The following is a 144,179-nucleotide window of genomic DNA, read 5'->3' on the forward strand; positions in this document are numbered from 1 at the left end:
CAACACATCTTCGGGCTTTACTCTCTGAACAGCAGACAGCAGTGGAAGAGGAAGTGATGGAAGAACCATGGATGGAGGAGCCAGAGGTGCAGAAGGAGGAGGTACAGGAGCCAAGGTTTGAGGATCCAGAGACCAGCGGAGCACAGGTGATCAGGAGCCCCTTAGTCCTGCTGGTCCAGGTGAGTCCCCAACTCACATTCAACCCACCCCCACTACACAGCCCACAGCCCCGCTCCACCTCTTACCCACAGACCTGGGGAGTGGCTGCCCCTCTAACCAAGGTCTTTGTAAACCATATCCCCCTAAACCATCACCCCTCTGGCCCGTGGTTGCCCCTTTGTACTTGTCTGTGTATCTGTACAATCCCTGCTCCATTGAACAATCCACGGCTTTGAGGTGATTGCGCAAGGAACTAACAGACATCACAAACAATCCACCGCCATGTGCTTCACGGGGCCGGAGAATGAGGACATGTTCACATGGAAGGGAACCATTATGGGTCCCACCAACAGCCTCTACGAGGGAGGGGTGTTCTGCCTGAACATACAATTCCCATGCAATTACCCCTTCAAGCCTCCGCTTATTTACTGCACCACCCAATCTACCACCCTAATATCAACCAATGGGGATATATCTGTCTAGATACTTTCAGGCCCCTGAGGTCTCCTATAATGACCATATGCAAACTCTTGCTGTCCATCACCTCCATGTTATGTGACCCCTACCCTAACGACCCCTTTGTTCTGTCCATTGGGCAAATGTACTTAAAGGACAGAGATACCTATGACACCATGGCCCGAGCTTGGACCAAGAAGTGTGCTATGAGAATGAGAGACAAATGATAACGCCTCACCTCAATAAAACACCTGGCTGTTGAATGGGCTGTCCTTTGACTGCTTTCTTGGAGGCATCCTTTCCCATCTCACATGTGCCACATGAGAGTGTGTGGAGGCCTGGAGTGAAGCCGCTGGAAGCGTGGGGGCAAGGGGGGAGGTGGAAGGGTGGCATGGTTGGGAAATGGGGTAGTGGGTAAGAGGCCATTTCTAGTAAACATGTTACTGAAGGCCTTCTTTCCTGCTTAGGGATAGGAAACGTAGAACATCAGTGTGGTGGGCTTAGCAGGAGTTCTTTAGAACTGACAACCGCGGGAAACACTGGATGAAGATTAGGAAGCTCACGAGGTAACTATTTCATTCTGAGTCACCTGTGTGTTCAGGGGTTTGCTTTGGCAGAAAGGAACGGTAACCCATAGCCTCTACTTCCAGGTCTGCATTTAAGTGCAGAAACATTAAGTGGATAAGGAGTTGTCACAAAAGAAAACTATGTGTTCTGTCCCAAGAATTCTCCACCCCCCAGCCACCAATGCTCACCTTTTTGACCTATCTGCCTCCCTCCACACTCTGGACTGCACCCCAATTTTCAGGACATGTCTGTTGACAATAGCTCACATGTACAAGCTTCCCTAGTGTCCAACAGCAGATGAGTGGATAAAATAACTGTGATACGTGCACACAATGGAATAAATAGTACATGCAAATCCGTCCCCTTGGGACAGTGTGGATGGACCTGAGGAACATTATGCTCCATGAAATAAGCCAGTCAGAGGAAGACAAATACCATACAATCTCACTCCTATGAGGAATGTAATGAACAAATTGAACTAAAAAGGAAAATTGGGACAGGCTCCTAGAGAGATGGTCCACAGGAGTCAGAGCAGGGAGGCTGTGCAGGCTGGGTGGGAAAGGGGAAGGGATTAAGAAAAAACCTTCCGAGAGGAACCAGATGGCGGCGTAGGTAGACACACTGTGCCTCCTGGCACAACCAGAACTGACAGAAAATCGAACAGCAAGGGGGACCGACACCAAGGAAATAGAAAATAAGCATTCATCCAGACTGGTAGAGGGGTGGAGACGGGCACCAGGCTGGAGAGGACTCGCGTGGCTATGGGAGGACTGAGACTGGTGCAGTGTGGGACAAATGGCACAGGCAGTCTGAGCACTAGCAGACCCTGTGGCCCCACATTTGCACAGATAAACCCAGAGGGCTGGACTCAGAGTGGTGGAGAGTGGGGCAGGCAGAGTGGCGGGTAGCACCCTGCGGCATCACATTCGCCCACAGATAAACCGGACGAACGGTGGGCAGTGAAGCAGACCGTGCAACCCAGGGCTCCAGCTCCGGGAAATAAAGCCTCAAACCTCTGATTGAAAGCACCCCTGGTGGTTGGGGCAGCACCAGGAGAGACTCCCAGCCTCACGGGAGAGGTTGTTGGAGAGACCCACAGGGGCCTAGAGTGTGCACAGGCCCACTTACTCAGGAACCAGCACCAGAGTGGCCCAGTTTGATTGTGGGTAGCGGGTAGTGGAGTGAAAGATTGAAAGCCAGAGGAGAGTGAGGCGGGCGCCATTGCTCCCACTCGGCCCCTCCCCCAAGTACAGGGTCACAGCGCAGCTACCAGCATTACACTGCCCTGGTGAACACCTAAGGCTCCGCCCCTTAAAGTAAGAGATGCGCCAGACAAACAAACAAACAAACAAACAAATGGCCCAAGTGACAGAACACTTCAAAGCTCCAGAAAAAATACAACTAAGCGAGGAAGAGATAGCCAACCTATCGGATGCACAGTTCAAAGCACTGGTTATCGATATGCTCACAGACTTGGTTGAATCTGTTCGAAAAACAGATGAAAAAATGAAGCCTATGCTAAGAGAAACAAAGGAAAATGTACAGGGAACCAATAGTGATGAGAAGGAAACTGGGACTCACATCAATGGTATGGACCAGAAGGAAGAAACAAACATCCGACCAGAAAAGAATGAAGAAACAAGAACTTGGAAAAATGAGGAGAGGCTTAGGAACCTCCCGGACGCCTTGAAATGTTCCAACATCCGAACTATAGGGGTGCCAGAAGGAGAAGAGGAAGAACAAAAAATTGAAAACTTATTTGAACAAATAATGGAGAACTTCCCCGATCTGGCAAAGGAAATAGACTTCCGGGAAGTCCAGGAAGCTCAGAGAGTCCCAAAGAAGCTGGACCCAAGGAGGAACACAACAAGGCACATCATAATTACATTAGCCAAGATTAAACGCAAGGACCTACATCCAAGATTACTGTATCCAGCAAAGCTATCATTTAGAATGGAAGGGAAGATAAAGTGCTTCTCAGATAAGGTCAAGTTAAAGAAGCTCATCATCACCAAGCACTTATTATATGAAATGTTAAAGGGAGTTACCTAAGAAAAAGAAGATCAAAAATAGGAACAGTAAAAATGACAGCAAACTCACAGTTATTAACGACCACACATAAAACAAAAACCAGAGCAAACTAGGCAAACAACTAGAACATGAGGATTGTCAATAAGGGAGTGGGAGGGGGAGAGGGGGGTAAAGGTACAGAGAATAGGTAGCATAGATGATAGGTGGAAAATAGACAGGGGGAGGGTAAAAATAGTGTAGGAAATGTAGAAGCCAAAGAATTTATAAGTATGACCCATGGACATGAACTATGGGGGGGGGGGGATGTGGGAGGGAGGGGGGTTGGCAGGATGGAGTGGAGTGGGAGGGGGAAATGGGACAACTGTAATAGCATAATCAATAAATATATTAAAAAAAAAGAAAAAACCTTCCCAGATAACAGTATGGGGAAGACCAGAGAGAAAGGAGGTGAGGTGATGCAATAGAAGGGTGTGAAGGGGGTCAGGTGCTTCCGCTGGACGTAGTCTTGACATGGGGTGGTGTACACACAATTCAGTATGCAAAAGAGGAATTGCAGACTTGCACGCATAAAACCTGCATAATTCCATTAACCAGTGTGTACTTCCAGTATGTGCAGTTAAAAAATAACAAGATAAGAAAACATTCTTTCTTTGTTTCATCCTTTTCTCTATGAAAGTTTGTATTCAAACCCGTGTCATTAGAGCACTCCTGTTACTGAGCAGCAGTAGGGTCCTGCTCACTGCCTGCTAGGCTAGATACTGGAGGCTAAGGTTTTGTGATTAAGGAAAGAGGGTATCCACAACAGGAGGACAGACAGGAGAGATGCAAATGAAAGCCACAATGAGATATCACCTCACACAAGTCAGAATGGCCATCATCAATAAATCAACACACAACAAATGCTGGCGAGGTTGTAGAACAAACTTAACCCTTTGGCCCTGTGGGTGGGAATGCAGACTGGGGCAATCAATGTGGGAAACGATAGTGAATTTCTTCATTAATGGAATAGCCTTTTCATCCAGATACTCCATTGCTGGGATTATACCCAAAGAATCCTCAAACACATGTCATGCTGTAGGTCAACACTACAAGTTAGGAAGAGCAATTAAGTAATAGGAGCCACCAAGTGAGGGGGTCGGAAATCAAAATGCAAGAGTGGCTAAACGCAGAGACCAGTTGGGCAGGTACTTTGTTGCTCCACATGAAACATGATTTAGGGCTAAGAGAAACGTGAAGATCCAGATGACCGGACCAACAGGAGAGATTTTTCAAATTCTGCTTTCAAACATTTGGGCGCTGGTTCCTGGCATGCTGGTTCATGGGTGGCCTGAGAAAGAGGCATCTAACATCATTTTCAGAACCTTGGCAGCTTACAGGCAGCCTGCATAGTCTCTGTTTCTAACTGGATGTTTGAGTGAGGCCACATTTTCATCACGTGCTTCAACAGAAAAAATATCTTATAATAGCTTGCAGAAAGAAGCAGACATAAGAGTGCCACTGTCTTCATTAAGCTTGCAAATAAAGAGATTTTCAATAATGCCAAAAAAAAATTAAATTACCCTCCTAAAATATAGGTATTTTTTAAAATCGGTTTTTCATGTTAACAGATATCGTTTATAGTTTTATAAGAATACATGGACATGTAAGTAAATCTATATCAACACAGGGAATAAACCCAATAATAGATGTGGGAGAAACTACAGGGGGGGTAAAGAGTATTAATACATTTCCTTCCACTTTTTAAATTCTTCACGCTGGGCTAATAACCAAATTGATGGAGACAGAATGATAAGAGAAAATGAAAGTTTAATACATGCTCATGGGGAATTCACACAGCCTTGATACATCCCCGAGAACTCCAAAGACAGTGAGCCAACACTGGGCGTCTGAGATATTTTGGACAAAGAAGAAAATGGGGGATAACATGGTATTAGATTTTGAAGAATGAGATTGGGCAATTTACAAGCAGTTGAGGAAGAGTCAAACACAGAGGTCAGGACATTAGTTCTGGGTGACTCTGGAACAATGGGACACAGCAGGTACCCAGCTATGTAGACGTGCCTGAAGCTCTCAAACCATCACACTTAATTCAATTATCCTTGGGGAAACCTCAGCAGTTTCTCTGTCAACAGTTTGGGCAGTAAAGGAAGGAGTGTCCAAGGTTCCCAGAGTGGTTTGTTTCTTGGTAAATAGCTTACAATTGATACCCTAAAAAGCACTTTCAGGGTGGCAGGCTTTTGTCCCTTAACAACAGTGGTCAGAAAGAGAAGGTCTGAACAAGGGTGTCTTAGCAAGTACTGTGAACATGGTTGTGAGGCAAGTTAGCAAGTGTGCACACTTGGGAGAATTCCTTTGGTTTATCATTCATCTCTGCACAGCATTTCAGGCAGACACCACCAGGTGATCAGAGGTGAAATTTATTTCTAATTTTCAGTCTCCCAGCCTCAGCCAAGGAATTTGGAGTGCTGATATTTTGGCTCTGATGTTCAATAGCTTCCAGTTCCCTCCCTGGGTTCATGGCAGTGTAGCTGGTTTGCAGGTTTTTCCTTTCTACACACCTTCTGCGAGGACGCCACAGAGTCTAATCTGTGCTCTTTGGTGCGTTCTGTTTTACTATTAGCAAGTTATGTGTGTGGATTATTTGACTTCCCTATGAACTGCAAATGAACAGATGCAAGAATTGATCCAAGGGAGGTAAAGTAAATGGTAAAAACACGTGCTACTTTTACAAGGCAGAAGCACAAATAGAACTGAGTTTCATTCTTCACGTGTGTCTCAGTTTTAGGATCAGAGATCTGGGATGTGCAGAAAGACTTTTTAAGTTAAATCAACGGTTTTAAGCCATCTTTTTTTTATTTGATGGTAAATTTTATAGGATTACTGCAGACAGAGCGAAAGCTAACAAATCTCCTGTATGGAATGAAAGGTCAAAGAAAAATCCTTGTACTTTTTAATTATATTTTGAATTATAATGTGCCGTTAATTATATTTTCCAAAACATATTAAGTAATCTGTGTATTTTGAAACTATATTACCATTTGTAATGGGCATTAAAAGCTACAGAATAGGCATGTGTGGAATCCAATGAATACTATAAGCAAACAAAAACGTAGAAATGGAGGAATGATACCTGAAAGAGAATGAGGGTTGTCAGACGGGAAGGGGCTGGGCGAATGGTGGAAGAAGGTGAAGGGATTAGTGGAAGAACACCTGTGCAGGATCCTTGGACACAGATAGGAGTGTTGGGAAACCCAGAGGGAAGGGGGGCTGGAGCTGGGTGCAGGAGTGGAGAGGGGGAAAAGGGGTGAACAGATGTAATAGCAGAATCAACACCCAAAATGTACATTAAAAAAACTAGTCCCTTCAGAACAACTTGGCCAATAATAGCAAGTGTTCCCTTCCCTCCTCAATGAACATACCACAGAACTCTATCCACGGGAAGAACACATTTTGTGTTGGCTCCCTACCCTACATCAGGCTCCTAAATATTCCAAGAAATTATTACTAAGACGCTGTACACACAGTTAGTGGATCGGCATGGAGATTTAGTCTTATTCAGATAACACGTCCACAGTCATTTGGATAATGGTCCAGTTCACTTAGGTCGTCGTGGAGGCCCATTCATGGAATCCAGGTACTTTGGAAGAAAGCGTATCACTTCCACTTTAGTGAATGAGATGCAGATGTAGATACAAAGATCCAAGGTAATGAATGAGTGAAGCAATTGTGAGAAGCAACTGTGACTGCTGGGAACTATGCTGTTACTCCAACTGGGAGAAAAGTTTAACCTCTCCTTTATTAAACTTACAGGGTACTTAATGCTTTCGTGAAATTTAATGATATTGCACCAGAAAGAATAGATCAGTTTCTTGTAGTCCTAACAATTGACTAAGAGTATAATCCAAATCTTATCTACCAGGTAACCCAAATAGAATTTAATTACATAATGCTTTTTATGAGAGACCTTAACGAATAATATATACACACAAGTATATAATCTTTATTCAGGTCTACACATACATTCTCTCAAAAAGAAATTTATGGTATTTTCAAAAGGATTGCAGGTACGATCTATATAGAAATCATTGAGAAAATCATTTGTTTACGCTTACCTGTTGACTGGAAATGTCTTTTACATTGTGGAAATGTGTATTTTTAAAGGGCAGGAATAAGAGAAAATGAGAAAACAAGATTAGAAAATAACATTATTCTTCTGCGGTCATATTTAATATTTCCATTTATTATTAATAATAAAACAATAAAGAATGATTGAAAAACACATGTCACTAAGAAATAACTTGCTTTGGACTAACAAATATACAGACATTCAATGAAATATAAACTTACCAATGAGGAGAAATATCTGGGGAAATTAGAGGGAATATATTTCTATGCACTGCATTCCTTGCTCACACTACACCAACAGACAGCCCTATCATTTATTGTGTCCTAGGAGTTAGCGAAACAGTGAATACTCTGTAGGTCTGATCCTATATTTTCCCAATTCCATGGGATATACAAGACCTTATCATCACAATAATGGTTACAGTATGGCAGGGGTAAGTGTTACATGTGTCAGCCCGAGCTGTGCTGACGCAGTTCGTGTTAGATTTATTCCCAGTAAATGTCAATGCTAGAAAAGGTACATTTTTCCTTTCCACTGACAAGTGCTTTACAATAAATTGTCTGGCCAGTACAATAGCAGAAAATCATGACAGGGTCTTCATTCTTGTAAAGCTATGAAGACGATCATATACTTCATTTGATTTGTCACGCAGCATCACAATACTGCTTCTTTATTGAATTTCACGTGGAAACACCCATACAATACTTCAATCGAAGGATTTCATAAAAATTAAGATTTTTTAAAACATCTGAGGCCTTTGTTTTTTGTATGATAATTTAATGTCATATCTTTTCTTGACTTGGTAAGAAAAAGACAGGCTGCTCTTACATTCTTGACATCTTTTGAGGATCTGGAAGGAACCCGATAATTCTGCGCTTCCCTATGTGTCGCTTGCAACTGGGATGCCCAATCTTCTCTGTAACCATTTCTTTCCTTCTTTCTGACAGACTCTCCAGGCTCCTCTCAGTGTCACTTCCGACAGAGAGTAGACACCAGAGTAGGCAGGGTGTCATATAATGAGAGGATGCAGGGAACTGAATGAAGGCCCCTGTCTTCTATATTAGGAAACCACTTATCTAGGGTAACTTAACAGAAAGAAACAAAAGAAATACATGGTTTATAAACTTAGAATAGAAACATAAGCCTTTCCTTTATATCTTCCTCCAAACATATTAATTATATTACTTATCTATTTTTTTAAAACATTTTGATTTTTTTACAGACAGAAACTTCCATTTGAAAGAGAAACATCAATCACTTGCCACTCATTCGCGCGTGGGCACCAGACCAGCCACCGGGGAATATGCTCTATGGGAATCAAACTGGAGACGTCTTACTTTCTAGGGTGACGACCAACCAATGGAGCCACACCTACGAGGGCCACACATTCTGACATCTATACTGTGGTGAAGAGAATAGGGACATTGGTGTCACTCAGGACAGTCTTCATCACAGTCTAGTATTCAGTTTTGAATAGTTTTGTATCTCTTAGAATCTCAAGTTACTGATGTGTAAAATAAAATAAAGTATAGTTCCACCGAGAAATGGTTCTGAAGTCTCAATGAGAACATGCTCTTTTGAAACTATAACCATCCACACAACAATATTAGGCTTTAAAGAAATAGTAATAAAGATTTCCTCTCTCAACAAATTTCAGTACCTTATGAAAGACACTTGAGTCAATTCTGGCCATGATGCAGGCCAAGGTAGATGCACTTTTTCTTCTCACACAACCAGAGCAAGGACGGCAACAAATTTAAAAAGAAAAATCATACAGAACGGCCAGACAATGGAACTGTGGGGAAGCCCACCAACCAAGGAATTAAAGAAGAAACATTCATTCAGATCTGAAGGAGGGGCAGAAGCGGGAAGTATGGGTGGAGAGGACTTGCTGCAAGGCAGCGGCTGAAGGTTGGGGTCACCAAGGTGGCAGCTCATGAGCCAGTGGTCCCACATTCCCTTGCAGATGAACCGAGAGAACAATGTGGGAAGGGAAACAGACCATGCGAGCAAAGGTTCCAGGGCAGGTAAATAAAGCCTCCAACCTCTGTTTGAAAACACCTGCAAGGATTTCCACAGTGGAAATAACTCTCAGCCTCACAGGAGAGTTCCTTGGAGAGACCCACCGAGTCCTACGAAGTATACACCAAGTACTCACCAGGGAATCATCACCAGAAGGGACAGTTTGTTTTTGGGTAGCAGGGGAAGTGACTGAAAGCCAGCAGAGAGCTAGGCAAGCCCCACTGTTCCCTCTCTGGACCCCTTTCCAAAATACAGTTCACAGAACAGCCACGTGGGTTGCCCTGGTGAACCGGGAAGGCTCTGCCTATTACCACATAAGAGGCACTCTGAAACAAAAATAGAATTGGCCCAAATGAAAGAAGACATCAATGCTCAGACAGAAATGCAGCTAAGTGATGAAGGTAGAGCCAGCCTATTGGAATCACAGTTGAAAACATTTGTCATCAGCATGCTCAAAGAATTGTCTGAGTATGGTCACAGCATAGAGGCATACGTGCAAGATAGAAAAAGTGAAATAGAGGAAAATGTTCTGGGAACCAACACTGTAGGGATGGAAAGCGGGACTCAGATGAATAGTTTGGAGCTGAAGGAAGAAATACACATTCAAGCAAAACAGAATGTAGAAACAACAATTCATCAATGAGAAGATGCATAGGAACATGCAGGATAATTTTAAATGTTGCAACATCTGAATCATAGCTTGGCATAAGGACAAGAGGAAGAACAAAAAATTGTAAAATCCTTTGAGAAACCAATGAAGACGAACTTCCCCAATCTGGCACAAAAAATAGACTTCCAGGAAGTCGAGGAAGTGCAGAGAATCCTAAAGCAGTTGGACCCAAAGAGGAACAACCAGGGCAAATCACAATTACATTACCCAAGATTAAAGATAAAGAGAGAATCTTAGAAGCTGCCAGAGGAAAGGAGACAGTTATCTACAAAGGAGTTCCAAAAGGGCTTTCAGCTGATTTCTCAACAGAAACATTGCAGGCAAGAAGGGGTGAGGAAGAAGTATCTGAAGTCATGAAATTCAAGAACCTCCATCCATGATTGTTCTATCTGGCAAAGATATCATTTAGACCTCTAGCACAGATAGAGTGGTGCCCACACAAGCTCAAGTTGAAGGAATTCATCAACACCAAGCACTTATTATATGTAAAGTAAAGAAACTTACCTGAGGAAAAAGAAGATAAAAAATGTGAGTGAAAACGCAACAAAGTCACATCTATCAACAACCTAACTTTAGAAACAAAAACAAAAAACCCACTTCGCAAACAATTAGAAGAGGAACAGAATCACAGAATTGGAGATCATATAGAGAGTTATTAGCCTGGAGGGGGTGGACGGAGAAGGGGGGAAATGGTACAAGGAGTAAGAAACATCAAGGGTAGGTACAAAATAGGCCGGGGGAGGTTAAGGATACTATAGGAAGGGGAATGGGAATGACATTATTGATACATGAAACCTTAGGGGGCAATGACACAATAATACTGGTTCTTTTTCTTCCATAACTCTTATCCGTTTTCTTCACTGGTTTCTACTCTTTCTGTTCCTAACCCTAGGATCTCATCAATGTCAGTTTTTTTCTGTTTTAGCTTTTAAACCTTCAGTTCTTAATTTTTATTTTTTAGACATAAAACATGATTTTAATAAATATATTCTATTATGTTTATTTTTAACATATATTTATTTAATTTTATTTTATTCAGTTACAATTGACTGCATTTTCTCCCCATCCCTCCACCTCACCCTAGCCAGTCCCACCACCCTACCCCACTTCAACCCTCCCCATTGATTTTTCCTTGTGTCCTTTATAGTAGCTCCTATAGACCACTCTCCCTACTATATCCTCCCCACTCCCCTTGACTATTGTTACATTTTTCTTAATGTGAATGTCTCCGGTTATATTTTGTTTCCTTTTTTCCTCAGTGGAGTATGCTGCAGTTAAAGGTGAGTACATTTGGTACTTCTCCCTCTCAGCCTGGCATAATTTACTTAGCATAATGCTCTCCAGTTCCAACCATGCTATTACAAAGTGTATCAGCTCCTTTTTTCTCTCTTCTGTGTAGAATTCCATTGTGTAAATATACCATAGTTTTTGGATCCACTCATCAGCTAATGGGCACTTAGGTAGCCTCCAGTACTGGGCTTTGTAAATTGTGGTGCTATGGACATTGGGGTGCACAGGTTCTTTGGCATTGGTGTTTCAGGATTCTAAGGGTATTACCCAGCAACAGAATTGCTGAGTCAAAGAGCTTTTCCTTTTTTAGATTTCTTAGGAAACTGCATACAGTTCTCCACATTGGCCACTCCAGTGAGCATTCCCAACAACAATGAAGTAGGGGTCCCTTTTCTACACATCCTCTCCAACATATATTTGTTGATTTGTTAATGTAGGCCACATTGACTGGTGAGAGATGGAGCTCATTGGGGTTTAATTTTGGAAATGAAGAACACAGTAGGCAAAATGAAAAAGCAGGATCGAAGAAGCAGAGGACCGGATCAACAATGTCAGTTTTTTCTATACTGTCTTCAGATTGTTTATTTTTATTATTCCCTTATTCATACAAGCATTTCTATATTAATCATCCATGCAGTATATGATTATTGGGAATGTATTATGCATGGGACATTGCTACTAAAATGCCTTGGACAACTACGAGAAAGGTAAATTAGACTGGGTCGCGGACCTCAGATAATGTGTAACCCATAGTAGCTCCCATCTTTAACACCTCCAGGGGTCTTCTAGTATATACTTTAACATGTTCATTGAATGCTTCTTAAGGTCATTGGACAGTAAGAGAAAGAATCATCTTCCAATTAAAAACCAGTTCCAGTCCTGTCTCACCCAATTTAATCAAAGCAAATATAATTATCCCAAGTTCAAGGCTCATAAACTAGAAGTGCATCTGCCTTTTCTCCCGCTGCCATCTTTACACATATTACAAGATGTTGATTTATCTGCCAAAAAGTGTCTTTATCCTTCATCTCATCCATTGCCATTCTACTGCCACAACTGCTGTTTAAACCTAGAAAGAACATGTCATTGATGGTTTCTGTGTGACACATCTGTCCTTGATAAAGAATTTTGGTTGAGAGACAACTGGGGTAGGGTTGAGGGATGGGGAGAAATGCAGACAATAGTAACTGATTTTTTTTTTTTTAAAGAGAGAAATTAAATAAAGAACAAACTGACCAAAGCCAGATGGGTGGTGAGGGAAGATAATGAGGTTGGGGAATGGGGCAGGGTTATCAGGAACTTGTATAAAGGACATGTGGACAGAGCCAAAAGTGAGGGAAAGGATGGAGGGTCGAACATGGGGATGGATGTGGTGGGAGGGATAGGGGGTAAATGGAGTTTGAGAGGGTGTTTGTGGGAGGTAATATAGTTAAAGAGAAATGAAAAGACTTTCCATTGAATAATGTTTTCCTATTTAAATATTTAAAAATCCCTCTGTTTATATGTGTACCTGATGTCGAAACTTCTGGTTTTCTATAAAAGATTCCCACTGCCTCATCACAATGAGGGCCTTTGGAAATTATGTAGTCTAAAAACCTACTTTGACAGAGAACACATCTTAAAAGTTGATTGATTTGTGTGGACTCATTTATTATGGGCAGGTTGTCTCAGTTATGTCTAACTGCTTTTTCTGTGCATAAAGTCCTTAAAGTTTAGCTTCGTTTGGAAACTATATCGGATGTATGAGCATTCATGTGCATGCAGGCTTGTGTATGCCTTTATGTTTTGGGTTTGCATTTAAATCAAAATTAATTGCTGAATATTACCTGATGAATTCATTTTTCCTGAATCCAGTTTATGCTTCAGACCATGATTACCATTTTGTTCATTTTAAGTTTTTGTCTCTGAATTTAACCTTGTAGTATAAGACAGAATTCTCTATCCTCTACTTAGTATACCAAACCTATTACTGTAGTTTGGAAAGTGTTTCACTTACTGAAACTGGTCCCTGGAGTATAAGAACTGATGTTAGAAAACTCAGCATTTTCCCAAGGTTTGGAAAATTAAATGTTATGCTTATGTAAATTATAAAGTTTAAAGGTACAATTCTTGGGTTTTGGCCCACTTCAAATTCCTTCTATTAATATTCACGAGTCTCTCCAAGTATCTACAAGTTGTTGTTACAAGGAAGCACTTACCCTTCAATGACCTCCAACATTTGAAGCACCCTAGGAAGCAAGTCATTAGGTCTTATGTATTTATATACATGGAGAATATGCAAATGATCTGTGACTAGGACTTCCCATAGAGTAGCAATGCAGTAGGTTTTGTAAATCACATTATAAGTAGCTGGCCACAACATTTATAAATTATGGAAGAAATAAAATAGTCCTATATAAATCTTGTCTTTTCATCTTGCTCTCTTGTCTTTTCATCTATAAAGTGATTACTTTATACTTTTTCAATGTATAGTTTCCCCTTCTGTCTTGAATGAGTGTTGTGGAAAAGCTGTATTTCTACCCTGAAAGAAAGCACTCTATTTTTCATTCTTTCATGTAGTATTAACTGCTATCTAGAGATATTTCCCTGGCCTTCTCTTAACATTTTTTTTCATAATATAGCATACAATATCATCAGGAAATGCAATTTTCCAGCAAAGTTTTTACCTTCCGTGATAACATTTCTTGATATTATGAAAATAATATGAGACGGCCAGCAAAATATCCCTAGATAGCAGTTAATACTACATGAAAAAATGAAAAGTAGAGTGCTTTCTTTCAGGGAAGAAATACAGCTTTTCCACAATACTCTTTCATGACCGAAGGGAAAACTATACATAGAAAAAATGTGAAGTAATCACATCAATACAGCAGGTTGAAAGAGACAAAATTTATATAGGACCATTGTACTTCTTCTACAATTTATAAGTATTGTAGCCAGCTACTTATAATGTGACTTATAAAACATACTACAGAAGGATGGCAAGATGGTGGTGAGATAGGTGGGAACACAGTCCACTTCCCCTCAACACCAGTGAAACACCTAGGTTATCTGAGGAGCAGAGTGAACAGTCAATCATATTCCAGCATATATGAAGATCCGAGACCAAAGATAGAGGAAATTGAAAGATCTGAGTATAAGAAGAGTGCTCAAGGACAATAATGTCCTTGGAACCTGCGCGGGGATCAGGACTGCTGAAGCCCTGGCCCAGGTGCAGGGTCTGCTGCAGGATTCTTGGGAGAGAGCCAGACTGAGCTGTGTGAGCAGCCAGGGGCTTTTTGGACCAGGGGGGCTTGAATAGAAAAAATATCTCAAAAAGAAAAAGAAAATAGAGGCACTCAGCGGATAGTTGGAGAACTCTCCACAGCAGCCTCACCTTCTGATGCCCTCCCCCTTCAGCCCCTGGACTGTGAACGTGGGATAAGCAGCCCAGGTTCTCACCTGAAGCCCGGTTGTGTGCACCCATATTAGTGGACTGGGGACCCACAACTGAAACCCCAGCTGGCCACCCACACCTGAAACCTTGGGAGGGTGCGCCTCGGGACCATAGGCTACCTGCCCCAGGCACAGGCCCAAGGTGGCAGACAGACGGGCAGAGCGTGATCCAGGCCCAAAACAGAGGTAAGACTTGCCACACGACACTCAATCCCAAAGTGGCAGACCAGCTGGAAACGCAACTCAGGACCAGAGCCATGGACCAGCATGCTGCGTGCTACCCAGTCCCAAAGCGGTCAATCCTCTCATCAAAGGCCTGGATGACTGCCAGGGACCACACCTAAAAGCACCGGTTCTGAGCAACTCCTACATAGACCCTGCACACAGAGCCCTGCAGGGCATATTGGCTCTCTAGGACCAAGGCAGAACACCCACTAGAGGGGAGCTCCAGGGCTAGGGGAGACTGTATTCCCCGGAAAGACTCGACCCAGTAGGGGGCTGAACTACCCCATAGCAGCACCAAGAGCCCCTAGCACTAAGACAGCAAAGAGCAAGAAGGGAGAGTGTGAGTTGCCCATAATTGGTGCAACTCAAGGTCAACACAACTGGTGAACTAAAGGCCTAGTGGGGAGCAGAGAGAGCCTGAGGAACTGGGCTGGAGGCTGAGCAACAGCGAAGAGCGTGGCTAAGGAAGGGAGAAATGTGAAATGAATACTTCCAACCAACCCCCTCCCATTCCACAGACAGGAACACCAGGAGAAATAACCTGACTGCTTTAAAGCCAGCAGAAGACTTTTTTTAAAATATTTTTCTTTCCTCCTTTCCCCCTGAATTCCTTCTTCATTTCTATCATTCTTTCTTTTTTATTCCTTCTTCCTTCCGCCCTTTACCTTTCTTATTCCTTCTTACTGCCTTCTTTTATTTATTCCTTTGTTTTAACTTTTCTTAAAATTCCTTCTTATCTTGCCTCCAATCCTTCTTTATTCCTTCTCCCTTCCCTCCTTTCCTTTTCTATTCCCTTTTTTCCTACTCCCCTTCCTCCCCCACCCCTTTCTTTTTTTCCCACAGGTGAGACAATAAAACCTGCAGTGCTGAAAAGACCAGAATTAGACGTGTTACACCCAAAAATGTCAGCTCAAGACAAGTGAGCACAGGAGATTAAGGAGACAGCACCACTGAATCCCATTGGCATTCTACCATAGAAGTTATAACCATAAACCAGGGAGTAAGAATAGATCAATTTAAGAAACAGGATAACAAGAAGAGTCACAGAAACAATGGGAAGACCAAGAAACAACCCCCAAATGAAAGGGAAGGACGAAGTCTCAGAAAGAATGCTAACTGAAAAAAAGGCAACTCAACTCTCAGATACTGAGTGCAGAGCAATGTTTATCAGGAAGCTCATGGAGCTCACATAGAACTACAAGAAACTACAGGGAAACTACAATGAACTCACTGAAAACTATAACAACATGAAAAACGAAATAGAAACTATCAACAAGGGCCAAGAGGAAATGAAGAATACAATTTCTGAATTGAAGAATACAGTAGAAGACTTGATGAAGCAAAGGATCAGATCAGCGAGCTGGAGGACAGAGTAGAAAAAAACACACAGAAAGAGCAATAAAAGGAAAACAGGCTTAGAAAGAATGAAGAGGGTTTAAGGGAAATGCAGGACAACATGAAATGTAACAATATATGTATAATAGGAATACAAGAAGGAGAAGAAGAGCAACTACAGAAAACCTGTTTAAAAAAGTAATGATGGGAAATTTCCCTAATCTGAGGAGACAAAAAGCCACCCAAATCTTCCAAACACAAAGAGTCCCAAGCAAGAGGAACCCAAAGAGGCCCACTGCAAGACACGTCATAATTAAAAAAGCAAAATTCCAAGACAAGAGAGGATCTTCAAGGCAGCAAGGGAGAAACAGGATGTAACATAGAAGGGAGCCCCAATAAGGTTAGCTACTGACTTCTCAATGGAAACACTCCAAGCCAGAAGAGAATGGCAAAAAATATTCCAAGTAATGAGAACCAGAGGCCTGCAACCAAGGCTACTTTACCCAGCAAGGCTCTCAATCAAGATAGAAGGCCAAATAAAGAGTTTCCCAGACAAAAGAACTCTAAAAGAATACACTTCCACCAAACCAGCTCTGCAAGATATACTAAAGGGACTGCTTTAAGGAAAGGAAGGAAAAGACAAAGACAGAGGAACAGAGGTAGGAAAAAGTAGCAATGAATAACTACCTGTTGATAATAACCTTAAACGTAAATGGATTAAAGGTTCTAATCAAAAGACATAGAATAGCTGAATGGATAAGAAAACATGATCCACACATATGCTGCCTACAAGAGACCCATCTCAGGACAAAAGACTTACACAGACTGAAAGTGAAGGGCTGCAAAGAAATTTTCCAAGCAAAAGGACAGGGGGGAAAAAAAAAAAAGCAGGGGTAGCAATACTCATATCAGACAAAATAGACTTGCAAAGAAGGGCCATAAGGAGAGACCCAAAAGGTCGCTTCATAATACTCAAAGGAAGAATCCACCAAGAAGACATAAACATTGTAAATATATATGCACCCAACATAAGAGAACCCAAATACATAAAGAAAATCTTGGAGGACATCAAGAAAGATATCGACAGCAACACAATTATACTAGGGGACTTTAACACCTCACTATCAAAAATGGACAGGTCTTCCAGACAAAATATCAAGAAGGATATTGTGTCACTTAACAATACCCTAGAGGAAATGGACTTAACTGATATATATAGAGAGAGCTTTTCAACCCAAAGAAGCAAAATGCACGTTCTTTTCAAGTGGACATGGAACTTTTTCAAAGATAGACCATATGATAGGACACAAAGCAAGACTCAACAAATTCAAGAAAATGCAAATCATACCAAGCATTTCCTCTGACCACAAGGGACTGAAACTAGAAACCAACCCCAAAGGAAAAAACCCAAAACACTCAAAATCATGGAGACTGAATGGCATGCTATTAAACAATGAATGGGTCCAGAACGAGATTAGAGAAGAAATCAAAAACTTTCTGTAAACAAATGAAAATGAACTCACAGCAACCCAAAACCTATGGGACACAGCAAAGGCAGTCCTGAGAGGGAAGTTCATAGCAATACAGGCCTACCTTAAAAAGATAGAAAAATTTCAAACAAATAGCCTTACCTTATGCCTACAAGACCCTGAGGAAAAACAACAAAGACAGCCCAGAGCAAACAGAAGGAAGGAAATAACCAAGATCGGAACACAGTTAAATGACATAGAGACTGAAAGCACAGTTCTAAGGATCAGTGAATGCAGGAGCTATTTCTTTGAAGAGATAAACAAAATGGAAAAACCTTTAAGTAGGCTCATCAAGAAAAAAAGACAGAAGATCCAAATAAACACAATTAGAAATGAAAGAGGAGAGATTACAACTGATACTATAGAAATACAAAGGATTGTAAGAAATTAATACAAAGAACTGTATGCCAAGATATTTGAAAATGTAGGTGAAATGGACACGTTTCTAGAAAAATATAATTTTCCATAACTGAATGAGGAAGACGCAGAAAACCTAAACAGACCAATAACAGCAGACGAAATTAAAGCACTCATCAACAAACTCCCAACACACAAAAGCCCTGAAACAGACGGTTTCCCTGGAGAATTCTACAAAGCATTTAAGGAAGAGCTATCCCCTATCCTTCACAGACTATTTGAAAAAATCAAAACTGATGGAATATTCCCAAACTCATTCTATGAAGCCAGCATCATCCTAATCCCAAAACCAGATAAAGACACAACGCAGAAAGAAAACTTCAGGCCAATATCGCTGATGAACATAGACGCTAAAATTCTCAACAAAATATTGGCAAACCGCATACAGCAATACATGAAAAAGATCATCCACCATGACCACTCAACATCATAAAGGCCATATATGAGAGACCTACAGCCAACATCATACTCAATGGACAAAAACTTAGAGCTTTTGCACTAACATCAGGAACAAGACAAGGATGCCCTCTCTCACCAGTCCTATTCAACATAGTATTGGAAGTCCCAGCCACAGCAATCAGACAAGATAAAGCAATAAAAGTCATCCAAATTGGAAAGGAGGAAATGAAACTGTCACTGTTTGCAGATGACTTGATAGTGTACATGGAAAAATCCTAAAGACTCAACCAGAAAACTACTTGACCTAATAAATGAATTTGGCAAAACAGCTGGATACAAAGTCAATACTCAGAAATCAAAGGCATTCCTGCATAACAACAACGAAACTCCAGAGACAAAAATCAGGAAAAAAAAATCCCATTTGATATAGCAACAAGAAAAATAAAGTACCTAGGAATAAACCTAACCAAGGAGGTAAAAGACCTGTACCCAGAAAACTACACAACAGTGAAGAAAAGAACTAAGGAAGACACAAACAAATGGAAGAATGTCCCATGCTCATCGATTGTAAGAATTAACATCATCAACATGGCCATACTAACCAAAGCAATCTGTACATTCAGTGCAATCCCTATTAGAGTACCCATTACATATTTCACAGATACACAACACAGATGTCAGAAATTTGTATGGAACCATAAACTACCCCGAATAGGTGCAGCAATTTCGAGAAAGAAGAACAAAGCAGGAGGGATCACAATACCTGATATCAAACTGTATCACAAGGCCACTGTAATCAAAACAGCCTGGTACTGGCATAAAAACAGGCACATAGACCAATGGAACTGAACTGAGAGCACAGAAATAAACTCAAGTCTTTACGGTCTATTCATATTAGACAAAGGAGGCAGGAGCATAAAATGGAGCAAAAAACAGACTCTTCAACAGATGGTGTTGCGAGATCTGGACAGCTACGTGCAAAAAAAATGAAACTCGATCACCAACTTACGCCATATACAAAAATAAACACAAGATAGATAAAGGACTTAAAAATAAGTCATAACACCATAAAAGTCCTAGAGGAAAACATTGGCAGGAAAATCTCAGACATTCCACGCAGCAACATCCTCACAGACATGTCCCCTAAAGCCAGGGATATAAAGGAAAGAATAAACAAAGGGTACCTCATCCAACTAAAAAGCTTCTGCATGGGTAAAGAAAACAACACTAAATTACAAAGAGAACCAACAGTATGGGAAAATTATTTGCTAATGATAACTCAGACAAGGGCCTGATCTCCAAAATAGATAAAGAACTCTCAGGACTCCACTCCAGGAAGACAAACAACCCAATTAAAGAATGGGCAAAGGACTTGAACAGACACTTCTCCAAGGAAGACATACAGAGGGCCCAAAGACATATGAAAAGATGCTCAGCATCACTAGTCATCAGAGAGATGCCAATTCAAACCACAATGAGGTATCATCTTACACCAGTCAGAGTGGCCAACATAAAAAAATCCACAAACAAATGTTGGAGAGGATGCAGAGAAAAGGAACAACTAGTGCACTGTTGGTGGGAATGCAGACTGGTGAGGCCACTGTGGGAAACAGTATGGCATTTCCTCAGAAAACTTAAAATCTAACAGCCCTTTGACCCAGCAATTCCGCTGCTGGGATTATACCCTAAGAACCCTGAAACACCAATCCAAAAGAACCTGTGTACCTCAATGTTCATAGCAGTACAATTTACAATAGCCAAGTACTGGAGCCAACCCAAGTGTCCATCAGCAAAGGAGTGGATCCAAAAACTATGGTATATTTATACAATGGAATTTTACCCAGCAGAGAGAAAGAGGAGCTTATACCCTTTGCAACAGCATGGATGGAACTGGAGAGCATCATGTTAAGTGAAATAAGCTAGATCGTTGGGGACAAATACCCAAATGATCTCACCTTTAACTGTAACATAATCAATAGAAGAAAAAAGTAAACAAAATATAACCAGAGACATTGAAGTTAAGAACAATTTAACAATGGGCAAAATGTGGTTCCGGAGGGGACAGTGAGGAGAGGGGATTACAGGAACTACTATAAAGGACCCATGAACCAAAAAGAGGGGAGGGTGGAGGTAGGGGAGGGAAGGGGGGTTCAGCTGGGGTTGGGTGGAGATATGGGGGGAAAAGGCACACAACTGTAATTGAATAACAATAAAATTAAAAAAAAAAACACATACTACATTGGTACTCTATGGGAATTCCTAGTCAAAGATCATTTGAATATTTTCCATGTATATAAATACATAAGACCTAATGACTTACTTCTAAGAGTGCTCCAAATGTGGGAGGTTGTAGAAGGGTAAGTTATTCCTTGTTACAATAACTTGTAGATACATGGAGAGACTCGTGAATATTAATAGAAGGAATTTGAAGTGTGCCAACACCTAGGAATTATAGATTTAAAATTTATAATTTACAGGAGCATGGCATTTAACTTCTAAGCCTTTGGAAAACCCGGAGGTTTCTAGCAACGATTCTTATATTCCAGGGTCCTGTTTCAGTAACTGAAACACTTTTCAAACTACAGTAATAGGCTGGGGATACTAAGGAGAAGTTATACAATTCTGTCTTATACTACAAGGCTTAATTCAGAGACAAGAATTTAGGATGAACAAAATGGTGATTGTTGTTTAAAGCATAAACCGAATTCAAAACCAATGAATTCATCAGGCAGTAATCAGGAATTAATTTTGATTTAAATGAAAACCCAAATCATAAAGGCGTAAACAAGCATACATGCACATACATGCTCATATCTGAAATTGTTGTCAAATGATGTCCAACTATATGCACTGAATGGACATAAAACACAGTTAGACGTAACTGAGACAATCGTGACCATAATAACAGAGTCCACACAAATCAACTAACCTTCAAGACCTGTTATGTGTGAAAGTAGGTGGTTAGACCACATAATGAGGAGACCAAGACTTCTCATACTGATGAGGTGGTGTGTGTCTTTTAGATACAACCAGAAGTTTAGAACTCTGGTACAGGTCGGAACAGAGGAATTTTTCAAATATTCAAATAGGAAAACTATTTAATTTAATGTCTTTTCATTTCTCATTGATCATATTACCTCCCACAAACACCATCTCAAACTCCGTTTACCCACCACCCCCTCCCACCATATCCATCTCCATGTTCGATCCTCCATCCTTCCCCTCACTTTTGTCTCTGTCCATTTCTTGTCTTTATACATTTTCCTGATAATCCTGCACCCCACCCCACCCTCATTATCTTCTCCAAACCTCCCATCTGGCTTCTGTCCCTTTGTTTTTTATTTCAGAGTCTTTCTTTAAAAAAAAAAAAAAAAAAACACTTACAATTTTCTGCATTACTCCCCATATCTAAACCATACCCCAGTATCTCTCAAACAAAATGTTTTAATCAAGGACAGATGTGTTACAAAGAGACAATGGCGGACATGTTCCTCCTTGGTTTTAACTGCAGTTGTAGCAGTAGAATAGCAACGGATGAGAAAGTCTTTTCATTTCTCATTGACCATATTACCTCCCACAAACACCCTCTCAAACTCCGTTTACCCCCTATCCCTCCAACCACATCCATCCCCATGTTCGACCCTCCATCCTTTCCCTCACTTTTGGCTCTGTCCACATGTCCTTTATAGAAGTTCCTGATAACCCTGCCCCATTCCCCAACCTCATTATCTTCCCTCACCACCCATCTGGCTTTGGTCAGTTTGTTCTTTATTTAATGTCTCTCTTTAAAAAAAAAATCAGTTACTATTGTCTGCATTTCTCCCCATCCCTCAACCCTACCCCAGTTGTCTCTCAACCAAAATTCTTTATCAAGGACAGATGTGTCACACAGAAACCATCAATGACATGTTCTTTCTAGGTTTAAACAGCAGTTGTGGCAGTAGAATGGCAATGGATGAGATGAAGGATAAAGACACTTTTTGGCAGATAAATCAACATCTTGTAATATGTGTAAAGATGGCAGCGGGAGAAAAGGCAGATGCACTTCTAGTTTATGAGCCTTGAACTTGGGATAATTATATCTGCTTTGATTAAATTGGGTGAGACGGGACTGGAACTGGTTTTTAAGTGGAAGATGATTCTTTCTCTTATTGTCCAATGACCTTAAGAAACATTCAATGAACATGTTAAAGTATATACTAGAAAACCCCTGGAGGTGTTAAAGATGGGAGCTATTATGGGTTACACATTATCAGAGGTCTGCGACCCAGTCTAATTTACCTTTCTCGTAGTTGTCTAAGGCATTTTAGTAGCAATGTCCCATGCATAATACATTCCCAATAATCATATACTGCATGGATGATCAATATAGAAACGCTTGTATGAATAAGGGAATAATAAAAATAAATAATCTGAAGACAGTATAGAAAGAAGTGACTTTTTTGATACAGTCCTCAGCTCCATCAAGCCTGCTTTTGATTCCTTCTCCTGTCCTCTTCAATTTCAAAAATAAACCACAATGAGATGCAATCTCACCGTCAAAGTGACCAACATAAACAAATCAACAAACATATGTTGGAGAGGATGCAGAGAAAAGGAACAACTAGTACATTGTTGCTGGAATGCAACTGGTGTGTCCCCTGTGGAGAACTGTATTCAATTTCCTCAGAAAACTAAAAATGGAAAAGCTCTATATCCAGAAGTTCCACTCCTGGGATTATACCCTTAAGATCCTGAAACACCAATGCCAAAGAACCTGTGCACCCAAATGTCCATAGCACCACAATTTACAATAGCCCAGTACTGGAGGCTATCTAAGTGCCCATTAGCTGATGAGTGGATCCAAAAACTATGGTACATTTACACAATGGAATTCTACATAGAAAAGAGAAAGAAGGAGCTGATACAATTTGCAATGGCATGGATGAAACTGGAGAGCATTATGCTAAGTGAAAGAGGCCAGGCTGTGTGGGAGAAATAGCCAATGATCCTACCTTTAACTGCAGCATACTCCACTGAGGACAAAAGGAAACAAAATATAACGTGAGACATTCACATTAAGAACAATGTAACAATAGTCAGAGGGGAATGGGGAGGGGACAGTGGGGAGAGTGGTCTATAGGAGCTACTATAAAAGACAGAAGGAGCAAATGAAGGGGGAGGTTGCAGGTCGGAGAGGGAGGTAAAACTGTCTAGGGTGAGGTTTAGGGATGGGAAGGAAGTGCAGTCAATTGTAACTGGATAAAATAAAATTAAAGAAATATATATTAATAATATGCCTAATAGAATATTTTATTAAAATCATGTTTTATGGGTAAAAAGTAAAAATTAAGAATTGAACTTAAAAAAAAATGAAAAGAAAAAAATTGACTTTGATGAAAGCCTAGAGGTAGGAATAGAAAGAGTGGAAACCAGTGAAGAAGACAGAAAACAGTTATAGAAGAAACAGAACCAGGATTATTGTGTCATCGCTGCATTAGTTTAGTGTATCAATAATGTAATTCCCATTCCCCTTCCTATACTAGCCTTAACCTCCTTGTTCTATTTTGTGCCTAACATTGATTTTTCTTATTCCCTTTACTTTTACCCCTTTTCTCCATCCCCCCCGAACCCTCTAATAACCCTCCATATGATCTTTATTGCTGTGACTCTGTTCCTGTTCTAATTGTTTGCTCAGTGTGTTTTGGTTTTTGCGTTTAAGGTTAGGTTGTTGATAGATGTGACTTTGTTGCCATTTTATTCACATTTTTTATCTTCCTTTTCCTTAGGTGAGTTTCTTTAGCTTTTCATATAATAAGTGCTTGGTGATGATGAAATCCTTTAAGTTGAGTGTTTGGGCAGCACTTTATCTACCCTAGTGTTCTAAATGACAGCTTTGCTGGAGAGAACAATCTTGGATGGAGGTCCTTGCATTTCATGACTTTGAATACTTCTTTCCAGCCCCTTCTTGCCTACAATGTTTCTGTTGAGAAATCAGCTGAATGTCTTTTGGCAATTCCTTTGTAGGTAACTGTCTCCTTTCTCTTGCAGCTTTTCAGATTCTCTTCTTATCTTTAAACTTGGGCAATGTAATTGTGATGTGTCTTGGTTGTTCCTCTTTGAGTCCAACTGCTTTGGGACTCACTGGGCTTCCTGGACTTCCTGGAAGGCTGTTTCTTGTGCCAGATAGAGGAAGTTCTCCTTCGTTAATTTTTCAAAGAATTTTTCAATGTCTTGTTCTTCCTCTTGTCCTTCTGCCACCACTATGATTCGGAGGTTGAAACATTTAAAATTCTTAAGCCTCTCCTCATTGTTTTGAATTGTTGCTTCATTCTGTTCTGGTTGAATGTGTATTTCTTTCTTTTGCTCCAAACTCTCCACCTGAGTCCCGCTTTCATTCCCATAAGTTTTGGTTCCCTGACCATTTTCCTCTGTTTCACTTTTTCTAGCCTGCACTTATTCCTTTATGTTGTGAACATACCCAGCCAATTATGTGAGCATCCTGATGACAAGTGTTTTGAACTGTGCCTCTGCTAGGGTGGCTAACACTTCATCACATAGCTGCATTTTTGTTGGCGTTTTGATCTCTTCTTTCATTTGGGCCATTTTTGTTGTTGTTTCAGAGTGCCTCTTATGTGGTAATGGGCAGAGCCTTAGGGGTTCATCAGGGCAACCCACCTGGCTGTACTGTGAGCTGTATGTTGGGGAGGGGTCTGATAGGGAACAATGTTGCTTGCTGAGCTGTCTGCTGGCTTTCAGTCACTTCCTCTGATATGCACAAGCTAACCAGTCCCTTCTAGGGCTGATTCCTAGCTGAGTACTGGTGTAGATATTCTAGGACCATGTGGGTCTCTCCAACGAACTCTCCTGTGAGGCTGACAGTTCTTTCCACTGCGGAAACCCTCAAAGGTGTTTTCAGTCAGAGGTTTGAGGCTTTATTTACCTGCGGTGAAACCTTTGCTTAAATGGTTTGTGTCCTTCCCCACATTGTTGCTCTCGGTTTATCTGCAAGCGAATGTGGGACCACTGGTTTTGAAGCTGCCACCTTGCCAACCCTAAACTTCAGCTGCCACCTTGCAGCAGGTGCTCTCCACCCCTACTTCCCGCTTCTATCCCATCTACAGGGCTCATTGAATGTTTCTTCTTTAAATCCTTGGTTGTTGGAAATCCATACAGTTCCATTGTCTGGCCGTCCTTGGTGGATTTTCTTCTTGAATTTGTTCCTGTCCTCTTTCTGGTTGTGTGAGGAGAAAAAGTGCGTCTACCTATGCCTGTTTCATGGCCAAGGTGACACTAGTGCCTTTCAAAAGGTACTGAAATTTGTTGAGAGAGGAAATATTTATTACTATTTCTGTAAAGCCTAGCATTGTTGTGTGGATAGTTATAGTTTCAAAAGAGCATGTTCTCATTTAGACTTCAAAGCCATTTCTTGGGGGAATTATACTTTATTTTATTTTACAAATCAGTAACTTGAGCTTCTAAGAGACACAAAAGTATTCAAAGCTGAAATGCTAGACTGTGATGAAGCCAGTCCTGAGTGCCTCCAAAGACCCTACACTTCTTCACCACACTGTAGATATCAGAGATGTGTGCCCCTCACAGTTGTGGCTCCCTTGGTTGGGACTCACCCTAGAAAGTAACACATTTCTGGTTTGATTCCCATATAGCACATGCCTGGGTTGCTCCTTCGGTCCTCACATGGGGTGTGAATGAGTGGCAAGTGGTTGGGGTTTCTCTTTCAGATGGATGTTTCTGTCTCTAAAAAACCCGAAATGTTCTTAAAAAAAGAGCTGTGTAAAATTATTAATATATTTGGAGGGAGATAAAAACATATTAATAATATTATAGTAATAATACAATATCGTTACTATATTGTAATATTACTAATATATATTAATAATATTATTATTCTATTCAATATTTTATAAACTATGGACTTTCATTTGTTTCTTTCTGTTAAGTTACCCAAGATAAGTGATTTCCTAACATAGAATACAGGGGCCTTCATTCAGTTCTTGACATCCTATCATTATAAGACACGCAGTCTACTCTGGTGTCCACTCTCTCTGGGAAGTGACAATGAGAATAGCCTCGAGACTCTGTCTGATAGAAGGAAGGAAATGGTTAGAGACAAGAATGGACATCCCTGTCGCAAACGCCGCAATAGGAAGTGCAGAATTGTCGGGTTCCTTCGTGATCCTGAAAAGATGTCCACAATGTAAAGAGCAGCCTGTCCTTTTCTTACCAAATCAAGAAAAGAGATGACATTGAATTGTCATACGAAAAACAAGGGCCTCGGATGTTTTAAAAAGTCTTTCATTTTCATGAAATCCTTCGATTGAAGTATTATCTCACTGTTCCCACGTGAAATATGTATATAGATGCGGTATTGTGATGCTGCCTGAGAAATCAAATGAACTATATGATAGTCTTCACAGCTTTACAAGAATGAAGATCCTGTCATTAACTTTCTGCCATTGTACTAGCCAGACAATTTATTGTCAGGCACTTGTCAGGGGAAAGGGAACATGTACATTTTCTAGCATTTCTAGCATTTTCTAGCACTTCTAGCATTTTCTAACATGTACATTTACTGGGAATCAATCTAACATGGGCTGGCTCAGCACAGCTCGGGATGACACACATAACATTTGCCACTGCCATACTGTAACCATTATTGTGATGCTAATGTCTTGGATATCCCACGGAATTGGTGAAATATACGATCAGACCTACAGGGTATTGATTCTTTCACTGACTCCTAGGACACAATAAGTTACACAGCTGTCTGTTGATGTAGTGTGAGAAAGGAAAGTAATGCATAGAAATGTCTTTGTTTTGATTTCCCCAGATATTTATCCTCATTGGTAAGTTTATATTTCATTGAATGTCTATATATTGGTCTACGGCCATACCACACTGAATGCACCTGATCTCATCTGAATATCTATATATTTGTTACTGCAAAGCAAGTGTTCTTAGTTACATGTGATTTTCAAGCATTCTTTATTTTCTTATTATGAATAACAAATGGAAATATTAAATATGACTGCAGAAAAACAATGTTATTTTCTACTGTTGTTTTCTCATTTTCTCTTCTTCCTTCCCTTTAAAAATACACATTTCCATAATGTGCAAAATATTTCCAGTCAAGAGGTAAGTGTAAACAAATGTTTTTCTCAATGTTTTGTATAAAGAAGTGTATGAAATCTTTTTCAAAATACCATTAATTTCTTTTTGAAAGAATGTATGTGCAGACCTAAATAAAGAATTATATACCATTGTTTATATATTATTCATTTAGGTCTCTCAAACAAAGCATTATGTGATTAAATTTATTTCGGTTAGCTGGTATATATGATTTGAATTATAGTCTTAGTCAATGGTTCAGATTACAAGAAACTGAGCTATCTTTTCCATTGAAAATCATTAAAGTTCACGAAAGCATTAAGTATCCAGTAAGTATAATGAACGGAAGGTTAAAACTTTTCTCCCACTTGGAGTCACAACATAGTTCCCAGCAGTAATAGTTGCTTCTCACAATTGCTTCTCTCATGACCCTGGATGATGTGTCTCTACATCCTCGTCCCATTCACCCAAAGTACAAGTGATACGTTTTCTTCCAAAGTACTTGGATTCCATGAACTGGCCTCCACTACACCCTGAATGAACTGAACCATTATCCAAATGACTGTGGCCCTCTTCCTGAATAAGACAAATTCTCTGCGCAGATCCACCAACTCGGTGGACATCATCCCAGAAATACTTTCTTGGAATATTTAAGAGCATGGCACAGGAACGGGAGCCAGGACACAATGTGTTCTTCCTGTGGGTAGAGTTCTGTGGTAGGTTTAGTGAGGAGGGAAGGGAACACTACCAATTATTGGCCAAATTGTTTTGAAGGGACTAGTTTTTAATGTACATTTTGGGTGTTGTTTCTGCTAATACAGTTTTACATACCTTTTCCCCTTTGCCCTCCTGCACCCAGCTCCTGCTCCCCTTCCCTCGGGACATCCCCCCATTGTGATCTGTGTCCAAGGATCCTGAACGGCTGTTCTTCCAGTAATACCTTCACCTTCTTCTTCCATTCACCCAGCCGTGCCCCTTCCGACAACCCTCATGCTGTTCCGTGTCTCATTACTCTGTTGCTACTTTGTTTGCTAGTTTAGAGAATTCATTGGATTCCACACGTGCCTATTTTGCAGTCTTTAATGCCCATTTCAAATGGTAGATATAGTTTCAAAATACATGGATTAGTTAAGATGTTTTGGAAAATATAATTAGACAAATTATGATCCAAAATATAATTCATTTAGTCAGAGTCTTTCACTCTTACTTGAGCCTTTAATTCCACTCAGGAGATTGCTTACCCTTTGCTGTCAGCATTAATCCTATAAAATTTGCAAAAAAAAGGGGTGGGGCTAAGTGGTATTTCTCCCTCCCCGCCTGGCTTATTTCACTTAGCATAACACCCTAAACTTTCATCCATGCTATTGCAAAGGGTATTAGCTCCTTCTTTCTCTCTGCTGCATAAAATTCCATTGTCCAAATGTACCATAGTTTTTGGATCCTCTCATTAGCTGATGGGCACTTATGTTACTTCCAGTATTTGACTATTGTAAATTGTGCTGCTATGAACATTGTGGTGCAAAGGATCTCATGTTGAACTGGAACATAATCAAGAAAAGAAGAAGGAAACAAAATATAAGCAGAGATATTGCAACTAAGAATATTGTAACAGTAGCCACAGGGGATTGGGACGGGATAGGGGGAACAGTGCTCTATAGCAGCTACTACATAGGACACAAGGATAAATTTAAAGGGGAGGTTAGAGGGGATTAGGGAGGTGGAACTTGCCCGGGGTGGGGGAGCAAACAGGAGAAAATCCAGACAATTGTAACAGAATAAAATAAATAAATTAATTTAAAAAATGAGGGCCTAAATCAGTTGATTTAACCTCATAAACTTTTGTGCACATCCCAGGTCTCTACTCCCAGCTCTCAGACACAAATGCACATGTGAGACTCAGTTCTATTTCTACATCTGCCTTGTCAAAGTAACACGTGTTTTTACCATTTACTTTACCTCCCGTGGATCAGTTGTTGCATCTGTTCATTTGCAATTCATAAGGAAGTCAAATTCTCCACACACATGACTCGCTAATAGTAGAACAGAAACCACCAGTCATCACAGATTAGACTGTGAGATCTTGGCAGAATGCACCTAGAAAGGAAACACCTGCAAACCAGCTGCACTACCGTGAATCCAGGGATGGAACTGGAAGCTAGTAATCGTCTTAGCCAAAATATCTACGCTGGAAACTCCTTGGCTGAAGCTGGGAGACTGAGAGTTGTAAATAAGGTTCACCTCTGACCACCCGGTGGTGTCTGCCTCAAGTGCTGTGCAGAGAAAATGGGACACCAAAGGAATGTTCCCCTGTGTGCACAGTTGATAACATGCCTTACAACCAAGCTCACCATATCTGGTAAGACTCCCCTGTCCAGACCTTCTCTTCCTGACAGGTGTAGAGATGGGACTCTGCAATCCTGAACGTTGTTTTAGGGATATGAATTGTAAGCTATTTATCAAGAAACAAACCACTCTTGGAACCTTTGGTCTTCCTCCCTTTCCTGCCCAAGAGATTCAGACAGAGAAACTGCTGAATATCCTGAGCCGAATGGAACTAACTGTGAACAGTAGAGTGCTTAAGGCATGTCCACATAGCTGGGTACCTGCTGCGTCCCATTGTTGCGGAGTCACCCAGAACTAATGTATTGGCCAGTGGGTTGGTCACTTCCTCAACTGCTTGTAAATCACTCATTCGCATTCCTCAAAATTTAGTACCAAGTAACCCTACTTTTTCTTCTTTGTCCACATTGTCCCAGCTACCCAGTGTTGGCTCTCTGTCTTTGGAATTCACATGGATGTGTCCTGCTTGTGTGAATTCCCTGTGAAGGTGTATTGAACTTGCATTTTCTCCAATCAGCCCACCTCTATCAATTTGATTATTAGCCCAGCCTGAAGAACTTAAAAGGTGGAAGGAAAAGTATTAAACTTTTTCAGCCCCTATAATAGTTTATCCAAATCTATTATTGCATATATTTAATGCCTGTAAATAGATTTACTTATATGTCCATGGATTCTTATAAAATTATAAACAGAATATGTTAACATAAACACCCCATTTAAAAAACTACCTACCTTTAATGAGTGAAGTGTCGTGGGTTATTTTTTTTTCTATTTCTGTGCATCTCTTTATTTGCCAGCTTAAGGAAGACAGAGGCATTCTTGTATCTGCTCCTCTGTACAGACTATTGGAAGATATTGTTTGGGTTGAAGGAGATGATGACAATAAGGCCTCACTCATACAAAGAGTTCAAGAAAGGACCACACAGACTGCCTATAGGGTCCCAAGGTCCTGAAAATGCTGTTAGATGCCTCTTTCTCATGACACCAATGAGCAATTCTGCAAGGAATCAGCACCCTAATGTTATGAAAGCAGAATTTGAAAAATCTCTCCTGTCAGTCAGGTCATCAGGATCTTCCACTTTCAGAAACCTCTAAATCCTCTCTCAGGTGGATGCTGAAAGTCCCTGCCCACCTGGTATTTGAGTTTAGCTACTCTTGCATTTTGAATTATGACCCTCTCACTCCTTGGCCCTGATTACTTAATTGTTCTTACTCACTTATAATGTTGACCTGTAGCATGGCACGTCTTTGAGGACTCTTAGGGTATAATCCCACCAATAGAATTTATGGATCAAAAGGCAGTTCCATTACCTGAAGAAATTCAAACCTGTTTTCCACAGTGACTTCCCCATTCTGCATTCCCACCCACACGGAAAATGGTTGCCTTAGTTTTCCAACCCTGCCAGCATTTGTGGTGATTGGATTTATTGATGATGGCCATTCTCACCTCTGTGAGGTTATATCTCATTGTGGTTTTCATTTGCATCTCTCTTGTCTGTCTTCCTGGTGTTCTTAACCCATTTCCTTAATCACCAAACCTTTGCCTCCAGCATTTAGCCTAGCAGGCAAGCAGCAGGAACCCAACTGCTGCGCAGTCACAGGAGTGATTTACTGACAAGGGATTGAGGGCACCCTCTCATAGAGAAATGGATGAAACAAAGAAAGGAAACTTTCCTATCTTGCTATTTTTTAATTGCACTTACTTGGGGTTGACACCGGTTAGTGAAATTATGCAAGTTTTAAGTGTGGGAGTTTAGAGTTCATCCTTTGCCTATGGTATTGTGTGGTAACCAGCACATGTCAAGTCTGCTTCTGGTAGCACCAGCTGTCCCTCTTCACACCATTCTATTGCATCACCCCACCCCTTTTCCCTTGGTCTCCCCCATACTGTTATCTACAAAGGTTTTTTCTTACTCCCTCTGGTTTCCCACCCAGCCTGCATCCCATACCCCCTCTGACAGCTGACTGCCAGCTCTGTAGGAGCCTCTCCCCATTTTCCTTGTTAGTTCAGTTTTTTCATTAGATTCTCCTTATGACTGAGATCCTATGGTATTTGTCGTCCTCTGACTGGCTTATTTCACTGAGCATAAGGTTCCTCAGGTCCATGCACACTGTCACAAAGGGACAGATTTCCATGCACTATTTATTCCATTGTGTGTACATACCACAGTTTTTTTATCCACGCATCTACTCATGGGCACTTAGGCAGCCTCTACAAGTGCGCTATTGTCAATAAGCATGACCTGAGAATGGGTTTACAACCCAGACTGTGGAGGGTGGCAGACGGGTCTAAAAGGTGGGCATTGAAGTGTGGGGGGTGGATAATTCTTGGAAGAAAAGACATCATTTTCTTTTGTGACATCTCCTCATCCACTTAATTGTGTCTGCAGTTAAATGTAGGCCTTAAAGTAGGGGATATGCCTTACCGTACATCTTGGCCCAAGCAAAACACATGAAGACGCAGGTTCCTCAGAATGAAATACATACCTAATTAGCTTCCTATCCTTCATCCAGTGTTTCCCCCAACTTGTCATTTCTAAAGGACTTCTGCTAAGCCCACCACCCCCTTGTTCTTGCTTTCCCATCCTGAAGCAGGAAATAAGGCTTTCAGTCAAATGTTTATTAGAACTAGCCTCCCTCCCACTACCCCATTTCCCAACCTTGCCCTTTCCCCAAACACTGCTTCCCACCAGGCTTCCACACACCCTCATGTGGCACATGTGAGAAGGAACACGGTTCCTCCCACAAAGCAATCAAAGGACAGCCCATTCAACAGCCAGGTGTTTTATTGAGGTGAGGCGTTATCATTTGCCCCTCACTCACATAGTATACTTCTTGGTCCAAGTTCGCGCCATGGTATCATATGCCTTCCTGTCCTTTAGGTACATTCTCCCAATGGATGGAACAAAGGCATTGTTGGGGTTGGGGTCACATAGCAAGGAGCTGATGGACAGCAAGAGTTTGGATATGGTCATTATAGGAGACCACTGGGACATGAGAATATCTACACAGATATATCCCTTTCAGTTGATATTGGGGTGGTAGATCAGATTGGTGAAGTAAATCGCCGGAGGCCTGAAGGGGTAATTTCGAGGGAATTGTATGTTTAGGCAGAACACTCCTCCCTCATAGGAGCTGTCAGGGGGAACCATGATGGTCCCCTTCCATGTGAACATGTCGTCATCCACAGGCCCTGCAGAGCACATGGGCGGTGGGTTCATCGTGATGTCCATCAGTTCCTTGTGCAGTCACCTCAGAGCTGTGGACATGTCCAAGGCAGCAGGGATTGCCTGGATATCCTGACTGGGACAAAGGGGGAACCACGGGTAAGGGGGACCATGGGTTAGGGAGCGCGTGGCTTCCTGGCTCCAGGGTTAGAGGGGCAGCCACACCCTATGTCGATGGGTAAGAAGTTGCATCCGGTGCGGTGGGGTGTATGGTAGGGATCGGGGGAGTGAGCACTGGGGACTGACCTGGACCAGCAGGACTTGAGGGACTACTGCATACCTGTGAGCCGCTGGGCGCTGGCTCCTCAGTCCTAGGCTGCTGTACCTCCTCCTGCACTTCTGGCTCCTTCATCCTTGGCCTTCCATCTCTTTTACCTCCCCTGTTGTCTGCCGCTCAGAGCCTAGGGCCCAAACTCTGCTGATTGCCGGGACACACCTCCTACCTGTCAGAGGACTAGCTGCTCCTTATGGTCTCCAACAACAGTTCCTGCTGGTCCACCCCAACCAACTCTGCTTACCCGCCTCGAGAAAATATGCACTGTGATGTCACAAGGGCAGCTGACCACATCAGCAACTCATTGGAGGCGGGGCCTGGGAAGTCAGATGGCCTGAATCAGAGGGAGTCATTAGTATAACAACAATTCTATAGTAATATGAGTATAGCAACATATTAGAGTTGTCTACACAATAAAGAAATAAACAAGGAAACAAAAAAGCAAATAGTGAACCTGTATGAAACCAATTCTAATCCTCTGTAGAGATAAGGAAGCATATAAAGAAAGGGAGCCCCTGGGATATTTTTCCAAGAGAAGAGGAATACACTGGAAAAAGCAATACAATCTTCGCTGCCTTTTCTTGCTCCTGGTCACACTGCTGATGGGTGTTCTCCTATGCACACCATGTTTCCACCTGGAAGTGCAGGACCCATCGCCAGCTCCTATGAGATACCTTAGGATTTTGTGACCAGAATCAAGAGCCTGTTTTTCACACATGACCAGTGCATAGGGGTTAGATTTCCAGGAAACCGACAATTTTCAGAGTGTATTGATGGGCAATTGTTTCTGGCTGTTCTTCTCAAGACTCTCACCATATTTACTCCCCATCTGTGCTGCTGATTGCACTGGGAAATGACAGGTTCATGGAACACTAGGTTTGCTCAACCAGTAGATGTTCAAAATGACCAGAAGCTTCTATGCACACCATTAATCCACTTAGTTACCCACTGTCAAGCCATGGCTTCCTTTCTGCAACACTTCGAGTTTCATTGAACTGTTTGGTACATTTCTTTCAACCCAATGTCATAGGTTGAATATGTTGGAGCCTATATAATATGTTGACAACGGGTGGAGTGCTCAATTATTTTTACTCCTTGTCCCAGCACTTGCGGGAGGATGAGATTTACATGGTTTTACTTCCTGTAATGATCGTCACTTATGGCCTGAACCCCATGTTCTCATTTCTATGTGAGGTGCGAAGACAAATATGGTATGATATTGACCTTAAGGCATTCGTGGTCTGATGGAGGAAGAGGAAAATTCATTTACATGTATTTACATCCTTAACATGGCACATTATGAATACTGTCATAAAACATATCTATGGATCCCTGTGTATAAGTAGGCCAAGGATCAAAGGTGACTCTTCAGATGGAATTCTGTCTGAGCTGAGTCAGACATGATCACTGGCAGTTATGTGGGAGGGGGGGAGTTAAGTTGCATTTAGTCAAGAGAAAAGTGCAGGTAGGAATAATGGAAAGATCATAACTGAGCCAGGGGAATAAGCAGATGTGAAAGGCCTGATGTAAAAGAAAGCATAATTATTTCCAGGAATTAAATGCATTTTGGTGTGTTTAAAAAATGTGTGGTTTGAAGAATGACTAAAAACAAGAAGACAATGTTCAGATTGTGAACAGACTTTCAGATGAATTGGGAAAGTTTTGATTTTATTCCAAAAGCTGTAAGGAATCTGGAAGAACTTTAAGTAGAATACGATGTGAACAAATTTTCCTTTCAAAAACACCGCTTTAGCACCTGATTTGAGGAAAATTCACTAAGCATAAAGGTAAGGGGGCCCTGTAGAGTGTATCTCTGTTGGCTGTAGTGCCTTCCTGTATACCAAAGATTTAAGTGTTCAATTCCTAGTCAGAGCAAATAAATGGGTTGTGGGCTGTGCCCTCAATAGGAGGCTCCTGAGAGACAACCATGCATTGGTGTTGCCCTCCCTCACTTCATCGCTTAAAGATCAATAAATAAAATCTTCAAAAACAAAGAGTAAAATAAATCTTATTATTTAATAATATTAAATTTAGTAGCAATAAAATGAAAATAATTATGCAATATAATAATTCCATAATTATAATTATTTTTTGTAAATTATATGTGGAAAATATGTTCACTCTCCACTCTATAGCCTACTGTTGCAAGAAACTATTTCCTCGCTATATTGTTGACCTGGGGTATGGGACTTTCTCAATCAATGGCAAGAGAACTGATGTGACGTGCAAATCTCCAAGAAATGTTAATTACTGCCACTCCTCATTAGTTTAGGACAGGTGACTACAAATAAATATTCTATGTAATGGATACACATTCATTCTTGGCTTCCATATGGGAAAACACTTCATTCAATCCTCAGATCTACGTTTTACCAAAATTCAAGCCAAGACAAGAAGTGGAGACTAAAAAAAATCATAGATAAACAGAAGACTCAAAAGTAAGAGATATGTGTTTGTTTTAATCCATGAGATTTATATTTTGCTCATTACTGGGAAAGAACTTAACTAATTTGTTATGTTTAGAGAACATTATGCATGGCTCAGTTTGCAATACTTTTTGTGTGAGTAATAAGAAAAATAATGCAAACAATTAATGCTTCGGTAGGTAGCATAGTTTTCCTTTTGGCAAACAAGATAGGGAAGAAACTACATAGTTGCTGTTGACACTTCTCAAGTGGCTTAACTGTAGTGCTCGGGGTACTTTGGCTTCCCAATGGGTGTGAAGATGGCTGCTCTAATCCAGATACAGCATCAAAATTCCATGCAGTTGAATGGAGGACAAGAAACTGGTAACACCATGGCTTTGTGTTTGAACGGTTAAACAACCTGTTTTTCCAAAGGTGAACCTGGCAGATTGGGTTCTGTGCCCTGAGTTGCAGACCGGATCACATGGCCCCTCAAATCTATAATGTGGACCATGAAATTGAGAAACTCTTTGTTCTGATTGGGCTAGATAAATTTGAACTTTGCGTTGAAGTCTTTTAAAGTGCTTTCCCCATGCAAAATATGCCTTCTGACAGCAATAAAGTAGGGAGGTTGTGATGGTGAATATTGAAAAGGCAACTAAGAACGATTTCTCTTGTTAGAATTATGTATTATATCCTTTAATTCTTCCTCTCCCAATCTACCGTCAAGCCAGAGTTGAGAAATATATGTGCATAACACAATATATTTAAAAATATGTTTTGCTAACTTAAAACAATATTCTTCATTAATAATACGACCTTAAAAGATGTTATGGAGTTAATGAAACTGGGTAAGCACTGAAATTAATTGAATCAAAGAAGCATTATTTCAAGGTGAAGTCATGTTCACTCCAAATTCATATTTAGAAGGCAGTCATGCTAACGCATGCCTAAATAAAATAAAATTTTCTGTAGCAGATTTAACGATGCAGAAAGTAGTGAGACATCACATTAACATGCAGCACAGGTATAGAGCCTAAGAGACTTTATGAGCCTTGGGATTTATCAATCACATTCTCCTGACATATTGGTTGCTGGATATTACAATGCAGCCTTCAGGTGTCCCAGGAAAGTTCAGACACCACTGGACAAACCGTGTCAGGGGAAAGCATTTAGTATCTGTAAGGTAAGTGTCTTCCTGTGTCCCTTTCACACTTGGAAAGATGATGCAAACCATGGCCTTCTAATGCTACTTTAATCCAGAGTATTATCACGCATCTAGCTTCTGCATACTAGTTTAACTATTGCCTTTGAATGACAGTATTTTCCTCTGGAAATGTTAGTGCATCACATTGTGTCCACCCTGCAAACCCTTCTAGGTTGATTACACATCAATTTCCACAAAATTATTCTCTATATATTGTTCTTTCATTCTGGAACTGCTGATTTCCTCTTTACTTGGGATGTAATGAAATATGTTTACAATTATCTTCTTACTTTTTACACATAATCCCTTTTGTTAGTTTTCAGACAAACTCACGACTTTAATTAAAATGCAAGACATAGCTGCAATGACCTTTGGTCATTCTTTCCTGATGTACGAATTAGTCATAGTTAAAATTTCATTAGTTTATCTTTAATTACTTCTGCTGCATGACAAGGTAAAAGGTCATGCACTTGCCTATAAAATATTGAGAAGAGGAAGAATACTGTAAGAAGAAAATATCAAATTCAATGTGCATTATGCAACAATAACAGGTCCAAGCATAGTCTCAGTAATGACAATGTAATGTATCTATTATTAGGAACTTGGAAATGTGGACTGTGGTAAATATCAGAAAGGATTAAATCTGCCTCTCCCACTACAAAGTGATTAAGAAAATAATGAGAAATAGTAAAGCTTCTCTCTATTCTAAGGTGAAGTTTTAACATATCAATAAGGAATCATGAATCATAGGGTCCAACCGCATAGAACAAACTTCTAGGATTAATTAATCATTGGATAAAATAAATTGTCAAGTATAGGAAAGTAAAAATTAATTGACTCGTTTAATTAACTATGAGAAGCATATATAAATAGACACAGTAGGCATAACATATTTTGAAGTACTGTTGATATTAACCTGAATTTTTAATGTGATATTTTGAAACCAAATAACGTAGCTTATTTTTCCAGTTGTAGGTGGTTTTATATATAGAAAGTTAACATACTAAATGGAAATGGTAGAATTAGGGCTTCGGAAAGTAAAGGGATAAATATAGTTGATGAATTAAATAACAGCTCATAATATTAAAGACCCATACTTTGAAAATCATTATGCTAATTTTTTCCGTTCAGTAAGAAAAACTATCAATAACACTGCTCACATTTTTCACATCTTTCCATAAACAAGGCTCGACAATTGTATTTTTCTTCCTTTTTACCCTTCCTGATGATATTGTATGCGTTATTATGAAAAAAAAAAAGAGAAAGCCAGCGAAATATCCCTAGATAGCAGTTAATACTACATGAAAAAATGAAAAGTAGAGTGTTTTCTTTCAGGGAAGAAATACAGCTTTTCCACAACACTCATTCATGACAGAGGGGGAAATTATATGTCAAAAAAATGTGAAGTAATCACGTCAAGACAGCAAGTTGAAAGAGAGAAAACTTATATAGGACCATTGTATTTCTTCTACAAGTTACAACTATTGTGGCCATCCACGTATAATGTGATTTACAAAACATACTGCATTGCTACTCTATGGGAAGTCCTAGTCAAAGATCATTTGAATATTCTTCATGTATATAAACACATAAGACCCAATGACTTGCTTCCTAGAGTGTTTCAAACGTGGGAGGTCGTTGGAGGGTAAGTACTTCCTTGTTACAGCAACATGTAGATACATGGAGAGACTCGTGAATGTTAATAGAAGGAATGTGAAACTGGCCAAAGCCTAGGAATTATACATTTAATCTATAATTTTCATAAACATAACATTTAACTTTCCAAGCCTTGAGAAAAACCTGTGTTTTCTAGCAATGCGTCTTGTATTACAGGATCCTGTTTTAGTAAGTGAAACACTTTCCAAAGTACAGTAATAGGCTGGGGATACTAAGGAGAAGTTATAGAAGTTTGCCTTATACTTGAAGGTTTAATTCAGAGAAATGAACTTAGAAAGAACAAAATGGTAATTGTGGTCTAAAGCATAACCCGGATTTAGAAACAATGTTTTCATCAGGTGATAATCAGCAATACATTTTGATTCAAATAAAACCCCAAAACCTAAAGGCATGCACAAGCATACCTACTCATACATCAGAAATAGTTTGCAAATTTAGCCAAACTGTAAGGACTCTCTGGACATAAAAAGCAGTTAGACATAACCGAGACAATCATGCCCATACTAACAGGGTCCACACAAATCAATTTACTTTCAAGATGTGTTGTCTGTCAAAGTAGGTTGTTAGACTACATAATTTCCAAGGCTCCTCACAGTGATGAAGTGGCATGAATCTTTTAGATACAACCAGAGGTTTAGATGTCAGGTACAGATATAAACAGAGGATTTTTTCAAATATTAAAATAGAAAAACATTATTCAATGGAAAGCGTTTTCATTTCTCTTTGACCATATTGCCTCCCACAAACACTTTCTCAATCTCCTTTTAAGCCCAACTCCAACCCACCACATCCATCCCCACGTTTGACCCTCCATCCTTCCCCTCACGTTTGGCTTTCTCCATGTGTCCTTTTTACATATTCCTCATAACCCTGACACATTCCTCACCTTCATTATCTTCCCCCCACCTCCCCTCTGGCTTCTGACAGTTTGTTGTTTATTTCAGTGTCTCTGGTCTTCAAAAAATAATAATTCATTCAGTTACAATTGTCCTCCTTTCTCCCCATCCCTGAACCCTGTTCCAGTGTCTCTCAACCAAAATTCATTAATCAAGGACAGATGTGTCATATTAGAGACCATCGCTGACATGTTCCTGGTACCTTTCAACCGCACTTGTAGCAGTAGAATGGCAATGGAAGTGATGAGGGATAAAGACACTTTCTGGAAGATGGATCAACATCTTGTAATATGTGTAAAGATGGCAGTGTGACAAAAGGCAGGTGCACTTCTAATTTATGAACCTTGAACTGGTGATAATTATATCCACTTTGATTGAATTTTGTGTGATGGGACAGGAACTAGTTTTTAGTTTTTGTTTATTTTTAATTTATTTTAAAATTAATTAATATATTTTTATTCAGTTACAATTGCCTGCATGTTCTCCCCTTCCCTCCATCCCACCCCAGCCAGTCCCACCTCTGTCCCTTACCTCTACCCTCCCCCTTGATTTTGTCCTGTATCCTATATAGTAGCTCCTATAGACCTACAATAATAAACCTCCACTAAACCGGCTCTGCAAGAGATGCTAGAGAAGGCTCTACTTGAACTAGTTTTTAAATGGAAGATGTCTCTTTCTCTTTTTATCCAATTACTTTAATAAACATCCAATGAATGCAATAAAGTACATAATAGGAGACTGCTGGAGATATTGATGATGGGAGCTACTTTAGGCTACACATTTTCTGAGGGAAGAGACCCTGTCTAATTTACCTTTGTCCTATTTGTCAAAGTCATTTTAGTAGCAATCTCCAGGACAGAACATGTTCCCAAACATATACTAAACATATACATAAACATATACATAATCGTCCATGAAGTATATACTAAACATATACTTCATGGATAATTAATAGGGAATCTCTTGTATGAATAAGGGAATAATAAAAATAATCTGAAGTAAGTATAGAAAAATGTGACTTTGTTGACCCGGTCCTCTGCTCCATTGAGCCTGCTTTGATTCCTTTTACTGTGCTCTTCTGTCCCAAAATTAAACAACAATGAGGTGCCATCTGACACCAGTCAGAGTGGCCAACATAAACAAATCAACAAACAGTTGTTGGAGAGGATGCAGGGAAAAAGGACCCTAAGTACATCGTTGGTGGGAATGCAGCCTGGTGTGGGCACTGTGAAAAACAGTATGGAATTTCCTCAGAAATCTAAAAGTGGAAAAGCCCTTTGCCCCAACAATTCAGCCCTCGGATTTTGCCCTAAGAAGGATTAAACACCAATCCAAAAGAAGCTATGCACCCCAATGTTCTTAGGAGCACAATTTACAATAGACAAGTACTGCAAGCAACCTAAGTGCCCATCAGCTAATGAGCAGACCCAAAAACTATAGTACATGTGCTCAATGGAATGCTATGCAGCGGAGAGAAAGAAAGAGCTGATATCATTTACAATGGCATGGATGGAACTGGAGAGCATTTTGGTATGTGAAAAAAGCAAGGCATTGAGGGGCAAATACCAAAGGATCTCACTTTCAACTGCAACATAATCAACTAAAGAAAAAAGCAAAAAATATATATCACCACAGACATTGAAATTAAGAACAACGTCACAATAGCCAGAGGGGAGTGGAGAGAAGATAGAGGGGAGAGTAATCTATAGGAGCTACTATAAAGGACACAAGAACAAAATCAAGGGGGTGGGTAGAGTTGGGGTGGGCCTGGTTTCGCTGAGGTGGAGGGATGGGGAGAAAATGCAGAGAATTGTAACTGAATAAAAAAATTAAAAATTTAAAATATATTTTAAAAATAAACATAATTGAATATTTTTATTAAAATCATGTTTTACGTCTAAACAATAAGAATAGAATAAAATAAAAAATTAGAAATCGAGTTAAAAAACAGAAAAAGCTGACTTTGATGAGAGCCTAGATTTAGGAACAGATAGAAGGAGAACAAGTGAAGAAGACAGGAAACAGCTATAATAAAAAAAGACCAGGGCAATAGTGTCATGGCTGCTTAAGGTTTAGTGTTTCAGTAAAGTCATTCCCATTCTTCTTCCTATACTATCCAAAACCTCCCCTGGTCTATTTTGTACCTACCATCGATGTTTCTTATTCCCTGAGCCCTTTCATCCCTTCTCTGTCCAGTCCCTCCCCACTAGTATCCCTCCATGTGATCTCCATTTCTCTGATTCTGTTCCTGTTCTAGTTGTTTGCATAGTTTGTTTTCAGTTTTGTTTTTTGGGTTAGGTTGCTGATAGTTGTGACTTTGTTGCCATTTTATTCACTTTTTTAATATTATTTTTCTTAAGAAAGTCCATTTAACATTTCATATAATAAGTGCTTGTTGACGATGAACTCCTTAACTTGACCTTGTTTGTGAAGCACTTTACCTGCCCTCCCGTACTTAATGACAGCTTTGCTGGATAGAGGAATCTTGGGTGGAGGTCCTTGCCTTTCATGATTTGGAATACTTCTTCCCAGCCGTTTCATGCCTGTAATGTTGCTTTTGAGAAATCAGTTGATAGTCTTTAGGGAACTCTTTTGTAGGTAACGGTCTCCTTTTCTCTGGCTGCTTCTAAGAATCTCACCTTATCTTCATCTTGGGAATATAATTGGGATGTGCATTGGTGTGTTCCTCTTTGGGTCCAACTGCTTTGGCACTCTCTGAGCTTCCTTGACTTCCTGGAAGTCTATTTCCTTTGCCAGATTGGGGAAGTTCTCCTTCATTCATTTTTCAAATAAGTTTTCAATTTCTTCTTCTCCATTTTGTCCTACTGCCACCACTATGATTCGGATGTTGCAACATTTAAAATTATCCTGGAATTTCCTAAGCCTCTTCTCATTGTTTTGAATTGTTGTTTCTTCATTCTTTTCTGGTTCAATGTGTATTTCTTCCTCTGATCCCAACTGTTCTTCTGGGTCCCAGTTTCCCTCCTGTCACTGTTGGTTCCCTGTACATTTCCCTGTATTTCACTTTTGCTAGCCTTCACTTTTTCCTCTATGTTGTGACCATAGTCAGCCAAATCTGAGTATGAGCATCCTGATGACCAGTGTTATGAACTGTGACTCTGATAGGTTGGCTATCCCCTCATCACCTAGGTGTATTTTTGCTGGAGCTTTGATCTCTTCTTTCGTTTGGGTCATTCTTTGGTTTTAGAGTGCCTCTTATGTAGTAATGGATGTTCACCAGGGAAACCGACATGGCTGCACTGTGAGTTGTATGTGGGGGAGGTATCTGAGAGGGAACAATGATGCTTGCTCAACTCTCTGCTGGCTTTGAATCACTTCCCCTGCTTCCCAAAATCAAACCAGTCCCTTGTGGCGCTGATTCCCAGGTGAGTGGTTTCGTGTCCATTCTAGGACTCTGTGGGTCTCTCCAAGGAAGTCTCCTTTGAGACTGAGAGGTTTTTTTGTGTTGATGCAAAGTCCTCAGGTGTTTTCAGGGTTTTGAAGCTTTATTTAACTGCTCTGGAGCCCTGCCTTGCATGGTCCTTTTCGCTCCCCCGTTGTTCCTCTCAGTTTATCTGCAAGCGAATATGGGACCCATTGCTCTTGAGCTGCTGCCTTGCCTGGTCCACCAGCTACCTGGTCTGCCAGGGCCAACTCTCCCACCCGGTCTCCAGCCACTGAATTGCTGCAAATCTTCTCCACACCTACTTTCCACTTCTCCCCCTCCTACAGGTCTGTGTGAATGTTTAGTCTTTAACTCCTTGGTTGTAGGACTTCCATACAGTTCCATTATCTGCTGCTTTCTGGTTGGTTTTTGTTTTTAAATTCATTGCTCTCCTTGTTTTGGTTGTGTGAGGAGAAAAAGTGCATCAACCTACGCCTGTATCTTCACCAGAGGTGACTCTAGTGTCTTTCCAATGGTACTGAAATTTGTTGAGAGAGGAAATATTTATTACTATTTCTATAAAGCCTAGCATTATTGGGTGGATAGTTACTGTTTCAAAAACATTTTCTTATTGAGACTTCAAAACCATTTCTTAGGTGAACTATAATTTATTTTATTTTGCAAATCAGGAACTTGAGACTCAAAGAGATACAAAATTATTCAAAGCTGCATCACCAGACTGTGATGAAGACAGTCCTGCGTTCCTCCAAAGCACCTACTTTCCTTCACCATAGTGTAGAGGTAAGAGATGTTTCGCCCTCACAGGCATGGCTCCGGTGGTTAGGTGTCACCCTACAAAGTAAGAGGATGCTGGTTTGGTTCGCGTGGGGCACCTGCCTAAGATGCAGGTTTGGTCCACTTGTGGGAAGTGAATGAGAGGCAATGATTGATATTTCTCTCTCAGATTGATGTTTCTGTCTCTAAAAATACACAAACAATTAAGAAATTTGATGTGTAATATTATTAATATGATTGGGGGGATATATAAAGGAAAAGTTTATTATGCTATTCAATCTTCTGTACATTTCTTTGCATTAAGTTACCCTAGCAAAGTGGTTTCCTAATATGGAAGACAGGGGCCTTCCTTCAATTCCCTGCATCCTCTCATTTTAACACACTCCGCCTCATTTGTGTCTGCTCTTTGACAGAATTGACTCTGAGAGTAGTCCCCTGAGACTGTTTCAAAGGAGGAAAGCAATGGTTAAAGACAAGAATGGTCATCCCAGCTGCAAACACTGTGATGAGAAGTGCAGAATTAGGAGGTTACTTTATGATCATGAAAAGATATCAAGAATGTGAAGGACAGCCTGTTCCTTTCTTACAAACTCAAGAAAAGAGATGACATCCAAATATCATACCAAAACCAAGGCCTCACATGTTTTAAAAAGTCTTTTATTTTCATGAATTCCTTTGACTGAAGCATATCTTGATGTTCCCACATGAAATATGCATATAGAAGAAGTATTCTGATGCTGTGTCACATCAAATGAACAATATGTTAGTCTTCACAGCTTTGCAAGATGAAAGACGCAGTCATTAACTTGCTGCTATTGTACTGGACAGACAGTTTCTTGTCAAGTACTTGTCAGTGGAAAGGAAAAATGTACATATTCTAGCAATGACTTTTCCTCGGAGTAAGTCTAACATGGACTGGCTCAGCACAAGGCGGGATGACACACGTAACATTTACCGCTGCCATACTGTAACCATTATTGTGATGACAAGGTCTTTGATATCCACGCCATTGGTGAAATATAGAATCAGACCTAATGGATATTTACTTTTCACTGAATCTGAGGACAGAACAAATTTCATGTCTATCTGTTGGTGAGGTGTGAGAAAGGAAAGCGCTGCATACAGATATATTTCTTCTACTTTCCTCAGATATTTCTCCACATGTTAAGTTTATATTTCAATGACTGTCTTTCAATTTGAAAGTTCAAATGAAGTTAGTTCTCAGTTACATGTGATTTTCAAGCATTCTTTATTGTTTCATAATTAATAATAAATGGAAATATTAAATACGGCGGCAGAAGAACAAAGTTTTTTTCCAGTGTTGTTTTCTCATTTTCTCTTGTTCCCTCCCTTTAAAAATGAACATGTCCATTCTATGAAAAATATTTCCAGACATGAGGTGAGTGTAAAAAAATGTTTTTCTCACTTTTTTCTATGCAGATAGTACATAAAATTCTTTCATAATAGTGTTAACTTCTTTCTTAAAGAATTAATGTTTAGACCTAAAGAAAGAATTATGTACATGTGTGTATATATTATTCACTTAGGTCTCTCATAGAAAGCATGATGTGCTTAAATTCTAAAGTGGCTTATCTGATACGTATGATTTGAATTATACTCTTCATCAATGGATAAGACTACAAGAACCTGATCTATCCTTTCTGTTGCAATATCATGAAAACTCATGAAACCAGTAAGTACACTGAAATTTTGATAAAGGGAAGGTTAAAACTGTTTCTCCCCTTGGAGTCACATCATAGTTCCCAGCAGTCATAGTTGCTTCTCACAATTGCCTCTCTCATTGCCGTGGATGATGTCTATTTACATCAGAATCTCATTCACTCAAAGTAGAAGTGCTACACTTTCTTCCAATGAACTTTGAATCCATAAAGTGGCCCCCACTAGGAACTCAGGGAACTGATCCATTATGCCAATGACTGTGGTCCTGTTACCTGAATAAGACAAATTCTCAGTGCAGAACCACTAACTGTGTGGATAGTGTCCTGGAAATACTTTCTCGGAATATTTAAGTGTATGACACAGGTTCGGGAGCCAGGACACAATGTGTTCTTCCTGTGGGTAGAGATCTGGGGTAGGTTTAGTGAGTAGGGAGGGATCACTCCCAGTTACTGGCCAAGTTGTTTTTTTTTTTTTAATTTTCATTGTAATTCAATTACAGTTGTATGCCAATTCTCCCCATCCCTCCACCCCACCCAAGCTTAACCCACCTCCCTCCCCTACCTATATCATCCCCCTTGATTTTGGCCATGTGTCGGCCAAGTTGTTTTTAAGGGACTAATTTTGAAAGTACTTTTTGTGTGATGTTTCTGATATTTCATTTGTTCCCCTCTTTGACCTCCTGCACCCAGCTCACACCCCCCTTTCCTCTGGCCACCCAACACTCTTATCTGTGTCCAAGGATCCTGCACAGGTGTTCTTTGACTAATCCCTTCACTTTCTTCTTCCAGCACCGCCCACTTTTCCATCCTACTGCACTCAATCTGCTTCCTGTATCATTCCTCAGTTTCTACTTTTTTCATTAGTTTATGGTACTCATTGGATTCCACACATGCCTATTTTGTACTTTATAATGTCCATTGCCAATGGTAATATAGTTAAAAAATACACGGATTAGTTAAGATGTTTTGCAAAATATAATTAACGTCACATTACAATTCAAAATATAATTAATATAGTAACAACATCGTTTCTTTGACCTTTCATTCCAAACATGAGATTTGTTAGCTTTCACTCTGTCTGCAGTAATCTTATAAAATTTGCAAAAATAAAAAAAAAAGAAGGCTTAAAAGAGTTGATTTAATCTCATAAATCTTTTGCACATCCCAGGTGTCTGATCCCAGCTCTGAGACACAAGTGAGTTCATGAGAATCAGTTCTATTTGTGCATCTGCCTTGTAAAAGTAACACGTGTGTTTACCATTTACTTTACCTCCCTTGGATCAGTTTTTGCATCTGTTCATTTGCAATTCATAAGGAAGTCAAATCGTCCACACATGTGACTCGTTAATAATACAACAGAACCCACCAAACAGCACAGATTAGACTCTGTGACATCCTGGCAGAAGGCGCCTAGAAAGGAGACACCTACAAACCAGCTACACTGCCAAGAAACCAGGGAGGGAACTAGTAGCTATTGAACATCTTAGCCAAAATATCTGCACTCCAAATTCCTTGGCTGAAGCTGGTAGACTGAAAATTGGAAATAAATTTCACCTCTGATCACCTGGTGGTGTCTGCCTGAAGTGCTGTGCAGAGATGAATGGGACACCAGAGGAATGCTCCCAGGTGTGCACCCTTGCTAACATGCCTCACAACCATGTTCACAGTACTTGTTAAAACTCCCTTGTCCAGACCTTCTCTTTCTGACCACTGTTGTTAAGGGACAAAATCCTGCAACCCAGAAGGTGCTTTTTTCCGAATATGAATTGTAAGCTATTTATCAAGAAAAAAACCACTCTGGGAACCTTGGACACTCCTCGCTTTACTGCCCCAAATGTTCAGACAGAGAAACTGCTGAGGTTGCCCCAAGGATAATTGAATTAACTGTGATGGGTTGAGTGCTTCAGGCAAGTCCACATAACTGGGTACCTGCTGTGTCCCATTGTTCCGGAGTCACCCAGAACTAATGTCCTGGCCTCTGTGTTTGGCTCTTCCTCAACTGCTTGTAAATTGCCCAATCATATTCCTCAAAATCTAATACCATGTTACCCTCCCTTTTCTCCTTTTTCCAAATGACCCAGACACTCAGTGTTGGCTCACTGTATTTAGAGTTCTCGGGCATGTATCAAGGCTGTGTGAATTACCTGTGAGCATGTACTAAACTTTCATTTTCTCTTATCATTCTGTCTCTATCAATTTGGTTATTAGCCCAGCCTGAAGAATTTTAAAAATGGAAGGGAATGTAATAACATTTTTTACCCCCAACAGTAGTTTCTCCCACATCTATTATTGGATTTATTTACTGCTTTGATAATGATTTACTTATATGTCCATGTATTCTTATAAAACTATAAATATCTGCTAACATGAACAAATGATTTTAAAAAAGTACCTATTTTCTAGAGGGGTAGTTTAACTTTTTTGGAATTTTTTCAAATCTCCTTATTTGCTAGGTTAATGAAGACAGTGACATTCTTATGTCTGCTTCATTCTGCAAGCTATTTTAAGATATTGTTTTGGTTGAAGCACATGAGGAAAATGTGGCCTCACTCAAACATAGAGTTAGATACAGAGACTATGCAGGCTGCCTGTAAGCTGCCAAGGTCCTGAAAATGATGTTAGATGCCTCTTTTTCATGCCATCCATGAACCAGCATGACAGGAACTGGCACCCTAATGTTATGAAAGCAGAATTTGAACAATCTCTCCTGTTGGTCTGGTCATCTGGATCTTCACCTTTCTCTTAGCCCTAAATCATGTTTCACGTGGGACAACAAAGTACCTGACCAACTGGTCTCTGCATTTAGCCTCTCTTGCATTTTGATTTCTGACCCCTTCACTTGGTGTCTCCGATTACTTATTTGCTCTTCCTCACTTATATTGTTGACCTACAGCATGGCATGTGTTTGAAGATTCTTTGGGTATAATCCCAGCAATGGAATATCTGGATGAAGAGGCAATTCCATTAATGAAGAAATTCACTATCGTTTCCCACAGTGATTGCCCAAGTCTGCATTCCCACCCACAGGGCCAAAGGGTTGCCTTTGTTCTACAACCTCGCCAGCATTTGTTGTGTGTTGATTTATTGATAATGGCCATTCTGACTTGTGTGAGGTGATATCTCATTGTGGTTTTCATTTGCGTTTCTCTTGTCTGTCTTCCTCGTGTGGATAGCTCCTTTCCTTAATCACAAAATCTTTGCCTCAAGTATTTAGCCTAGCAGACAATCAGCAGGACCCCAACAGCTGCTCAGTAACAGGAGTGCTCTAATGACACTCGTTTGAATACACACTTTCCTAGAGAACAGTATGAAACAAAGAAAGAAACTATTCCTATCTTGTTATTTTTTAATTGCACATATTGGGGGAAGACACTGGTTAATGGAATTATGCAGGTTTTAAGCCTGCAGGTCTACAATTCCTCTTTTACATATTCAGTCTGCATCCAGCAGAAGCAGCTGTCCCTCTTCACACCCTTCCATTGCATCGCCCCACTCCCTTTTCCTCTGTTCTTCCCAATACTGTTTTCTGGGAAGGTTTTTTCATACTCCCTTTCTTTTTCCCACCCAGCCTGCACAACCTCCCCCATCTGACACCTGTTGGCCAGCTCTCTGGGAGCCTGTCCCCATTTTCCTTGTTAGTTCAGTTTGTTAATTACATTCCCCATAGGAGTGAGATTGTATGGTATTTGTCTTCCTCTGACTGGCTTATTTCATGGAGCATAATGTTCCTCAGGTCCATCCACACTGTAGCAAGAGGACAGATTTTCATGTACTATTTATTCCATTATGTGCACGTACCAGTTATTTTATCCACTCATCTACTGATGGGCACTAGAGAAGATTATATATGTGAGCCATTGTGAATAGGCATGTCCTGAAAATTGGGGTAGAATCCACAGTGTGGAGGGAGGCAGATAGGTCAAAAAGGTGGGCATTGACGGCTGGGGGTGGGGAATTCTTGTAACAAAACACAGAGTTGTTTCTTTTCTTTCTTTCTTTTTCTTTTCTTTTTTCTTTTCTTTTTTTTTTTTTTGACAACACATCATCCACTTAATGTTTCTGCAGTTAAATGCAGGCCAGAAGTAGAGACTATGTCTTACCATTCATTTCTGCCAAGGCACACCCTTGAAGACACAGGTGCCTCAGAATGAAATAGATACCTTATGAGCTTTCTAATCTTCACCCAGTGATTCTTGCTTTTGTCAGTTCTAAAGTATTGCTGCTAAGTCAACCACACTGTTATGCTAAATTTCCTACCCCTAAGCAGGAAAGAAGGCCTTCAGTAAAATGTTTATTAGAACTGGTCTCTTTGTCACTACCCCATTTCCAAACCGTGCCCCACTTCCCCTTCCCCCCTTGTCCCCTCACCCCGCAGCTTCCCTCCAGGCCTCCACACACTCTCTTGTGGTACATATGAGATGGGAAAGCATGACTCCCAGAGAGCAGTAAAAGGACAGCTCATTCAACAACCAGGTGTTTTATTGAGGTGAGGTGTTATCATTTGTCCTTCATTCTCATAGCATACTTCTTGGTTCAACTCGGGCCATGGTATAATAGGTATCCCTGTCCTTTAAGCACATTGTCCCAATTGCCCCAAATGCGTCATTGGGGTTGGGGTTACATAGCATGGAGGTGATGGACAGCAAGAGTTTGGATATGATCATTATAGGAGAGCAGTGGGACCTGAGAATATCTACACAGATATATCCACTTTGGTTGATATTAGAGTGGTAGATCAGGGTGGTGAAGTAAATAAGCAGAGGCCTGAAGGCATAATTGTGTGGGAATTGTATGTTCAGGCAGAACCTCCCACCCTCGTAGGGAGTGTAGGTGGGACCCATAATGGTCCCCTTCCATGTGAACATGTCGTCGTCCACTGGCCCCCCAAAGCACATGGGCAGGGCTTCGTTTCTGATGTCTGTCAGTTCCTGGTGCAGTCACCTCAGAGTTGTGGATGTGTCGAAAGGAATGGGGATGGTCCGGATACCTGACAGGGGCAAAAGGGCAACCATGGGTCAGGGGGGACGATGGGTTAGGGGGATGTGGTTTACAAAGACCATGGTGAGAGGGGCATCCACCCTCGAGGTCAGTGGGTAAGAGCTGGAGCTGGGCTGTGAGCTGTGTAGTGGGATTGGGGTGAAGGGGAGTTGCGGACTCACTTGGACCAGCAGGACCTGAGGGGCTCCTGCTCACCTGTGCTCTGCTGGCCCCTGCATCCTCAATCCTTGGCTCCTGTACCTCCTCCTCCTGCACCTGTTGCTCCTCCATCCCTGGTTCTTCTATCACTTCCTCCTCCACTGCTGTCAGCGGTTCAGACTCTAAAGCCCAAGGCTGCGCTGCCAGGACCCACAGCCTCCCAGGACTATACCAACTGCTCCTATAGGCCTGACACTACTGTTCCTTCTGGTCTGCCCCAAATGCTCCTGCTTGTACCTGCAGGAGGGAACATGCTCTGTGATGTCACAAGGGCCAGCTGACGACCTCACTAATAAGTGGGGAGGGGTCAGGGGAGATAGAGGGCCTGAAGGAGAGAGAGTCATTTTTATAACAATAATTCTATAGTCATACTTTTATAGCAACATTTTGCAGCTGTCTATAAAATAAAGAATTAAACCAATAAACAAATAAGTAAAAACTGAACCTGTATCAAAAAAAATGGTTGTAGTCCTCTGTAAAAAGTAAGAAAGCATATCAAGAAAGGGAGTCCCCTGGAATATTTTACCACGAAAAGAGGAATACACTGGAAAAAGCACCACCATCTTGGTTGCCTTTTCTGCTCCTGGTCACACTGCTGATGGGTGTTCTTTTATTCACACCACATTTTGTCGAGGAGGGGCAGGACCTAATGCAGCTCCTAGGAGATACTTTAGGAGTTTGTGATCAGAAACGAGTGCTTGCTTCTCGCACATGAGAATTGCATAGGGTTGAGATTTCACGAGAAAACAAGTTTCAGAGTGTATTGAAGGGCAATGTATTCCGGCCACACTCCTCAAGATTCTCACCACATTTACTACCAATCTGCGCTTCAGATTACAGTGTGAAATGACAGGGGCAGAGAAGAGCAGGTTAGCTACACCAGTAGATGTTTAAAATGACCAGAAGCTTTAGTGTACACCATTAATCTACTTAGTTACCCACTGTCAAGGCATGGCTGCTTTTTTGCACACACTTTGAATTTCATTGTACTGTTTCAGACATTTGTTTCAGTCCAATGTCAAAGGTTGCCTTTTTTTAAGCTATATAGTGTGTACAGAAGGGGTGGAATGCTCAATTATTTTTACTCTTGGTCCCAGCACTCGAGGGAGCAGAGATTTGGATGCATTTAATTACTGTAACGATCATCACTAATTTACTGAACAAGGTGTGTAGGTTCTATGTTAGGTGCAAAAATAAACATGATATGATATCTGACTTAAAGGCATGGTGGAGGAAGAGGAAAATAGTTTGACATGTATTTAGGTCATTAAAATGGAAAGCTACAGTAATAAAAAACATATTTAGGATCCCTGGCTATAAGATGGCCAAGGATCAAACGTGACTCTTAAGAGGGAATTCTATCTGAGCTGAGTCTGGTCTGATCACTTGCAGTTAGGTAGGAGGGGTAAGAAGAAATTAGGCAAGGGAAAAGGGCAGGAAGGAAAAATGGAAAGATCATAACTGAGCCAGGAGGATAAGCTGGTTTGAAAGGCTAGATATGACAGAAAGCATGAACATTTCCAGGAATTAAATACATTTTGGTGTGTTGAAAACTGTGTGCTTTGAAAATACCTAAAGCCAAGAAGACAATCTTCAGATTGTAAACAAACTTACAGATGAATTGAGGAAGTTTTTATTTTATTCCAAATACTGTAAGGAACCTGGATGAACTTTAAGTAAATGCGATGTGAATATTTACTGTTTCTGAAAAGACCACTTTAGCACGTGGCGCGCAGAAAATTTACAGAGCCTAAAGGGATGGAGCCCAAGAGTGTGTAGCTCTGTTGGTTGTAGTGCCTCTTTGTTGGGTGGTCAATTCGTAGTCCGGGCAAATGCCTGGGTTGTGGGCTGGGTCCACACTAGGGATCAGCTGAGAAGCAACCAGGCTTTGGTGTTTCTGTCCCTCACTTCCTCTCTCTAAAGATGAACAAATAAAATCTTTCAAAACAAATAATAAATAAATATCTTATTATTTAATAATAATGAATTTAATAGCTTTTAAAGTGAATATAGCTAATTGTGCAGCATAATAATTCCATAAGAAAAATTATGTGTTGTAAATTATACGCAGAGAATATGTTCACTCTCCCCTTTACCCCTTACTGCTTTATCATAGTTTTACTTTTTGGCAGAAATGAAAGGGAAGAAACTATGTAATTGCTTTTGACACTTCTCAAGTGGCTTAAATGTAGTGCTTGGTGTCCCTTGGCTTCCCTACTAGTCTCAAGATGGTTGATCTAATCCAGATACAGCAACAGTATTTCATGCAGTTGAAAGGGAGTCCAGAAACTGGTAACACCTCGGATTTCCTTTTTAATGGATAAAGAAACTGTTTTTCCAAAGGTGACCCTGGCAGACTGGGTTCTGTGCCCTGAGTGGCAGACCGGGATGACATGGCCCCTCACATATATTATGTGGACCATTAAATTGAGAAACACTTTGCCCTGATTGGGCTCGATAAATTGCAACTCGGTGCTGAAGACTTTTAAAGTGCTTTCCCCATGGAAAACATTCCTTCTGACAGCAATATGGACGGGAGGTGGTGATGGTGAATATTGAAAAGGCAAGTAACAATGATTTCTCTTGTTACAATTATTTATTACATCCTTTAATTCTTCCTCTCCCAATCCACTGTCATGCCAGAGTAGGGAAATATATGTGCATAACACAATATATTTAAAACATATGTTTTGCTGCCTTAAAAAATGTCCTTGGTTAATAATAAGACCTTAACAGATGTTACGCAGTTCATTGAAACTGGGTAAGCACTGAAATTATTTGAAGGATAGAAAGCATGATGTCAAGGTGAAGTTCACTCCAAGTTCATACCTCCACTCTCTGCCAGATTTCAGTCATGCTCTGTACTACCCACAATCAAATTGGGCCCCTCTGGTGCTGGTTCCCTAGTGGGTGGACGTGTGCACACCCTAGGCCCCTGTGGGTCTCTCCAACAACCTCTCTTGTGAGGTTGGGAGTCTCTCCTGCTGCCGCCTCAACCCCTAAGGGCTTTTTCAATCAGAGGTTTTATGGCTTTATTTCCCCATGCTGGAGCACTGGGTTATGTGGTCCACTTTGCTCTCCGCTGTTTGTCTGGTTAATATGTGCGCGAATGTGGGGTCAAGGGGTGCTACCCGCAGCTCTGCCTGCCCCTTTCTACACCACTCTGAGGCTGGCCCTCTCGGTTTATCTGTGTGCCAATGTGGGACCACAGGGTCTGCTAATGGTAAGACTGCCTGGCCCGTTCATCCCACACTCCGCTAATCTCGGTATTCCCAGGGCTACTCCAGTCCTCTCTGCCCCGGAGCCGATCTCCCCCCCGCCCTCCTACTGGTCTGGAAGAATGTTTATTTTTTATTTACTTGGATTTGGAATTCCTTGCCCTTTGATTTTCTGTCAGTTCAGGTTGTGCGAGGAGGTGCAGTGTGTCTCCCTACACCGCCATTTTAGTTCTCTCAGAAGATATTTATTAAAATCATGTTTTATGACTAAAAAATAAAAATTAAGAGTTGAAGTTTTAAAAAGAGCAAAAAAAAAAAAACCCACCCTGACTTTGATGAGAGCCTTGGGTTAGGAACAGAAAGGGTAGAAAATGATTGGAGAAGACGGAGAACAGTTATAGAATAAAAACAACCAGGGTCATTGTGTCATTGCTGCCAAAGGTTTAGTGTGTCAATAATGTCATTCCCATTCCCCTTCCATACTCTCCTTAACCTCCGCGGTCTGTTTTGTGCCTACCATTGATATTTCTTATTCCTTGTATCTTTTCACCCCTTCTCAGTCCACCCCATCTCCGAAAATATCCCTCCCTATGATCTCCATTTCTGTGATTCTGTTCCTGTTCTAATTGTTTGTGAAGTGGGTTTTTTTGTTTTTGTTTGTAAGGTCAGGTTGTTGACAGATATGACTTTGTTGCCATTTTATTCACATTTTTTAAATCTGCTTTTTATCTAGGTTAGTTTCTTTAGCTTTACATATAATAACACCTTGATGATGATGAACTCCTTTAACTTGAGCTTGTCTGGGCAGCATTCAATCTGCCCTCGTGTTCTAAATGACACTTTGCTGGATAGAACCATCTTGGATGGAGGTCTTTGCATTTCATGACTTCAAATACTTCATTCCAACCATTTCTTCCCTGCAATGTTTCTGTGGAGAAATCAGCTGAAAGTCTTTTGGGAACTCCTTTGTAGGTAACTGTTTCCTTTTCTCTTGCAGCTTCTAAGATTCTCTCCTTATCTTTCATCTTGGGTAATGTAATTGTGATTTCCACGGTTGTTCCCCTTTTGGTACAACTGCCTGGGACTCTCTGGGCTTCCTGGACTTCCTGCAAGGCTGTTTAATGTGCCAGATTGAGGAAGTTCTCCATCATTCGTTTTTCAAAGAATTTTTCAATTTCTTGTTCTTCTTCTTTTCCTTTGGCCACCGCTATGATTCGAATGTTGCAACATTAAAAATTATCCTGGAGGTTCCTAAGCCTCTCCTCATTGTTTTGAATTGTTGTTTCTTCATTCTGTTCTGCTTGAATGTGTATTTCTTCCTTCTGCTCCAAACTGTTCATCTGAGTGCCACTTCCTTCCTGTCAGTGTTGGTTCCCTGCACATTTTCCTCTATTTCACTTTTCCTATCCTGCATTTATTCCTCTATTTTGTGACCATACTCCGCCAATTCTGTGAGCATGCTGATGACCAGAGTTTTGAACTGTGACTCTGATAGGTTGGCTAACCCTTAATCACTTAGCTCTATTTTTCCAGGAGCTTTGATCTCTTCTTTCATTTGGGCCATTTTTGTTTTTGTTTCAGAGTGCCTCTTATGTGGTAATGGGCAGAGACTTACTGGTTCACCAGGGCAACCCACGTGTCTATGTTGTGAGCTGTATGTCGGGCCTGGACTCAGAGGGAACAATGGTGCTTGCCTAGCTCTCTGTTGGCTTTCAGTCATTTGCCCTGCTATCCACGAGCAAACCAGTCCCTTCTGGTGATGATTCCTTCCCACATTGTTGCTCTCGGTTTATCTGCAAGCCAATGTGGGTCCATGGGCTCTGCAAATGCCACCTTGCTGACCCCAACCTTCAGCCGCTACCTTGCAGTAAGTCCTCTCCCCACATACTTCCAGCTTCTACCCCTCCTTCAGGTATGATTGAATGTTTCTTCTTGAACTCCTTGGTTGTTGGACTTCCCTACAGTTCCACTGTCTGACAGTTGTGGTTGGTTGTTCTTTTTAAATTTCTTGTTGTCCTGGTTCTGGTTGTGTGAGGAGAAAAAGTGCATCTACCTAGGCTTGTGTCAAGGCCAGAGGTGACTGGAGTGTCTTTCAAAAGGGACTGAAATTTGTTGAGAGAAGAAATCTTTATTACTATTTCTGTATAGTCTAGCATTTTTGAGTGGATAGTTATAGTTTTAAAACAGCATGTTTTCTTTGAGACTTCAGAACCATTTCTCGGGGGAACTACACTTTATTTTATTTTACAAATCAGTAACTTGAGATTCTAAGAGATACAAAACTATTCAAAGCTGAATACTAGACAGTGATGAAGCCAGTCCTGAGTGCTTCCAAAGCCCCTATTCTTCTTCACCACAGTGTAGATGTCAGAGATGTGTGGTTCGCACAGGTGTGGCTCAGTTGGTTGGGCCTCACACTAGAAAGTAAGACATTTCAGGTAGATTCCCATAGAGCACATTCCAGGGTTGCTTGATTGGTGCCCACGTGGGATGTGAATGAGCGGCAAGTGATAGATATTTCTCTTTCAGATGGATGTTTCTGTCTTTAAAAAAAATGTTTTTTAAAAAGGGATTTGTAATATTATTAATATGTTTAGAGGGAGATATAAAGGAAAAGATTATCATTCTATTCAACATTTTATAAACAATGAACTTTCTTTTCTTTTTTCTATTAAGTTAGCCTAGATAAGTGGTTTCCAAGTATGGAAGACAGGGGCTTTCAAATAGTTCCCTATATCCTCTCATTATATGACACCCCGCCTACTCTGATTTCTACTCTCTTGGAAGAAACTGACAGTAATCTCGAGAGTCTCTCTGAAAGAAGGAAACAAATGGTTACAAACAAGAATGGACATCCCAGTTGGAAGTGCAGCAATGGGAACTGCAGATTTGGCGGTTTACTACATGACCCTGAAATGATGCCTAGAACGTAAAGAGCAGCCTGTCCTTTCTAATTCAAGAAAATAGATGACATTAAATTATCATACGAAAATGAAGGACCTCAGATGTTTTAAAAAGTCTTTCATTTTCACAAAATCCTTCGATTGAAGCATTATCTTGATGTTCCCACGTGAAATACGCATATAGAAGCAGTATTGTGATGCTGTGTGTCAAATCAAATGAACTATATGATAGTCTTCATAGCTTTACAAGAATGAAGACCCTGTCATGAATTTTTTGCTATCGTACTGGCCAGACAATTTATTGTCAAGCATTTGTCAGTGGAAAAGAAAAATATACACTTCCTAGCAGTGACATTTACTGGGAATAAATCTAACATGGGCTGAATCAGCACAGCTTGGGATGACACACATAACACTTACCACTGCCGTACTATAACCATTATTGTGATGATAAGGTCTTAGATATCCCACAAAATTGGCAAAATATAGGATCAGCCCTACAGGGTATTGACTGTTTTGATTACTCTTAGGATGCAATTAATTGCATGGTTGTGTGTTGGTGTGAAGGGAGAAAGGAAAGCAGTACATAGAAATATCTTTCTTGTAATTTCCCGAGATATTTCTTCTCATAGGTAAGTTATATTTCATTGAATGTCTATATATATGTTAGTCCAAAGCAAGTTATTTCTTAGTGACATGTGATTTTCAAGCATTCTTTATTGTTTTATAATTAATAATAAGTGGAAATATTAAATATGACTGCAGAAGAACTAACTTATTTTCTACTGATGTTTTCTCATTTTCTCTTATTCCTTCCCTTTAAAACTACACATTTCCAAAATGTGAAAAATATATCCAGTCAAGACATAAGTGTAAACAAATGTTGTTCTGAATGTTTTCTATACAAATAGTACATGAATTTTTTTTCAAAATACCATAAATTACTTTTTGAAAGAATGCATATTTAGACCTAAGTAAAGATTATATACTTGTGTGTATATATTAATCATCAAGGTCTCCAATAGAAAGCATTATGTGATTAAATTCTATTTGGGTTACCTGGTAGATAAGATTGGAATTATAGTCTTAGTCAATGGTTAAGACTACAAGAAACTGATCTATCCTTTCTGGTGCTATATCATTATAGTTCAGGACAGCATTAAGTAGATTGTAATTTTAATAAAGGGAAGGTTAAACATTTTCTTCCAGTTGGAGTCACAGCATAGTTCCCAGCAGCCATAGCTGCTTCTGACAATTGCTTCTCTCACTACCCTGGATGATGTGTATCTACATATGCATCTCATTCACTAAAGTAGAAGTGACAGGCTTTCTTCAAAGTTCTTGGACTCCATGAACTGGCCTCCACGATGACCTGAGTGAAGTGAACCATTATCCAAATGACTGTGGACGTGTTACCTGAATGAAACTAATTCTCACTGACGGTCCACTAACAGTGTGCACAGCATCCTAGCATTAATTTCTTGGATTACTTAAGAGCCTGACATAGGGTAGGGAGGCAGGACACAATGTGTTCTTCCTGTGGATAGAGTTCTCTGGTAGATTCAGTGAGGAGGGAAGGGAACACTCCCAAGTATTGGCCAAGTTGTTTTGAAGGGACTAGTTTTTTAAATATACATTTGGAGTGTTGTTTCTCCTACTACAGCTGTTCACACCTTTCCCCCTTTCCACTCCTGCTCCCAACTCCAGCCCCCCTTCCCTCTGGGCTTCGCCACACTCTTATCTGTGTCCAAGGTTGCTGCATATGTGTTTTTCCACTAATCCCTTCACCTTCTTCTTCCATTCACCCAGTCCCTTCCAGTCCAACAGCTGTCATTCTGTTTCGTGTACAATTCCTCCATTTATACTTTCCTTGTTATTTTATAGTATTCATTGGATTCCACATATGTGCATCTTATAGTCTTTAATGCCCATTCCAAATGGTAGATATAGTTTCAAAGTACACGGATTAGTGAAGATGTCTTGGGAAATATAATTAGACACATTACGATTCAAAACATAATTCATGTAGTAAGAGTGTCCTTCCTTGAACCTTTAATTCCACACAGGAGATTGGTTACCCTTTGCTGTCAGCAGTAATCTTATAAAATTAGAAAAAAAAAGAGGGCTAAATGGTATTTCTCCGTCACTGAATGGCTAATTCCAGTTAGCAACACACTCTCTACTTCCATCCATGCCATTGCAAGGAGTATCAGCTCCTTTATTCTCTCTGTTGTGTAGAATTCCATTGTGTAAATGTACCATGGCTTTGGATCAAGTTATTACCTGATGGGCACTGATGTTGCTTTTAGTACTTGGCTATTTTAAATTGTACTGCTGTAAATATTAGGGTGCACAGGCTCTCACCTTTAACTGGAATATATTCAAGAAAAGAAAAAGCAAACAAAATATAACTGGAGACATTGAAATTTAGAACATGGTAATAATAGCCACAGGGAAGTGGGGTGAGGATAGTGGGGGGAGAGTGGTCTATAGGAGCTACTGTATAGGACACAAGGACAAAATCAAAGGGGATGTTAGGGTGGGGGAAGGGAGGTTGGACTTGCCTGGGGAGGGAGGGATTGGGAGAAAATAGAGCCAATTGTAGTTAAATAAAATAAATAAACAAATTTAATAAATTGAGGACGTGAATCAGTTGATTTAACCTCATAAACCTTTCTGCAGTTCTCAAGTCTCTACTCCCCGCTCTCAGAAACAAATGCACATGTGAGACTCAGTTCTATGTCTGCATCTGCTTTGTACGATTAACACGTGTTTTTAGCCTTTACTTTACTTCCCTTGGATCAGTTCTTGTATCTGTTCACTTACAGTTCATAGGGAAGTCAAATCATCCACACATGTGACTCTCTAATAGTACAATAGAACCCACCAAACAGATTGGACTCTGTGATGTGCTGGCAGAAGGCGCTTAGAAAGGAAACACCTGCAAACCAGCTACACTGCCATGAAACCAGGGAGGGCACTGGAAGATATTGAACACCAGAGCCAAAATATCTGCACTCCAAATTCCTTGGCTGAAGCTGGGAGACTGAAAATTGGAAATCCATTTCACCTCTGATCACCTGGTGTTGTCTGCCTGAAGTGCTGTGCGGAGATGAATGGGACAGCAAAGGAATGCTCCCAGGTGTACACCCTTGTTAACATGCCTCACAACCATGTTCACAGTACTTGCTAAGACTCCCTTGTCCAGACCTTCTCTTTCTGATCACTGTTGTTAAGGGACAAAAGCCTGCAACTCTGAAGGTGCTTTTTGGGGTATGAATTGGAAGCTGTTTATGAAGAAACTAACCACTCTAGGATCCTTGGACACACCTTGTTTTACTGCCCCAAATGTTCAGACAGAGAAACTGCTGAGGTTGCCCTGAGGCTAATTGAACCAAGTGTGATGGGTGGAGTGCTTCAGGCACGCCCAGGTAGCTGGGTACCTGCTGTGTCCCATTGTTCCGGAGTCAACCAGAACTAATGTCCTGGCCTGTGTGTTTGGGTCTTCTTCAACTGCTTATAAATTGCCCAATCTCATTCCTCAAAATCTAATACCATGTAATCCCCCCTTTTCTTCTTTGTCCAAAATGTCCCAGACACCCAGTGATGGCTCACTGTCTTTGGAGTTCTCAGGGATGTATAAAGGCTGTGTGAATTCCACATGAGCGTGTATTAAATTTACATTTTCTCCTATCATCCCATCTCTATCAATTTGGTATTACCCAGCCTGAAGAATTTAAAAAGTGGAAGGAAATGTATTAACATTTTAGCCCCACAGTAGTTTCTCCCACATCTATTATTGAATTTATTTACTGCTTTGATAATGATTTACTTATATAAAGACATAAAGGAAAGAATAAACAAATGGGACCTCATCCAACTAAAAAGCTTCTGCAAGGCTAAAGAAAATAGCACCAAATTACTGAGAGAACCAACAGTAGGAAAACATATTTGCTAATGATACCTCAGACAGGGGCCTGATCTCCAAAATATATAAAGAACTCACATGACTCCACTCCAGGAAGACAAACAACCCAATTAAAAAATGGGGAAAGGACTTGAACAGATAGCTCTCCAAGGAAGACATACAGAGGGCCCAGAGACATATGAAAAGATGCTCAGCATCACTAGCCATCAGGGAGATGCAAATTAAAACCACAGTGAGGTACCATCTCACAACACAACAAATCCACACACAAATGTTGGAGAGGGTGCGGAGAAAAGGGAACCCGAGTGCACTGTTGCTGGGAATTCAGACTGGTGAGACCACTGTACAAAACAGTACGGAATTTGATAAGGTACAGCACCAGTTTATGATTAAAAAAAAAAACAACACTCAGCAAAGTGGGAATAGAGGGAGCATTCCTCAACATCATAGAGGCCATATAGGAGAGACCTATGGCTGACATCATACTCAATGGACAAAACCTTAGAGCTTTCCCATGAAGATCAGGAACAAGACGGGGATGCCTGCCTTCACTGTTCCTATTAAACATAGTATTGGAAGCCCTAGCCACAGCAATGAGACAAGAACAAGACACAAAAGGCATCCAATTTGGAAAGGAGGAAACAAAACAGCCATTGTTTTGCAGATGACATGGGAGTGTACGCCGAAAATTCCACAGACTCCACAGAAACTACTTGACATAATGAATGAATTGGGTCAGCACAGCTGGATACAAAGTTAGTGCTCAGAAATCAGAGGCATTTCTGTACACCAACCATGAGACATCATGAAAAATAAAATCCCATTTGATGCAGCAACAAGAAAAATAAAGTACCAAGGAATAAACCTCGCCAAGGAGGTAAAATACCGGTACTCGGAACACTACACCTCACTGAAGAAAGAAATTAAGGAAGACACCAGAAATGAAAGCATGTCCCATGCTCATGAATTGGAAGAATTAACATGATCGAAATGGCTCTACTACCCAGAGCGATATATAGATTCAATGCAATCCCTATTAGAGTACATGACATATTTCACAGACACAGAAGAAACATTTCAGGAATTTATATGGAACCATAAACGACCCCGAATAGCTGCAGCAATGTTGAGAAAGCAGAAGAAAGCAGGAGGGTTCACAATACCTGATATCAAATGGTATTACAAGGCCACTGTGATCCAAACAGTCCGGTACCGGCATAAGAGCAGGCACATAGACCAATGGAACAGAACTGAGACACAGAAATAAACTCAAGTCTTTACGGTCAATTCATATTTGACAAAGGAGGTAGGAGCCTAAAATGGAGAAACAACAGCCTCTGCAACAGATGGTGTTGCGACATCTGGACAGCTACGCGAAAAAAAATGAAACTGGATCACCAACTTACGCCATACACGAAAATAAACTCAAGATGGATAAAAGACTTAAATATAAGTCGTAACACCAAAAAAATCCTAGAGGAAAACATTGGCAGGAAAATCTCAGACAATCCATGCAGCAACATCCTCACAGACACGTCCCCTAAAGCAAGGGACATAAAGGAAAGAATAAACAAATGGGACCTCATCAAACTAAAAAGCTTCTGCATGGATAAATAAAACAGCACAAAATTGCAAAGAGAACCAACAGTATAGGTAAACATATTTGCTAATGATACCTCAGACAAGGGCCTGATCTCCAAAATACATATAGAACTCACACGACTCCACTCCAGGAAGACAAACAACCCAACTAAAAAATGGGGAAAGGACTTGAACAGATAGCTCTCCAAGGAAGACATACAGAAGGCCCAGAGACATATGAAAAGATGCTCAGCATCACTAGCCATCAGGGAGATGCAAATTAAAAACACAGTGAGGTACCATCTGACACCAGTCAGAATGGCCAACATAAACAAATACACAAACAAATGTTGGAGAGGATGTGGAGAAAAGGGAACCCTTGTGCACTGTTGGTGGGAATGCAGACTGGTGAGGCCACTGTGGAAAACCATATGGAATTTCCTCAGAAAACTAAAAATGGAACTGCCCTTTGACCCAGTAATTCCGCTGCTGGGAGTATACCCTAAGAACACTGAAACACCAATCCAAAAGATTCTGTGCACCCCAATGTTCATAGCAGCACAATTTACAATAGCCAAGTACTGGAAGCAACCGAAGTGCCCATCAGCAAACGAGTGGATCCAAAAACTATGGTATATTTACACAATGGAATTCTACGCAGCAGAGAGAAAGAAGGAGCTTATACCCTTTGCAACAGCATGGATGGAACTGGAGAGCATTATGTTAAGTGAAATAAGCCAGACAGTGAGGGACAAATACCATATGTTCTTACATTTAGCTTTAACATAATCGTTAGATGAAAAAAGCAAACAAAATATAACGAGAGACATTGAAGTTAAGAACAATCTAACAATGGGGTAAAGGGGGTTGTGGAGGGGACAGTGAGTAGAGGGGATTACAGGAACTCCTTTAAAGACACATGGACCAAATCAAGGGGGGGAGTTGAGGTGGGGGAGATAGGGTTTCAGCTGGGTTTGGGTGGAGGGATGGGGAGAAAAGGCACACAACTCTAATTGAATAAAAATTAAAAAAAATAAAAAAAAATCATACTACATATGGGAAAAATAATACTCTATGGGAAGTCCTAGTCAAAGGTCATTTGAGTATACTCATTTGAGTATAAAAACACATAAAATAAAGTCTTGCTTGCGGGGGGGGAGTGGTTTAGGGACAGTGGGAAGAGGGGATTACAGGAACTACTATAAAGGACACATGTACAAAATCAAGGGGGTGTTTGGAAGTGGGGGAGGGAGGTGTGTTCAGCTGGGGTGGGGTGGGGGGTGGGGAGAAAATGCATACAACTATCATTGAATAACAATAAATTATTTTTAAAAAGACCTAAAAAAAATTACTTGCTTGCTAGAGTGCTTCAAACATGGTAAGTTGTTGAAGGGTAAGTACTTCCTTGTTACAACAACTTGTAGATACATGGAGCGACTAATGAATATTAATAGAAGGAATTTGAAGTGGGCTGAAATACAGGAATTGTACATTTAATCTTTATAGTTTACATAAGCATAACATTTAACTTTCCAAGCCTTTGGAAAACCCTGAGTTTTCTAGTAACGCTTCTTATACTCCAGGGACCAGTTTCAGTAAGTTAAACACTTTCCAAACTACAGTAATAGGCTGGGGATACTAAGGAGACATTATACAATTCTGTCTTATAGTACAAGGCTTAATTCAGAGAAAAGAACTTAGAATGGACAAAATGGTAATTGTTGTCTAAAGCATAAACCGGACTCAGAACCAGTGAATTCATCAGGTAATAATCAGCAATTAATTTTGATTTAAATGCAAACCCAAAACCTAAAGGCATACACAAACATACATGCACATACACGCTCATACATCCAAAATTGTTTGCAAATGAATTCAAACTGCAAGGACTGAATGGACATAAAAGCAGTTAGACGTAACTGAGACAATGTTGACCATAATAAGAGAGTCCACACAAATCATTTAACATTGAAGACCTGTTATTTCTCTAAGTAGGTTGTTAGAGTCCATAATTTCCAAGATTCCTCATAGTGATAAGGTAGTGTGAGTCTTTAAGAGACAACCAGAAGTTTAGAACTGAGGTACAGATCGGAACAGAGGTTTTTTTTTCAAATATTCAAATAGGAAAACATTATTCAATGGAAAGTCTTTTCATTTCTCATTGACCATATTACCTCCTACAAAAACTCTCTCAAACTCCATTTACCCCCCACACCTTCCCACCACATCCATCCCCACTTTCAACCCTCCATACTTCCCCTCATATTGGCTCTGTCCATGGGTCCTTCATACATTTTCCTGATATCCATGCCCCCATCCCACCCTCATTATCTTCTCCACACCACCCCTCTGGCTTCTGTCAATTTGTTCTTTATTTCAGTGTCTCTCTTTAAAAAAATAAAATTCACTTACAATTTTCTGCATTACTCCGAATCTCTAAACCATACCCCACTATCTCTCAAACAAAATTTTTTAATCAAGGACAGATGGGTCACATAGAGACCTTGGCTGACATGTTCCTGCTTGGTTTTAACTGCAGTTGTAGCAGTAGAATAGCAATGGGAGAGATGAAGGATAAAGACACTTTTTGGCAGATGGACCAACATCTTGTAATATGTGTAAAGATGGCAGCGGGAGAAAAGGCAGATGAACTTCTAATTTATGAGCCTTGAACTTGGGATAATTATATTGGCTTTGATTAAATTGGGTGAGACTGGACTGGAACTGGTTTTTAAATGGAAGATGACTTTCTCTTATTGTCCAATGACCTTAAGAAACATTCAATGAACATGTTCAAGTATATAATAGAAGACCACTGGAGGTATTAAAGATGGGAGCTACTTTGGGCTACACATTATCTGAGGTCCACGACCCAGTCGAATTTACTTTTCTCGTACTTGTCCAAGGCATTTTAGTATCAATGTCCCGTGCATCATACATTCCCAATAATCATATACTGCCTGGATGATTAATATAAAAGCGCTTGTATGAATAAGGGAATAATAAAAATAAATAATCTGAAGAACGTACAGAAAAAACTGACTTTGTTGATCTGGTCCTCTGCTCCATGAAGCCTGCTTTTGATTCCTTCTACTGTGCTCTTCAACTTCAAAATTAAACCACAATTAGGTGCCATCTTACACCAGTCAGAGTGGCCAACATAATCAAATCAACAAACATGTGTTGGAGAGGATGTGGAGAAAAGGGACAATTAGTACATTGTTGGTGGAATGCAGACTGCTGCGGCCCCTGTGGAGATCTGTATTCAATTTTCTCAGAAAACTAAAAATGGAAAAGCTTTTTATCCAGAAATTACTCTGCTGGGATTATACCCTTAAAATCCTGAAACACCAATGCCAAAGAACATGTGCACCCCAATGTCCATAGCACCACAATTTACAATAGCCCAGTCCTGGAGGCTACCTAAATGCCCATCAACTAATGAGTGGATCCAAAAACTATGGTACCTTTACAAAATGGAATTCTACACAGAAGAGGGACAGAAGGGGCTGATACCCTCTGCAATGGCATGGATGGAATTGGAGAGCATTATGCTAAGTGAAATAGGCCAGGCTGTATGGGAGAAGTAGCCAATTATCTCACCTTTAACTGCAACATACTCACCTGAGGACAAAAGGAACCAAAATATAACCAGAGACTTTTACATTAAGGAGAATGTAACAATAGTAAGAGGGGAGTGGGGAAGGGATTGTGGGGAGAGAGGTCTATGGAGGATAGTATAAAGGACACAAGGAGAAAATGAATGGGGAGGTTGCAGGTGGGTGAGGTAGGTGGGATTGGCTAGCGTGAGATGGAGTGATGGGGAGAAAATGTAGTCAACTGTGACTGAATAAAATAAAAGTAATATATATGTATATATATTAAAATTATACCTAATAATATTTTATTAAAATCATGTTTATGGCTAAAAAGTAAAAATTAAGAATTGAACTTAAAAAAAATAAAAAGAGAAAAAATTGACTTTGATGAAAGCCTAGAGTGAGGAATGGAAATAATTGAAACCAGTGAAGAAGATAGAAAACAGTATAGAAGAAAAAAAACCAGGATTATTGTGTCATTGCTTCATTAGTTTAGTGTATCAATAATGTCATTCCCATTCCCCTTCCTATACTAGCCTTTACCTCCCCTCTTCTATTTTGTGCCTAACATTGATGTTTCTTATTCCCTGTACTTCTACTCTCCTTTTCCATTCACCCCTTCCCCGCTAATAACCCACCATATGATCTTTATTTCTGTGATTCTGTTCCTGTTCTAATTGTTTGCGTAGTGTGATTTTGTTTTTGCTTTTAAGGTTAGGTTGTTGATAGATGTGACTTTGTTGCCCTTTTATTCACATTTTTTATCTTCTTTTTCCTTAGATAAGTTTCTTTAGCTTTTCATATAATAAGTGCTTGTTGATGATGAACTCCTTTAAGTTGAGTGTCTGGGCAGCACTTTAGCTGCCCTACCGATCTAAATGACAGCTTTGCTGGATAGAACCATCTTGGATCGAGGTCATTGCATTTCATAACTTCGAATACTTCTTTCCAACCCCTTCTTCCGTGTAATGTTTCTCTTGAGAAATAAGCTGAAATTCTTTTGGGAACTCCTTTGTAGGTAACTGTCTCCATTTCTCTTGCAGCTTCTCTGATTCTCTTCTTATCTTTAATCTTGGGTAATGTAATTGTGATGTGCCTTGCTTGTTCCTCTTTGGGTCCAACTGCTTTGGGACTCTCTGGGCTTCCTGGACTTCCTGGAAGGCTGTTTCTTGTGCCAGATAGAGGAAGTTCTCCTTCATTCATTTTTCAAAGAATTTTTCAATTTCTTGTTCTTCCTCTTGTCCTCCTGCCACCAATATGATTCGGATGTTGGAATATTTAAAATTATCCTGGAGTTTCTTAAGCCTCTCCTCATTGTTTGGAATTGTTGTTTCTTTATTCTGTTCTGGCTGAATGTGTATTTGTTCTTTCTGCTCCACACTGTTCATCTGTTCACAGTTTAGTTCCCGTCAGTTTTGGTTCCCCGACCATTTTCCTGTGTCACTTTTCCTAGCCTGCAATTATTCCTTTATGTTGTGAACATACTCAGCCAATTCTGTGAGCATCCTGATGACCAGTCTTTTGAACTGTGTCTCTGATAGGTTGGCTAACCCTTCACCAGTTAGCTGCATTTTTGTCGGAAGTTTGATCTCTTCTCTCATTTGGACCATTTTTTTGTTGTTTTTGTTTCAGAGTGCCTCTTATGTGGTAATGGGCAGAGGCTTAGGGGTTCCTCAGGGAAAACCACCTGGCTGTGCTGTGCATTGTATGTTGAAGAGGGTTCTGATAGGGAAAAATGGGAGCAGGGACAGGGAGCTTTCCCTGCTCTCTGCTGGCTTTCAGTCACTTCCCCTGCTACCCACAAGCAAACCAGTCCCTTCTAGTGATGATTCCTAGCTGAGCACTGATATAGATATTCTAGTACTCTGTGTGTCTCTCCAGCGAACTGTTCTGGGAGGTTGAGAGTTTTCTCCACTCCGGAAACCCCCACACCTGTTTTCAGTCAGAGGTTTGAGGCTTTATTTGCCTGAGGCGGAACCTTTGCTTCCATGGTCTCTTTCCCTCCCTACATTGTTGCTCTGGATTTATCTGCCAGTGAATGTGGGACCACTGGCTCTGAAGCTGCCACCTTGCCTACCCCAACCTTCAGCCTCCACCTGGCAGCAAGCACTCTCCTCCCCTACTTCTTGATTCAACCCCTCCTACAGGTTTGATTGAATGATTCTTGTTTAACTCCTTGGTTGTTGGAAATCCATATAGTTCCATTGTCTGGCCGTCCTTGGTGGATTTCCTTCTTGAATTTGTTGCTGTCCTTGTAGTGGTTGTGTGAGGAGAAAAAAGCATCTACCTATGTCTGTGTCATGGCCACAGGTGACTCTAGTGTCTTTCAAAAGGTACTGAAATTTGTTGGAGAGGAAATATTTATTACTATTTCTGTAAGACCTACCATTGTTGTGTGGCAGATATAGATTCTTTTTTTTATTTTTTATTGTTATTCAGTTACAGTTGTATGCCTTTTCTCCCCATCCCTCCAACCAACCCAGCTGAACCCACCTCCCCTCCCCCACCTCCACCCTCCCCCTTGGGTTTTTCCCTGTGTCCTTTATAGTACTTCCTGTAACACCCTCTTCCCACTGTCCCCACCCCACTCCCCACAGGTGATTCGTTGATTGTTCTTAACTTCAATGTCTCTGGTAATAATTTGCTTGCTTTTTTCTTCTATTGCTTATGTTCCAGTTAAGGGTGAGATCATATGGTATTTGTCCCTCACCACCTAGCTTATTTAACTTAGCATAATGCTCTCCATTTCCATTCATGCTGTTGCAAAGGGTACAAGCTCCTCCTATCTCTCTGCTGCATAGAATTCCAATGTGTAAATATAACATAGTTTTTGGATCCACTCGTTTGCTCATAGGCACTTCGGTTGCTTCCAGTACTTGGCTATTGCAAATTGTGCTACTATGAACATTGGGGTGCACAGGTTCTTTTGGATTGGTGTTTCAGTGTTCTTAGGGTATAATCCCAGCAAAGGAATTGCTGGGTCAAAGGGCGGTTCCATTTTTAGTTTTCTGAGGAAAGTCCATACTGTTTTCCACAGTGGCCTCACCAGTCTGCATTCCCACCAACAGTCACTAGGGTTCCCCTTTCTCCGAATCCTCTCCGACATTTGTTTGTGGATTTGTTTATGTTGGCCACTCTGACTGGTGTGAGATGGTACCTCATTTTGGTTTGAATTGGCATCTCCCGGATGGTTAGTCATGCTGAGCATCTTTTCATATGTCTCTGGACCCTCTGTATGTCTTCCTTAGAGAGGTGTCTGTTCAAGTCCTTTCCCCATTTTTTAATAGGGTTGTTTGTCTTCCTGGGGTGGAGTCGTGTGAGTTCTTTATATATTTTGGAGATCAGGCCCCTGTCTGAGGTATCATAGGAAATATGTTTTCCTACTGTTGGTTCTCTCAGTAATTTGGTGCTATTTTCTTTAGCCTTGCAGAAGGTTTTTATTTTGATGAGGTCCCATTTGTTTATTCTTTCCTTTATGTCCCTTGCTTTAGGGGACATGTCTGTGAGGATGTTGCTGCATGGAATGTCTGAGATTTTCCTGCCAATGTTTTCCTCGAGGACTTTATGGTGTTACAAATTATATTTAAGTCTTTTATCCATCTTGAGTTTATTTTCGTGTAAGGCGTAAGTTGGTGATCCAGTTTCATTTTATTTCGCGTGGCTGTCCAGATGTCGCAACACCATCTGTTGCAGAGGCTGTTGTTTCTCCATTTTATGCTCCTGCCTCCTTTGTCAAATATGAATTGACCGTAAAGAATTGAGTTTATTTCTGTGCTCTCAGTTCTGTTCCATTGGTCTATGTGCCTGTTTTTATGCCAGTACCAGGCTGTTTTGATTACAGTGGCTTTGTAATACACTTTGATATCAGGAATTATGATCCCTCCTGCTTTGTTCTTCTTCCTCAAAATTGCTGCAGCTATTCGGGGTCGTCTATGGTTCCATATAAATTTCTGAAATGTTTGTTCTATATCTGTGAAATATGTCAAGGCTACTCTAATAGGGATTGCATTGAGTATATAGATTGGTTTGGGTAGTATGGCCATTTTGATGATGTTAATTCTTCCAATCCATGAGCATGATACATGCTTCCATTTGTTTGTGTCTTCCTTAATTTCTTTCTTCAGTGTTGTGTAGTTTTCTGAATACAGGTCTTTTACCTCCTTGGTTAGGTTTATTCCTAGGTACTTTATTTTTCTTGTTGCTCTATCAAATGGAATTTTTTTCCTGATTTCTGTTTCTGCAGTTTCGTTGTTGGTGTACAGGAATGCCTTTGATTTCAAGTATTGACTTTGTATCCAGCTTTTTTGACAAATTCATTTATTAGGTCGAGTAGTTTTTGGTGGAGTCTATAGGATTTTCCATGTACACTATCATGTCATCTGCAAACAGTGACAGTTTCATTTCCTCCTTTCCAATTTGGATGCCTTTTATTGCTTTTTCTTGTCTGATTGCTGTGGCTAGGACTTCCAGTACTATGTTGAATAGGAGTGGTGAGAGAGGGCATCCTTGTCTTGTTCCTGATGTTACTGGGATAGCTCTAAGTTTTTGTCCATTGAGTATGATGTTGGCTGTAGGTCTCTCATATATGACCTTTTTTTTTTCCATATAAAATTTTTTATATTATTATTATATATTTTTTATTGCTATTCAATTAGAGTTGTGTGCCTTTTCTCCCCATCCCTCCACCCAAACCCAGCTGAAACCCTATCTCCCCCACCTCAACTCCCCCCCTTGATTTGGTCCATGTGTCTTTAAAGGAGTTCCTGTAATCCCCTCTACTCACTGTCCCCTCCACAACCCCCTTTACCCCATTGTTAGATTGTTCTTAACTTCAATGTCTCTCGTTATATTTTGTTTGCTTTTTTCATCTAACGATTATGTTAAAGCTAAATGTAAGAACATATGGTATTTGTCCCTCACTGTCTGGCTTATTTCACTTAACATAATGCTCTCCAGTTCCATCCATGCTGTTGCAAAGGGTATAAGCTCCTTCTTTCTCTCTGCTGCGTAGAATTCCATTGTGTAAATATACCATAGTTTTTGGATCCACTCGTTTGCTGATGGGCACTTCGGTTGCTTCCAGTACTTGGCTATTGTAAATTGTGCTGCTATGAACATTGGGGTGCACAGAATCTTTTGGATTGGTGTTTCAGTGTTCTTAGGGTATACTCCCAGCAGCGGAATTACTGGGTCAAAGGGCAGTTCCATTTTTAGTTTTCTGAGGAAATTCCATATGGTTTTCCACAGTGGCCTCACCAGTCTGCATTCCCACCAACAGTGCACAAGGGTTCCCTTTTCTCCACATCCTCTCCAACATTTGTTTGTGTATTTGTTTATGTTGGCCATTCTGACTGGTGTCAGATGGTACCTCACTGTGTTTTTAATTTGCATCTCCCTGATGGCTAGTGATGCTGAGCATCTTTTCATATGTCTCTGGGCCTTCTGTATGTCTTCCTTGGAGAGCTATCTGTTCAAGTCCTTTCCCCATTTTTTAGTTGGGTTGTTTGTCTTCCTGGAGTGGAGTCGTGTGAGTTCTATATGTATTTTGGAGATCAGGCCCTTGTCTGAGGTATCATTAGCAAATATGTTTACCTATACTGTTGGTTCTCTTTGCAATTTTGTGCTGTTTTATTTATCCATGCAGAAGCTTTTTAGTTTGATGAGGTCCCATTTGTTTATTCTTTCCTTTATGTCCCTTGCTTTAGGGGACGTGTCTGTGAGGATGTTGCTGCATGGATTGTCTGAGATTTTCCTGCCAATGTTTTCCTCTAGGATTTTTTTGGTGTTACGACTTATATTTAAGTCTTTTATCCATCTTGAGTTTATTTTCGTGTATGGCGTAAGTTGGTGATCCAGTTTCATTTTTTTTCGCGTAGCTGTCCAGATGTCGCAACACCATCTGTTGCAGAGGCTGTTGTTTCTCCATTTTAGGCTCCTACCTCCTTTGTCAAATATGAATTGACCGTAAAGACTTGAGTTTATTTCTGTGTCTCAGTTCTGTTCCATTGGTCTATGTGCCTGCTCTTATGCCGGTACCGGACTGTTTGGATCACAGTGGCCTTGTAATACCATTTGATATCAGGTATTGTGAACCCTCCTGCTTTCTTCTGCTTTCTCAACATTGCTGCAGCTATTCGGGGTCGTTTATGGTTCCATATAAATTCCTGAAATGTTTCTTCTGTGTCTGTGAAATATGTCATGTACTCTAATAGGGATTGCATTGAATCTATATATCGCTCTGGGTAGTAGAGCCATTTCGATCATGTTAATTCTTCCAATTCATGAGCATGGGACATGCTTTCATTTCTGGTGTCTTCCTTAATTTCTTTCTTCAGTGAGGTGTAGTGTTCCGAGTACCGGTATTTTACCTCCTTGGCGAGGTTTATTCCTTGGTACTTTATTTTTCTTGTTGCTGCATCAAATGGGATTTTATTTTTCATGATGTCTCATGGTTGGTGTACAGAAATGCCTCTGATTTCTGAGCACTAACTTTGTATCCAGCTGTGCTGACCCAATTCATTCATTATGTCAAGTAGTTTCTGTGGAGTCTGTGGAATTTTCGGCGTACACTCCCATGTCATCTGCAAAACAATGGCTGTTTTGTTTCCTCCTTTCCAAATTGGATGCCTTTTGTGTCTTGTTCTTGTCTCATTGCTGTGGCTAGGGCTTCCAATACTATGTTTAATAGGAACAGTGAAGGCAGGCATCCCCATCTTGTTCCTGATCTTCATGGGAAAGCTCTAAGGTTTTGTCCATTGAGTATGATGTCAGCCATAGGTCTCTCCTATATGGCCTCTATGATGTTGAGGAATGCTCCCTCTATTCCCACTTTGCTGAGTGTTGTTTTTTTTTTTAATCATAAACTGGTGCTGTACCTTATCAAATTCCGTACTGTTTTGTACAGTGGTCTCACCAGTCTGAATTCCCAGCAACAGTGCACTCGGGTTCCCTTTTCTCCGCACCCTCTCCAACATTTGTGTGTGGATTTGTTGTGTTGTGAGATGGTACCTCACTGTGGTTTTAATTTGCATCTCCCTGATGGCTAGTGATGCTGAGCATCTTTTCATATGTCTCTGGGCCCTCTGTATGTCTTCCTTGGAGAGCTATCTGTTCAAGTCCTTTCCCCATTTTTTAATTGGGTTGTTTGTCTTCCTGGAGTGGAGTCATGTGAGTTCTTTATATATTTTGGAGATCAGGCCCCTGTCTGAGGTATCATTAGCAAATATGTTTTCCTACTGTTGGTTCTCTCAGTAATTTGGTGCTATTTTCTTTAGCCTTGCAGAAGCTTTTTAGTTGGATGAGGTCCCATTTGTTTATTCTTTCCTTTATGTCTTTATATAAGTAAATCATTATCAAAGCAGTAAATAAATTCAATAATAGATGTGGGAGAAACTACTGTGGGGCTAAAATGTTAATACATTTCCTTCCACTTTTTAAATTCTTCAGGCTGGGTAATACCAAATTGATAGAGATGGGATGATAGGAGAAAATGTAAATTTAATACACGCTCATGTGGAATTCACACAGCCTTTATACATCCCTGAGAACTCCAAAGACAGTGAGCCATCACTGGGTGTCTGGGACATTTTGGACAAAGAAGAAAAGGGGGGATTACATGGTATTAGATTTTGAGGAATGAGATTGGGCAATTTATAAGCAGTTGAAGAAGACCCAAACACACAGGCCAGGACATTAGTTCTGGTTGACTCCGGAACAATGGGACACAGCAGGTACCCAGCTACCTGGGCGTGCCTGAAGCACTCCACCCATCACACTTGGTTCAATTAGCCTCAGGGCAACCTCAGCAGTTTCTCTGTCTGAACATTTGGGGCAGTAAAACAAGGTGTGTCCAAGGATCCTAGAGTGGTTAGTTTCTTCATAAACAGCTTCCAATTCATACCCCAAAAAGCACCTTCAGAGTTGCAGGCTTTTGTCCCTTAACAACAGTGATCAGAAAGAGAAGGTCTGGACAAGGGAGTCTTAGCAAGTACTGTGAACATGGTTGTGAGGCATGTTAACAAGGGTGTACACCTGGGAGCATTCCTTTGCTGTCCCATTCATCTCCGCACAGCACTTCAGGCAGACAACACCAGGTGATCAGAGGTGAAATGGATTTCCAATTTTCAGTCTCCCAGCTTCAGCCAAGGAATTTGGAGTGCAGATATTTTGGCTCTGGTGTTCAATATCTTCCAGTGCCCTCCCTGGTTTCATGGCAGTGTAGCTGGTTTGCAGGTGTTTCCTTTCTAAGCGCCTTCTGCCAGCACATCACAGAGTCCAATCTGTTTGGTGGGTTCTATTGTACTATTAGAGAGTCACATGTGTGGATGATTTGACTTCCCTATGAACTGTAAGTGAACAGATACAAGAACTGATCCAAGGGAAGTAAAGTAAAGGCTAAAAACACGTGTTAATCGTACAAAGCAGATGCAGACATAGAACTGAGTCTCACATGTGCATTTGTTTCTGAGAGCGGGGAGTAGAGACTTGAGAACTGCAGAAAGGTTTATGAGGTTAAATCAACTGATTCACGTCCTCAATTTATTAAATTTGTTTATTTATTTTATTTAACTACAATTGGCTCTATTTTCTCCCAATCCCTCCCTCCCCAGGCAAGTCCAACCTCCCTTCCCCCACCCTAACATCCCCTTTGATTTTGTCCTTGTGTCCTATACAGTAGCTCCTATAGACCACTCTCCCCCCACTATCCTCACCCCACTTCCCTGTGGCTATTATTACCATGTTCTAAATTTCAATGTCTCCAGTTATATTTTGTTTGCTTTTTCTTTTCTTGAATATATTCCAGTTAAAGGTGAGAGCCTGTGCACCCTAATATTTACAGCAGTACAATTTAAAATAGCCAAGTACTAAAAGCAACATCAGTGCCCATCAGGTAATAACTTGATCCAAAGCCATGGTACATTTACACAATGGAATTCTACACAACAGAGAGAATAAAGGAGCTGATACTCCTTGCAATGGCATGGATGGAAGTAGAGAGTGTGTTGCTAACTGGAATTAGCCATTCAGTGACGGAGAAATACCATTTAGCCCTCTTTTTTTTTCTAATTTTATAAGATTACTGCTGACAGCAAAGGGTAACCAATCTCCTGTGTGGAATTAAAGGTTCAAGGAAGGACACTCTTACTACATGAATTATGTTTTGAATCGTAATGTGTCTAATTATATTTCCCAAGACATCTTCACTAATCCGTGTACTTTGAAACTATATCTACCATTTGGAATGGGCATTAAAGACTATAAGATGCACATATGTGGAATCCAATGAATACTATAAAATAACAAGGAAAGTATAAATGGAGGAATTGTACACGAAACAGAATGACAGCTGTTGGACTGGAAGGGACTGGGTGAATGGAAGAAGAAGGTGAAGGGATTAGTGGAAAAACACATATGCAGCAACCTTGGACACAGATAAGAGTGTGGCGAAGCCCAGAGGGAAGGGGGGCTGGAGTTGGGAGCAGGAGTGGAAAGGGGGAAAGGTGTGAACAGCTGTAGTAGGAGAAACAACACTCCAAATGTATATTTAAAAAACTAGTCCCTTCAAAACAACTTGGCCAATACTTGGGAGTGTTCCCTTCCCTCCTCACTGAATCTACCAGAGAACTCTATCCACAGGAAGAACACATTGTGTCCTGCCTCCCTACCCTATGTCAGGCTCTTAAGTAATCCAAGAAATTAATGCTAGGATGCTGTGCACACTGTTAGTGGACCGTCAGTGAGAATTAGTTTCATTCAGGTAACACGTCCACAGTCATTTGGATAATGGTTCACTTCACTCAGGTCATCGTGGAGGCCAGTTCATGGAGTCCAAGAACTTTGAAGAAAGCCTGTCACTTCTACTTTAGTGAATGAGATGCATATGTAGATACACATCATCCAGGGTAGTGAGAGAAGCAATTGTCAGAAGCAGCTATGGCTGCTGGGAACTATGCTGTGACTCCAACTGGAAGAAAATGTTTAACCTTCCCTTTATTAAAATTACAATCTACTTAATGCTGTCCTGAACTATAATGATATAGCACCAGAAAGGATAGATCAGTTTCTTGTAGTCTTAACCATTGACTAAGACTATAATTCCAATCTTATCTACCAGGTAACCCAAATAGAATTTAATCACATAATGCTTTCTATTGGAGACCTTGATGATTAATATATACACACAAGTATATAATCTTTACTTAGGTCTAAATATGCATTCTTTCAAAAAGTAATTTATGGTATTTTGAAAAAAAATTCATGTACTATTTGTATAGAAAACATTCAGAACAACATTTGTTTACACTTATGTCTTGACTGGATATATTTTTCACATTTTGGAAATGTGTAGTTTTAAAGGGAAGGAATAAGAGAAAATGAGAAAACATCAGTAGAAAATAAGTTAGTTCTTCTGCAGTCATATTTAATATTTCCACTTATTATTAATTATAAAACAATAAAGAATGCTTGAAAATCACATGTCACTAAGAAATAACTTGCTTTGGACTAACATATATATAGACATTCAATGAAATATAACTTACCTATGAGAAGAAATATCTCGGGAAATTACAAGAAAGATATTTCTATGTACTGCTTTCCTTTCTCCCTTCACACCAACACACAACCATGCAATTAATTGCATCCTAAGAGTAATCAAAACAGTCAATACCCTGTAGGGCTGATCCTATATTTTGCCAATTTTGTGGGATATCTAAGACCTTATCATCACAATAATGGTTATAGTACGGCAGTGGTAAGTGTTATGTGTGTCATCCCAAGCTGTGCTGATTCAGCCCATGTTAGATTTATTCCCAGTAAATGTCACTGCTAGGAAGTGTATATTTTTCTTTTCCACTGACAAATGCTTGACAATAAATTGTCTGGCCAGTACGATAGCAAAAAATTCATGACAGGGTCTTCATTCTTGTAAAGCTATGAAGACTATCATATAGTTCATTTGATTTGACACACAGCATCACAATACTGCTTCTATATGCGTATTTCACGTGGGAACATCAAGATAATGCTTCAATCGAAGGATTTTGTGAAAATGAAAGACTTTTTAAAACATCTGAGGTCCTTCATTTTCGTATGATAATTTAATGTCATCTATTTTCTTGAATTAGAAAGGACAGGCTGCTCTTTACGTTCTAGGCATCATTTCAGGGTCATGTAGTAAACCGCCAAATCTGCAGTTCCCATTGCTGCACTTCCAACTGGGATGTCCATTCTTGTTTGTAACCATTTGTTTCCTTCTTTCAGAGAGACTCTCGAGATTACTGTCAGTTTCTTCCAAGAGAGTAGAAATCAGAGTAGGCGGGGTGTCATATAATGAGAGGATATAGGGAACTATTTGAAAGCCCCTGTCTTCCATACTTGGAAACCACTTATCTAGGCTAACTTAATAGAAAAAAGAAAAGAAAGTTCATTGTTTATAAAATGTTGAATAGAATGATAATCTTTTCCTTTATATCTCCCTCTAAACATATTAATAATATTACAAATCCCTTTTTAAAAAACATTTTTTTTAAAGACAGAAACATCCATCTGAAAGAGAAATATCTATCACTTGCCGCTCATTCACATCCCACGTGGGCACCAATCAAGCAACCCTGGAATGTGCTCTATGGGAATCTACCTGAAATGTCTTACTTTCTAGTGTGAGGCCCAACCAACTGAGCCACACCTGTGCGAACCACACATCTCTGACATCTACACTGTGGTGAAGAAGAATAGGGGCTTTGGAAGCACTCAGGACTGGCTTCATCACTGTCTAGTATTCAGCTTTGAATAGTTTTGTATCTCTTAGAATCTCAAGTTACTGATTTGTAAAATAAAATAAAGTGTAGTTCCCCCGAGAAATGGTTCTGAAGTCTCAAAGAAAACATGCTGTTTTAAAACTATAACTATCCACTCAAAAATGCTAGACTATACAGAAATAGTAATAAAGATTTCTTCTCTCAACAAATTTCAGTCCCTTTTGAAAGACACTCCAGTCACCTCTGGCCTTGACACAAGCCTAGGTAGATGCACTTTTTCTCCTCACACAACCAGAACCAGGACAACAAGAAATTTAAAAAGAACAACCAACCACAACTGTCAGACAGTGGAACTGTAGGGAAGTCCAACAACCAAGGAGTTCAAGAAGAAACATTCAATCATACCTGAAGGAGGGGTAGAAGCTGGAAGTATGTGGGGAGAGGACTTACTGCAAGGTAGCGGCTGAAGGTTGGGGTCAGCAAGGTGGCATTTGCAGAGCCCATGGACCCACATTGGCTTGCAGATAAACCGAGAGCAACAATGTGGGAAGGAATCATCACCAGAAGGGACTGGTTTGCTCGTGGATAGCAGGGCAAATGACTGAAAGCCAACAGAGAGCTAGGCAAGCACCATTGTTCCCTCTGAGTCCAGGCCCGACATACAGCTCACAACATAGACACGTGGGTTGCCCTGGTGAACCAGTAAGTCTCTGCCCATTACCACATAAGAGGCACTCTGAAACAAAAACAAAAATGGCCCAAATGAAAGAAGAGATCAAAGCTCCTGGAAAAATAGAGCTAAGTGATTAAGGGTTAGCCAACCTATCAGAGTCACAGTTCAAAACTCTGGTCATCAGCATGCTCACAGAATTGGCGGAGTATGGTCACAAAATAGAGGAATAAATGCAGGATAGGAAAAGTGAAATAGAGGAAAATGTGCAGGGAACCAACACTGACAGGAAGGAAGTGGCACTCAGATGAACAGTTTGGAGCAGAAGGAAGAAATACACATTCAAGCAGAACAGAATGAAGAAACAACAATTCAAAACAATGAGGAGAGGCTTAGGAACCTCCAGGATAATTTTTAATGTTGCAACATTCGAATCATAGCGGTGGCCAAAGGAAAAGAAGAAGAACAAGAAATTGAAAAATTCTTTGAAAAACGAATGATGGAGAACTTCCTCAATCTGGCACATTAAACAGCCTTGCAGGAAGTCCAGGAAGCCCAGAGAGTCCCAGGCAGTTGTACCAAAAGGGGAACAACCGTGGAAATCACAATTACATTACCCAAGATGAAAGATAAGGAGAGAATCTTAGAAGCTGCAAGAGAAAAGGAAACAGTTACCTACAAAGGAGTTCCCAAAAGACTTTCAGCTGATTTCTCCACAGAAACATTGCAGGGAAGAAATGGTTGGAATGAAGTATTTGAAGTCATGAAATGCAAAGACCTCCATCCAAGATGGTTCTATCCAGCAAAGTGTCATTTAGAACACGAGGGCAGATTGAATGCTGCCCAGACAAGCTCAAGTTAAAGGAGTTCATCATCATCAAGGTGTTATTATATGTAAAGCTAAAGAAACTAACCTAGATAAAAAGCAGATTTAAAAAATGTGAATAAAATGGCAACAAAGTCATATCTGTCAACAACCTGACCTTACAAACAAAAACAAAAAAACCCACTTCACAAACAATTAGAACAGGAACAGAATCACAGAAATGGAGATCATAGGGAGGGATATTTTCGGAGATGGGGTGGACTGAGAAGGGGTGAAAAGATACAAGGAATAAGAAATATCAATGGTAGGCACAAAACAGACCGCGGAGGTTAAGGAGAGTATGGAAGGGGAATGGGAATGACATTATTGACACACTAAACCTTTGGCAGCAATGACACAATGACCCTGGTTGTTTTTATTCTATAACTGTTCTCCGTCTTCTCCAATCATTTTCTACCCTTTCTGTTCCTAACCCAAGGCTCTCATCAAAGTCAGGGTGGGTTTTTTTTTTTTTGCTCTTTTTAAAACTTCAACTCTTAATTTTTATTTTTTAGTCATAAAACATGATTTTAATAAATATCTTCTGAGAGAACTAAAATGGCGGTGTAGGGAGACACACTGCACCTCCTCGCACAACCTGAACTGACAGAAAATCAAAGGGCAAGGAATTCCAAATCCAAGTAAATAAAAAATAAACATTCTTCCAGACCAGTAGGAGGGCGGGGGGGAGATCGGCTCCGGGGCAGAGAGGACTGGAGTAGCCCTGGGAATACCGAGATTAGCGGAGTGTGGGATGAACGGGCCAGGCAGTCTTACCATTAGCAGACCCTGTGGTCCCACATTGGCACACAGATAAACCGAGAGGGCCAGCCTCAGAGTGGTGTAGAAAGGGGCAGGCAGAGCTGCGGGTAGCACCCCTTGACCCCACATTCGCGCACATATTAACCAGACAAACAGCGGAGAGCAAAGTGGACCACATAACCCAGTGCTCCAGCATGGGGAAATAAAGCCATAAAACCTCTGATTGAAAAAGCCCTTAGGGGTTGAGGCGGCAGCAGGAGAGACTCCCAACCTCACAAGAGAGGTTGTTGGAGAGACCCACAGGGGCCTAGGGTGTGCACACGTCCACCCACTAGGGAACCAGCACCAGAGGGGCCCAATTTGATTGTGGGTAGTACAGAGCATGACTGAAATCTGGCAGAGAGTGGAGGTATGAACTTGGAGTGAACTTCACCTTGACATCATGCTTTCTATCCTTCAAATAATTTCAGTGCTTACCCAGTTTCAATGAACTGCGTAACATCTGTTAAGGTCTTATTATTAACCAAGGACATTTTTTAAGGCAGCAAAACATATGTTTTAAATATATTGTGTTATGCACATATATTTCCCTACTCTGGCATGACAGTGGATTGGGAGAGGAAGAATTAAAGGATGTAATAAATAATTGTAACAAGAGAAATCATTGTTACTTGCCTTTTCAATATTCACCATCACCACCTCCCGTCCATATTGCTGTCAGAAGGAATGTTTTCCATGGGGAAAGCACTTTAAAAGTCTTCAGCACCGAGTTGCAATTTATCGAGCCCAATCAGGGCAAAGTGTTTCTCAATTTAATGGTCCACATAATATATGTGAGGGGCCATGTCATCCCGGTCTGCCACTCAGGGCACAGAACCCAGTCTGCCAGGGTCACCTTTGGAAAAACAGTTTCTTTATCCATTAAAAAGGAAATCCGAGGTGTTACCAGTTTCTGGACTCCCTTTCAACTGCATGAAATACTGTTGCTGTATCTGGATTAGATCAACCATCTTGAGACTAGTAGGGAAGCCAAGGGACACCAAGCACTACATTTAAGCCACTTGAGAAGTGTCAAAAGCAATTACATAGTTTCTTCCCTTTCATTTCTGCCAAAAAGTAAAACTATGATAAAGCAGTAAGGGGTAAAGGGGAGAGTGAACATATTCTCTGCGTATAATTTACAACACATAATTTTTCTTATGGAATTATTATGCTGCACAATTAGCTATATTCACTTTAAAAGCTATTAAATTCATTATTATTAAATAATAAGATATTTATTTATTATTTGTTTTGAAAGATTTTATTTGTTCATCTTTAGAGAGAGGAAGTGAGGGACAGAAACACCAAAGCCTGGTTGCTTCTCAGCTGATCCCTAGTGTGGACCCAGCCCACAACCCAGGCATTTGCCCGGACTACGAATTGACCACCCAACAAAGAGGCACTACAACCAACAGAGCTACACACTCTTGGGCTCCATCCCTTTAGGCTCTGTAAATTTTCTGCGCGCCACGTGCTAAAGTGGTCTTTTCAGAAACAGTAAATATTCACATCGCATTTACTTAAAGTTCATCCAGGTTCCTTACAGTATTTGGAATAAAATAAAAACTTCCTCAATTCATCTGTAAGTTTGTTTACAATCTGAAGATTGTCTTCTTGGCTTTAGGTATTTTCAAAGCACACAGTTTTCAACACACCAAAATGTATTTAATTCCTGGAAATGTTCATGCTTTCTGTCATATCTAGCCTTTCAAACCAGCTTATCCTCCTGGCTCAGTTATGATCTTTCCATTTTTCCTTCCTGCCCTTTTCCCTTGCCTAATTTCTTCTTACCCCTCCTACCTAACTGCAAGTGATCAGACCAGACTCAGCTCAGATAGAATTCCCTCTTAAGAGTCACGTTTGATCCTTGGCCATCTTATAGCCAGGGATCCTAAATATGTTTTTTATTACTGTAGCTTTCCATTTTAATGACCTAAATACATGTCAAACTATTTTCCTCTTCCTCCACCATGCCTTTAAGTCAGATATCATATCATGTTTATTTTTGCACCTAACATAGAACCTACACACCTTGTTCAGTAAATTAGTGATGATCGTTACAGTAATTAAATGCATCCAAATCTCTGCTCCCTCGAGTGCTGGGACCAAGAGTAAAAATAATTGAGCATTCCACCCCTTCTGTACACACTATATAGCTTAAAAAAAGGCAACCTTTGACATTGGACTGAAACAAATGTCTGAAACAGTACAATGAAATTCAAAGTGTGTGCAAAAAAGCAGCCATGCCTTGACAGTGGGTAACTAAGTAGATTAATGGTGTACACTAAAGCTTCTGGTCATTTTAAACATCTACTGGTGTAGCTAACCTGCTCTTCTCTGCCCCTGTCATTTCACACTGTAATCTGAAGCGCAGATTGGTAGTAAATGTGGTGAGAATCTTGAGGAGTGTGGCCGGAATACATTGCCCTTCAATACACTCTGAAACTTGTTTTCTCGTGAAATCTCAACCCTATGCAATTCTCATGTGCGAGAAGCAAGCACTCGTTTCTGATCACAAACTCCTAAAGTATCTCCTAGGAGCTGCATTAGGTCCTGCCCCTCCTCGACAAAATGTGGTGTGAATAAAAGAACACCCATCAGCAGTGTGACCAGGAGCAGAAAAGGCAACCAAGATGGTGGTGCTTTTTCCAGTGTATTCCTCTTTTCGTGGTAAAATATTCCAGGGGACTCCCTTTCTTGATATGCTTTCTTACTTTTTACAGAGGACTACAACCATTTTTTTTGATACAGGTTCAGTTTTTACTTATTTGTTTATTGGTTTAATTCTTTATTTTATAGACAGCTGCAAAATGTTGCTATAAAAGTATGACTATAGAATTATTGTTATAAAAATGACTCTCTCTCCTTCAGGCCCTCTATCTCCCCTGACCCCTCCCCACTTATTAGTGAGGTCGTCAGCTGGCCCTTGTGACATCACAGAGCATGTTCCCTCCTGCAGGTACAAGCAGGAGCATTTGGGGCAGACCAGAAGGAACAGTAGTGTCAGGCCTATAGGAGCAGTTGGTATAGTCCTGGGAGGCTGTGGGTCCTGGCAGCGCAGCCTTGGGCTTTAGAGTCTGAACCGCTGACAGCAGTGGAGGAGGAAGTGATAGAAGAACCAGGGATGGAGGAGCAACAGGTGCAGGAGGAGGAGGTACAGGAGCCAAGGATTGAGGATGCAGGGGCCAGCAGAGCACAGGTGAGCAGGAGCCCCTCAGGTCCTGCTGGTCCAAGTGAGTCCGCAACTCCCCTTCACCCCAATCCCACTACACAGCTCACAGCCCAGCTCCAGCTCTTACCCACTGACCTCGAGGGTGGATGCCCCTCTCACCATGGTCTTTGTAAACCACATCCCCCTAACCCATCGTCCCCCCTGACCCATGGTTGCCCTTTTGCCCCTGTCAGGTATCCGGACCATCCCCATTCCTTTCGACACATCCACAACTCTGAGGTGACTGCACCAGGAACTGACAGACATCAGAAACGAAGCCCTGCCCATGTGCTTTGGGGGGCCAGTGGACGACGACATGTTCACATGGAAGGGGACCATTATGGGTCCCACCTACACTCCCTACGAGGGTGGGAGGTTCTGCCTGAACATACAATTCCCACACAATTATGCCTTCAGGCCTCTGCTTATTTACTTCACCACCCTGATCTACCACTCTAATATCAACCAAAGTGGATATATCTGTGTAGATATTCTCAGGTCCCACTGCTCTCCTATAATGATCATATCCAAACTCTTGCTGTCCATCACCTCCATGCTATGTAACCCCAACCCCAATGACGCATTTGGGGCAATTGGGACAATGTGCTTAAAGGACAGGGATACCTATTATACCATGGCCCGAGTTGAACCAAGAAGTATGCTATGAGAATGAAGGACAAATGATAACACCTCACCTCAATAAAACACCTGGTTGTTGAATGAGCTGTCCTTTTACTGCTCTCTGGGAGTCATGCTTTCCCATCTCATATGTACCACAAGAGAGTGTGTGGAGGCCTGGAGGGAAGCTGCGGGGTGAGGGGACAAGGGGGGAAGGGGAAGTGGGGCACGGTTTGGAAATGGGGTAGTGACAAAGAGACCAGTTCTAATAAACATTTTACTGAAGGCCTTCTTTCCTGCTTAGGGGTAGGAAATTTAGCATAACAGTGTGGTTGACTTAGCAGCAATACTTTAGAACTGACAAAAGCAAGAATCACTGGGTGAAGATTAGAAAGCTCATAAGGTATCTATTTCATTCTGAGGCACCTGTGTCTTCAAGGGTGCGCCTTGGCAGAAATGAATGGTAAGACATAGTCTCTACTTCTGGCCTGCATTTAACTGCAGAAACATTAAGTGGATGATGTGTTGTCAAAAAAAAAAAAAAAGAAAAGAAAAAAGAAAAGAAAAAGAAAGAAAGAAAAGAAACAACTCTGTGTTTTGTTACAAGAATTCCCCACCCCCAGCCGTCAATGCCCACCTTTTTGACCTATCTGCCTCCCTCCACACTGGATTCTACCCCAATTTTCAGGACATGCCTATTCACAATGGCTCACATATATAATCTTCTCTAGTGCCCATCAGTAGATGAGTGGATAAAATAACTGGTACGTGCACATAATGGAATAAATAGTACATGAAAATCTGTCCTCTTGCTACAGTGTGGATGGACCTGAGGAACATTATGCTCCATGAAATAAGCCAGTCAGAGGAAGACAAATACCATACAATCTCACTCCTATGGGGAATGTAATTAACAAACTGAACTAACAAGGAAAATGGGGACAGGCTCCCAGAGAGCTGGCCAACAGGTGTCAGATGGGGGAGGTTGTGCAGGCTGGGTGGGAAAAAGAAAGGGAGTATGAAAAAACCTTCCCAGAAAACAGTATTGGGAAGAACAGAGGAAAAGGGAGTGGGGCGATGCAATGGAAGGGTGTGAAGAGGGACAGCTGCTTCTGCTGGATGCAGACTGAATATGTAAAAGAGGAATTGTAGACCTGCAGGCTTAAAACCTGCATAATTCCATTAACCAGTGTCTTCCCCCAATATGTGCAATTAAAAAATAACAAGATAGGAATAGTTTCTTTCTTTGTTTCATACTGTTCTCTAGGAAAGTGTGTATTCAAACGAGTGTCATTAGAGCACTCCTGTTACTGAGCAGCTGTTGGGGTCCTGCTGATTGTCTGCTAGGCTAAATACTTGAGGCAAAGATTTTGTGATTAAGGAAAGGAGCTATCCACACGAGGAAGACAGACAAGAGAAACGCAAATGAAAACCACAATGAGATATCACCTCACACAAGTCAGAATGGCCATTATCAATAAATCAACACACAACAAATGCTGGCGAGGTTGTAGAACAAAGGCAACCCTTTGGCCCTGTGGGTGGGAATGCAGACTTGGGCAATCACTGTGGGAAACGATAGTGAATTTCTTCATTAATGGAATTGCCTCTTCATCCAGATATTCCATTGCTGGGATTATACCCAAAGAATCTTCAAACACATGCCATGCTGTAGGTCAACAATATAAGTGAGGAAGAGCAAATAAGTAATCGGAGACACCAAGTGAAGGGGTCAGAAATCAAAATGCAAGAGAGGCTAAATGCAGAGACCAGTTGGTCAGGTACTTTGTTGTCCCACGTGAAACATGATTTAGGGCTAAGAGAAAGGTGAAGATCCAGATGACCAGACCAACAGGAGAGATTGTTCAAATTCTGCTTTCATAACATTAGGGTGCCAGTTCCTGTCATGCTGGTTCATGGATGGCATGAAAAAGAGGCATCTAACATCATTTTCAGGACCTTGGCAGCTTACAGGCAGCCTGCATAGTCTCTGTATCTAACTCTATGTTTGAGTGAGGCCACATTTTCCTCATGTGCTTCAACCAAAACAATATCTTAAAATAGCTTGCAGAATGAAGCAGACATAAGAATGTCACTGTCTTCATTAACCTAGCAAATAAGGAGATTTGAAAAAATTCCAAAAAAGTTAAACTACCCCTCTAGAAAATAGGTACTTTTTTAAAATCATTTGTTCATGTTAGCAGATATTTATAGTTTTATAAGAATACATGGACATATAAGTAAATCATTATCAAAGCAGTAAATAAATCCAATAATAGATGTGGGGAGAAACTACTGTTGGGGGTAAAAAATGTTATTACATTCCCTTCCATTTTTAAAATTCTTCAGGCTGGGCTAATAACCAAATTGATAGAGACAGAATGATAAGAGAAAATGAAAGTTTAGTACATGCTCACAGGTAATTCACACAGCCTTGATACATGCCCGAGAACTCTAAATACAGTGAGCCAACACTGAGTGTCTGGGTCATTTGGAAAAAGGAGAAAAGGGAGGGTAACATGGTATTAGATTTTGAGGAATATGATTGGGCAATTTACAAGCAGTTGAGGAAGAGCCAAACACAGAGGCCAGGACATTAGTTCTGGGTGACTCCGGAACAATGGGACACAGCAGGTACCCAGTTATGTGGACTTGCCTGAAGCACTCAACCCATCACAGTTAATTCAATTATCCTTGGGGCAACCTCAGCAGTTTCTCTGTCTGAACATTTGGGGCAGTAAAGCGAGGAGTGTCCAAGGTTCCCAGAGTGGTTTTTTTCTTGATAAATAGCTTACAATTCATATTCGGAAAAAAGCACCTTCTGGGTTGCAGGATTTTGTCCCTTAACAACAGTGGTCAGAAAGAGAAGGTCTGGACAAGGGAGTTTTAACAAGTACTGTGAACATGGTTGTGAGGCATGTTAGCAAGGGTGCACACCTGGGAGCATTCCTCTGGTGTCCCATTCATCTCTGCACAGCACTTCAGGCAGACACCACCAGGTGATCAGAGGTGAAATTTATTTCCAATTTTCAGTCTACCAGCTTCAGCCAAGGAATTTGGAGTGCAGATATTTTGGCTAAGATGTTCAATAGCTACTAGTTCCCTCCCTGGTTTCTTGGCAGTGTAGCTGGTTTGTAGGTGTCTCCTTTCTAGGCGCCTTCTGCCAGGATGTCACAGAGTCTAATCTGTGCTGTTTGGTGGGTTCTGTTGTATTATTAACGAGTCACATGTGTGGACGATTTGACTTCCTTATGAATTGCAAATGAACAGATGCAAAAACTGATCCAAGGGAGGTAAAGTAAATGGTAAACACACGTGTTACTTTTACAAGGCAGATGCACAAATAGAACTGATTCTCATGAACTCACTTGTGTCTCAGAGCTGGGATCAGACACCTGGGATGTGCAAAAGATTTATGAGATTAAATCAACTCTTTTAAGCCTTCTTTTTTTTTTATTTTTGCAAATTTTATAAGATTACTGCAGACAGAGTGAAAGCTAACAAATCTCATGTTTGGAATGAAAGGTCAAAGAAACGATGTTGTTACTATATTAATTATATTTTGAATTGTAATGTGACGTTAATTATATTTTGCAAAACATCTTAACTAATCCGTGTATTTTTTAACTATATTACCATTGGCAATGGACATTATAAAGTACAAAATAGGCATGTGTGGAATCCAATGAGTACCATAAACTAATGAAAAAAGTAGAAACTGAGGAATGATACAGGAAGCAGATTGAGTGCAGTAGGATGGAAAAGTGGGCGGTGCTGGAAGAAGAAAGTGAAGGGATTAGTCAAAGAACACCTGTGCAGGATCCTTGGACACAGATAAGAGTGTTGGGTGGCCAGAGGAAAGGGGGGTGTGAGCTGGGTGCAGGAGGTCAAAGAGGGGAACAAATGAAATATCAGAAACATCACACAAAAAGTACTTTCAAAATTAGTCCCTTAAAAACAACTTGGCCGACACATGGCCAAAATCAAGGGGGATGATATAGGTAGGGGAGGGAGGTGGGTTAAGCTTGGGTGGGGTGGAGGGATGGGGAGAATTGGCATACAACTGTAATTGAATTACAATGAAAATTAAAAAAAAAAAAACAACTTGGCCAGTAACTGGGAGTGATCCCTCCCTACTCACTAAACCTACCCCAGATCTCTACCCACAGGAAGAACACATTGTGTCCTGGCTCCCGAACCTGTGTCATACACTTAAATATTCCGAGAAAGTATTTCCAGGACACTATCCACACAGTTAGTGGTTCTGCACTGAGAATTTGTCTTATTCAGGTAACAGGACCACAGTCATTGGCATAATGGATCAGTTCCCTGAGTTCCTAGTGGGGGCCACTTTATGGATTCAAAGTTCATTGGAAGAAAGTGTAGCACTTCTACTTTGAGTGAATGAGATTCTGATGTAAATAGACATCATCCACGGCAATGAGAGAGGCAATTGTGAGAAGCAACTATGACTGCTGGGAACTATGATGTGACTCCAAGGGGAGAAACAGTTTTAACCTTCCCTTTATCAAAATTTCAGTGTACTTACTGGTTTCATGAGTTTTCATGATATTGCAACAGAAAGGATAGATCAGGTTCTTGTAGTCTTATCCATTGATGAAGAGTATAATTCAAATCATACGTATCAGATAAGCCACTTTAGAATTTAAGCACATCATGCTTTCTATGAGAGACCTAAGTGAATAATATATACACACATGTACATAATTCTTTCTTTAGGTCTAAACATTAATTCTTTAAGAAAGAAGTTAACACTATTATGAAAGAATTTTATGTACTATCTGCATAGAAAAAAGTGAGAAAAACATTTTTTTACACTCACCTCATGTCTGGAAATATTTTTCATAGAATGGACATGTTCATTTTTAAAGGGAGGGAACAAGAGAAAATGAGAAAACAACACTGGAAAAAAACTTTGTTCTTCTGCCGCCGTATTTAATATTTCCATTTATTATTAATTATGAAACAATAAAGAATGCTTGAAAATCACATGTAACTGAGAACTAACTTCATTTGAACTTTCAAATTGAAAGACAGTCATTGAAATATAAACTTAACATGTGGAGAAATATCTGAGGAAAGTAGAAGAAATATATCTGTATGCAGCGCTTTCCTTTCTCACACCTCACCAACAGATAGACATGAAATTTGTTCTGTCCTCAGATTCAGTGAAAAGTAAATATCCATTAGGTCTGATTCTATATTTCACCAATGGCGTGGATATCAAAGACCTTGTCATCACAATAATGGTTACAGTATGGCAGCGGTAAATGTTACGTGTGTCATCCCGCCTTGTGCTGAGCCAGTCCATGTTAGACTTACTCCGAGGAAAAGTCATTGCTAGAATATGTACATTTTTCCTTTCCACTGACAAGTACTTGACAAGAAACTGTCTGTCCAGTACAATAGCAGCAAGTTAATGACTGCGTCTTTCATCTTGCAAAGCTGTGAAGACTAACATATTGTTCATTTGATGTGACACAGCATCAGAATACTTCTTCTATATGCATATTTCATGTGGGAACATCAAGATATGCTTCAGTCAAAGGAATTCATGAAAATAAAAGACTTTTTAAAACATGTGAGGCCTTGGTTTTGGTATGATATTTGGATGTCATCTCTTTTCTTGAGTTTGTAAGAAAGGAACAGGCTGTCCTTCACATTCTTGATATCTTTTCATGATCATAAAGTAACCTCCTAATTCTGCACTTCTCATCACAGTGTTTGCAGCTGGGATGACCATTCTTGTCTTTAACCATTGCTTTCCTCCTTTGAAACAGTCTCAGGGGACTACTCTCAGAGTCAATTCTGTCAAAGAGCAGACACAAATGAGGCGGAGTGTGTTAAAATGAGAGGATGCAGGGAATTGAAGGAAGGCCCCTGTCTTCCATATTAGGAAACCACTTTGCTAGGGTAACTTAATGCAAAGAAATGTACAGAAGATTGAATAGCATAATAAACTTTTCCTTTATATATCCCCCCAATCATATTAATAATATTACACATCAAATTTCTTAATTGTTTGTGTATTTTTAGAGACAGAAACATCAATCTGAGAGAGAAATATCAATCATTGCCTCTCATTCACTTCCCACAAGTGGACCAAACCTGCATCTTAGGCAGGTGCCCCACGCGAACCAAACCAGCATCCTCTTACTTTGTAGGGTGACACCTAACCACCGGAGCCATGCCTGTGAGGGCGAAACATCTCTTACCTCTACACTATGGTGAAGGAAAGTAGGTGCTTTGGAGGAACGCAGGACTGTCTTCATCACAGTCTGGTGATGCAGCTTTGAATAATTTTGTATCTCTTTGAGTCTCAAGTTCCTGATTTGCAAAATAAAATAAATTATAGTTCACCTAAGAAATGGTTTTGAAGTCTCAATAAGAAAATGTTTTTGAAACAGTAACTATCCACCCAATAATGCTAGGCTTTATAGAAATAGTAATAAATATTTCCTCTCTCAACAAATTTCAGTACCATTGGAAAGACACTAGAGTCACCTCTGGTGAAGATACAGGCGTAGGTTGATGCACTTTTTCTCCTCACACAACCAAAACAAGGAGAGCAATGAATTTAAAAACAAAAACCAACCAGAAAGCAGCAGATAATGGAACTGTATGGAAGTCCTACAACCAAGGAGTTAAAGACTAAACATTCACACAGACCTGTAGGAGGGGGAGAAGTGGAAAGTAGGTGTGGAGAAGATTTGCAGCAATTCAGTGGCTGGAGACCGGGTGGGAGAGTTGGCCCTGGCAGACCAGGTAGCTGGTGGACCAGGCAAGGCAGCAGCTCAAGAGCAATGGGTCCCATATTCGCTTGCAGATAAACTGAGAGGAACAACGGGGGAGCGAAAAGGACCATGCAAGGCAGGGCTCCAGAGCAGTTAAATAAAGCTTCAAAACCCTGAAAACACCTGAGGACTTTGCATCAACACAAAAAAACCTCTCAGTCTCAAAGGAGACTTCCTTGGAGAGACCCACAGAGTCCTAGAATGGACACGAAACCACTCACCTGGGAATCAGCGCCACAAGGGACTGGTTTGATTTTGGGAAGCAGGGGAAGTGATTCAAAGCCAGCAGAGAGTTGAGCAAGCATCATTGTTCCCTCTCAGATACCTCCCCCACATACAACTCACAGTGCAGCCATGTCGGTTTCCCTGGTGAACATCCATTACTACATAAGAGGCACTCTAAAACCAAAGAATGACCCAAACGAAAGAAGAGATCAAAGCTCCAGCAAAAATACACCTAGGTGATGAGGGGATAGCCAACCTATCAGAGTCACAGTTCATAACACTGGTCATCAGGATGCTCATACTCAGATTTGGCTGACTATGGTCACAACATAGAGGAAAAAGTGAAGGCTAGCAAAAGTGAAATACAGGGAAATGTACAGGGAACCAACAGTGACAGGAGGGAAACTGGGACCCAGAAGAACAGTTGGGATCAGAGGAAGAAATACACATTGAACCAGAAAAGAATGAAGAAACAACAATTCAAAACAATGAGAAGAGGCTTAGGAAATTCCAGGATAATTTTAAATGTTGCAACATCCGAATCATAGTGGTGGCAGTAGGACAAAATGGAGAAGAAGAAATTGAAAACTTATTTGAAAAATGAATGAAGGAGAACTTCCCCAATCTGGCAAAGGAAATAGACTTCCAGGAAGTCAAGGAAGCTCAGAGAGTGCCAAAGCAGTTGGACCCAAAGAGGAACACACCAATGCACATCCCAATTATATTCCCAAGATGAAGATAAGGTGAGATTCTTAGAAGCAGCCAGAGAAAAGGAGACCGTTACCTACAAAAGAGTTCCCTAAAGACTATCAACTGATTTCTCAAAAGCAACATTACAGGCATGAAACGGCTGGGAAGAAGTATTCCAAATCATGAAAGGCAAGGACCTCCACCCAAGATTCCTCTATCCAGCAAAGCTGTCATTAAGTACGGGAGGGCAGGTAAAGTGCTTCACAAACAAGGTCAAGTTAAGGAGTTCATCGTCAACAAGCACTTATTATATGAAATGTTAAATGGACTTTCTTAAGAAAAATAATATTAAAAAAGTGAATAAAATGGCAACAAAGTCACAACTATCAGCAACCTAACCCAAAAAACAAAACTGAAAACAAACTATGCAAACAACTAGAACAGGAACAGAATCAGAGAAATGGAGATCACATGGAGGGATACTAGTGGGGAGGGACTGGACAGAGAAGGGATGAAAGGGCTCAGGGAATAAGAAACATCGATGGTAGGTACAAAATAGACCAGGGGAGGTTTTGGATAGTATAGGAAGAAGAATGGGAATGACTTTACTGAAACACTAAACCTTAAGCAGCCATGACACTATTGCCCTGGTCTTTTTTTATTATAGCTGTTTCCTGTCTTCTTCACTTGTTCTCCTTCTATCTGTTCCTAAATCTAGGCTCTCATCAAAGTCAGCTTTTTCTGTTTTTTAACTCGATTTCTAATTTTTTATTTTATTCTATTCTTATTGTTTAGACGTAAAACATGATTTTAATAAAAATATTCAATTATGTTTATTTTTAAAATATATTTTAAATTTTTAATTTTTTTATTCAGTTACAATTCTCTGCATTTTCTCCCCATCCCTCCACCTCAGCGAAACCAGGCCCACCCCAACTCTACCCACCCCCTTGATTTTGTTCTTGTGTCCTTTATAGTAGCTCCTATAGATTACTCTCCCCTCTATCTTCTCTCCACTCCCCTCTGGCTATTGTGACGTTGTTCTTAATTTCAATGTCTGTGGTGATATATATTTTTTGCTTTTTTCTTTAGTTGATTATGTTGCAGTTGAAAGTGAGATCCTTTGGTATTTGCCCCTCAATGCCTTGCTTTTTTCACATACCAAAATGCTCTCCAGTTCCATCCATGCCATTGTAAATGATATCAGCTCTTTCTTTCTCTCCGCTGCATAGCATTCCATTGAGCACATGTACTATAGTTTTTGGGTCTGCTCATTAGCTGATGGGCACTTAGGTTGCTTGCAGTACTTGTCTATTGTAAATTGTGCTCCTAAGAACATTGGGGTGCATAGCTTCTTTTGGATTGGTGTTTAATCCTTCTTAGGGCAAAATCCGAGGGCTGAATTGTTGGGGCAAAGGGCTTTTCCACTTTTAGATTTCTGAGGAAATTCCATACTGTTTTTCACAGTGCCCACACCAGGCTGCATTCCCACCAACGATGTACTTAGGGTCCTTTTTCCCTGCATCCTCTCCAACAACTGTTTGTTGATTTGTTTATGTTGGCCACTCTGACTGGTGTCAGATGGCACCTCATTGTTGTTTAATTTTGGGACAGAAGAGCACAGTAAAAGGAATCAAAGCAGGCTCAATGGAGCAGAGGACCGGGTCAACAAAGTCACATTTTTCTATACTTACTTCAGATTATTTTTATTATTCCCTTATTCATACAAGAGATTCCCTATTAATTATCCATGAAGTATATGTTTAGTATATACTTCATGGACGATTATGTATATGTTTATGTATATGTTTAGTATATGTTTGGGAACATGTTCTGTCCTGGAGATTGCTACTAAAATGACTTTGACAAATAGGACAAAGGTAAATTAGACAGGGTCTCTTCCCTCAGAAAATGTGTAGCCTAAAGTAGCTCCCATCATCAATATCTCCAGCAGTCTCCTATTATGTACTTTATTGCATTCATTGGATGTTTATTAAAGTAATTGGATAAAAAGAGAAAGAGACATCTTCCATTTAAAAACTAGTTCAAGTAGAGCCTTCTCTAGCATCTCTTGCAGAGCCGGTTTAGTGGAGGTTTATTATTGTAGGTCTATAGGAGCTACTATATAGGATACAGGACAAAATCAAGGGGGAGGGTAGAGGTAAGGGACAGAGGTGGGACTGGCTGGGGTGGGATGGAGGGAAGGGGAGAACATGCAGGCAATTGTAACTGAATAAAAATATATTAATTAATTTTAAAATAAATTAAAAATAAACAAAAACTAAAAACTAGTTCCTGTCCCATCACACAAAATTCAATCAAAGTGGATATAATTATCACCAGTTCAAGGTTCATAAATTAGAAGTGCACCTGCCTTTTGTCACACTGCCATCTTTACACATATTACAAGATGTTGATCCATCTTCCAGAAAGTGTCTTTATCCCTCATCACTTCCATTGCCATTCTACTGCTACAAGTGCGGTTGAAAGGTACCAGGAACATGTCAGCGATGGTCTCTAATATGACACATCTGTCCTTGATTAATGAATTTTGGTTGAGAGACACTGGAACAGGGTTCAGGGATGGGGAGAAAGGAGGACAATTGTAACTGAATGAATTATTATTTTTTGAAGACCAGAGACACTGAAATAAACAACAAACTGTCAGAAGCCAGAGGGGAGGTGGGGGGAAGATAATGAAGGTGAGGAATGTGTCAGGGTTATGAGGAATATGTAAAAAGGACACATGGAGAAAGCCAAACGTGAGGGGAAGGATGGAGGGTCAAACGTGGGGATGGATGTGGTGGGTTGGAGTTGGGCTTAAAAGGAGATTGAGAAAGTGTTTGTGGGAGGCAATATGGTCAAAGAGAAATGAAAACGCTTTCCATTGAATAATGTTTTTCTATTTTAATATTTGAAAAAATCCTCTGTTTATATCTGTACCTGACATCTAAACCTCTGGTTGTATCTAAAAGATTCATGCCACTTCATCACTGTGAGGAGCCTTGGAAATTATGTAGTCTAACAACCTACTTTGACAGACAACACATCTTGAAAGTAAATTGATTTGTGTGGACCCTGTTAGTATGGGCATGATTGTCTCGGTTATGTCTAACTGCTTTTTATGTCCAGAGAGTCCTTACAGTTTGGCTAAATTTGCAAACTATTTCTGATGTATGAGTAGGTATGCTTGTGCATGCCTTTAGGTTTTGGGGTTTTATTTGAATCAAAATGTATTGCTGATTATCACCTGATGAAAACATTGTTTCTAAATCCGGGTTATGCTTTAGACCACAATTACCATTTTGTTCTTTCTAAGTTCATTTCTCTGAATTAAACCTTCAAGTATAAGGCAAACTTCTATAACTTCTCCTTAGTATCCCCAGCCTATTACTGTACTTTGGAAAGTGTTTCACTTACTAAAACAGGATCCTGTAATACAAGACGCATTGCTAGAAAACACAGGTTTTTCTCAAGGCTTGGAAAGTTAAATGTTATGTTTATGAAAATTATAGATTAAATGTATAATTCCTAGGCTTTGGCCAGTTTCACATTCCTTCTATTAACATTCACGAGTCTCTCCATGTATCTACATGTTGCTGTAACAAGGAAGTACTTACCCTCCAACGACCTCCCACGTTTGAAACACTCTAGGAAGCAAGTCATTGGGTCTTATGTGTTTATATACATGAAGAATATTCAAATGATCTTTGACTAGGACTTCCCATAGAGTAGCAATGCAGTATGTTTTGTAAATCACATTATACGTGGATGGCCACAATAGTTGTAACTTGTAGAAGAAATACAATGGTCCTATATAAGTTTTCTCTCTTTCAACTTGCTGTCTTGACGTGATTACTTCACATTTTTTTGACATATAATTTCCCCCTCTGTCATGAATGAGTGTTGTGGAAAAGCTGTATTTCTTCCCTGAAAGAAAACACTCTACTTTTCATTTTTTCATGTAGTATTAACTGCTATCTAGGGATATTTCGCTGGCTTTCTCTTTTTTTTTTTCATAATAACGCATACAATATCATCAGGAAGGGTAAAAAGGAAGAAAAATACAATTGTCGAGCCTTGTTTATGGAAAGATGTGAAAAATGTGAGCAGTGTTATTGATAGTTTTTCTTACTGAACGGAAAAAATTAGCATAATGATTTTCAAAGTATGGGTCTTTAATATTATGAGCTGTTATTTAATTCATCAACTATATTTATCCCTTTACTTTCCGAAGCCCTAATTCTACCATTTCCATTTAGTATGTTAACTTTCTATATATAAAACCACCTACAACTGGAAAAATAAGCTACGTTATTTGGTTTCAAAATATCACATTAAAAATTCAGGTTAATATCAACAGTACTTCAAAATATGTTATGCCTACTGTGTCTATTTATATATGCTTCTCATAGTTAATTAAACGAGTCAATTAATTTTTACTTTCCTATACTTGACAATTTATTTTATCCAATGATTAATTAATCCTAGAAGTTTGTTCTATGCGGTTGGACCCTATGATTCATGATTCCTTATTGATATGTTAAAACTTCACCTTAGAATAGAGAGAAGCTTTACTATTTCTCATTATTTTCTTAATCACTTTGTAGTGGGAGAGGCAGATTTAATCCTTTCTGATATTTACCACAGTCCACATTTCCAAGTTCCTAATAATAGATACATTACATTGTCATTACTGAGACTATGCTTGGACCTGTTATTGTTGCATAATGCACATTGAATTTGATATTTTCTTCTTACAGTATTCTTCCTCTTCTCAATATTTTATAGGCAAGTGCATGACCTTTTACCTTGTCATGCAGCAGAAGTAATTAAAGATAAACTAATGAAATTTTAACTATGACTAATTCGTACATCAGGAAAGAATGACCAAAGGTCATTGCAGCTATGTCTTGCATTTTAATTAAAGTCGTGAGTTTGTCTGAAAACTAACAAAAGGGATTATGTGTAAAAAGTAAGAAGATAATTGTAAACATATTTCATTACATCCCAAGTAAAGAGGAAATCAGCAGTTCCAGAATGAAAGAACAATATATAGAGAATAATTTTGTGGAAATTGATGTGTAATCAACCTAGAAGGGTTTGCAGGGTGGACACAATGTGATGCACTAACATTTCCAGAGGAAAATACTGTCATTCAAAGGCAATAGTTAAACTAGTATGCAGAAGCTAGATGCGTGATAATACTCTGGATTAAAGTAGCATTAGAAGGCCATGGTTTGCATCATCTTTCCAAGTGTGAAAGGGACACAGGAAGACACTTACCTTACAGATACTAAATGCTTTCCCCTGACACGGTTTGTCCAGTGGTGTCTGAACTTTCCTGGGACACCTGAAGGCTGCATTGTAATATCCAGCAACCAATATGTCAGGAGAATGTGATTGATAAATCCCAAGGCTCATAAAGTCTCTTAGGCTCTATACCTGTGCTGCATGTTAATGTGATGTCTCACTACTTTCTGCATCGTTAAATCTGCTACAGAAAATTTTATTTTATTTAGGCATGCGTTAGCATGACTGCCTTCTAAATATGAATTTGGAGTGAACATGACTTCACCTTGAAATAATGCTTCTTTGATTCAATTAATTTCAGTGCTTACCCAGTTTCATTAACTCCATAACATCTTTTAAGGTCGTATTATTAATGAAGAATATTGTTTTAAGTTAGCAAAACATATTTTTAAATATATTGTGTTATGCACATATATTTCTCAACTCTGGCTTGACGGTAGATTGGGAGAGGAAGAATTAAAGGATATAATACATAATTCTAACAAGAGAAATCGTTCTTAGTTGCCTTTTCAATATTCACCATCACAACCTCCCTACTTTATTGCTGTCAGAAGGCATATTTTGCATGGGGAAAGCACTTTAAAAGACTTCAACGCAAAGTTCAAATTTATCTAGCCCAATCAGAACAAAGAGTTTCTCAATTTCATGGTCCACATTATAGATTTGAGGGGCCATGTGATCTGGTCTGCAACTCAGGGCACAGAACCCAATCTGCCAGGTTCACCTTTGGAAAAACAGGTTGTTTAACCGTTCAAACACAAAGCCATGGTGTTACCAGTTTCTTGTCCTCCATTCAACTGCATGGAATTTTGATGCTGTATCTGGATTAGAGCAGCCATCTTCACACCCATTGGGAAGCCAAAGTACCCCGAGCACTACAGTTAAGCCACTTGAGAAGTGTCAACAGCAACTATGTAGTTTCTTCCCTATCTTGTTTGCCAAAAGGAAAACTATGCTACCTACCGAAGCATTAATTGTTTGCATTATTTTTCTTATTACTCACACAAAAAGTATTGCAAACTGAGCCATGCATAATGTTCTCTAAACATAACAAATTAGTTAAGTTCTTTCCCAGTAATGAGCAAAATATAAATCTCATGGATTAAAACAAACACATATCTCTTACTTTTGAGTCTTCTGTTTATCTATGATTTTTTTTAGTCTCCACTTCTTGTCTTGGCTTGAATTTTGGTAAAACGTAGATCTGAGGATTGAATGAAGTGTTTTCCCATATGGAAGCCAAGAATGAATGTGTATCCATTACATAGAATATTTATTTGTAGTCACCTGTCCTAAACTAATGAGGAGTGGCAGTAATTAACATTTCTTGGAGATTTGCACGTCACATCAGTTCTCTTGCCATTGATTGAGAAAGTCCCATACCCCAGGTCAACAATATAGCGAGGAAATAGTTTCTTGCAACAGTAGGCTATAGAGTGGAGAGTGAACATATTTTCCACATATAATTTACAAAAAATAATTATAATTATGGAATTATTATATTGCATAATTATTTTCATTTTATTGCTACTAAATTTAATATTATTAAATAATAAGATTTATTTTACTCTTTGTTTTTGAAGATTTTATTTATTGATCTTTAAGCGATGAAGTGAGGGAGGGCAACACCAATGCATGGTTGTCTCTCAGGAGCCTCCTATTGAGGGCACAGCCCACAACCCATTTATTTGCTCTGACTAGGAATTGAACACTTAAATCTTTGGTATACAGGAAGGCACTACAGCCAACAGAGATACACTCTACAGGGCCCCCTTACCTTTATGCTTAGTGAATTTTCCTCAAATCAGGTGCTAAAGCGGTGTTTTTGAAAGGAAAATTTGTTCACATCGTATTCTACTTAAAGTTCTTCCAGATTCCTTACAGCTTTTGGAATAAAATCAAAACTTTCCCAATTCATCTGAAAGTCTGTTCACAATCTGAACATTGTCTTCTTGTTTTTAGTCATTCTTCAAACCACACATTTTTTAAACACACCAAAATGCATTTAATTCCTGGAAATAATTATGCTTTCTTTTACATCAGGCCTTTCACATCTGCTTATTCCCCTGGCTCAGTTATGATCTTTCCATTATTCCTACCTGCACTTTTCTCTTGACTAAATGCAACTTAACTCCCCCCCTCCCACATAACTGCCAGTGATCATGTCTGACTCAGCTCAGACAGAATTCCATCTGAAGAGTCACCTTTGATCCTTGGCCTACTTATACACAGGGATCCATAGATATGTTTTATGACAGTATTCATAATGTGCCATGTTAAGGATGTAAATACATGTAAATGAATTTTCCTCTTCCTCCATCAGACCACGAATGCCTTAAGGTCAATATCATACCATATTTGTCTTCGCACCTCACATAGAAATGAGAACATGGGGTTCAGGCCATAAGTGACGATCATTACAGGAAGTAAAACCATGTAAATCTCATCCTCCCGCAAGTGCTGGGACAAGGAGTAAAAATAATTGAGCACTCCACCCGTTGTCAACATATTATATAGGCTCCAACATATTCAACCTATGACATTGGGTTGAAAGAAATGTACCAAACAGTTCAATGAAACTCGAAGTGTTGCAGAAAGGAAGCCATGGCTTGACAGTGGGTAACTAAGTGGATTAATGGTGTGCATAGAAGCTTCTGGTCATTTTGAACATCTACTGGTTGAGCAAACCTAGTGTTCCATGAACCTGTCATTTCCCAGTGCAATCAGCAGCACAGATGGGGAGTAAATATGGTGAGAGTCTTGAGAAGAACAGCCAGAAACAATTGCCCATCAATACACTCTGAAAATTGTCGGTTTCCTGGAAATCTAACCCCTATGCACTGGTCATGTGTGAAAAACAGGCTCTTGATTCTGGTCACAAAATCCTAAGGTATCTCATAGGAGCTGGCGATGGGTCCTGCACTTCCAGGTGGAAACATGGTGTGCATAGGAGAACACCCATCAGCAGTGTGACCAGGAGCAAGAAAAGGCAGCGAAGATTGTATTGCTTTTTCCAGTGTATTCCTCTTCTCTTGGAAAAATATCCCAGGGGCTCCCTTTCTTTATATGCTTCCTTATCTCTACAGAGGATTAGAATTGGTTTCATACAGGTTCACTATTTGCTTTTTTGTTTCCTTGTTTATTTCTTTATTGTGTAGACAACTCTAATATGTTGCTATACTCATATTACTATAGAATTGTTGTTATACTAATGACTCCCTCTGATTCAGGCCATCTGACTTCCCAGGCCCCGCCTCCAATGAGTTGCTGATGTGGTCAGCTGCCCTTGTGACATCACAGTGCATATTTTCTCGAGGCGGGTAAGCAGAGTTGGTTGGGGTGGACCAGCAGGAACTGTTGTTGGAGACCATAAGGAGCAGCTAGTCCTCTGACAGGTAGGAGGTGTGTCCCGGCAATCAGCAGAGTTTGGGCCCTAGGCTCTGAGCGGCAGACAACAGGGGAGGTAAAAGAGATGGAAGGCCAAGGATGAAGGAGCCAGAAGTGCAGGAGGAGGTACAGCAGCCTAGGACTGAGGAGCCAGCGCCCAGCGGCTCACAGGTATGCAGTAGTCCCTCAAGTCCTGCTGGTCCAGGTCAGTCCCCAGTGCTCACTCCCCCGATCCCTACCATACACCCCACCGCACCGGATGCAACTTCTTACCCATCGACATAGGGTGTGGCTGCCCCTCTAACCCTGGAGCCAGGAAGCCACGCGCTCCCTAACCCATGGTCCCCCTTACCCGTGGTTCCCCCTTTGTCCCAGTCAGGATATCCAGGCAATCCCTGCTGCCTTGGACATGTCCACAGCTCTGAGGTGACTGCACAAGGAACTGATGGACATCACGATGAACCCACCGCCCATGTGCTCTGCAGGGCCTGTGGATGACGACATGTTCACATGGAAGGGGACCATCATGGTTCCCCCTGACAGCTCCTATGAGGGAGGAGTGTTCTGCCTAAACATACAATTCCCTCGAAATTACCCCTTCAGGCCTCCGGCGATTTACTTCACCAATCTGATCTACCACCCCAATATCAACTGAAAGGGATATATCTGTGTAGATATTCTCATGTCCCAGTGGTCTCCTATAATGACCATATCCAAACTCTTGCTGTCCATCAGCTCCTTGCTATGTGACCCCAACCCCAACAATGCCTTTGTTCCATCCATTGGGAGAATGTACCTAAAGGACAGGAAGGCATATGATACCATGGCGCGAACTTGGACCAAGAAGTATACTATGTGAGTGAGGGGCAAATGATAACGCCTCACCTCAATAAAACACCTGGCTGTTGAATGGGCTGTCCTTTGATTGCTTTGTGGGAGGAACCGTGTTCCTTCTCACATGTGCCACATGAGGGTGTGTGGAAGCCTGGTGGGAAGCAGTGTTTGGGGAAAGGGCAAGGTTGGGAAATGGGGTAGTGGGAGGGAGGCTAGTTCTAATAAACATTTGACTGAAAGCCTTATTTCCTGCTTCAGGATGGGAAAGCAAGAACAAGGGGGTGGTGGGCTTAGCAGAAGTCCTTTAGAAATGACAAGTTGGGGGAAACACTGGATGAAGGATAGGAAGCTAATTAGGTATGTATTTCATTCTGAGGAACCTGCGTCTTCATGTGTTTTGCTTGGGCCAAGATGTACGGTAAGGCATATCCCCTACTTTAAGGCCTACATTTAACTGCAGACACAATTAAGTGGATGAGGAGATGTCACAAAAGAAAATGATGTCTTTTCTTCCAAGAATTATCCACCCCCCACACTTCAATGCCCACCTTTTAGACCCGTCTGCCACCCTCCACAGTCTGGGTTGTAAACCCATTCTCAGGTCATGCTTATTGACAATAGCGCACTTGTAGAGGCTGCCTAAGTGCCCATGAGTATAGATGCGTGGATAAAAAAACTGTGGTATGTACACACAATGGAATAAATAGTGCATGGAAATCTGTCCCTTTGTGACAGTGTGCATGGACCTGAGGAACCTTATGCTCAGTGAAATAAGCCAGTCAGAGGACGACAAATACCATAGGATCTCAGTCATAAGGAGAATCTAATGAAAAAACTGAACTAACAAGGAAAATGGGGAGAGGCTCCTACAGAGCTGGCAGTCAGCTGTCAGAGGGGGTATGGGATGCAGGCTGGGTGGGAAACCAGAGGGAGTAAGAAAAAACCTTTGTAGATAACAGTATGGGGGAGACCAAGGGAAAAGGGGTGGGGTGATGCAATAGAATGGTGTGAAGAGGGACAGCTGGTGCTACCAGAAGCAGACTTGACATGTGCTGGTTACCACACAATACCATAGGCAAAGGATGAACTCTAAACTCCCACACTTAAAACTTGCATAATTTCACTAACCGGTGTCAACCCCAAGTAAGTGCAATTAAAAAATAGCAAGATAGGAAAGTTTCCTTTCTTTGTTTCATCCATTTCTCTATGAGAGGGTGCCCTCAATCCCTTGTCAGTAAATCACTCCTGTGACTGCGCAGCAGTTGGGTTCCTGCTGCTTGCCTGCTAGGCTAAATGCTGGAGGCAAAGGTTTGGTGATTAAGGAAATGGGTTAAGAACACCAGGAAGACAGACAAGAGAGATGCAAATGAAAACCACAATGAGATATAACCTCACAGAGGTGAGAATGGCCATCATCAATAAATCCAATCACCACAAATGCTGGCAGGGTTGGAAAACTAAGGCAACCATTTTCCGTGTGGGTGGGAATGCAGAATGGGGAAGTCACTGTGGAAAACAGGTTTGAATTTCTTCAGGTAATGGAACTGCCTTTTGATCCATAAATTCTATTGGTGGGATTATACCCTAAGAGTCCTCAAAGACGTGCCATGCTACAGGTCAACATTATAAGTGAGTAAGAACAATTAAGTAATCAGGGCCAAGGAGTGAGAGGGTCATAATTCAAAATGCAAGAGTAGCTAAACTCAAATACCAGGTGGGCAGGGACTTTCAGCATCCACCTGAGAGAGGATTTAGAGGTTTCTGAAAGTGGAAGATCCTGATGACCTGACTGACAGGAGAGATTTTTCAAATTCTGCTTTCATAACATTAGGGTGCTGATTCCTTGCAGAATTGCTCATTGGTGTCATGAGAAAGAGGCATCTAACAGCATTTTCAGGACCTTGGGACCCTATAGGCAGTCTGTGTGGTCCTTTCTTGAACTCTTTGTATGAGTGAGGCCTTATTGTCATCATCTCCTTCAACCCAAACAATATCTTCCAATAGTCTGTACAGAGGAGCAGATACAAGAATGCCTCTGTCTTCCTTAAGCTGGCAAATAAAGAGATGCACAGAAATAGAAAAAAAAATAACCCACGACACTTCACTCATTAAAGGTAGGTAGTTTTTTAAATGGGGTGTTTATGTTAACATATTCTGTTTATAATTTTATAAGAATCCATGGACATATAAGTAAATCTATTTACAGGCATTAAATATATGCAATAATAGATTTGGATAAACTATTATAGGGGCTGAAAAAGTTTAATACTTTTCCTTCCACCTTTTAAGTTCTTCAGGCTGGGCTAATAATCAAATTGATAGAGGTGGGCTGATTGGAGAAAATGCAAGTTCAATACACCTTCACAGGGAATTCACACAAGCAGGACACATCCATGTGAATTCCAAAGACAGAGAGCCAACACTGGGTAGCTGGGACAATGTGGACAAAGAAGAAAAAGTAGGGTTACTTGGTACTAAATTTTGAGGAATGCGAATGAGTGATTTACAAGCAGTTGAGGAAGTGACCAACCCACTGGCCAATACATTAGTTCTGGGTGACTCCGCAACAATGGGACGCAGCAGGTACCCAGCTATGTGGACATGCCTTAAGCACTCTACTGTTCACAGTTAGTTCCATTCGGCTCAGGATATTCAGCAGTTTCTCTGTCTGAATCTCTTGGGCAGGAAAGGGAGGAAGACCAAAGGTTCCAAGAGTGGTTTGTTTCTTGATAAATAGCTTACAATTCATATCCCTAAAACAACGTTCAGGATTGCAGAGTCCCATCTCTACACCTGTCAGGAAGAGAAGGTCTGGACAGGGGAGTCTTACCAGATATGGTGAGCTTGGTTGTAAGGCATGTTATCAACTGTGCACACAGGGGAACATTCCTTTGGTGTCCCATTTTCTCTGCACAGCACTTGAGGCAGACACCACCGGGTGGTCAGAGGTGAACCTTATTTACAACTCTCAGTCTCCCAGCTTCAGCCAAGGAGTTTCCAGCGTAGATATTTTGGCTAAGACGATTACTAGCTTCCAGTTCCATCCCTGGATTCACGGTAGTGCAGCTGGTTTGCAGGTGTTTCCTTTCTAGGTGCATTCTGCCAAGATCTCACAGTCTAATCTGTGATGACTGGTGGTTTCTGTTCTACTATTAGCGAGTCATGTGTGTGGAGAATTTGACTTCCTTATGAATTGCAAATGAACAGATGCAACAACTGATCCACGGGAGGTAAAGTAAATGGTAAAAACACGTGTTACTTTGACAAGGCAGATGTAGAAATAGAACTGAGTCTCACATGTGCATTTGTGTCTGAGAGCTGGGAGTAGAGACCTGGGATGTGCACAAAAGTTTATGAGGTTAAATCAACTGATTTAGGCCCTCATTTTTTAAATTAATTTATTTATTTTATTCTGTTACAATTGTCTGGATTTTCTCCTGTTTGCTCCCCCACCCCGGGCAAGTTCCACCTCCCTAATCCCCTCTAACCTCCCCTTTAAATTTATCCTTGTGTCCTATGTAGTAGCTGCTATAGAGCACTGTTCCCCCTATCCCGTCCCAATCCCCTGTGGCTACTGTTACAATATTCTTAGTTGCAATATCTCTGCTTATATTTTGTTTCCTTCTTCTTTTCTTGATTATGTTCCAGTTCAACATGAGATCCTTTGCACCACAATGTTCATAGCAGCACAATTTACAATAGTCAAATACTGGAAGTAACATAAGTGCCCATCAGCTAATGAGAGGATCCAAAAACTATGGTACATTTGGACAATGGAATTTTATGCAGCAGAGAGAAAGAAGGAGCTAATACCCTTTGCAATAGCATGGATGAAAGTTTAGGGTGTTATGCTAAGTGAAATAAGCCAGGCGGGGAGGGAGAAATACCACTTAGCCCCACCCCTTTTTTTTGCAAATTTTATAGGATTAATGCTGACAGCAAAGGGTAAGCAATCTCCTGAGTGGAATTAAAGGCTCAAGTAAGAGTGAAAGACTCTGACTAAATGAATTATATTTTGGATCATAATTTGTCTAATTATATTTTCCAAAACATCTTAACTAATCCATGTATTTTGAAACTATATCTACCATTTGAAATGGGCATTAAAGACTGCAAAATAGGCACGTGTGGAATCCAATGAATTCTCTAAACTAGCAAACAAAGTAGCAACAGAGTAATGAGACACGGAACAGCATGAGGGTTGTCGGAAGGGGCACGGCTGGGTGAATGGAAGAAGAAGGTGAAGGTATTACTGGAAGAACAGCCGTTCAGGATCCTTGGACACAGATCACAATGGGGGGATGTCCCGAGGGAAGGGGAGCAGGAGCTGGGTGCAGGAGGGCAAAGGGGAAAAGGTATGTAAAACTGTATTAGCAGAAACAACACCCAAAATGTACATTAAAAACTAGTCCCTTCAAAACAATTTGGCCAATAATTGGTAGTGTTCCCTTCCCTCCTCACTAAACCTACCACAGAACTCTACCCACAGGAAGAACACATTGTGTCCTGGCTCCCGTTCCTGTGCCATGCTCTTAAATATTCCAAGAAAGTATTTCTGGGATGATGTCCACCGAGTTGGTGGATCTGCGCAGAGAATTTGTCTTATTCAGGAAGAGGGCCACAGTCATTTGGATAATGGTTCAGTTCATTCAGGGTGTAGTGGAGGCCAGTTCATGGAATCCAAGTACTTTGGAAGAAAACGTATCACTTGTACTTTGGGTGAATGGGACGAGGATGTAGAGACACATCATCCAGGGTCATGAGAGAAGCAATTGTGAGAAGCAACTATTACTGCTGGGAACTATGTTGTGACTCCAAGTGGGAGAAAAGTTTTAACCTTCCGTTCATTATACTTACTGGATACTTAATGCTTTCGTGAACTTTAATGATTTTCAATGGAAAAGATAGCTCAGTTTCTTGTAATCTGAACCATTGACTAAGACTATAATTCAAATCATATATACCAGCTAACCGAAATAAATTTAATCACATAATGCTTTGTTTGAGAGACCTAAATGAATAATATATAAACAATGGTATATAATTCTTTATTTAGGTCTGCACATACATTCTTTCAAAAAGAAATTAATGGTATTTTGAAAAAGATTTCATACACTTCTTTATACAAAACATTGAGAAAAACATTTGTTTACACTTACCTCTTGACTGGAAATATTTTGCACATTATGGAAATGTGTATTTTTAAAGGGAAGGAAGAAGAGAAAATGAGAAAACAACAGTAGAAAATAACATTGTTTTTCTGCAGTCATATTTAATATTTCCATTTGTTATTCATAATAAGAAAATAAAGAATGCTTGAAAATCACATGTAACTAAGAACACTTGCTTTGCAGTAACAAATATATAGATATTCAGATGAGATCAGGTGCATTCAGTGTGGTATGGCCGTAGACCAATATATAGACATTCAATGAAATATAAACTTACCAATGAGGATAAATATCTGGGGAAATCAAAACAAAGACATTTCTATGCATTACTTTCCTTTCTCACACTACATCAACAGACAGCTGTGTAACTTATTGTGTCCTAGGAGTCAGTGAAAGAATCAATACCCTGTAGGTCTGATCGTATATTTCACCAATTCCGTGGGATATCCAAGACATTAGCATCACAATAATGGTTACAGTATGGCAGTGGCAAATGTTATGTGTGTCATCCCGAGCTGTGCTGAGCCAGCCCATGTTAGATTGATTCCCAGTAAATGTACATGTTAGAAAATGCTAGAAGTGCTAGAAAATGCTAGAAATGCTAGAAAATGTACATGTTCCCTTTCCCCTGACAAGTGCCTGACAATAAATTGTCTGGCTAGTACAATGGCAGAAAGTTAATGACAGGATCTTCATTCTTGTAAAGCTGTGAAGACTATCATATAGTTCATTTGATTTCTCAGGCAGCATCACAATACCGCATCTATATACATATTTCACGTGGGAACAGTGAGATAATACTTCAATCGAAGGATTTCATGAAAATGAAAGACTTTTTAAAACATCCGAGGCCCTTGTTTTTCGTATGACAATTCAATGTCATCTCTTTTCTTGATTTGGTAAGAAAAGGACAGGCTGCTCTTTACATTGTGGACATCTTTTCAGGATCACGAAGGAACCCGACAATTCTGCACTTCCTATTGCGGCGTTTGCGACAGGGATGTCCATTCTTGTCTCTAACCATTTCCTTCCTTCTATCAGACAGAGTCTCGAGGCTATTCTCATTGTCACTTCCCAGAGAGAGTGGACACCAGAGTAGACTGCGTGTCTTATAATGATAGGATGTCAAGAACTGAATGAAGGCCCCTGTATTCTATGTTAGGAAATCACTTATCTTGGGTAACTTAACAGAAAGAAACAAATGAAAGTCCATAGTTTATAAAATATTGAATAGAATAATAATATTATTAATATATATTAGTAATATTACAATATAGTAACGATATTGTATTATTACTATAATATTATTAATATGTTTTTATCTCCCTCCAAATATATTAATAATTTTACACAGCTCTTTTTTTAAGAACATTTCGGGTTTTTTAGAGACAGAAACATCCATCTGAAAGAGAAACCCCAACCACTTGCCACTCATTCACACCCCATGTGAGGACCGAAGGAGCAACCCAGGCATGTGCTATATGGGAATCAAACCAGAAATGTGTTACTTTCTAGGGTGAGTCCCAACCAAGGGAGCCACAACTGTGAGGGGCACACATCTCTGATATCTACAGTGTGGTGAAGAAGTGTAGGGTCTTTGGAGGCACTCAGGACTGGCTTCATCACAGTCTAGCATTTCAGCTTTGAATACTTTTGTGTCTCTTAGAAGCTCAAGTTACTGATTTGTAAAATAAAATAAAGTATAATTCCCCCAAGAAATGGCTTTGAAGTCTAAATGAGAACATGCTCTTTTGAAACTATAACTATCCACACAACAATGCTAGGCTTTACAGAAATAGTAATAAATATTTCCTCTCTCAACAAATTTCAGTACCTTTTGAAAGGCACTAGTGTCACCTTGGCCATGAAACAGGCATAGGTAGACGCACTTTTTCTCCTCACACAACCAGAAAGAGGACAGGAACAAATTCAAGAAGAAAATCCACCAAGGACGGCCAGACAATGGAACTGTATGGATTTCCAACAACCAAGGATTTAAAGAAGAAACATTCAATGAGCCCTGTAGATGGGATAGAAGCGGGAAGTAGGGGTGGAGAGCACCTGCTGCAAGGTGGCAGCTGAAGTTTAGGGTTGGCAAGGTGGCAGCTTCAAAACCAGTGGTCCCACATTCGCTTGCAGATAAACCGAGAGCAACAATGTGGGGAAGGACACAAACCATTTAAGCAAAGGTTTCACCGCAGGTAAATAAAGCCTCAAACCTCTGACTGAAAACACCTTTGAGGGTTTCCGCAGTGGAAAGAACTGTCAGCCTCACAGGAGAGTTCGTTGGAGAGACCCACATGGTCCTAGAATATCTACACCAGTACTCAGCTAGGAATCAGCCCTAGAAGGGACTGGTTAGCTTGTGCATATCAGAGGAAGTGACTGAAAGCCAGCAGACAGCTCAGCAAGCAACATTGTTCCCTATCAGACCCCTCCCCAACATACAGCTCACAGTACAGCCAGGTGGGTTGCCCTGATGAACCCCTAAGGCTCTGCCCATTACCACATAAGAGGCACTCTGAAACAACAACAAAAATGGCCCAAATGAAAGAAGAGATCAAAACGCCAACAAAAATGCAGCTATGTGATGAAGTGTTAGCCACCCTAGCAGAGGCACAGTTCAAAACACTTGTCATCAGGATGCTCACATAATTGGCTGGGTATGTTCACAACATAAAGGAATAAGTGCAGGCTAGAAAAAGTGAAACAGAGGAAAATGGTCAGGGAACCAAAACTTATGGAATGAAAGCGGGACTCAGGTGGAGAGTTTGGAGCAAAAGAAAGAAATACACATTCAACCAGAACAGAATGAAGCAACAATTCAAAACAATGAGGAGAGGCTTAAGAATTTTAAATGTTTCAACCTCCGAATCATAGTGGTGGCAGAAGGACAAGAGGAAGAACAAGACATTGAAAAATTCTTTGAAAAATTAACGAAGGAGAACTTCCTCTATCTGGCACAAGAAACAGCCTTCCAGGAAGTCCAGGAAGCCCAGTGAGTCCCAAAGCAGTTGGACTCAAAGAGGAACAACCAAGACACATCACAATTACATTGCCCAAGTTTAAAGATAAGAAGAGAATCTGAAAAGCTGCAAGAGAAAGGAGACAGTTACCTACAAAGGAATTGCCAAAAGACATTCAGCTGATTTCTCAACAGAAACATTGTAGGCAAGAAGGGGCTGGAAAGAAGTATTCAAAGTCATGAAATGCAAGGACCTCCATCCAAGATTGTTCTCTCCAGCAAAGCTGTCATTTAGAACACTAGGGTAGATAAAGTGCTGCCCAAACACTCAACTTAAAGGATTTCATCATCACCAAGCACTTATTATATGAAAAGCTAAAGAAACTCACCTAAGGAAAAGGAAGATAAAAAATGTGAATAAAATGGCAACAAAGTCACATCTATCAACAACCTAACCTTAAACGCAAAAACCAAAACACACTGAGCAAACAATTAGAACAGGAACAGAGTCACAGCAATAAAGATCATATGGAGGGTTATTAGAGGGTTCGGGGGGGATGGAGAAAAGGGGTAAAAGTAAAGGGAATAAGAAAAATCAATGTTAGGCACAAAATAGAACAAGGAGGTTAAGGCTAGTATAGGAAGGGGAATGGGAATTACATTATTGATACACTAAACTAATGCAGCGATGACACAATAATCCTGGTTCTGTTTCTTCTATAACTGTTTTCTGTCTTCTTCACTGGTTTCCACTCTTTCTATTCCTACCTCTAGGCTTTCATCAAAGTCAATTTTTTTCTTTTCATTTTTTTTTAAGTTCAATTCTTAATTTTTACTTTTTACCCATAAAACATGATTTTAATAAAATATTCTATTAGGCATATTATTAATATATATTTCTTTAATTTTATTTTATCCAGTTACAATTGACTGCACTTCCTTCCCATCCCTAAACCTCACCCTAGACAGTTTTACCTCCCTCTCCGACCTGCAACCTCCCCCTTCATTTGCTCCTTCTGTCTTTTATAGTAGCTCCTATAGACCACTCTCCCCACTGTCCCCTCCCCATTCCCCTCTGACTATTGTTACATTGTTCTTAATGTGAATGTCTCACGTTATATTTTGTTTCCTTTTGTCCTCAGTGGAGTATGCTGCAGTTAAAGGTAGGATCATTGGCTATTTCTCCCACACAGCCTGGCCTCTTTCACTTAGCATAATGCTCTCCAGTTTCATCCATGCCATTGCAAATTGTATCAGCTCCTTCTTTCTCTTTTCTATGTAGAATTCCATTGTGTAAATGTACCATAGTTTTTGGATCCACTCATCAGCTAATGGGCACTTAGATAGCCTCCAGTACTGGGCTATTGTAAATTGTGGTGCTATGGACATTTGGGTGCACAGGTTCTTTGGCATTGGTGTTTCAGGATCTTAAGGGTATAATCCCAGGAGTGGAACTTCTGGATATAGAGCTTTTCCATTTTTAGTTTTCTGAGGAAATTGAATACAGTTCTCCACAGGGGACACACCAGTTGCATTCCAGCAACAATGTACTAGTTGTTCCTTTTCTCTGCATCCTCTCCAACATATGTTTGTTGATTTGTTTATGTTGGTCACTTTGACGGTGAGATTGCATCTCATTGTGGTTTATTTTTGAAATTGAAGAGGACAGGAGAAGGAATCAAAAGCAGGCTTGATGGAGCTGAGGACTGTATCAAAAAAGTCACTTCTTTCTATACTGTCTTCAGATTATTTATTTTTATTATTCCCTTATTCATACAAGCGTTTCTATATTGATCATCCATGCAGTATATGATTATTGGGAATGTATTATGCATGGGACATTGCTACTAAAATGCCTTAGACAACTACGAGAAAGGTAAATTAGACTGGGTCGCAGACCTCTGATAATGTGTAACCCATAATAGCTCCCATCTTTAACACCTCCAGGGGTTTTCTAGTATATACTTTAACATGTTCATTGAATCTTTCTTAAGGTCATTGGACAATAAGAGAAAGAATCATCTTCCACTTAAAAACCAGTTCCAGTCCCGTCTCACCCAATTTAATCAAAGCAGATATAATTATCCCAAGTTCAAGGCTCATAAACTAGAAGTGCATCTGCCTTTTCTCCCGCTGCCATCTTTACACATATTACAAGATGTTGATTTATCTGCCAAAAAGTGTCTTTATCCTTCATCTCATCCATTGCCATTCTACTGCTACAACTGCTGTTTAAACCTAGAAAGAACATGTCATTGATGGTTTCTGTGTGACACATCTGTCCTTGATAAAGAATTTTGGTTGAGAGACAACTGGGGTAGGGTTGAGGGATGGGGAGAAATGCAGACAATAGTAACTGATTTTTTTTTTAAAGAGAGACATTAAATAAAGAACAAACTGACCAAAGCCAGATGGGTGGTGAGGGAAGATAATGAGGTTGGGGAATGGGGCAGGGTTATCAGGAACTTCTATAAAGGACATGTGGACAGAGCCAAAAGTGAGGGAAAGGATGGAGGGTCGAACATGGGGATGGATGTGGTTGGAGGGATAGGGGGTAAACGGAGTTTGAGAGGGTGTTTGTGGGAGGTAATATGGTCAATGAGAAATGAAAAGACTTTCTCATCCGTTGCTATTCTACTGCTACAACTGCAGTTAAAACCAAGGAGGAACATGTCCGCCATTGTCTCTTTGTAACACATCTGTCCTTGATTAAAACATTTTGTTTGAGAGATACTGGGGTATGGTTTAGATATGGGGAGTAATGCAGAAAATTGTAAGTGTTTTTTTTTTTTTTTTTTTAAAGAAAGACACTGAAATAAAAAACAAAGGGACAGAAGCCAGATGGGAGGTTTGGAGAAGATAATGAGGGTGGGGTGGGGTGCAGGATTATCAGGAAAATGTATAAAGACAAGAAATGGACAGAGACAAAAGTGAGGGGAAGGATGGAGGATCGAACATGGAGATGGATATGGTGGGAGGGGGTGGTGGGTAAACGGAGTTTGAGATGGTGTTTGTGGGAGGTAATATGATCAATGAGAAATGAAAAGACATTAAATTAAATAGTTTTCCTATTTGAATATTTGAAAAATTCCTCTGTTCCGACCTGTACCAGAGTTCTAAACTTCTGGTTGTATCTAAAAGACACACACCACCTCATCAGTATGAGAAGTCTTGGTCTCCTCATTATGTGGTCTAACCACCTACTTTCACACATAACAGGTCTTGAAGGTTAGTTGATTTGTGTGGACTCTGTTATTATGGTCACGATTGTCTCAGTTACGTCTAACTGTGTTTTATGTCCATTCAGTGCATATAGTTGGACATCATTTGACAACAATTTCAGATATGAGCATGTATGTGCATGTATGCTTGTTTACGCCTTTATGATTTGGGTTTTCATTTAAATCAAAATTAATTCCTGATTACTGCCTGATGAATTCATTGGTTTTGAATTCGGTTTATGCTTTAAACAACAATCACCATTTTGTTCATCCTAAATTCTTTTCTCTGAATTAAGCCTTGTAGTATAAGACAGAATTGTATAACTTCTCCTTAGTATCCCCAGCCTATTACTGTAGTTTGAAAAGTGTTTCAGTTACTGAAACAGGACCCTGGAATATAAGAATCGTTGCTAGAAACCTCCGGGTTTTCCAAAGGCTTAGAAGTTAAATGCCATGCTCCTGTAAATTATAAATTTTAAATCTATAATTCCTAGGTGTTGGCACACTTCAAATTCCTTCTATTAATATTCACGAGTCTCTCCATGTATCTACAAGTTATTGTAACAAGGAATAACTTACCCTTCTACAACCTCCCACATTTGGAGCACTCTTAGAAGTAAGTCATTAGGTCTTATGTATTTATATACATGGAAAATATTCAAATGATCTTTGACTAGGAATTCCCATAGAGTACCAATGTAGTATGTGTTTTTTTTTTTAATTTTATTGTTATTCAATTACAGTTGTGTGCCTTTTCCCCCCATATCTCCACCCAACCCCAGCTGAACCCCCCTTCCCTCCCCTACCTCCACCCTCCCCTCTTTTTGGTTCATGGGTCCTTTATAGTAGTTCCTGTAATCCCCTCTCCTCACTGTCCCCTCCGGAACCACATTTTGCCCATTGTTAAATTGTTCTTAACTTCAATGTCTCTGGTTATATTTTGTTTACTTTTTTCTTCTATTGATTATGTTACAGTTAAAGGTGAGATCATTTGGGTATTTGTCCCCAACGATCTAGCTTATTTCACTTAACATGATGCTCTCCAGTTCCATCCATGCTGTTGCAAAGGGTATAAGCTCCTCTTTCTCTCTGCTGGGTAAAATTCCATTGTATAAATATACCATAGTTTTTGGATCCACTCCTTTGCTGATGGACACTTGGGTTGGCTCCAGTACTTGGCTATTGTAAATTGTACTGCTATGAACATTGAGGTACACAGGTTCTTTTGGATTGGTGTTTCAGGGTTCTTAGGGTATAATCCCAGCAGCGGAATTGCTGGGTCAAAGGGCTGTTAGATTTTAAGTTTTCTGAGGAAATGCCATACTGTTTCCCACAGTGGCCTCACCAGTCTGCATTCCCACCAACAGTGCACTAGTTGTTCCTTTTCTCTGCATCCTCTCCAACATTTGTTTGTGGATTTTTTTATGTTGGCCACTCTGACTGGTGTAAGATGATACCTCATTGTGGTTTGAATTGGCATCTCTCTGATGACTAGTGATGCTGAGCATCTTTTCATATGTCTTTGGGCCCTCTGTATGTCTTCCTTGGAGAAGTGTCTGTTCAAGTCCTTTGCCCATTCTTTAATTGGGTTGTTTGTCTTCCTGGAGTGGAGTCCTGAGAGTTCTTTATCTATTTTGGAGATCAGGCCCTTGTCTGAGTTATCATTAGCAAATAATTTTCCCATACTGTTGGTTCTCTTTGTAATTTAGTGTTGTTTTCTTTACCCATGCAGAAGCTTTTTAGTTGGATGAGGTACCCTTTGTTTATTCTTTCCTTTATATCCCTGGCTTTAGGGGACATGTCTGTGAGGATGTTGCTGCGTGGAATGTCTGAGATTTTCCTGCCAATGTTTTCCTCTAGGACTTTTATGGTGTTATGACTTATTTTTAAGTCCTTTATCTATCTTGTGTTTATTTTTGTATATGGCGTAAGTTGGTGATCGAGTTTCATTTTTTTTGCACGTAGCTGTCCAGATCTCGCAACACCATCTGTTGAAGAGTCTGTTTTTTGCTCCATTTTATGCTCCTGCCTCCTTTGTCTAATATGAATAGACCGTAAAGACTTGAGTTTATTTCTGTGCTCTCAGTTCAGTTCCATTGGTCTATGTGCCTGTTTTTATGCCAGTACCAGGCTGTTTTGATTACAGTGGCCTTGTGATACAGTTTGATATCAGGTATTGTGATCCCTCCTGCTTTGTTCTTCTTTCTCGAAATTGCTGCACCTATTCGGGGTAGTTTATGGTTCCATACAAATTTCTGACATCTGTGTTGTGTATCTGTGAAATATGTAATGGGTACTCTAATAGGGATTGCACTGAATGTACAGATTGCTTTGGTTAGTATGGCCATGTTGATGATGTTAATTCTTACAATCGATGAGCATGGGACATTCTTCCATTTGTTTGTGTCTTCCTTAGTTCTTTTCTTCACTGTTGTGTAGTTTTCTGGGTACAGGTCTTTTACCTCCTTGGTTAGGTTTATTCCTAGGTACTTTATTTTTCTTGTTGCTATATCAAATGGGATTTTTTTTTCCTGATTTTTGTCTCTGGAGTTTCGTTGTTGTTATGCAGGAATGCCTTTGATTTCTGAGTATTGACTTTGTATCCAGCTGTTTTGCCAAATTCATTTATTAGGTCAAGTAGTTTTCTGGTTGAGTCTTTAGGATTTTTCCATGTACACTATCAAGTCATCTGCAAACAGTGACAGTTTCATTTCCTCCTTTCCAATTTGGATGACTTTTATTGCTTTATCTTGTCTGATTGCTGTGGCTGGGACTTCCAATACTATGTTGAATAGGACTGGTGAGAGAGGGCATCCTTGTCTTGTTCCTGATGTTAGTGCAAAAGCTCTAAGTTTTTGTCCATTGAGTATGATGTTGGCTGTAGGTCTCTCATATATGGCCTTTATGATGTTGAGTGGTCATGGTGGATGATCTTTTTCATGTATTGCTGTATGCGGTTTGCCAATATTTTGTTGAGAATTTTAGCGTCTATGTTCATCAGCGATATTGGCCTGAAGTTTTCTTTCTGCGTTGTGTCTTTATCTGGTTTTGGGATTAGGATGATGCTGGCTTCATAGAATGAGTTTGGGAATATTCCATCAGTTTTGATTTTTTCAAATAGTCTGTGAAGGATAGGGGATAGCTCTTCCTTAAATGCTTTGTAGAATTCTCCAGGGAAACCGTCTGTTTCAGGGCTTTTGTGTGTTGGGAGTTTGTTGATGAGTGCTTTAATTTCGTCTGCTGTTATTGGTCTGTTTAGGTTTTCTGCGTCTTCCTCATTCAGTTATGGAAAATTATATTTTTCTAGAAACGTGTCCATTTCACCTACATTTTCAAATATCTTGGCATACAGTTCTTTGTATTAATTTCTTACAATCCTTTGTATTTCTATAGTATCAGTTGTAATCTCTCCTCTTTCATTTCTAATTGTGTTTATTTGGATCTTCTGTCTTTTTTTCTTGATGAGCCTACTTAAAGGTTTTTCCATTTTGTTTATCTCTTCAAAGAAATAGCTCCTGCATTCACTGATCCTTAGAACTGTGCTTTCAGTCTCTATGTCATTTAACTGTGTTCCGATCTTGGTTATTTCCTTCCTTCTGTTTGCTCTGGGCTGTCTTTGTTGTTTTTCCTCAGGGTCTTGTAGGCATAAGGTAAGGCTATTTGTTTGAAATTTTTCTATCTTTTTAAGGTAGGCCTGTATTGCTATGAACTTCCCTCTCAGGACTGCCTTTGCTGTGTCCCATAGGTTTTGGGTTGCTGTGAGTTCATTTTCATTTGTTTACAGAAAGTTTTTGATTTCTTCTCTAATCTCGTTCTGGACCCATTCATTGTTTAATAGCATGCCATTCAGTCTCCATGATTTTGAGTGTTTTGGGTTTTTTCCTTTGGGGTTGGTTTCTAGTTTCAGTCCCTTGTGGTCAGAGGAAATGCTTGGTATGATTTGCATTTTCTTGAATTTGTTGAGTCTTGCTTTGTGTCCTATCATATGGTCTATCTTTGAAAAAGTTCCATGTCCACTTGAAAAGAACGTGCATTTTGCTTCTTTGGGTTGAAAAGCTCTCTCTATATATATCAGTTAAGTCCATTTCCTCTAGGGTATTGTTAAGTGACACAATATCCTTCTTGATATTTTGTCTGGAAGACCTGTCCATTTTTGATAGTGAGGTGTTAAAGTCCCCTAGTATAATTGTGTTGCTGTCGATATCTTTCTTGATGTCCTCCAAGATTTTCTTTATGTATTTGGGTTCTCTTATGTTGGGTGCATATATATTTACAATGTTTATGTCTTCTTGGTGGATTCTTCCTTTGAGTATTATGAAGCGACCTTTTGGGTCTCTCCTTATGGCCCTTCTTTGCAAGTCTATTTTGTCTGATATGAGTATTGCTACCCCTGCTTTTTTTTTTTCCCCCCTGTCCTTTTGCTTGGAAAATTTCTTTGCAGCCCTTCACTTTCAGTCTGTGTAAGTCTTTTGTCCTGAGATGGGTCTCTTGTAGGCAGCATATGTGTGGATCATGTTTTCTTATCCATTCAGCTATTCTATGTCTTTTGATTAGAACCTTTAATCCATTTACGTTTAAGGTTATTATCAACAGGTAGTTATTCATTGCTACTTTTTCCTACCTCTGTTCCTCTGTCTTTGTCTTTTCCTTCCTTTCCTTAAAGCAGTCCCTTTAGTATATCTTGCAGAGCTGGTTTGGTGGAAGTGTATTCTTTTAGAGTTCTTTTGTCTGGGAAACTCTTTATTTGGCCTTCTATCTTGATTGAGAGCCTTGCTGGGTAAAGTAGCCTTGGTTGCAGGCCTCTGGTTCTCATTACTTGGAATATTTTTTGCCATTCTCTTCTGGCTTGGAGTGTTTCCATTGAGAAGTCAGTAGCTAACCTTATTGGGGCTCCCTTCTATGTTACATCCTGTTTCTCCCTTGCTGCCTTGAAGATCCTCTCTTGTCTTGGAATTTTGCTTTTTTAATTATGACGTGTCTTGCAGTGGGCCTCTTTGGGTTCCTCTTGCTTGGGACTCTTTGTGTTTGGAAGATTTGGGTGGCTTTTTGTCTCCTCAGATTAGGGAAATTTCCCATCATTACTTTTTTAAACAGGTTTTCTGTAGTTGCTCTTCTTCTCCTTCTTGTATTCCTATTATACATATATTGTTACATTTCATGTTGTCCTGCATTTCCCTTAAACCCTCTTCATTCTTTCTAAGCCTGTTTTCCTTTTATTGCTCTTTCTGTGTGTTTTTTTCTACTCTGTCCTCCAGCTCGCTGATCTGATCCTTTGCTTCATCAAGTCTTCTACTGTATTCTTCAATTCAGAAATTGTATTCTTCATTTCCTCTTGGCCCTTGTTGATAGTTTCTATTTCGTTTTTCATGTTGTTATAGTTTTCAGTGAGTTCATTGTAGTTTCCCTGTAGTTTCTTGTAGTTCTATGTGAGCTCCATGAGCTTCCTGATAAACATTGCTCTGCACTCAGTATCTGAGAGTTGAGTTGCCTTTTTTTCAGTTAGCATTCTTTCTGAGACTTCGTCCTTCCCTTTCATTTGGGGGTTGTTTCTTGGTCTTCCCATTGTTTCTGTGACTCTTCTTGTTATCCTGTTTCTTAAATTGATCTATTCTTACTCCCTGGTTTATGGTTATAACTTCTATGGTAGAATGCCAATGGGATTCAGTGGTGCTGTCTCCTTAATCTCCTGTGCTCACTTGTCTTGAGCTGACATTTTTGGGTGTAACACGTCTAATTCTGGTCTTTTCAGCACTGCAGGTTTTATTGTCTCACCTGTGGGAAAAAAAGAAAGGGGTGGGGGAGGAAGGGGAGTAGGAAAAAAGGGAATAGAAAAGGAAATGAGGGAAGGGAGAAGGAATAAAGAAGGATTGGAGGCAAGATAAGAAGGAATTTTAAGAAAAGTTAAAACAAAGGAATAAATAAAAGAAGGCAGTAAGAAGGAATAAGAAAGGTAAAGGGCGGAAGGAAGAAGGAATAAAAAAGAAAGAATGATAGAAATGAAGAAGGAATTCAGGGGGAAAGGAGGAAAGAAAAATATTTTAAAAAAAGTCTTCTGCTGGCTTTAAAGCAGTCAGGTTATTTCTCCTGGTGTTCCTGTCTGTGGAATGGGAGGGGGTTGGTTGGAAGTATTCATTTCACATTTCTCCCTTCCTTAGCCACGCTCTTCGCTGTTGCTCAGCCTCCAGCCCAGTTCCTCAGGCTCTCTCTGCTCCCCACTAGGCCTTTAGTTCACCAGTTGTGTTGACCTTGAGTTGCACCAATTATGGGCAACTCACACTCTCCCTTCTTGCTCTTTGCTGTCTTAGTGCTAGGGGCTCTTGGTGCTGCTATGGGGTAGTTCAGCCCCCTACTGGGTCGAGTCTTTCCGGGGAATACAGTCTCCCCTAGCCCTGGAGCTCCCCTCTAGTGGGTGTTCTGCCTTGGTCCTAGAGAGCCAATATGCCCTGCAGGGCTCTGTGTGCAGGGTCTATGTAGGAGTTGCTCAGAACCGGTGCTTTTAGGTGTGGTCCCTGGCAGTCATCCAGGCCTTTGATGAGAGGATTGACCGCTTTGGGACTGGGTAGCACGCAGCATGCTGGTCCATGGCTCTGGTCCTGAGTTGCGTTTCCAGCTGGTCTGCCACTTTGGGATTGAGTGTCGTGTGGCAAGTCTTACCTCTGTTTTGGGCCTGGATCACGCTCTGCCCGTCTGTCTGCCACCTTGGGCCTGTGCCTGGGGCAGGTAGCCTATGGTCCCGAGGCGCACCCTCCCAAGGTTTCAGGTGTGGGTGGCCAGCTGGGGTTTCAGTTGTGGGTCCCCAGTCCACTAATATGGGTGCACACAACCGGGCTTCAGGTGAGAACCTGGGCTGCTTATCCCACGTTCACAGTCCAGGGGCTGAAGGGGGAGGGCATCAGAAGGTGAGGCTGCTGTGGAGAGTTCTCCAACTATCCGCTGAGTGCCTCTATTTTCTTTTTCTTTTTGAGATATTTTTTCTATTCAAGCCCCCCTGGTCCAAAAAGCCCCTGGCTGCTCACACAGCTCAGTCTGGCTCTCTCCCAAGAATCCTGCAGCAGACCCTGCACCTGGGCCAGGGCTTCAGCAGTCCTGATCCCCGCGCAGGTTCCAAGGACATTATTGTCCTTGAGCACTCTTCTTATACTCAGATCTTTCAATTTCCTCTATCTTTGGTCTCGGATCTTCATATATGCTGGAATATGATTGACTGTTCACTCTGCTCCTCAGATAACCTAGGTGTTTCACTGGTGTTGAGGGGAAGTGGACTGTGTTCCCACCTATCTCACCACCATCTTGCCATCCTTCTGTAGTATGTTTTATAAGTCACATTATAAGTAGCTGGCTACAATACTTATAAATTGTAGAAGAAGTACAATGGTCCTATATAAATTTTGTCTCTTTCAACCTGCTGTATTGATGTGATTACTTCACATTTTTTCTATGTATAGTTTTCCCTTCGGTCATGAAAGAGTATTGTGGAAAAGCTGTATTTCTTCCCTGAAAGAAAGCACTCTACTTTTCATTTTTTCATGTAGTATTAACTGCTATCTAGGGATATTTTGCTGGCCGTCTCATATTATTTTCATAATATCAAGAAATGTTATCACGGAAGGTAAAAACTTTGCTGGAAAATTGCATTTCCTGATGATATTGTATGCTATATTATGAAAAAAAATGTTAAGAGAAGGCCAGGGAAATATCTCTAGATAGCAGTTAATACTACATGAAAGAATGAAAAATAGAGTGCTTTCTTTCAGGGTAGAAATACAGCTTTTCCACAACACTCATTCAAGACAGAAGGGGAAACTATACATTGAAAAAGTATAAAGTAATCACTTTATAGATGAAAAGACAAGAGAGCAAGATGAAAAGACAAGATTTATATAGGACTATTTTATTTCTTCCATAATTTATAAATGTTGTGGCCAGCTACTTATAATGTGATTTACAAAACCTACTGCATTGCTACTCTATGGGAAGTCCTAGTCACAGATCATTTGCATATTCTCCATGTATATAAATACATAAGACCTAATGACTTGCTTCCTAGGGTGCTTCAAATGTTGGAGGTCATTGAAGGGTAAGTGCTTCCTTGTAACAACAACTTGTAGATACTTGGAGAGACTCGTGAATATTAATAGAAGGAATTTGAAGTGGGCCAAAACCCAAGAATTGTACCTTTAAACTTTATAATTTACATAAGCATAACATTTAATTTTCCAAACCTTGGGAAAATGCTGAGTTTTCTAACATCAGTTCTTATACTCCAGGGACCAGTTTCAGTAAGTGAAACACTTTCCAAACTACAGTAATAGGTTTGGTATACTAAGTAGAGGATAGAGAATTCTGTCTTATACTACAAGGTTAAATTCAGAGACAAAAACTTAAAATGAACAAAATGGTAATCATGGTCTGAAGCATAAACTGGATTCAGGAAAAATGAATTCATCAGGTAATATTCAGCAATTAATTTTGATTTAAATGCAAACCCAAAACATAAAGGCATACACAAGCCTGCATGCACATGAATGCTCATACATCCGATATAGTTTCCAAACGAAGCTAAACTTTAAGGACTTTATGCACAGAAAAAGCAGTTAGACATAACTGAGACAACCTGCCCATAATAAATGAGTCCACACAAATCAATCAACTTTTAAGATGTGTTCTCTGTCAAAGTAGGTTTTTAGACTACATAATTTCCAAAGGCCCTCATTGTGATGAGGCAGTGGGAATCTTTTATAGAAAACCAGAAGTTTCGACATCAGGTACACATATAAACAGAGGGATTTTTAAATATTTAAATAGGAAAACATTATTCAATGGAAAGTCTTTTCATTTCTCTTTAACTATATTACCTCCCACAAACACCCTCTCAAACTCCATTTACCCCCTATCCCTCCCACCACATCCATCCCCATGTTCGACCCTCCATCCTTTCCCTCACTTTTGGCTCTGTCCACATGTCCTTTATACAAGTTCCTGATAACCCTGCCCCATTCCCCAACCTCATTATCTTCCCTCACCACCCATCTGGCTTTGGTCAGTTTGTTCTTTATTTAATTTCTCTCTTTAAAAAAAAAAAAATCAGTTACTATTGTCTGCATTTCTCCCCATCCCTCAACCCTACCCCAGTTGTCTCTCAACCAAAATTCTTTATCAAGGACAGATGTGTCACACAGAAACCATCAATGACATGTTCTTTCTAGGTTTAAACAGCAGTTGTGGCAGTAGAATGGCAATGGATGAGATGAAGGATAAAGACACTTTTTGGCAGATAAATCAACATCTTGTAATATGTGTAAAGATGGCAGCGGGAGAAAAGGCAGATGCACTTCTAGTTTATGAGCCTTGAACTTGGGATAATTATATTTGCTTTGATTAAATTGGGTGAGACAGGACTGGAACTGGTTTTTAATTGGAAGATGATTCTTTCTCTTACTGTCCAATGACCTTAAGAAGCATTCAATGAACATGTTAAAGTATATACTAGAAGACCCCTGGAGGTGTTAAAGATGGGAGCTACTATGGGTTACACATTATCTGAGGTCCGCGACCCAGTCTAATTTACCTTTCTCGTAGTTGTCCAAGGCATTTTAGTAGCAATGTCCCATGCATAATACATTCCCAATAATCATATACTGCATGGATGATTAATATAGAAATGCTTGTATGAATAAGGGAATAATAAAAATAAACAATCTGAAGACAGTATAGAAAAAACTGACATTGTTGATCCGGTCCTCTGCTTCTTCGATCCTGCTTTTTCATTTTGCCTACTGTGTTCTTCATTTCCAAAATTAAACCCCAATGAGCTCCATCTCTCACCAGTCAATGTGGCCTACATTAACAAATCAACAAATATATGTTGGAGAGGATGTGTAGAAAAGGGACCCCTACTTCATTGTTGTTGGGAATGCTCACTGGAGTGGCCAATGTGGAGAACTGTATGCAGTTTCCTAAGAAATCTAAAAAAGGAAAAGCTCTTTGACTCAGCAATTCTGTTGCTGGGTAATACCCTTAGAATCCTGAAACACCAATGCCAAAGAACCTGTGCACCCCAATGTCCATAGCACCACAATTTACAAAGCCCAGTACTGGAGGCTACCTAAGTGCCCATTAGCTGATGAGTGGATCCAAAAACTATGGTATATTTACACAATGGAATTCTACACAGAAGAGAGAAAAAAGGAGCTGATACACTTTGTAATAGCATGGTTGGAACTGGAGAGCATTATGCTAAGTAAATTATGCCAGGCTGAGAGGGAGAAGTACCAAATGTACTCACCTTTAACTGCAGCATACTCCACTGAGGAAAAAAGGAAACAAAATATAACCGGAGACATTCACATTAAGAAAAATGTAACAATAGTCAAGGGGAGTGGGGAGGATATAGTAGGGAGAGTGGTCTATAGGAGCTACTATAAAGGACACAAGGAAAAATCAATGGGGAGGGTTGAAGTGGGGTAGGGTGGTGGGACTGGCTAGGGTGAGGTGGAGGGATGGGGAGAAAATGCAGTCAATTGTAACTGAATAAAATAAAATTAAATAAATATATGTTAAAAATAAACATAATAGAATATATTTATTAAAATCATGTTTTATGTCTAAAAAATAAAAATTAAGAACTGAAGGTTTAAAAGCTAAAACAGAAAAAAACTGACATTGATGAGATCCTAGGGTTAGGAACAGAAAGAGTAGAAACCAGTGAAGAAAACGGATAAGAGTTATGGAAGAAAAAGAACCAGTATTATTGTGTCATTGCCCCCTAAGGTTTCATGTATCAATAATGTCATTCCCATTCCCCTTCCTATAGTATCCTTAACCTCCCCCGGCCTATTTTGTACCTACCCTTGATGTTTCTTACTCCTTGTACCATTTCCCCCCTTCTCCGTCCACCCCCTCCAGGCTAATAACTCTCTATATGATCTCCAATTCTGTGATTCTGTTCCTCTTCTAATTGTTTGCGAAGTGGGTTTTTTGTTTTTGTTTCTAAAGTTAGGTTGTTGATAGATGTGACTTTGTTGCGTTTTCACTCACATTTTTTATCTTCTTTTTCCTCAGGTAAGTTTCTTTACTTTACATATAATAAGTGCTTGGTGTTGATGAATTCCTTCAACTTGAGCTTGTGTGGGCACCACTCTATCTGTGCTAGAGGTCTAAATGATATCTTTGCCAGATAGAACAATCATGGATGGAGGTTCTTGAATTTCATGACTTCAGATACTTCTTCCTCACCCCTTCTTGCCTGCAATGTTTCTGTTGAGAAATCAGCTGAAAGCCCTTTTGGAACTCCTTTGTAGATAACTGTCTCCTTTCCTCTGGCAGCTTCTAAGATTCTCTCTTTATCTTTAATCTTGGGTAATGTAATTGTGATTTGCCCTGGTTGTTCCTCTTTGGGTCCAACTGCTTTAGGATTCTCTGCACTTCCTCGACTTCCTGGAAGTCTATTTTTTGTGCCAGATTGGGGAAGTTCGTCTTCATTGGTTTCTCAAAGGATTTTACAATTTTTTGTTCTTCCTCTTGTCCTTATGCCAAGCTATGATTCAGATGTTGCAACATTTAAAATTATCCTGCATGTTCCTATGCATCTTCTCATTGATGAATTGTTGTTTCTACATTCTGTTTTGCTTGAATGTGTATTTCTTCCTTCAGCTCCAAACTATTCATCTGAGTCCCGCTTTCCATCCCTACAGTGTTGGTTCCCAGAACATTTTCCTCTATTTCACTTTTTCTATCTTGCACGTATGCCTCTATGCTGTGACCATACTCAGACAATTCTTTGAGCATGCTGATGACAAATGTTTTCAACTGTGATTCCAATAGGCTGGCTCTACCTTCATCACTTAGCTGCATTTCTGTCTGAGCATTGATGTCTTCTTTCATTTGGGCCAATTCTATTTTTGTTTCAGAGTGCCTCTTATGTGGTAATAGGCAGAGCCTTCCCGGTTCACCAGGGCAACCCACGTGGCTGTTCTGTGAACTGTATTTTGGAAAGGGGTCCAGAGAGGGAACAGTGGGGCTTGCCTAGCTCTCTGCTGGCTTTCAGTCACTTCCCCTGCTACCCAAAAACAAACTGTCCCTTCTGGTGATGATTCCCTGGTGAGTACTTGGTGTATACTTCGTAGGACTCGGTGGGTCTCTCCAAGGAACTCTCCTGTGAGGCTGAGAGTTATTTCCACTGTGGAAATCCTTGCAGGTGTTTTCAAACAGAGGTTGGAGGCTTTATTTACCTGCCCTGGAACCTTTGCTCGCATGGTCTGTTTCCCTTCCCACATTGTTCTCTCGGTTCATCTGCAAGGGAATGTGGGACCACTGGCTCATGAGCTGCCACCTTGGTGACCCCAACCTTCAGCCGCTGCCTTGCAGCAAGTCCTCTCCACCCATACTTCCCGCTTCTGCCCCTCCTTCAGATCTGAATGAATGTTTCTTCTTTAATTCCTTGGTTGGTGGGCTTCCCCACAGTTCCATTGTCTGGCCGTTCTGTATGATTTTTCTTTTTAAATTTGTTGCTGTCCTTGCTCTGGTTGTGTGAGAAGAAAAAGTGCATCTACCTTGGCCTGCATCATGGCCAGAATTGACTCAAGTGTCTTTCATAAGGTACTGAAATTTGTTGAGAGAGGAAATCTTTATTACTATTTCTTTAAAGCCTAATATTGTTGTGTGGATGGTTATAGTTTCAAAAGAGCATGTTCTCATTGAGACTTCAGAACCATTTCTCGGTGGAACTATACTTTATTTTATTTTACACATCAGTAACTTGAGATTCTAAGAGATACAAAACTATTCAAAACTGAATACTAGACTGTGATGAAGACTGTCCTGAGTGACACCAATGTCCCTATTCTCTTCACCACAGTATAGATGTCAGAATGTGTGGCCCTCGTAGGTGTGGCTCCATTGGTTGGTCGTCACCCTAGAAAGTAAGACGTCTCCAGTTTGATTCCCATAGAGCATATTCCCCGGTGGCTGGTCTGGTGCCCACGCGCGAATGAGTGGCAAGTGATTGATGTTTCTCTTTCAAATGGAAGTTTCTGTCTGTAAAAAAATCAAAATGTTTTAAAAAAATAGATAAGTAATATAATTAATATGTTTGGAGGAAGATATAAAGGAAAGGCTTATGTTTCTATTCTAAGTTTATAAACCATGTATTTCTTTTGTTTCTTTCTGTTAAGTTACCCTAGATAAGTGGTTTCCTAATATAGAAGACAGGGGCCTTCATTCAGTTCCCTGCATCCTCTCATTATATGACACCCTGCCTACTCTGGTGTCTACTCTCTGTCGGAAGTGACACTGAGAGGAGCCTGGAGAGTCTGTCAGAAAGAAGGAAAGAAATGGTTACAGAGAAGATTGGGCATCCCAGTTGCAAGCGACACATAGGGAAGCGCAGAATTATCGGGTTCCTTCCAGATCCTCAAAAGATGTCAAGAATGTAAGAGCAGCCTGTCTTTTTCTTACCAAGTCAAGAAAAGATATGACATTAAATTATCATACAAAAAACAAAGGCCTCAGATGTTTTAAAAAATCTTAATTTTTATGAAATCCTTCGATTGAAGTATTGTATGGGTGTTTCCACGTGAAATTCAATAAAGAAGCAGTATTGTGATGCTGCGTGACAAATCAAATGAAGTATATGATCGTCTTCATAGCTTTACAAGAATGAAGACCCTGTCATGATTTTCTGCTATTGTACTGGCCAGACAATTTATTGTAAAGCACTTGTCAGTGGAAAGGAAAAATGTACCTTTTCTAGCATTGACATTTACTGGGAATAAATCTAACACGAACTGCGTCAGCACAGCTCGGGCTGACACATGTAACACTTACCCCTGCCATACTGTAACCATTATTGTGATGATAAGGTCTTGTATATCCCATGGAATTGGGAAAATATAGGATCAGACCTACAGAGTATTCACTGTTTCGCTAACTCCTAGGACACAATAAATGATAGGGCTGTCTGTTGGTGTAGTGTGAGCAAGGAATGCAGTGCATAGAAATATATTCCCTCTAATTTCCCCAGATATTTCTCCTCATTGGTAAGTTTATATTTCATTGAATGTCTGTATATTTGTTAGTCCAAAGCAAGTTATTTCTTAGTGACATGTGTTTTTCAATCATTCTTTATTGTTTTATTATTAATAATAAATGGAAATATTAAATATGACCGCAGAAGAATAATGTTATTTTCTAATCTTGTTTTCTCATTTTCTCTTATTCCTGCCCTTTAAAAATACACATTTCCACAATGTAAAAGACATTTCCAGTCAACAGGTAAGCGTAAACAAATGATTTTCTCAATGATTTCTATATAGATCGTACCTGCAATCCTTTTGAAAATACCATAAATTTCTTTTTGAGAGAATGTATGTGTAGACCTGAATAAAGATTATATACTTGTGTGTATATATTATTCGTTAAGGTCTCTCATAAAAAGCATTATGTAATTAAATTCTATTTGGGTTACCTGGTAGATAAGATTTGGATTATACTCTTAGTCAATTGTTAGGACTACAAGAAACTGATCTATTCTTTCTGGTGCAATATCATTAAATTTCACGAAAGCATTAAGTACCCTGTAAGTTTAATAAAGGAGAGGTTAAACTTTTCTCCCAGTTGGAGTAACAGCATAGTTCCCAGCAGTCACAGTTGCTTCTCACAATTGCTTCACTCATTCATTACCTTGGATCTTTGTATCTACATCTGCATCTCATTCACTAAAGTGGAAGTGATACGCTTTCTTCCAAAGTACCTGGATTCCATGAATGGGCCTCCACGACGACCTAAGTGAACTGGACCATTATCCAAATGACTGTGGACGTGTTATCTGAATAAGACTAAATCTCCATGCCGATCCACTAACTGTGTGTACAGCGTCTTAGTAATAATTTCTTGGAATATTTAGGAGCCTGATGTAGGGTAGGGAGCCAACACAAAATGTGTTCTTCCCGTGGATAGAGTTCTGTGGTATGTTCATTGAGGAGGGAAGGGAACACTTGCTATTATTGGCCAAGTTGTTCTGAAGGGACTAGTTTTTTTAATGTACATTTTGGGTGTTGATTCTGCTATTACATCTGTTCACCCCTTTTCCCCCTCTCCACTCCTGCACCCAGCTCCAGCCCCCCTTCCCTCTGGGTTTCCCAACACTCCTATCTGTGTCCAAGGATCCTGCACAGGTGTTCTTCCACTAATCCCTTCACCTTCTTCCACCATTCGCCCAGCCCCTTCCCGTCTGACAACCCTCATTCTCTTTCAGGTATCATTCCTCCATTTCTACGTTTTTGTTTGCTTATAGTATTCATTGGATTCCACACATGCCTATTCTGTAGCTTTTAATGCCCATTACAAATGGTAATATAGTTTCAAAATACACAGATTACTTAATATGTTTTGGAAAATATAATTAACGGCACATTATAATTCAAAATATAATTAAAAAGTACAAGGATTTTTCTTTGACCTTTCATTCCATACAGGAGATTTGTTAGCTTTCGCTCTGTCTGCAGTAATCCTATAAAATTTACCATCAAATAAAAAAAAGATGGCTTAAAACCGTTGATTTAACTTAAAAAGTCTTTCTGCACATCCCAGATCTCTGATCCTAAAACTGAGACACACGTGAAGAATGAAACTCAGTTCTATTTGTGCTTCTGCCTTGTAAAAGTAGCACGTGTTTTTACCATTTACTTTACCTCCCTTGGATCAATTCTTGCATCTGTTCATTTGCAGTTCATAGGGAAGTCAAATAATCCACACACATAACTTGCTAATAGTAAAACAGAACGCACCAAAGAGCACAGATTAGACTCTGTGGCGTCCTCGCAGAAGGTGTGTAGAAAGGAAAAACCTGCAAACCAGCTACACTGCCATGAACCCAGGGAGGGAACTGGAAGCTATTGAACATCAGAGCCAAAATATCAGCACTCCAAATTCCTTGGCTGAGGCTGGGAGACTGAAAATTAGAAATAAATTTCACCTCTGATCACCTGGTGGTGTCTGCCTGAAATGCTGTGCAGAGATGAATGATAAACCAAAGGAATTCTCCCAAGTGTGCACACTTGCTAACTTGCCTCACAACCATGTTCACAGTACTTGCTAAGACACCCTTGTTCAGACCTTCTCTTTCTGACCACTGTTGTTAAGGGACAAAAGCCTGCCACCCTGAAAGTGCTTTTTAGGGTATCAATTGTAAGCTATTTACCAAGAAACAAACCACTCTGGGAACCTTGGACACTCCTTCCTTTACTGCCCAAACTGTTGACAGAGAAACTGCTGAGGTTTCCCCAAGGATAATTGAATTAAGTGTGATGGTTTGAGAGCTTCAGGCACGTCTACATAGCTGGGTACCTGCTGTGTCCCATTGTTCCAGAGTCACCCAGAACTAATGTCCTGACCTCTGTGTTTGACTCTTCCTCAACTGCTTGTAAATTGCCCAATCTCATTCTTCAAAATCTAATACCATGTTATCCCCCATTTTCTTCTTTGTCCAAAATATCTCAGACGCCCAGTGTTGGCTCACTGTCTTTGGAGTTCTCGGGGATGTATCAAGGCTGTGTGAATTCCCCATGAGCATGTATTAAACTTTCATTTTCTCTTATCATTCTGTCTCCATCAATTTGGTTATTAGCCCAGCGTGAAGAATTTAAAAAGTGGAAGGAAATGTATTAATACTCTTTACCCCCCCTGTAGTTTCTCCCACATCTATTATTGGGTTTATTCCCTGTGTTGATATAGATTTACTTACATGTCCATGTATTCTTATAAAACTATAAACGATATCTGTTAACATGAAAAACCGATTTTAAAAAATACCTATATTTTAGGAGGGTAATTTAATTTTTTTTTTGGCATTATTGAAAATCTCTTTATTTGCAAGCTTAATGAAGACAGTGGCACTCTTATGTCTGCTTCTTTCTGCAAGCTATTGTAAGATATTTTTTCTGTTGAAGCACGTGATGAAAATGTGGCCTCACTCAAACATCCAGTTAGAAACAGAGACTATGCAGGCTGCCTGTAAGCTGCCAAGGTTCTGAAAATGATGTTAGATGCCTCTTTCTCAGGCCACCCATGAACCAGCATGCCAGGAACCAGCGCCCAAATGTTTGAAAGCAGAATTTGAAAAATCTCTCCTGTTGGTCCGGTCATCTGGATCTTCACGTTTCTCTTAGCCCTAAATCATGTTTCATGTGGAGCAACAAAGTACCTGCCCAACTGGTCTCTGCGTTTAGCCACTCTTGCATTTTGATTTCCGACCCCCTCACTTGGTGGCTCCTATTACTTAATTGCTCTTCCTAACTTGTAGTGTTGACCTACAGCATGACATGTGTTTGAGGATTCTTTGGGTATAATCCCAGCAATGGAGTATCTGGATGAAAAGGCTATTCCATTAATGAAGAAATTCACTATCGTTTCCCACATTGATTGCCCCAGTCTGCATTCCCACCCACAGGGCCAAAGGGTTAAGTTTGTTCTACAACCTCGCCAGCATTTGTTGTGTGTTGATTTATTGATGATGGCCATTCTGACTTGTGTGAGGTGATATCTCATTGTGGCTTTCATTTGCATCTCTCCTGTCTGTCCTCCTGTTGTGGATACCCTCTTTCCTTAATCACAAAACCTTAGCCTCCAGTATCTAGCCTAGCAGGCAGTGAGCAGGACCCTACTGCTGCTCAGTAACAGGAGTGCTCTAATGACACGGGTTTGAATACAAACTTTCATAGAGAAAAGGATGAAACAAAGAAAGAATGTTTTCTTATCTTGTTATTTTTTAACTGCACATACTGGAAGTACACACTGGTTAATGGAATTATGCAGGTTTTATGCGTGCAAGTCTGCAATTCCTCTTTTGCATACTGAATTGTGTGTACACCACCCCATGTCAAGACTACGTCCAGCGGAAGCACCTGACCCCCTTCACACCCTTCTATTGCATCACCTCACCTCCTTTCTCTCTGGTCTTCCCCATACTGTTATCTGGGAAGGTTTTTTCTTTTTTTTTAATATATTTATTGATTATGCTATTACAGTTGTCCCATTTCCCCCTCCCACTCCACTCCATCCTGCCAACCCCCCTCCCTCCCACATCCCCCCCCCCCATAGTTCATGTCCATGGGTCATACTTATAAATTCTTTGGCTTCTACATTTCCTACACTATTTTTACCCTCCCCCTGTCTATTTTCCACCTATCATCTATGCTACCTATTCTCTGTACCTTTACCCCCCTCTCCCCCTCCCACTCCCTTATTGACAATCCTCATGTTCTAGTTGTTTGCCTAGTTTGCTCTGGTTTTTGTTTTATGTGTGGTCGTTAATAACTGTGAGTTTGCTGTCATTTTTACTGTTCCTATTTTTGATCTTCTTTTTCTTAGGTAACTCCCTTTAACATTTCATATAATAAGTGCTTGGTGATGATGAGCTTCTTTAACTTGACCTTATCTGAGAAGCACTTTATCTTCCCTTCCATTCTAAATGATAGCTTTGCTGGATACAGTAATCTTGGATGTAGGTCCTTGCGTTTAATCTTGGCTAATGTAATTATGATGTGCCTTGTTGTGTTCCTCCTTGGGTCCAGCTTCTTTGGGACTCTCTGAGCTTCCTGGACTTCCCGGAAGTCTATTTCCTTTGCCAGATCGGGGAAGTTCTCCTTTATTTGTTCAAATAAGTTTTCAATTTTTTGTTCTTCCTCTTCTCCTTCTGGCACCCCTATAGTTCGGATGTTGGAACATTTCAAGGCGTCCGGGAGGTTCCTAAGCCTCTCCTCATTTTTCCAAGTTCTTGTTTCTTCATTCTTTTCTGGTCGGATGTTTGTTTCTTCCTTCTGGTCCATACCATTGATGTGAGTCCCAGTTTCCTTCTCATCACTATTGGTTCCCTGTACATTTTCCTTTGTTTCTCTTAGCATAGGCTTCATTTTTTCATCTGTTTTTCGAACAGATTCAACCAAGTCTGTGAGCATATCGATAACCAGTGCTTTGAACTGTGCATCCGATAGGTTGGCTATCTCTTCCTCGCTTAGTTGTATTTTTTCTGGAGCTTTGAAGTGTTCTGTCACTTGGGCCATTTGTTTGTTTGTTTGTTTGTTTGTCTGGCGCATCTCTTACTTTAAGGGGCGGAGCCTTAGGTGTTCACCAGGGCAGTGTAATGCTGGTAGCTGCGCTGTGACCCTGTACTTGGGGGAGGGGCCGAGTGGGAGCAATGGCGCCCGCCTCACTCTCCTCTGGCTTTCAATCTTTCACTCCGCTACCCGCTACCCACAATCAAACTGGGCCACTCTGGTGCTGGTTCCTGAGTAAGTGGGCCTGTGCACACTCTAGGCCCCTGTGGGTCTCTCCAACAACCTCTCCCGTGAGGCTGGGAGTCTCTCCTGGTGCTGCCCCAACCACCAGGGGTGCTTTCAATCAGAGGTTTGAGGCTTTATTTCCCGGAGCTGGAGCCCTGGGTTGCACGGTCTGCTTCACTGCCCACCGTTCGTCCGGTTTATCTGTGGGCGAATGTGATGCCGCAGGGTGCTACCCGCCACTCTGCCTGCCCCACTCTCCACCACTCTGAGTCCAGCCCTCTGGGTTTATCTGTGCAAATGTGGGGCCACAGGGTCTGCTAGTGCTCAGACTGCCTGTGCCATTTGTCCCACACTGCACCAGTCTCAGTCCTCCCATAGCCACGCGAGTCCTCTCCAGCCTGGTGCCCGTCTCCACCCCTCTACCAGTCTGGATGAATGCTTATTTTCTATTTCCTTGGTGTCGGTCCCCCTTGCTGTTCGATTTTCTGTCAGTTCTGGTTGTGCCAGGAGGCACAGTGTGTCTACCTACGCCGCCATCTGGTTCCTCTCGGAAGGTTTTTTCTTAATCCCTTCCCCTTTCCCACCCAGCCTGCACAGCCTCCCTGCTCTGACTCCTGTGGACCATCTCTCTAGGAGCCTGTCCCAATTTTCCTTTTTAGTTCAATTTGTTCATTACATTCCTCATAGGAGTGAGATTGTATGGTATTTGTCTTCCTCTGACTGGCTTATTTCATGGAGCATAATGTTCCTCAGGTCCATCCACACTGTCCCAAGGGGACGGATTTGCATGTACTATTTATTCCATTGTGTGCACGTATCACAGTTATTTTATCCACTCATCTGCTGTTGGACACTAGGGAAGCTTGTACATGTGAGCTATTGTCAACAGACATGTCCTGAAAATTGGGGTGCAGTCCAGAGTGTGGAGGGAGGCAGATAGGTCAAAAAGGTGAGCATTGGTGGCTGGGGGGTGGAGAATTCTTGGGACAGAACACATAGTTTTCTTTTGTGACAACTCCTTATCCACTTAATGTTTCTGCACTTAAATGCAGACCTGGAAGTAGAGGCTATGGGTTACCGTTCCTTTCTGCCAAAGCAAACCCCTGAACACACAGGTGACTCAGAATGAAATAGTTACCTCGTGAGCTTCCTAATCTTCATCCAGTGTTTCCCGCGGTTGTCAGTTCTAAAGAACTCCTGCTAAGCCCACCACACTGATGTTCTACGTTTCCTATCCCTAAGCAGGAAAGAAGGCCTTCAGTAACATGTTTACTAGAAATGGCCTCTTACCCACTACCCCATTTCCCAACCATGCCACCCTTCCACCTCCCCCCTTGCCCCCACGCTTCCAGCGGCTTCACTCCAGGCCTCCACACACTCTCATGTGGCACATGTGAGATGGGAAAGGATGCCTCCAAGAAAGCAGTCAAAGGACAGCCCATTCAACAGCCAGGTGTTTTATTGAGGTGAGGCGTTATCATTTGTCTCTCATTCTCATAGCACACTTCTTGGTCCAAGCTCGGGCCATGGTGTCATAGGTATCTCTGTCCTTTAAGTACATTTGCCCAATGGACAGAACAAAGGGGTCGTTAGGGTAGGGGTCACATAACATGGAGGTGATGGACAGCAAGAGTTTGCATATGGTCATTATAGGAGACCTCAGGGGCCTGAAAGTATCTAGACAGATATATCCCCATTGGTTGATATTAGGGTGGTAGATTGGGTGGTGCAGTAAATAAGCGGAGGCTTGAAGGGGTAATTGCATGGGAATTGTATGTTCAGGCAGAACACCCCTCCCTCGTAGAGGCTGTTGGTGGGACCCATAATGGTTCCCTTCCATGTGAACATGTCCTCATTCTCCGGCCCCGTGAAGCACATGGCGGTGGATTGTTTGTGATGTCTGTTAGTTCCTTGCGCAATCACCTCAAAGCCGTGGATTGTTCAATGGAGCAGGGATTGTACAGATACACAGACAAGTACAAAGGGGCAACCACGGGCCAGAGGGGTGATGGTTTAGGGGGATATGGTTTACAAAGACCTTGGTTAGAGGGGCAGCCACTCCCCAGGTCTGTGGGTAAGAGGTGGAGCGGGGCTGTGGGCTGTGTAGTGGGGGTGGGTTGAATGTGAGTTGGGGACTCACCTGGACCAGCAGGACTAAGGGGCTCCTGATCACCTGTGCTCCGCTGGTCTCTGGATCCTCAAACCTTGGCTCCTGTACCTCCTCCTTCTGCACCTCTGGCTCCTCCATCCATGGTTCTTCCATCACTTCCTCTTCCACTGCTGTCTGCTGTTCAGAGAGTAAAGCCCGAAGATGTGTTGCCAGGACCCACAGCCTCCCTACCACAGTACTAACCGCTCCTAACCCCTGCCACTATTGTTCCTTCAGCCCTGCCACAAATGCTCTTGCGTGTCCCTGGCAGGAGGGAACATGCTCTGTGACATCACAAGGGCCAGCTGAAGACATCAGCAAGTCAGTGGTAGCGGGGTCAGGAAAGACAGAGGGCCAGAATGAGAGGGAGTCATTGTTATAACAATAATTCTATAGTCATACTGTTATAGCAACATATTGGAGCTGTCTATAAAATAAAGACATAAACAAACAAATAAGTAAAAAGTGAACTTGTATCAAAAAAATGGTATAAGTCCTTTGTAAAGAATAAGGAAACATATCAAGAAAGGGAGTCCCCTGTGATATTTTACCACGAAAAGAGGAATACACTGGAAAAAGCACCACAATCTTGGTTGCCTTTTCTGCTCCTAGTCACACTGCTGATGGGTGTTCTCATATGCACACCACGTTTTGTTGAGGAAGTGCAGGACCTAACGCCAGCTCCTATGAGATACTTTAGGAGTTTGTGATCAGAATCAAATGCTTGTTTCTCACACATGACAATTGCATAGTGGTGATATTTCATGAGAAAACAACAAGTTTCAGAGTGTATTGAAGGGCAATGTGTTCCGGCCACACTCCTCAAGATTCTCACCATATTTATTGCCAATTTGTGCTTCTGATTACAGTGTGAAATGACAGGGGCAGAGAAGAGCAGGTTAGCTCCACCAGTAGATGCGTAAAATGACCAGAAGCTTTACGCACACCATTAATCTACTTAGTTACCCCTTGCCCAGCCATGGCTGCTTTTCTGCACACACTTTGATTTTCATTGTACTGTTCAATGTACTGTGCATTTCTTTCAATCCAATTTCAAAGGATGCATTTTTTTCAACCTATATAATATGTTGAGAAGGGGTGGAGGACTCAATTTTTTTTACTCTTAGTCCCAGCCCTCATGGGAGCATGAGATTTAGATGCATTTACTTCCTGCAACAATCATCACTAATTTACTGAACAAGGTGTGTAGGTTCTATGTTAGGTGCCAAAATAAATATGATATGATCTCCGACTTAAAGGCATTCATGGTCTGATGGATAAAGAGGAAGGTTGAGGCACCACTGGACAAACCGTGGTAGGGGAAAGCATTTAGTCTCTGTGAGGGAAGTGTCTTTCTGTGTCGTTTTCACACTTGGGAAGATGATGGGAACCTTGGCCTTCTAATGCTACATTAAGTGCAGAACATTATCACACATCTAGCTTCTTCATACTAGTTCAACTTTTTCCTTTGCATGACAGTATTTTGCTCTGTAAATATAAGTCTTTCACATTCTTTCCACACTGCAATCCTTTCTTGGTTTAGTTAAATTTAACTTGCATAAAAGTATTTTGTACATGTTTTTTTCTTCCTTTATGCAACTGCTGGTTTCCTCTTTACTTGGGATGTAATGAAATATATTTACAATATCTCCTTATTTTAAAACATCATTCCATGTGTTACTTTTCTGAAAAACTAAGGACTTTAATTAATATGGAAGACATAGCTTTAACGACCTTTGGTCATTCTTTCCTACTGTATAAATTGGGCATATTATAACTCCGTTAGTTTGGCTTTAATTATTTCTGCCTCATTAAGGTGTAAAAGGTCATACATTTGCCAATGAAATACTGAAAAAATGAAGAGTGCTGTAAGCAGAAAATACCAAATTCAATGTACATTCTGAGACAATAACTGGCACAAGAATATTCTCAGTAATGACAATATAATATATTTATTATTATGAATGTGGAAATGTGGACTCTGGTAAATATCAGAAAGGACAAAATCTGGTTCTCAAATTACAAAGTGACAAAGAATACAATAGAAATAGTAAAGCTCCCATCTACTCTAAAGTCAAGGGATAACATATCAGTAAGGAATCATAAATCATAGGTGGCATTCGCATAGAACAAATTTCTAGGATTAATAAATCATTTGATAAAATAAATTGTCAAGTAGGAAAGTAAAAATTAATTAATATTTTAACTATGAGAAGCATATATAAATAGACACAGGAGGCATAACATATGAAGTATGGTTGACATTAACTTAAATTTTTAATGTGACACTTTTTAACCAAATGAAGCAGCTTATTTTTCATGGTGTAGGTGGTTCTGTATATAAAAAAGTTTTCATACTTAATGGAAATGCGAGAATCAGGGCCTCCGAAAGTAAAGGTAAATATTTTGGATGCATTAAATAACAGCCTATAAGTATTAAGACCAATATTTTTAAAATCATTATAGTACTTATTTTTTCCATTCAGTAAGAAAAACTATCATTAACCCAGCTCACATTTTCACATCTTCCCATAAAATTGCTGGGAATTTGCATTTTTCTTACTGTTTACCTTTCCTGATCATACTGTATGTGTTATTACAAAAAAATAATTAGGTGAAGGCCAGCGAAATACCTCTAGATAGCGGTTAATACTACATAAAAGAATGAAAGGTAGAGTGCTTTCTTTCAGGGAAGAAATACAGCTTTTCCACAACATGAATCCATGACAGAGGGAGAAACTATACCTCAAAAAATTTGAAGTAATCAGGTCAAGAGAGCAAGATGAAAAAGACAAAATTAATATAGGACCATTTTATTGCTTCTACAATTTATAACTATTGTCGCCAGCTATTTATAATGTGATTTATAAAACATACTGGATTGGTACTCTCTGGGAAGCCCTAGCCAAAGATCATTTGAATATTCTTCATGTATATAAATACATAAGACCTAAAGACTTGCTTCCTAGAGTGGTCCAACATGGGCGGACGTTGATGGGCAGGTACTTCCTTGTTACAACAACTTCTAGATACATGGAGAGACTCGTCAATATTAATAGAAGGAATTTGAAAAGGGCCAAACCCTAGGAAATATACATTTAATCTTTATAATTTACAGAAGCATAACATATAACTATCCAAGCTTTGAGAAAACGCTGAGTTCTCTTGAAATGCTTCTTATACTACAGGGTCCTGTTTCAGTTAGTGACACACTTTCCAAACTACAGTAATATTTTGGGTATACTAAGTAGAGGCTAGAGAATTCTGTCTTATACTACAAGGTTTAATTCAGAGAAAAGAACTTAGGGTTAACAAAATGGTAATTGTGTTCTAAAGCATAAACCAGATTCAGAAAAATTGAATTTATCAGGTAATAATAAGCAATTAATTTTGATTTAACAGATGCAAGAAATGATCCAAGGCAGGAAAAATAAATGGTAAAAACACGGGTTACTTTTATAGGGTAGATGCAGAAGTAGAACTGAGTCTCACATCTGCGTTTGTGTCTGAGAGCTAGGACTACACATCTGGAATGTGCAGAAAGTTTTATGAGGTTAAATCAACTGATTATATGCACCCCAATGTTTGAAGCAGAACAAGTTACAATAGCCAAGTACTGGAAGCATCCTACTGTGCCCTTCTGATAATTAGGTATCCAAAAACTATGGTACATTTACACAGCACAATTCTAAGCAGCAGAGACAAAAAAGGAGCTGATAGACTTTGCAATGGCATCGATGGAACTGGAGAGCATTATGCTAAGAGAAATAAGCCAGGCAGTGAGGGAAAAATACCATTTAGTCCTTTACATTATTTTCTAGGGTGAGTCCCAACCAATGGAGCCACAACTTTGAGGGCCACACATCTCTGACATCTACACTGGTGAAGAAGTGCAGGGTCTTTGGAGGCACTCAGGACTGGCTTCATCACAGTCTAGCATTTCAGCTTTGAATAGTTTTGTGTCTCTTAGAATCTCAAGTTACTGATTTGTAAAATAAAATAAAGAATAGTTCCCCCAAGAAATGGATTGAGGAGCCAGGGCCCAGCGGCACACAAGTGAGCAGTAGACCTTCAAGTCCTGATGGTCCAAGTGAGGCCCCAACACTCATTCTCCTGCACCCACCATACACACCACCGCACTGTATCCAACTTCTTCCCAACCGATATAGAGGGTGGCTGCCCTTGTAAGCCAGGTCCCTGGAAGCCACGCCCTCCCTAAACCACAGTCCCTCTGACCAGTGGTTCCCCCTTTATCCTTGTCAGGATATCCAGGCCATCCCCTCTGCCCTAGACACTTCCAGGGCTCTGAGGCAACTGCACAAGGAACTGATGGATATCAGGAATGACATCCTGCCCATGTACTTTGCAGGGCCAGTAGACGACAACATGTTCACATGGAAGGGGACCATCATGGGTCCCAACGACAGCCCCTACGAGGGAGGTGGGTACTGCCTAAACATACAATTCCCTCGAAATTACCCCTTCAGGCCTCCAGTGATTTACTTCACCATCCCGACCTACCACCCCAATATCAACCGAAAGGGATATATCTGTGTAGACATTCTCAGGTCCCAGTGGTCTCCTATAATGACCATATCCAAACTCTTGCTGTCCATCAGCTCCTTGCAATGTGACCCCAACCCCAACAATGCCTTTGTTCCATCCACTGGCAGACTGTACCTAAAGGACAGAAAGGCATATGATACCATGGCGCGAGCTTGGACCAAGAAGTATGCTATGTGAGTGAGGGGCAAATGATAACCCCTCACCTCAATAAAACACCTGGCTGTTGAATGGGCTGTCCTTTGATTGCTTTGTGGGAGGAACCGTGTCCCATCTCACATGTGCCACATGAAGGTGTGTGGAGGCCTCGTGGGAAGCAGTGTTTGGGGAAAGGGCAAGGTTGGGAAATGGGGTAGTGGGAGCTAGGCTAGTTCTAAAAAACATTTGACTGAAAGCCTTATTTCCTGCTTCAGGATGGGAAAACAAGAACACAGGGGTGGTGGGCTTAGCAGGAGTCCTTTAGAAATGATAAGATGGGAGAAACACTGGATGAAGGATAGGAAGCTAATTAGGTATGTATTTCATTCTGAGGAACCTGTGTCTTCATGGGTTTTGCTTGGGCCGAGATGTATGGTAAGGCATATCCCCTACTTTAAGGCCTACATTTAACTGCAGATACATTAAGTGGATGAGGAGATGTCACAAAAGAAAATGATGTCTTTTCTTCCAAGAATTATCCACCCCCCACACTTCAAAGCCCACCTTTTAGACCCGTCTGCCACCCTCCACAGTCTGGGTTGTAAACCCATTCTCAGGTCAAGCTTATTGACAATAGATCACTTCTACAGGCTGCCCAAGTGCCCATGAGTAGATGTGTGGATAAAAGAACTGTGGTATGTGCACACAATGGAATAAACAGTGCATGGAAATCTGTCCCTTTGTGACAGTGTTGATGGATCTGAGAAATCTTATTCTCAGTGAAATAAGCCAGTCAGAGAACGACAAATACCATAGGATCTCAGTCATAAGGAGAATCTAATGAACAAACTGAACCAACAAGGAAAATGGGAAGAGGTTCCTAGAGAGCTGGAAGCCAGCTGTCAGAGGGGGTATGGGATGCAGGCTGGGTGGGAAACCAGAGGGAGTAAGAAAAAACCTTGCCAGATAACAGTATGGAGAAGACCAAGGGAAAAGGGGTGGGGCGGTGCAATAGATGGGTGTGAAGGGGGACAGCTGGTGCTGCCAGAAGCAGGCTTGAATGGGGTGGTGAACACACAATGCAATATGCAAAGGATGAATTGTAGACTCCCACAATTAAAAACTTCCTTAATTTCACTAACCAGGGTATCACCGCCCAGTAAGTGCAATTAAAAAATAACTGGATAGGAAAGTTTCCTTTCTTTGTTTAAATCTTTTCTCTATGAAAGAGTGTCCTCAATCCATTGTCAGTAGAGCACTCCTGAGACTGAGCAGCAGTTTGGGTCCTGCTGCCTGCCTGCTAGGCTAAATGCTGGAGGCAAAGTTTGGGTGATTAAGGAAAGAGATTAGGAACACCAGGAAGCCAAACAAGAGAGACTGCCAATGAAAACCACGAGGTATAACCTCACAGAGGTGAGAATGGCCATCATCAATAAATCCAATCACCACAAATGTTGGCAGGGTTTGAAAAGAAAGGCACCCATTTTGCCCTGCGGGTAGCAATGCAGAATGGGGAAGTCATGGTGGAAAACAAGTTTGAATTTTTTCAGGTAATGGAACTGCCTTTTGATCCATCAATCCCATTGGCGGATTTATACCCTAAGAATTCTCAAAGACGTGCCATGCTACAGGTCAACATTATAAGTGAGTAAGAACAATTAAGTAATCAGAGCCAAGGAGTGAGAGGGTCATAATTCAAAATGCAAGAGTGGCCAAACTCAAATACCAGGTGGGCAGGGACTTTGAGCATCCACGTGAGAGAGGATTTAGAGCTCTGTGAAAAGGGAAGATTCTGATGATCTGACTGACAGGAGAGATTTTTCAAATTCCGCTCTCATAACATTAGGGTGCTGATTTCTTGCAGGATTGATCATTGGCGTCTTGAGAAAGAGGCATCTAACAGCCTTTTCAGGACCTTGGGACCCTACAGGCAGTCGGTGTGGTCCCTTTTTGAACTCTATGTCTGAGTGAGGCCATATTTTCATCATTTACTTCAACCCAAACAATATCTTCCTATAGTTTGTAGAAAGGAGCAGACATAAGAATGCCTCTGTCTTCCTTAAGCTGGCAAATAAAGAGATTTGCAGAAATAGAAAAAAAAAACCCCACAGCACTACACTCATTAAATGTAGGTATTATGAACATAGGCTGTTTATAATTTAATAAGAATCCATGGACATATAAGTAAATCTATTTCCATGCATTAAATATATGCAATAATAGATTGGGATAAACTATTGTGGGGGCTGAAAATGTTTAATACTTTTCCTTCCTCCTTTTAAGTTCTTCAGGCTGGGCTAATAACCAAATTGATAGAGGTGGGCTGATAGGAGAAAATGCAAGTTCAATAGACGTTCATGGGTAATTCACACTAACATGACACATCCACGGGAATTCTAAAGACAGTGTGGCAACAACAGGTGGCTGTGGCATTTTGGACAAAGAAGAAAAGGAAGGGTAACATGGTACTAGATTTTGAGGAATGTGAATGAGTGATTTACAAGCAGTTGAGGAAGCGCCACACACGGGCCAGGGCATTAGTTCTGGGTGACTCCGAAACAATGGGACGCAGCAGGTAACCAGCTATGTGGACATGCCTTAAGCAGTCTACCTTTCACACTTAGTTCCATTAGGCTCAGGGCATTCAGCAGTTTCTCTGTCTGAATCTCTTGGGCAGGAAAGGGAGGAAGACCCAAGGTTCCCAGAGTGGTTTGTTTCTTGATAAATAGTTTACAATTCATATCCCAAAAAGCGCCTTCAGGACGGCAGAATTTTCCCTACACGACAGCTGTTGGAAAGAGAAGGTCTGGACAGAGGCATCTCACCAAACAAGGTGAGCTTGGTTGTGAGGCATGTTATCGAGGGTGCACACCGGGGAGCATTCATTTGGTGTCCCATTCTTTTCTGCACAGCACTTCAGGCAGACACCACCTGGTGATCAGAGGTGACCTTTAGTTACAAATTTCGGTCTGGTAGCTTCAGCTAAGGGGTTTGCAGTGCACATATTTTGGCTAAGATGATCACTAGCTTCCAGTTCCATCCCTGGATTCACGGTAGTGCAGCTGGTTTGCAGGTGTTTCCTTTTTAGGTGCCTTCTGCCAGGACCTCATAGTCTAATCTGTGATGTTCGGTGGTTTCTGTTCTACTATGAGCGAGTCACGTGTGTGGAGAATTTGACTTCTTTATGAATTGCAAATGAACAGATGCAACAACGGATCCATGGGAGGTAAAGTAAATGGTAAAAACGCGTGCTACTTTGACAAGGCAGATGGAGAAATAGAACTGAGTCTCACATGTGCATTTGTGTCTGAGAGCTGGGAGTAGAGACCTGGGATGTGCACAAAAGTTTATGAGGTTAAACCAACTGATTTAAACCCTCATTTTTAAAATTAATGTATTTATTTTATTCAGTTACAATTGTCTGGATTTTCTCCTGTTCGCTCCCCGACGCCGGTCAAGTCCCACCTCACTACTCCCCTCTAACCTCCCCATTAAATTTATCCTTGTGTCCTATATAGTAGCTCCTATAGAGCACTGTCCCCCCTATGCCGTCCCAATGCCCTGTGGCTACTGTTACAATGTTCTTAATTTCAATATCTCTGGTCATATTTTGTTTCCTTCTTCTTTTCTTGATTATGTTCCAGTTCAACGTGAGTTCCTTTGCACCCCAATGTTCATAGCCGCACAATTTACAATAACCAACTACTGGATGTAACTTAAGTGCCCATCAGTTAATGAGTGGATCAAAATAGTATGGTACATTTAGACAATGGAATTTTATACAGCAGAGAGAACGAAGGAGCTAATACCCTGTGCAATGGCATGGATGAAAGTTGTGGGAATTATGGTAAGTGAAATAAGGCAGGAGGTGAGGGAGAAATACTATTTAGCCCCCCTCCGCTTTTTTTTTTTTTTTTTGCGAATTTTATAGGATTAATGCTGACAGCAAAGGGTAACCAATCTCCTGAGTGGAATTAAAGGCTCAAGTAAGAGACAAGGATTGTAACTACATGAACTATATTTTGAATTGTAATGTGTCTAATTATATTTTCCAAAAGATCTTAACTAATCCATGTATCTTGAAACAATATCTACCATTTGAAATGGACATTAAAGACTGCAAAATAGGCACGTGTGGAATCCAATGAGTTCTATAACCTAACAAACAAAGTAGAAACAGGGATGATACACGAAACAGAATGAGGGTTGTCACAAGGGAAGCGGCTGGGTGAACGGGAGAAGAAGGTAAAGGGATTACTGGAAGGACAGCTGTTCAGGATCCTTGGACACCGATCACAATTAGGGCATGGCCAGAGACAAGGTGAGCGGGAGCTGGGTGCAGAAGAGCAAAGGCGGAAGAGGTGTGAACAACGGTATTAGCAGAAACAACACCCAAAATGTACATTAAAAACTAGTCCCTTAAAAACAACTTGGCCAATAATTGGCAGTGTTCCCTTCCCTCCTCACTAAACCTACCACAGAACTCTACCAACAGGAAGAACACATTGTGTCCTGGCTCCCGTACCTGTGTCATGCTCTGAAATATTCCAAGAAAGTATTTCTGGGACATTGTCCACACAGTTCGTGGATCTCCACTGAGAATTTGTCTCATTCAGGTAACTGGACCACAGTCACTGTCATAATGGGTCAGTTCACTGAGTTCCTTGTGGAGGCCAGGTAATGGAATCAAAGTACATTGGAAGAAAGTGTAGCACTTCTACTTTGAGTGAATGAGATTTCGATGTAAATGCACATCATCCATGGCAGTGAGAGAGGCAATTGTGAGAAGCAACTATGACTGCTGGGAACTATGCTGTGACTCCAAGGGGAGAAACAGTTTTAACCTTCCCTTTATCAAAATTTCAGTGTACTTGATGGTTTCATGAATTGTAATGATATTGCAAAAGAAAGGATAGATCAGGTTCTTGGAGTCTTATCCATTGATTAAGAGTATAATTCAAATCATATCTACCAGGTGTCCCACTTTAGAATCTAAGCACATGTTTTCTATGGGAGAACTAAGGGAATAATATATACACACGTCCATTATTCTTTTTATAGGTCTACGCATGCATTCCTTCAAAAAGAAATTCACATTATTTTGAAAAAGAATTTTATGCATTATGCATAGAAAACATGGAGAAAAACATTTTTACACTCACCTCCTGACTGGAAATATTTCTCATAGAATTGAAATGTGTGTTTTTCAAGGGAGGGAATAAGTGGAAATGAGAAAACAACACTGGAAACAACTTTGTTCTTCTGCAGCCATATTTAATGTGTCCATTCGTTTTATATATGAAATGAAGAGACTGCTTGAATATCACTTGCAAACTGAGAACTGACTTTATTTTAACTTTCAAACTGAAAGACATTCGGTGAAATATAAACTTACCATGAGGATAAAAATCTGGGGATAGGAGAA

This window comes from Desmodus rotundus, unplaced genomic scaffold (genome assembly GCF_022682495.2).
Source record: "Desmodus rotundus isolate HL8 unplaced genomic scaffold, HLdesRot8A.1 manual_scaffold_15, whole genome shotgun sequence".
In the NCBI taxonomy this organism is placed as follows: domain Eukaryota; kingdom Metazoa; phylum Chordata; class Mammalia; order Chiroptera; family Phyllostomidae; genus Desmodus; species Desmodus rotundus.